This window comes from Delphinapterus leucas, chromosome 12 (assembly GCF_059928025.1).
Source record: "Delphinapterus leucas isolate spDelLeu-1000000601 "Yukka" chromosome 12, BTC_Dleu_Yukka2, whole genome shotgun sequence".
Classification (NCBI taxonomy): Eukaryota; Metazoa; Chordata; class Mammalia; order Artiodactyla; family Monodontidae; genus Delphinapterus; species Delphinapterus leucas.
In genome coordinates this window covers 3,503,706-3,647,884 of record NC_143140.1, presented here as the reverse complement: position 1 = coordinate 3,647,884, position 144,179 = coordinate 3,503,706, and positions in this window count along the sequence as shown.

The window sequence follows — 144,179 nt, the reverse complement described above, 5'->3', positions numbered from 1 at the left end:
TTGTCTGTTATGTATCACGCATGTGACATGTAGAAGTTTCAGAACCCAAAATCATATAGATCAGTAAAAATGTATATATATATATATATATATATATATGTATGTATGTATATATTTTAAAACCTATTGAAACTCACACTGGACATAATTCATATATTCCAAAATCAGTTTGACCCTCTGCTCATGAGATTCTTTTTATGGTATGTCCCAGCAAATCTGGGCTTCCATCCCCAATAAATGTCGGGGTTGGAGGACACAAAAGCTTTTGCTCAGACCTAAATTCTGTCTGAACAAAAGGGAAATATTATAAGCCCTTTGTAACCTCTCCAAGAGCAGAAATGATTTACAGCTGTGGCATTGAACCATAATTCCTCGATCTCCTTTGAGAAGAGTTCAGTTAGAAACAATGTCTTGATTTTTGTTTCTTTTGTTTCTTCCCTGTTTTCTTGTCTTGCTTACCAACAATCCATTGTAATTCATGAGTTAGTATGGCAGCAGGCTGAGTGTTCCCTGGAGCTCATTAAATGAACTGTTTTTCCTAAAATGACGTTTTGTCTCCTTGTTTTCAGCCCCTCTTCTTTCCTCTGCCCTTTACTATAACCGGAGCTCAGCAAAAGCTGAGTGGCTTTGTGCAGACCTTACTTAGGTTCAGCCTTTTTTTCTTCATTATTTTATTCACGGCTCCTCCATTTCATTGTTTGCCTTCTCGAAATGTGTTGAAATCTTTCTGTGGTTGATGACTTCCAAAATATCTTGGCTTTTATTGGTTGATTAATTTTGGTATTTCTACAGTTTTATTGAGATATGGTTTCAGGAGGAACAGAAAGTAAATATATTTCCTAGTCTGCCATCTTGAGCTGAAAATCCCTGTGGATTTTAGCATCCAGTGTTCCCATGGGAAAACACCCAACCATGGCATTAATGGATGTAACACTCAAGATTTCAGCTTTTCTTGAGCAATCACTAAGGATTTAATATGTGGTCATTTCTAATGGGGAAATAATAACTATCTCATGACGTTGATTTGGGGATTAAATTAGATAATGAACATGAAAATGCTTTGTAAGATTTAAAATTCTGTAAAAATGTTTTTGTTATTATTTGATTTGTTGCTATTTCAACTTCACTTGACAGTTGTTTATGACCTTGCCTATGTGAGAAAATGCCCTCTGGGTTACTTTTTTGAAAGCCAGAATGTATTTTTCAATAGCTCAACGGAACTGGCATCATTTGTGAAGGTTTAGGGTGAACGGGTAAATGTTTCTTGACCCCTATCACTTTACAGTGTTTTCAGGAACGAACTGACTCATGTATTCCTCTTCCAAATTTGGTTGAGGACCTCCTACCAGCCACATGCTTTACATCAGGTGTTGGAAAGCATCTTCTGGATTTTAAATATCTTAGGCTTTGTGGGCCATATACAGTTTCTGTAGCTTCTCCTCCTCTTTCTTCTTCAACAAGCTTTCTGAACGTGAGAACCGTTATTAGCTCACAGTCCCACAGATCCAGGCTGAGAGCCTGATTTGATTTGTGGCCATTATTTGTCGATTCCTGCCCTGCGTCCTCATTGAGGAGGGGGACCAGGTTTGAGTAATCACTTCTTTGAATCAACTGTTGGTCTTCTGGGGCTTGTCCTTGCTCTCCTACAATCTCTAATCAACGTGGCATCCAGAGAGATCTTGTTAAAACATAAGTCAGATCATGTCACTCAAATTTCTTCAGTGGCTTCTTCACAGAAAGTGCAAAGTCCTCAGAGTGCCTCCACAGACCTAGAAATCTGGGCCTCTGTTTCCTCTCTGAGTGTTTCCTTCTCCTCTCCAATTTGCTCGCTCTGTTTTTCACACGCTGACATCCTTTCTGCTCCTTGGATACTCCAAGCCTACTCTTGCCTCATTGACTTTCTGCCGCAGGCCAGCCGCAGAAAGAGGATTTCACCGCCCAGGGTCAGAAGGGAAGGGGTAAGGAACTGAAGTAGCACCGACGAATGGTGTCAGAAGCCCATGCGGTCAGAAGGCTGCAATGAGAAACCTACTCACTGCAACAAAGAATAGACCCCCGCTCGCCAAAACTAGAGAAAGCATGCATGCAGCAATGAAGACCCAATGCAGCCAAAAATAAATAAATAAAAAATAAAGTATAGAATCTTAAAAATAATCTATAAAGGATATTACAAGAATAGAATCACAGGCCAGTTTCTCCTTTGGACATGCATGCACAATGTGTAAAGAGAAGCACAAACTGTATCCATGGTATGTAAAACAATCATATATCAAAATCAAAGTAGCTTTATTCTGGCAATGCAAGGTTGCTTTAATGTCCAAACATGAAACTGATCCCAGGAATGAATTAGAGTGGGAAAAAAGTCATTTAAAACTGAAATCTTGGGACTTCCCTGGTGGTCCAGTGTTTAGAACATGGCGCTTTCACTGCTGGGACCCTGGGGTCCAATCCCATGTCAGGGAACTAAGATCCTGCAAGACATGAGGCAGGGCCACGAGAAAAAAAAAAGGAAAGAAAGAAGTCTTAACCAGGAGAAGCACAAGATCGAATAAACATAACAGATAACACCTTATGAAAAGTAGGTGAAGATTATGGAATATTCTAAAATTTAAAACAGAAAGAACCTTTTAAAGATTCAAAAGGATGTGGCAAATATTGTACATAGGCAAAAATAAAATGAAATAAAATATACAAATGATGGGAGCCCAAAATTCCAGATGCCCAAGTCCTGTCTCTGAAGATTCTCATTCAATGGGTTCAGGATTTCCTCTATATTTATAAAGCTACAGGTGATTCTGGTACGATTCACAGACACAATGTAAAGCTTCTCTTTTACAGGAAAGAATACCAGATTATTTTGTTATCTTATAGTTATACTAACAGGTTGTACTATTGACGGATAAGTCTGCTGTCAAAATGCACCCCCACTAGGGATAAAAAAGGAACTAGTAGTCTCTACTGCTACTTGGTGGCAGCATGCATGTATTGCAAGGGCAATTATTGTAGGAATCCAAATTAGTGGAACATTTTAGAATTGGAAGGCTACATACAGATCACCTAGTCAAGCTTCCAACTATTATAGTTGTAAAAACTAAGGCCCATATAAATGAAATGATTTATCTCCAAAGAGCATTAGTGAAAGTATGAAGTAACAAATACCTCTGAAGTTTTAAATTAGTGCTGTTTTTATCAATCTCGAGTATTAGCTTCAACTTCAGTGTGACAGATTTGGGATTGAATCCTTGCTCATGTTTACTGATTGCGTGCCTTTTAGTAAGTTACTAAAACACATTTTTTTAAAAATAGACGTATTTATTTATTTATCTTTGGCTGCCTAGGCTCTTCGTTGCTGTGCGCAGGCTTTCTCTAGTTGCAGTGAGCGGGGGCTACTCTGTTGCAGTACGCGGGATTCTCATTGTGGTGGCTTCTCGCTGTTGCTGAGCACGGGGTCTAGGTGCGTGGGCTTCAGTAGTTGTGGTTCACGGGCTCTAGCACGCAGGCTCAGTAGTTGTGGCACATGGTCTTAGTTGCTCCGTGGCATGTGGGATCTTCCCGGACCAGGGCTCAAACGTGTGTCCCGTGCACTGGCAGGTGGATCCTTAACCACTGCGCCAACAGGGAAGCCCTACGAATACACTTTTAACTTTGCTTTTCACGTATGTAAAATGGTGAGCCTTGACTGATATAGAACATGAGATAACCTAGCACTGTTCTTAACACATATATGTAGTTAAATTTTTTTGGCTCTCATCCCTCTTAAGCAGCCTCTATCCTCTTAATAAGGAATGTGTCTTTCAGCTAGCAGAGCACCCCAGAGCTGACCACATTCTGGCAAGAGATATAGGATTCTTTTTCTTACTGGGGGTTCTTTATACCTGATATTTGAACTGCACTTAAACATGAACAACTCTTGTTTATACTGTATTAATGGATTTGATGGATGAAGTTTAGAAAGTAATATGCAGGAATTGAGCTGCCTTACTCTCAAGAAATATAATTCGATAGCGGTGGCTAGAACGACAAACAGTGTTTGGACAGGGAGTCCATATTGGATGTGAACTTGCTGTACTCCCTCCCATTCGTCTATTAAGAATAAATAGAATCCTTTCAAAATGTGTTTTAAAGGGCAGTTATTTCTTTCTGCCTCATTTAAGTTACCTGCAAGAGAAAGACAATCTCCTGAATCCTTGTTTAATAGGCTTTTAATATAAATCAGCTAATTTTTTGCAACATTTCCCAAACTTTTCATTATCCAATTGGCTGAGGCTTCTCAACGATTATCATTTCACAACAACATCTCCATCTTCAGCTTCTTTCAATGAATTGGCCTAATAGATGTGCCATTAAAACAGAGCTTCACTCTCAACGTATTTTTAATTTTGTATTCAAACAGTATGAAGGATTCAGCCGTAACAGTGAGTGGATTTCTGATACATGCTACATGATGGATGCAACTAAGTGAAAGAAGTCAGGCATGAAAGGCTACATATTGTATGGTTCCATTTATATGAAATGTCCAGCAGTGGCAAATCCATACACACAGAAAAGATTATACATTAGTGGTTGCCAGGGGTTTGGAAGAGAGGGAAATTGGGAATGACTCCTTAAAATGGGTGTAGGTTTCCTCTTGGTTGATGAAAATGTTTTGCAGCTAGGCAGTGGTGATAGTTGCACAACATTGTGACAGTAGTAAATTCCACTGAATGGTACAGTGAATTGTAAAATGATCCAAATGGTGAATTTTGTGTTATGTTCATTTTACTACAATAAAAAGGGAAAAGAATTGGAGAAAGACTTAGAGTTTGGGAAACTAAGGTGAACTGGTCAAGAAAATGACAGCTCTATTATTCAGTTTTCTCTCAGCTCTCCCAGTGCATTATTAATCCTCAGCAAAAAGTAGCCTGAACTTGTAGATGATAGCCATTCAACACAGTCCAGGGAAAAGTAAATAAAATAAAACCCAACTCTTCTTCTTTAACACATGTATGAAAGGTTAACCTGCTGCTCAGCCACGTGGACGTACATGAAGACGTTTCACTTTAGGTGTCCTCTACTTCAGTACTGTACTCACTTTAGCTCATTCACACATGTAGGCAACAGCATTCCTTAATTCGATGGAATCTGCAGCACTGGTTGTGATCTGTGTCATGAAAAGAAAAGGAAAGGTGGCGCAGAAGCCAAGGGAAGAGATTTTCAAGACAGAGACGTTGTTTAAGGTCTAACTCGGCTTGGCGGTCACAAAGATAAGGATTGAGAAGTAGTCCCCTGGACTTGTCAACAGAGAAATCATTGGGGGCTTCAAGGAGGTCAGTTTCACGGGAGTAGTGGGGCAGAAAACAGATCGCAGTGTAGATGGGAGGGGAGAAATGGGGGGCAAGTCAAGAAATTGATGGCAAAGGGAAAGAAGGGAGGGGTGGATAGGAGGACAGGAAAATGGAATGGAGGAGAGCATTTCCTTGTGGCTCTTTAATATGGCTGGGAGGGGCCAACAGAGAAGGAGAGCGTGAAGATGTAGGAAGAGGGGGTGGCATCCCGAGACCAAGGAGGACTGGCCCCTGTCTTCAGCTCCCACCAGCTGGATGTTCCCTTCCTCTAGCTTTCCACGTAGGCTGTGGAAGTTGCCCCTTGCCTCCTTGGATCAGCTGCCCTTGATTCGTTCGTCCTTTTCTTATTTCTCAGCACATCTGGGTCATACGTTATGTGAAGACAAACAAATCACCACTGATGCTTAATTTTCTTGAAAAATCCCCCAGGCAGGTACCATTTTGGAGAACTACATATTGTGCCTCAGAAAGCCAAAGTAGCCCATTTTTCCTCTGTCATTGAGAGAGACTGCTGTTTCTTGGAGAACCTGATGAAGAGGGTGACTCGCACTTAGGAATAACGTTGCTTGAAAGGTGCAAAAGGTGAGGTAGTTTGGCTATGAGGGGCCTCTGAGGCCTGAGACTTCCTGAGAGATGGCAGACTCACAGCTCCCATTTCCCTCTGACCCTGGGCTATGAGCTCATCAAATGAGATGGTAAATAAAATCACTGACATGGTTTAAAGGATAATTTTGTTCTCTCTTTTTCACTCAGAGCAAATTGAATGGAACTTGCATACAACATACGGATGAAACATCTATACGAAGGGGCTTGACCATATCCTCATGGTTCCCCTTCCCTTTTCTACATCTGGCCCCTTTAGCTCTGCAGACTTAACGCCACACCATCAGTCCACCCAGTCGGTCCGCTGAATGTCTCTTCCTCCTTCGCATCTGGTCCTTGTCGTCACCTTGTTCTCCACTACCGCCCCCTGCAGTAGCTGTTAGGTCCAGAGCGGTTGGTTCACTGTGAGCAAGTAACCGTCAACTCCATGGACGGGTGGAAGTGACTTGGCAGCCGGGATGCGCCCACCCTGAGTTCATTATACCAATGAGGGTCAAGGAGAATGGGGATGCAGCTGGTCTGCAGAGCCCCAGCAGTTCTGAGACACATGCCCCTGGATCCAAACGTTGCTCCATACCCAGCCTTGCCTTTCTTTTTGCTCTCTCTTGACTCCATCCAGGTTTCTGCTCTCCTTGTCCCTTTGGGGAGGGAGGCCAGTACCAGCCCAGGTGTAGTCCCCCAAAGCTTCCTACTTCCAAGCATTACGTAGGCTTCTATATCCACTTGCTTGGGTTGCCCTGGCATTCGTGCCAACAAGTTGAGTGGTTTATGCCCTAGGCTCTCTTTTCTGGCAAGAATGTGCCTAAAAATCTCCACCTCTGGTTTGGTGGCCCCTAAACATTCCCAGTCAGTTTTGGTGAGGGGACACTTGGTGACAGTGTTGTCTTTCGAAATGAGTAGTTCCGTTACCGACAATACTTTGCTCCCCATACATTATTTATAAGGTTTCCCTGTTTGTATGTGCAAACTCTTTGTGTGTATATTTTGAGAAATACATTGTACAGGCCTCTTTTTTATTTCTTCCACACACCCTAGAGATGTCATAGAGGCAGTAAATGTGTCCAACTTTCTGAGAAATTGGAACAATCAAGACTTACCTGTATGGAATGCTGTTAAAGATGTCAATTCCCGCGACAGTACCTTTCATCTGACACACTTAGGGACTGTTAACAGGCTAAAAGTAGTAAAAGACGTGGATAGAGAGAATTTTCATTATCTTGTGCTCTGAAATCTTGGATTTTCACTGGTTTGAATGGGCCTGAAAATGTATTTTTGTTAGTAGGGACATAGAAGCCTCTAGCGGTATTCTTAATAAAGCAAGGTGAGTTGTAAGCAATCATCTGATGGAGGGTAAATGTACCACACTCCAGTTTAAGAGAAATACAATATAAAAGTTTTACCATGGAAGAAAATCTTTATATGATCTTTTGTAAAAAAAAAAAGCTTCAAGAAACGTAAAGACATGACACCATATTCAGTTTAAAGTCAGTGACTTGTAAGCAAGGCAAAGCAAAGACAGTCTGATTAAGGCCGTTGCATTGTTCTGGCATTTTTGAGGTCTCACCCATTTCTGTGGCCTTTTTAGAACCTAAGCTTCTAGGGCACAGAGAACTTCATCTCGACGTAGGGCTGAGCAAATGCACGGAGCATTTCTCCATAAGTAGGCATTAAATTCTAAGTCCAGAAGGGGCCTTGAGATGCCCTCTCTTTACTCCTTGGTAGAACTGTTTTAACCATCCCCCGAAAACAGATTTTTTTCTTTAAATCTCAAAATTCAGAGATTCCACAATCAGAACTTACTTCTCATATTGCCTTGTGGTCTGCTGTGGGCAACTGTCGAATGGTGTGAACTCTGCGTGGGGAGCCTGGCCTACCCTCCAGGCCCACGGTTTGGGCTGCGGTGGTGCCATGCTGTGCTCAGGGGCCTTCTTTTTTGGAAGTCTGGGCTCCAGTGAGCCTTGGTCATGTTCTTTTATGGAACCTTGGGTGCTAGACCACTCTGACCCTCAGTCTCATTTGCAGGTTCTGGGGAGGATTAAATGAGCTCATGTGATATCCAGGTGACTGAGGCAGAGTCGGCTCGGGATGAACCTTTGCTTCGTTTTCATTAGCCGTGGAGAAGACGATGACAGCTTGGTGCCTCTCCAACTTTAATATGGGTATGCCTCTCTTGTGGATCTTGTTAAATGCAGGCTGGTATTCAGTAGTTCTGGGTGGGGCCTGGATTCTGTGCTTCTAACAAGCTCCTAGGTGACGGTGACGCTGAGGGCAAGGGTTTGGCACCTGTGTTTCTCCCTTTCCGGAAGAGCAGGATGTCTGCCCCGCCCCCACCCCGAGAGGAGAAAACATCCGCAACGTGACTACTAGGAACCAGCATCCCTCACAGGCAAGGGACCTGTACCACTGCTCCCAACCATTCTGTCTGAGGCGCAGCAAGCCAAAACACTGAAATGCTGAGGTTTGCAGCAAAGAGGAGGTTTATTCACAGGGCAGCCAAGCGAGGACGTGACGTGACAATAGGTCTCAAATCCGCCTCCCCAAAGGCAAGGGGCTTTGGGTATCTGTGGGATAAAGAATAAAGAAGCAGGGCAGTATGAGGCATGGGGAGCATGAGGAAAGGTGACTGGAAAAAGGTGTGCTCATCATTGTTCTGAGCTGGCGTAACTAGGCTACAGGGCTCAGCACATTCTCAGGCTGGAGATTTCGGCCCTCTGATGGCAGGAGGTCAAAAGGCACTTGCCCAGGTGGAAGATCGGTGGTCCTCTCCACTCTAAACCAGCTCAGCCTAACCAGGCACAGCTGATTCCACGTTCCTGGACGATCACGGGACAAACATCTTATTGCTTATGCTACATGCTACTTGGAGGACGTGCAGGTGTTCAACCTACCTTGATGAGTGAAGACGGGATTTGACTAATCATGACACATTGTTTCACCTCCAGGCGAGCAGAAGAGAGCTGTAGGCTGAGTCTGGCTCCTGGCACCTGGTATTGGAGGCAGGTGGTTTAAAAACGGGCTCTGCCACCCTCTGTGCGATATTAGGTAGATAGACTATTGAACCTTCCTGTGTCTGTTTCTCCACAAGCAGCATGGGGACGCCCAGAGTCCCTCTCTTGGGGGCTGTTATGAGGGTTCAGTGAGATATAGATGCATGCACAGGCACACGGGAGACACCCACTGTGTGTTCCCTTCGTGCTTATTTTTATTAGGACACCAGTATTGTTAGAAGATTTCTGGTTTGGACAACAAATTACATAGGTGGTCATTGCTATAGTTTATGCAACAGCAATTCACATTGCCATTTGCAAAAATGTAGTTGGTTGTCCAATGGGGATTATAAACATCCGTTTAACATGAGCTACTGAACAGATAGTTTACACAGTAGCTACTTTATTTAAAATCAATTCTCTTTGTTTTCTTAAGCAATTGTTAACCCCCAATTTCGTGAGTACTACCAAGTAAGTCACTTGAAAATCATCTAGAGCCATCTATTTCACTTAGCAAGCCTAAAGCTATAGTTCAACCATTTTATTTACTGTTCTGTGACAAAAATTACTCTCAACAGCTATCCCCTGGATAAGTAATCAGCTAAAGCTAGTTTGACTGACTAAATCGATTTACTGAGTTAATAAGCCAGTTGTTTTAGAAAAGGTCTAATGCATATTTCTCGTCCATTCTGCATTAAACTATTTCCCATGCCTCAAATGTCTTTTTTCCCATTCGTACATACCCAAATTCCTACTTCTGTGCTGTAGGCCTTGGCTGAACTACACCTGCCTTCATTAAAACTTTTCTGCCCTGCACAATTGGAGATAATTTTAGTCTCCTCATGACTCCCACGGGGTTACCTCTGTTGTGACAATTGACTATTTGGTGGCATATTTTATTTTATTTTATTTGAAAAAGCCTTCCGTTCCTCCGTGCACATCAAACAGTAAATGCTTTCTCTTCGTACACCTGCATAACACTTTTCTGAACTCTTCTGCTCTGGGCAAGATTCATCAGTACACCAGGCAAACATAGTGAAAGAGGAGACAGTACTTGCGTTCTATTCAATTGGGTCTTGATACCTAAGTGTGACTCTTAACCAAGGATTACGCAGTAGTTAAGGACACAGATTAAAGTTGTTTAGGGTGTGTCCTAAAGTGTCAGTGGCAGAATGTAAGTCTCTACTCTGGAAATTGTAGACCTGAGACAGACTACTTCCCTAAACGTCATTTCCTACATCTGAGAAAGATAATAGTATCTACCTTGTAGTAGACCGAATAATACCATTGCCCCCAAATGTCCACATCCTACTCTCCAGAACCTGTGAATGTCACCTTAAATGGCAGAAGGCACTTTGCCAGTGGGATGAAAGTAATGGTTCTCAGATGGGAAGATTCTCCTGGACTACCTGGACGGGCCCAAATATAACCACTGGTGTTCTCGTAAGAGAGAGGCAGAGGGGATTTTTACCCCAAAGAGAATGTGATGATGAAGTTGGGGTTGGATTGATGTGGCCAGAAGTGAAGGAATGCTGGCGAGGAAACAGATTCTCGCTTAGAGCCTCTAGAAGGAGGATGGATGGCCCTGTTGACTCCTGGTTTCAGCCCAGGGAAACTGGTTTTGGACCTCTGTCTTCCAGAACCATAAGAAAATAAGTGTGTTTTGTTAGAAGCAAGCACATTTGTAGTAATTTGTTACAGCAGCCATAGCAAACTAATGCCTACCTCATAGGAAGTATTTCCCCAATTAAAATGTGTGACTGGAAACACACTTAGTGGCATGTGTGACACACACTAGTTATGCTACCGTAGGTCGTTCTTGGAAACTGAAGCCTTGGTTTTGAGGGATCATCAAAACCAGTACAATGGTTGCCATGTTTCTCCTTGTTCAGCCTGGTGACCAACCCGGTAGAGAGAGCTCCATCCTTTCCCACAGGACACAACCTGTGGGTACGTAGAGGGGAGCGGTTATGTCTCACTTAAGGCACCTTTTTCTTTTCCTTTCTACTTTTGTCTTCGTTAATCTTCATCCAACTGACCTTTCTAAATTTTACAGGAAACAAAACCATTTCTCAGTGGATTCAGATTCTACCCCAAGTTAACATTCCAACCAAGTTCTTGTTCTTCTGGGTCTCATCACCAGAAATTTCTGAGCCTAAACCTTCTCTAGTTTCTAGGATCACTCATTTTCTCATTTCTCCCTTCTCCTTTTAGTTCAGAGTCTTGTCAATTTAGTCCCTTCCCTAACCACAACTTATAATAAGGTGACACAGCAAAGTGATGAAAGTCTAGATGGTCTGGTTTTAATCCCGGGTTTTGCCACCTACTAACTGTGTGGCATTAGGCAAGCTATTCAACGTCTCTGAGCCTCAGTTTCCCCCCAAAAAGTGAACACTATGAATATTCCCTACCACTAGGGTTGCCATTATGAGGAATAAGTGAGTTAATATTTGGTAAGCCCTTAGAATAGTACTTGTTATAGTCTAAGCACTACAGTTGTGCATGTTAATAATAATAAATGAAATTCCAAGCGTATAACTTACTCAATTTTCTGTCATAACTTTGAAGTGTTGGTCTATCTGTTGGCTCACGTTGCAGGTAAATGAGTCGAGGCATGGGCTGAGGCATTGCTACCACTGGGTGGTGTGTTCCCAGAACTGGGAACAGCAGTGTGAAATGGGTAGTGGTTCTACTTGGAGACAGGGCAGACTGGAAAATGACAGCCTGGGAAGGAGGTGTGGTGTCCATAGCTTTGGTGTTAGAGGTGCTGCCTGCTGAAGCACCAGTGCCGGCCTAAGCGGTAAATGGGGTGCTGGGGTAAAGAGGAGCAGGATGGAAGATGACAGCCTGGGAAGGAGGTGTGGTGTCCATAGGTTCGGGGTCTGAGGTGCTGACTGCTGAGGCACCGATGCCCACCAAAGCCGAAAAAGGGGTGCTGGAGAAAACAGGAGCAGAATAGAAGATGACAGCCTGGGAAGGAGGTGTGGTGTCCATAGGTTCGGGGTCAGACGTGCTGACTGCGGAAGCACCGATGCCCGCCAGGGCCGTCAATGGGGTGCTGGGGAAAACAGGAGCAGAATGGAGGATGACAGCGTGTGAAGGAGGTGTGGTGTCCATAGGTTCAGGGTCTGACGTGCTCCCTGCTGAAGCACCGATGCCCGCCAAAGCCGAAACTGGGGTGCTTGGGAAAACAGGAGCAGAATGGAAGATGACAGCATGTGAAGGAGGTGTGGTGTCCATAGGTTCGGGGTCTGACGTGATTCCTGCTGAAGCACCGATGCCCGCCAAACCCGTCAATGGGGTGCTGGGGAAAACAGGAGCAGAGTGGAAGATGACAGCGTGTGAAGGAGGTGTGGTGTCCATAGGTTCGGGGTCAGACGTGCTGCCTGCTGAAGCCCCGATACCCGCCAAAGCCGTCAATGGGGTGCTGGGGAAAACATGAGCAGAATGGAAGAGGACAGCCTGGGAGGGAGGTGTGGTGTCCATAGCTTCCATATTAGAGGTACTGCCTGCCTGATCTGAGAGCAGAGAGTGAAAGTGGGAGAGCTTCTTCCTAGATTCTAACTCCTCTGAATTTATAGCACTGGCTCAGCCTGGCTTTATGACATATCCATTGTACGTGTCACAGAGAAAGGGCGGGCGGGGCAGGGGGTGAGGCAGGGGTCACGTGCAAGCCCAGCTGGTGGCTTAACCCAGGCCCAAAGGGAAAGGGTGGGGCCCCTTCTGGACTTTCTAGTGGCTGGGACTTCTCGCTGTGGGTGGCAGGTGTTTGGCGCCAGCTGGGCCACCATGCGGAGACTGCTGGGGACTGTGGAAGCCTCCTCCAGAGCTCACCCTGCCTGGGGACTGGCTCTGCAGGCCCCTCAGCCCTGTGTATGTATCGGCCAGGCCTTCCCCACCACGGGGCCCAGAGGCCAGAGCCTGCTCAGACCTGAGGGCAGGAGGCAGCCAGAGCTTACCAGGGTGTGGGCCACCTCGTCCGGAGACTTCCCCAGCTTCTCTGCGAGACCTGGAGACAGGATCGCCTTCTCCAGGGCTGCTCAGCTGCCAGCATCACCATGAGCCAGGTGGCCAAGGTTTCTGAGCAGGAGATGCAGAGCCCTGATCCGACTGGATACTGCACCCCACGATGTCCCTTCCCGGCAGATAGGTTCTTTCTTCACTTCTTTTTTGAAATCTGGTAAAACAACATTTAAACCTTGGCCTGTCCTTCAGGGTATATAGATGGTAGTGGCTTAGCTGGGATTCGATCCAAGCCTGTGTGATTCCAGAGCTCGTGCTCTGGACTGTGGTGCCTCCTTATCGTATATGCTTCATGTGTTACTTGTTTTTCTTTTTCTCTTGTAGTCCTTATGGTACTTAGCCCTAAGTGCCATACCTGTAACGAACAGCTACACTGCCCTGTAGGAGGTCTTCTTTTGTTCAATGCATGAATTGGTCATCCACCACACTGTGTTGTAATCTCAGAAGTTACAGGTCAGGGACCACCAGTTGTCAGCATGGCACCTTTCCATATTTCTAATTGAGGCTTGAAGCCCGTATTTTCCCTTTGTCTAGTTTGAAGGATCCAGATATGTCAAGATGATATTCTAGATAAATCATGGGCTATCGTGAAAGAAATTCACCAGTGAATTGTTCCGTATGGATTAGAAGCCAGCTTCTCTGGCCTTCCTGGAGTATATCCAGTAAGGCGTCTCATTCATGTCTAGAAAGCAAATATATCATTTATTGCAACTTCAGCGTGGGGCGATGTATTGGTATAAAGTACGATCAACACAATTTGGTCATTGTGAGTATGCCAGCTGGGTCCACTCTTACTACAGATATGTAACTCTAGAGATTCTTATGCCCAAGAGAGGAGACATACTCTTGGCTGTCTAGGACAAGGGAAGCATGTGTTGTTATTCAGGAGCTGGAAGCTTCAGCATGACAGGTAGGAATTGAACAATCCTGGTCTACACATCACTTGACCTTGCTTAAAACTTGTTTCTTTGGCTTGCTTCATTGGAGTGTTTTCTCCCTCCTGGGGCTGACATTGTCTGTTATGTATCACGCATGTGACATGTAGAAGTTTCAGAACCCAAAATCATATAGATCAGTAAAAATGTATATATATATATATATGTATGTATGTATATATTTTAAAACCTATTGAAACTCACACTGGACATAATTCATATATTCCAAAATCAGTTTGACCCTCTGCTCATGAGATTCTTTTTATGGTATGTCCCAGCAAATCTGGGCTTCCATCCCCAATAAATGTTGGGGTTGGAGGACACAAAAGCTTTTGCTCAGACCTAAATTCTGTCCGAACAAAAGGGAAATATTATAAGCCCTTTGTAACCTCTCCAAGAGCAGAAATGATTTACAGCTGTGACATTGAACCATAATTCCTCGATCTCCTTTGAGAAGAGTTCAGTTAGAAACAATGTCTTGATTTTTGTTTCTTTTGTTTCTTCCCTGTTTTCTTGTCTTGCTTACCAACAATCCATTGTAATTCATGAGTTAGTATGGCAGCAGGCTGAGTGTTCCCTGGAGCTCATTAAATGAACTGTTTTTCCTAAAATGACGTTTTGTCTCCTTGTTTTCAGCCCCTCTTCTTTCCTCTGCCCTTTACTATAACCGGAGCTCAGCAAAAGCTGAGTGGCTTTGTGCAGACCTTACTTAGGTTCAGCCTTTTTTTCTTCATTATTTTATTCACGGCTCCTCCATTTCATTGTTTGCCTTCTCGAAATGTGTTGAAATCTTTCTGTGGTTGATGACTTCCAAAATATCTTGGCTTTTATTGGTTGATTAATTTTGGTATTTCTACAGTTTTATTGAGATATGGTTTCAGGAGGAACAGAAAGTAAATATATTTCCTAGTCTGCCATCTTGAGCTGAAAATCCCTGTGGATTTTAGCATCCAGTGTTCCCATGGGAAAACACCCAACCATGGCATTAATGGATGTAACACTCAAGATTTCAGCTTTTCTTGAGCAATCACTAAGGATTTAATATGTGGTCATTTCTAATGGGGAAATAATAACTATCTCATGACGTTGATTGGGGGATTAAATTAGATAATGAACATGAAAATGCTTTGTAAGATTTAAAATTCTGTAAAAATGTTTTTGTTATTATTTGATTTGTTGCTATTTCAACTTCACTTGACAGTTGTTTATGACCTTGCCTATGTGAGAAAATGCCCTCTGGGTTACTTTTTTGAAAGCCAGAATGTATTTTTCAATAGCTCAACGGAACTGGCATCATTTGTGAAGGTTTAGGGTGAACGGGTAAATGTTTCTTGACCCCTATCACTTTACAGTGTTTTCAGGAATGAACTGACTCATGTATTCCTCTTCCAAATTTGGTTGAGGACCTCCTACCAGCCACATGCTTTACATCAGGTGTTGGAAAGCATCTTCTGGATTTTAAATATCTTAGGCTTTGTGGGCCATATACAGTTTCTGTAGCTTCTCCTCCTCTTTCTTCTTCAACAAGCTTTCTGAACGTGAGAACCGTTATTAGCTCACAGTCCCACAGATCCAGGCTGAGAGCCTGATTTGATTTGTGGCCATTATTTGTCGATTCCTGCCCTGCGTCCTCATTGAGGAGGGGGACCAGGTTTGAGTAATCACTTCTTTGAATCAACTGTTGGTCTTCTGGGGCTTGTCCTTGCTCTCCTACAATCTCTAATCAACGTGGCATCCAGAGAGATCTTGTTAAAACATAAGTCAGATCATGTCACTCAAATTTCTTCAGTGGCTTCTTCACAGAAAGTGCAAAGTCCTCAGAGTGCCTCCACAGACCTAGAAATCTGGGCCTCTGTTTCCTCTCTGAGTGTTTCCTTCTCCTCTCCAATTTGCTCGCTCTGTTTTTCACACGCTGACATCCTTTCTGCTCCTTGGATACTCCAAGCCTACTCTTGCCTCATTGACTTTCTGCCGCAGGCCAGCCGCAGAAAGAGGATTTCACCGCCCAGGGTCAGAAGGGAAGGGGTAAGGAACTGAAGTAGCACCGACGAATGGTGTCAGAAGCCCATGCGGTCAGAAGGATGCAATGAGAAGCCTACTCACTGCAACAAAGAATAGACCCCCGCTCGCCAAAACTAGAGAAAGCATGCATGCAGCAATGAAGACCCAATGCAGCCAAAAATAAATAAATAAAAAATAAAGTATAGAATCTTAAAAATAATCTATAAAGGATATTACAAGAATAGAATCACAGGCCAGTTTCTCCTTTGGACATGCATGCACAATGTGTAAAGAGAAGCACAAACTGTATCCATGGTATGTAAAACAATCATATATCAAAATCAAAGTAGCTTTATTCTGGCAATGCAAGGTTGCTTTAATGTCCAAACATGAAACTGATCCCAGGAATGAATTAGAGTGGGAAAAAAGTCATTTAAAACTGAAATCTTGGGACTTCCCTGGTGGTCCAGTGTTTAGAACATGGCGCTTTCACTGCTGGGACCCTGGGGTCCAATCCCATGTCAGGGAACTAAGATCCTGCAAGACATGAGGCAGGGCCACGAGAAAAAAAAAAAAGGAAAGAAAGAAGTCTTAACCAGGAGAAGCACAAGATCGAATAAACATAACAGATAACACCTTATGAAAAGTAGGTGAAGATTATGGAATATTCTAAAATTTAAAACAGAAAGAACCTTTTAAAGATTCAAAAGGATGTGGCAAATATTGTACATAGGCAAAAATAAAATGAAATAAAATATACAAATGATGGGAGCCCAAAATTCCAGATGCCCAAGTCCTGTCTCTGAAGATTCTCATTCAATGGGTTCAGGATTTCCTCTATATTTATAAAGCTACAGGTGATTCTGGTACGATTCACAGACACAATGTAAAGCTTCTCTTTTACAGGAAAGAATACCAGATTATTTTGTTATCTTATAGTTATACTAACAGGTTGTACTATTGACGGATAAGTCTGCTGTCAAAATGCACCCCCACTAGGGATAAAAAAGGAACTAGTAGTCTCTACTGCTACTTGGTGGCAGCATGCATGTATTGCAAGGGCAATTATTGTAGGAATCCAAATTAGTGGAACATTTTAGAATTGGAAGGCTACATACAGATCACCTAGTCAAGCTTCCAACTATTATAGTTGTAAAAACTAAGGCCCATATAAATGAAATGATTTATCTCCAAAGAGCATTAGTGAAAGTATGAAGTAACAAATACCTCTGAAGTTTTAAATTAGTGCTGTTTTTATCAATCTCGAGTATTAGCTTCAACTTCAATGTGACAGATTTGGGATTGAATCCTTGCTCATGTTTACTGATTGCGTGCCTTTTAGTAAGTTACTAAAACACATTTTTTTAAAAATAGACGTATTTATTTATTTATCTTTGGCTGCCTAGGCTCTTCGTTGCTGTGCGCAGGCTTTCTCTAGTTGCAGTGAGCGGGGGCTACTCTGTTGCAGTACGCGGGATTCTCATTGTGGTGGCTTCTCGCTGTTGCTGAGCATGGGGTCTAGGTGCGTGGGCTTCAGTAGTTGTGGTTCACGGGCTCTAGCGCGCAGGCTCAGTAGTTGTGGCACATGGTCTTAGTTGCTCCGTGGCATGTGGGATCTTCCCGGACCAGGGCTCAAACGTGTGTCCCGTGCACTGGCAGGTGGATCCTTAACCACTGCGCCAACAGGGAAGCCCTACGAATACACTTTTAACTTTGCTTTTCACGTATGTAAAATGGTGAGCCTTGACTGATATAGAACATGAGATAACCTAGCACTGTTCTTAACACATATATGTAGTTAAATTTTTTTGGCTCTCATCCCTCTTAAGCAGCCTCTATCCTCTTAATAAGGAATGTGTCTTTCAGCTAGCAGAGCACCCCAGAGCTGACCACATTCTGGCAAGAGATATAGGATTCTTTTTCTTACTGGGGGTTCTTTATACCTGATATTTGAACTGCACTTAAACATGAACAACTCTTGTTTATACTGTATTAATGGATTTGATGGATGAAGTTTAGAAAGTAATATGCAGGAATTGAGCTGCCTTACTCTCAAGAAATATAATTCGATAGCGGTGGCTAGAACGACAAACAGTGTTTGGACAGGGAGTCCATATTGGATGTGAACTTGCTGTACTCCCTCCCATTCGTCTATTAAGAATAAATAGAATCCTTTCAAAATGTGTTTTAAAGGGCAGTTATTTCTTTCTGCCTCATTTAAGTTACCTGCAAGAGAACGACAATCTCCTGAATCCTTGTTTAATAGGCTTTTAATATAAATCAGCTAATTTTTTGCAACATTTCCCAAACTTTTCATTATCCAGTTGGCTGAGGCTTCTCAACGATTATCATTTCACAACAACATCTCCATCTTCAGCTTCTTTCAATGAATTGGCCTAATTGATGTGCCATTAAAACAGAGCTTCACTCTCAACGTATTTTTAATTTTGTATTCAAACAGTATGAAGGATTCAGCCGTAACAGTGAGTGGATTTCTGATACATGCTACATGATGGATGCAACTAAGTGAAAGAAGTCAGGCATGAAAGGCTACATATTGTATGGTTCCATTTATATGAAATGTCCAGCAGTGGCAAATCCATACACACAGAAAAGATTATACATTAGTGGTTGCCAGGGGTTTGGAAGAGAGGGAAATTGGGAATGACTCCTTAAAATGGGTGTAGGTTTCCTCTTGGTTGATGAAAATGTTTTGCAGCTAGGCAGTGGTGATAGTTGCACAACATTGTGACAGTAGTAAATTCCACTGAATGGTACAGTGAATTGTAAAATGATCCAAATGGTGAATTTTGTGTTATGTTCATTTTACTACAATAAAAAGGGAAAAGAATTGGAGAAAGACTTAGAGTTTGGGAAACTAAGGTGAACTGGTCAAGAAAATGACAGCTCTATTATTCAGTTTTCTCTCAGCTCTCCCAGTGCATTATTAATCCTCAGCAAAAAGTAGCCTGAACTTGTAGATGATAGCCATTCAACACAGTCCAGGGAAAAGTAAATAAAATAAAACCCAACTCTTCTTCTTTAACACATGTATGAAAGGTTAACTTGCTGCTCAGCCACGTGGACGTACATGAAGACGTTTCACTTTAGGTGTCCTCTACTTCAGTACTGTACTCACTTTAGCTCATTCACACATGTAGGCAACAGCATTCCTTAATTCGATGGAATCTGCAGCACTGGTTGTGATCTGTGTCATGAAAAGAAAAGGAAAGGTGGCGCAGAAGCCAAGGGAAGAGATTTTCAAGACAGAGACGTTGTTTAAGGTCTAACTCGGCTTGGCGGTCACAAAGATAAGGATTGAGAAGTAGTCCCCTGGACTTGTCAACAGAGAAATCATTGGGGGCTTCAAGGAGGTCAGTTTCACGGGAGTAGTGGGGCAGAAAACAGATCGCAGTGTAGATGGGAGGGGAGAAATGGGGGGCAAGTCAAGAAATTGATGGCAAAGGGAAAGAAGGGAGGGGTGGATAGGAGGACAGGAAAATGGAATGGAGGAGAGCTTTTCCTTGTGGCTCTTTAATATGGCTGGGAGGGGCCAACAGAGAAGGAGAGCGTGAAGATGTAGGAAGAGGGGGTGGCATCCCGAGACCAAGGAGGACTGGCCCCTGTCTTCAGCTCCCACCAGCTGGATGTTCCCTTCCTCTAGCTTTCCACGTAGGCTGTGGAAGTTGCCCCTTGCCTCCTTGGATCAGCTGCCCTTGATTCGTTCGTCCTTTTCTTATTTCTCAGCACATCTGGGTCATACGTTATGTGAAGACAAACAAATCACCACTGATGCTTAATTTTCTTGAAAAATCCCCCAGGCAGGTACCATTTTGGAGAACTACATATTGTGCCTCAGAAAGCCAAAGTAGCCCATTTTTCCTCTGTCATTGAGAGAGACTGCTGTTTCTTGGAGAACCTGATGAAGAGGGTGACTCGCACTTAGGAATAACGTTGCTTGAAAGGTGCAAAAGGTGAGGTAGTTTGGCTATGAGGGGCCTCTGAGGCCTGAGACTTCCTGAGAGATGGCAGACTCACAGCTCCCATTTCCCTCTGACCCTGGGCTATGAGCTCATCAAATGAGATGGTAAATAAAATCACTGACATGGTTTAAAGGATAATTTTGTTCTCTCTTTTTCACTCAGAGCAAATTGAATGGAACTTGCATACAACATACGGATGAAACATCTATACGAAGGGGCTTGACCATATCCTCATGGTTCCCCTTCCCTTTTCTACATCTGGCCCCTTTAGCTCTGCAGACTTAACGCCACACCATCAGTCCACCCAGTCGGTCCGCTGAATGTCTCTTCCTCCTTCGCATCTGGTCCTTGTCGTCACCTTGTTCTCCACTACCGCCCCCTGCAGTAGCTGTTAGGTCCAGAGCGGTTGGTTCACTGTGAGCAAGTAACCGTCAACTCCATGGACGGGTGGAAGTGACTTGGCAGCCGGGATGCGCCCACCCTGAGTTCATTATACCAATGAGGGTCAAGGAGAATGGGGATGCAGCTGGTCTGCAGAGCCCCAGCAGTTCTGAGACACATGCCCCTGGATCCAAACGTTGCTCCATACCCAGCCTTGCCTTTCTTTTTGCTCTCTCTTGACTCCATCCAGGTTTCTGCTCTCCTTGTCCCTTTGGGGAGGGAGGCCAGTACCAGCCCAGGTGTAGTCCCCCAAAGCTTCCTACTTCCAAGCATTACGTAGGCTTCTATATCCACTTGCTTGGGTTGCCCTGGCATTCGTGCCAACAAGTTGAGTGGTTTATGCCCTAGGCTCTCTTTTCTGGCAAGAATGTGCCTAAAAATCTCCACCTCTGGTTTGGTGGCCCCTAAACATTCCCAGTCAGTTTTGGTGAGGGGACACTTGGTGACAGTGTTGTCTTTCGAAATGAGTAGTTCCGTTACCGACAATACTTTGCTCCCCATACATTATTTATAAGGTTTCCCTGTTTGTATGTGCAAACTCTTTGTGTGTATATTTTGAGAAATACATTGTACAGGCCTCTTTTTTATTTCTTCCACACACCCTAGAGATGTCATAGAGGCAGTAAATGTGTCCAACTTTCTGAGAAATTGGAACAATCAAGACTTACCTGTATGGAATGCTGTTAAAGATGTCAATTCCCGCGACAGTACCTTTCATCTGACACACTTAGGGACTGTTAACAGGCTAAAAGTAGTAAAAGACGTGGATAGAGAGAATTTTCATTATCTTGTGCTCTGAAATCTTGGATTTTCACTGGTTTGAATGGGCCTGAAAATGTATTTTTGTTAGTAGGGACATAGAAGCCTCTAGCGGTATTCTTAATAAAGCAAGGTGAGTTGTAAGCAATCATCTGATGGAGGGTAAATGTACCACACTCCAGTTTAAGAGAAATACAATATAAAAGTTTTACCATGGAAGAAAATCTTTATATGATCTTTTGTAAAAAAAAAAAGCTTCAAGAAACGTAAAGACATGACACCATATTCAGTTTAAAGTCAGTGACTTGTAAGCAAGGCAAAGCAAAGACAGTCTGATTAAGGCCGTTGCATTGTTCTGGCATTTTTGAGGTCTCACCCATTTCTGTGGCCTTTTTAGAACCTAAGCTTCTAGGGCACAGAGAACTTCATCTCGACGTAGGGCTGAGCAAATGCACGGAGCATTTCTCCATAAGTAGGCATTAAATTCTAAGTCCAGAAGGGGCCTTGAGATGCCCTCTCTTTACTCCTTGGTAGAACTGTTTTAACCATCCCCCAAAAACAGATTCTTTTCTTTAAATCTCAAAATTCAGAGATTCCACAATCAGAACTTACTTCTCATATTGCCTTGTGGTCTGCTGTGGGCATCTGTCGAATGGTGTGAACTCTGCGTGGGGAGCCTGGCCTACCCTCCAGGCCCACGGTTTGGGCTGCGGTGGTGCCATGCTGTGCTCAGGGGCCTTCTTTTTTGGAAGTCTGGGCTCCAGTGAGCCTTGGTCATGTTCTTTTATGGAACCTTGGGTGCTAGACCACTCTGACCCTCAGTCTCATTTGCAGGTTCTGGGGAGGATGAAATGAGCTCATGTGATATCCAGGTGACTGAGGCAGAGTCGGCTCGGGATGAACCTTTGCTTCGTTTTCATTAGCCGTGGAGAAGACGATGACAGCTTGGTGCCTCTCCAACTTTAATATGGGTATGCCTCTCTTGTGGATCTTGTTAAATGCAGGCTGGTATTCAGTAGTTCTGGGTGGGGCCTGGATTCTGTGCTTCTAACAAGCTCCTAGGTGACGGTGACGCTGAGGGCAAGGGTTTGGCACCTGTGTTTCTCCCTTTCCGGAAGAGCAGGATGTCTGCCCCGCCCCCACCCCGAGAGGAGAAAACATCCGCAACGTGACTACTAGGAACCAGCATCCCTCACAGGCAAGGGACCTGTACCACTGCTCCCAACCATTCTGTCTGAGGCGCAGCAAGCCAAAACACTGAAATGCTGAGGTTTGCAGCAAAGAGGAGGTTTATTCACAGGGCAGCCAAGCGAGGATGTGACGTGACAATAGGTCTCAAATCCGCCTCCCCAAAGGCAAGGGGCTTTGGGTATCTGTGGGATAAAGAATAAAGAAGCAGGGCAGTATGAGGCATGGGGAGCATGAGGAAAGGTGACTGGAAAAAGGTGTGCTCATCATTGTTCTGAGCTGGCGTAACTAGGCTACAGGGCTCAGCACATTCTCAGGCTGGAGATTTCGGCCCTCTGATGGCAGGAGGTCAAAAGGCACTTGCCCAGGTGGAAGATCGGTGGTCCTCTCCACTCTAAACCAGCTCAGCCTAACCAGGCACAGCTGATTCCACGTTCCTGGACGATCACGGGACAAACATCTTATTGCTTATGCTACATGCTACTTGGAGGACGTGCAGGTGTTCAACCTACCTTGATGAGTGAAGACGGGATTTGACTAATCATGACACATTGTTTCACCTCCAGGCGAGCAGAAGAGAGCTGTAGGCTGAGTCTGGCTCCTGGCACCTGGTATTGGAGGCAGGTGGTTTAAAAACGGGCTCTGCCACCCTCTGTGCGATATTAGGTAGATAGACTATTGAACCTTCCTGTGCCTGTTTCTCCACAAGCAGCATAGGGACACCCAGAGTCCCTCTCTTGGGGGCTGTTATGAGGGTTCAGTGAGATATAGATGCATGCACAGGCACACGGGAGACACCCACTGTGTGTTCCCTTCGTGCTTATTTTTATTAGGACACCAGTATTGTTAGAAGATTTCTGGTTTGGACAACAAATTACATAGGTGGTCATTGCTATAGTTTATGCAACAGCAATTCACATTGCCATTTGCAAAAATGTAGTTGGTTGTCCAATGGGGATTATAAACATCCGTTTAACATGAGCTACTGAACAGATAGTTTACACAGTAGCTACTTTATTTAAAATCAATTCTCTTTGTTTTCTTAAGCAATTTTTAACCCCCAATTTCGTGAGTACTACCAAGTAAGTCACTTGAAAATCATCTAGAGCCATCTATTTCACTTAGCAAGCCTAAAGCTATAGTTCAACCATTTTATTTACTGTTCTGTGACAAAAATTACTCTCAACAGCTATCCCCTGGATAAGTAATCAGCTAAAGCTAGTTTGACTGACTAAATCGATTTACTGAGTTAATAAGCCAGTTGTTTTAGAAAAGGTCTAATGCATATTTCTCGTCCATTCTGCATTAAACTATTTCCCATGCCTCAAATGTCGTTTTTCCCATTCGTACATACCCAAATTCCTACTTCTGTGCTGTAGGCCTTGGCTGAACTACACCTGCCTTCATTAAAACTTTTCTGCCCTGCACAATTGGAGATAATTTTAGTCTCCTCATGACTCCCACGGGGTTACCTCTGTTGTGACAATTGACTATTTGGTGGCATATTTTATTTTATTTTATTTGAAAAAGCCTTCCGTTCCTCCGTGCACATCAAACAGTAAATGCTTTCTCTTCGTACACCTGCATAACACTTTTCTGAACTCTTCTGCTCTGGGCAAGATTCATCAGTACACCAGGCAAACATAGTGAAAGAGGAGACAGTACTTGCGTTCTATTCAATTGGGTCTTGATACCTAAGTGTGACTCTTAACCAAGGATTACGCAGTAGTTAAGGACACAGATTAAAGTTGTTTAGGGTGTGTCCTAAAGTGTCAGTGGCAGAATGTAAGTCTCTACTCTGGAAATTGTAGACCTGAGACAGACTACTTCCCTAAACGTCATTTCCTACATCTGAGAAAGATAATAGTATCTACCTTGTAGTAGACCGAATAATACCATTGCCCCCAAATGTCCACATCCTACTCTCCAGAACCTGTGAATGTCACCTTAAATGGCAGAAGGCACTTTGCCAGTGGGATGAAAGTAATGGTTCTCAGATGGGAAGATTCTCCTGGACTACCTGGACGGGCCCAAATATAACCACTGGTGTTCTCGTAAGAGAGAGGCAGAGGGGATTTTTACCCCAAAGAGAATGTGATGATGAAGTTGGGGTTGGATTGATGTGGCCAGAAGTGAAGGAATGCTGGCGAGGAAACAGATTCTCGCTTAGAGCCTCTAGAAGGAGGATGGATGGCCCTGTTGACTCCTGGTTTCAGCCCAGGGAAACTGGTTTTGGACCTCTGTCTTCCAGAACCATAAGAAAATAAGTGTGTTTTGTTAGAAGAAAGCACATTTGTAGTAATTTGTTACAGCAGCCATAACAAACTAATGCCTACCTCATAGGAAGTATTTCCCCAATTAAAATGTGTGACTGGAAACACACTTAGTGGCATGTGTGACACACACTAGTTATGCTACCGTAGGTCGTTCTTGGAAACTGAAGCCTTGGTTTTGAGGGATCATCAAAACCAGTACAATGGTTGCCATGTTTCTCCTTGTTCAGCCTGGTGACCAACCCGGTAGAGAGAGCTCCATCCTTTCCCACCGGACACAACCTGTGGGTATGTAGAGGGGAGCGGTTATGTCTCACTTAAGGCACCTTTTTCTTTTCCTTTCTACTTTTGTCTTCGCTAATCTTCATCCAACTGACCTTTCTAAATTTTACAAGAAACAAAACCATTTCTCAGTGGATTCAGATACTACCCCAAGTTAACATTCCAACCAAGTTCTTGTTCTTCTGGGTCTCATCACCAGAAATTTCTGAGCCTAAACCTTCTCTAGTTTCTAGGATCACTCATTTTCTCATTTCTCCCTTCTCCTTTTAGTTCAGAGTCTTGTCAATTTAGTCCCTTCCCTAACCACAACTTATAATAAGGTGACACAGCAAAGTGATGAAAGTCTAGATGGTCTGGTTTTAATCCCGGGTTTTGCCACCTACTAACTGTGTGGCATTAGGCAAGCTATTCAACGTCTCTGAGCCTCAGTTTCCCCCCAAAAAGTGAACATTATGAATATTCCCTACCACTAGGGTTGCCATTATGAGGAATAAGTGAGTTAATATTTGGTAAGCCCTTAGAATAGTACTTGTTATAGTCTAAGCACTACAGTTGTGCATGTTAATAATAATAAATGAAATTCCAAGCGTATAACTTACTCAATTTTCTGTCATAACTTTGAAGTGTTGGTCTATCTGTTGGCTCACGTTGCAGGTAAATGAGTCGAGGCATGGGCTGAGGCATTGCTACCACTGGGTGGTGTGTTCCCAGAACTGGGAAGAGCAGTGTGAAATCGGTAGTGGTTCTACTTGGAGACAGGGCAGACTGGAAAATGACAGCCTGGGAAGGAGGTGTGGTGTCCATAGCTTTGGTGTTAGAGGTGCTGCCTGCTGAAGCACCAGTGCCGGCCTAAGCGGTAAATGGGGTGCTGGGGTAAAGAGGAGCAGGATGGAAGATGACAGCCTGGGAAGGAGGTGTGGTGTCCATAGGTTCGGGGTCTGAGGTGCTGACTGCTGAGGCACCGATGCCCACCAAAGCCGAAAAAGGGGTGCTGGAGAAAACAGGAGCAGAATAGAAGATGACAGCCTGGGAAGGAGGTGTGGTGTCCATAGGTTCGGGGTCAGACGTGCTGACTGCGGAAGCACCGATGCCCGCCAGGGCCGTCAATGGGGTGCTGGGGAAAACAGGAGCAGAATGGAAGATGACAGCGTGTGAAGGAGGTGTGGTGTCCATAGGTTCGGGGTCTGACGTGCTCCCTGCTGAAGCACCGATGCCCGCCAAAGCCGAAACTGGGGTGCTTGGGAAAACAGGAGCAGAATGGAAGATGACAGCATGTGAAGGAGGTGTGGTGTCCATAGGTTCGGGGTCTGACGTGATTCCTGCTGAAGCACCGATGCCCGCCAAACCCGTCAATGGGGTGCTGGGGAAAACAGGAGCAGAGTGGAAGATGACAGCGTGTGAAGGAGGTGTGGTGTCCATAGGTTCGGGGTCTGAGGTGCTGCCTGCTGAAGCACCGATGCCCGCCAAAGCCGTCAATGGGGTGCTGGGGAAAACAGGAGCAGAATGGAAGATAACAGCATGGGAAGGAGGTGTGGTGTCCATAGGTTCGGGGTCAGACGTGCTGCCTGCTGAAGCCCCGATACCCGCCAAAGGCGTCAATGGGGTGCTGGGGAAAACATGAGCAGAATGGAAGAGGACAGCCTGGGAGGGAGGTGTGGTGTCCATAGCTTCCATATTAGAGGTACTGCCTGCCTGATCTGAGAGCAGAGAGTGAAAGTGGGAGAGCTTCTTCCTAGATTCTAACTCCTCTGAATTTATAGCACTGGCTCAGCCTGGCTTTATGACATATCCATTGTACGTGTCACAGAGAAAGGGCGGGCGGGGCAGGGGGTGAGGCAGGGGTCACGTGCAAGCCCAGCTGGTGGCTTAACCCAGGCCCAAAGGGAAAGGGTGGGGCCCCTTCTGGACTTTCTAGTGGCTGGGACTTCTCGCTGTGGGTGGCAGGTGTTTGGCGCCAGCTGGGCCACCATGCGGAGACTGCTGGGGACTGTGGAAGCCTCCTCCAGAGCTCACCCTGCCTGGGGACTGGCTCTGCAGGCCCCTCAGCCCTGTGTATGTATCGGCCAGGCCTTCCCCACCACGGGGCCCAGAGGCCAGAGCCTGCTGAGACCTGAGGGCAGGAGGCAGCCAGAGCTTACCAGGGTGTGGGCCACCTCGTCCGGAGACCTCCCCAGCTTCTCTGCGAGACCTGGAGACAGGATCGCCTTCTCCAGGGCTGCTCAGCTGCCAGCATCACCATGAGCCAGGTGGCCAAGGTTTCTGAGCAGGAGATGCAGAGCCCTGATCCGACTGGATACTGCACCCCACGATGTCCCTTCCCGGCAGATAGGTTCTTTCTTCACTTCTTTTTTGAAATCTGGTAAAACAACATTTAAACCTTGGCCTGTCCTTCAGGGTATATAGATGGTAGTGGCTTAGCTGGGATTCGATCCAAGCCTGTGTGATTCCAGAGCTCGTGCTCTGGACTGTGGTGCCTCCTTATCGTATATGCTTCATGTGTTACTTGTTTTTCTTTTTCTCTTGTAGTCCTTATGGTACTTAGCCCTAAGTGCCATACCTGTAACGAACAGCTACACTGCCCTGTAGGAGGTCTTCTTTTGTTCAATGCATGAATTGGTCATCCACCACACTGTGTTGTAATCTCAGAAGTTACAGGTCAGGGACCACCAGTTGTCAGCATGGCACCTTTCCATATTTCTAATTGAGGCTTGAAGCCCGTATTTTCCCTTTGTCTAGTTTGAAGGATCCAGATATGTCAAGATGATATTCTAGATAAATCATGGGCTATCGTGAAAGAAATTCACCAGTGAATTGTTCCGTATGGATTAGAAGCCAGCTTCTCTGGCCTTCCTGGAGTATATCCAGTAAGGCGTCTCATTCATGTCTAGAAAGCAAATATATCATTTATTGCAACTTCAGCGTGGGGCGATGTATTGGTATAAAGTACGATCAACACAATTTGGTCATTGTGAGTATGCCAGCTGGGTCCACTCTTACTACAGATATGTAACTCTAGAGATTCTTATGCCCAAGAGAGGAGACATACTCTTGGCTGTCTAGGACAAGGGAAGCATGTGTTGTTATTCAGGAGCTGGAAGCTTCAGCATGACAGGTAGGAATTGAACAATCCTGGTCTACACATCACTTGACCTTGCTTAAAACTTGTTTCTTTGGCTTGCTTCATTGGAGTGTTTTCTCCCTCCTGGGGCTGACATTGTCTGTTATGTATCACGCATGTGACATGTAGAAGTTTCAGAACCCAAAATCATATAGATCAGTAAAAATGTATATATATATATATATATATATATATGTATGTATGTATATATTTTAAAACCTATTGAAACTCACACTGGACATAATTCATATATTCCAAAATCAGTTTGACCCTCTGCTCATGAGATTCTTTTTATGGTATGTCCCAGCAAATCTGGGCTTCCATCCCCAATAAATGTCGGGGTTGGAGGACACAAAAGCTTTTGCTCAGACCTAAATTCTGTCTGAACAAAAGGGAAATATTATAAGCCCTTTGTAACCTCTCCAAGAGCAGAAATGATTTACAGCTGTGGCATTGAACCATAATTCCTCGATCTCCTTTGAGAAGAGTTCAGTTAGAAACAATGTCTTGATTTTTGTTTCTTTTGTTTCTTCCCTGTTTTCTTGTCTTGCTTACCAACAATCCATTGTAATTCATGAGTTAGTATGGCAGCAGGCTGAGTGTTCCCTGGAGCTCATTAAATGAACTGTTTTTCCTAAAATGACGTTTTGTCTCCTTGTTTTCAGCCCCTCTTCTTTCCTCTGCCCTTTACTATAACCGGAGCTCAGCAAAAGCTGAGTGGCTTTGTGCAGACCTTACTTAGGTTCAGCCTTTTTTTCTTCATTATTTTATTCACGGCTCCTCCATTTCATTGTTTGCCTTCTCGAAATGTGTTGAAATCTTTCTGTGGTTGATGACTTCCAAAATATCTTGGCTTTTATTGGTTGATTAATTTTGGCATTTCTACAGTTTTATTGAGATATGGTTTCAGGAGGAACAGAAAGTAAATATATTTCCTAGTCTGCCATCTTGAGCTGAAAATCCCTGTGGATTTTAGCATCCAGTGTTCCCATGGGAAAACACCCAACCATGGCATTAATGGATGTAACACTCAAGATTTCAGCTTTTCTTGAGCAATCACTAAGGATTTAATATGTGGTCATTTCTAATGGGGAAATAATAACTATCTCATGACGTTGATTTGGGGATTAAATTAGATAATGAACATGAAAATGCTTTGTAAGATTTAAAATTCTGTAAAAATGTTTTTGTTATTATTTGATTTGTTGCTATTTCAACTTCACTTGACAGTTGTTTATGACCTTGCCTATGTGAGAAAATGCCCTCTGGGTTACTTTTTTGAAAGCCAGAATGTATTTTTCAATAGCTCAACGGAACTGGCATCATTTGTGAAGGTTTAGGGTGAACGGGTAAATGTTTCTTGACCCCTATCACTTTACAGTGTTTTCAGGAACGAACTGACTCATGTATTCCTCTTCCAAATTTGGTTGAGGACCTCCTACCAGCCACATGCTTTACATCAGGTGTTGGAAAGCATCTTCTGGATTTTAAATATCTTAGGCTTTGTGGGCCATATACAGTTTCTGTAGCTTCTCCTCCTCTTTCTTCTTCAACAAGCTTTCTGAACGTGAGAACCGTTATTAGCTCACAGTCCCACAGATCCAGGCTGAGAGCCTGATTTGATTTGTGGCCATTATTTGTCGATTCCTGCCCTGCGTCCTCATTGAGGAGGGGGACCAGGTTTGAGTAATCACTTCTTTGAATCAACTGTTGGTCTTCTGGGGCTTGTCCTTGCTCTCCTACAATCTCTAATCAATGTGGCATCCAGAGAGATCTTGTTAAAACATAAGTCAGATCATGTCACTCAAATTTCTTCAGTGGCTTCTTCACAGAAAGTGCAAAGTCCTCAGAGTGCCTCCACAGACCTAGAAATCTGGGCCTCTGTTTCCTCTCTGAGTGTTTCCTTCTCCTCTCCAATTTGCTCGCTCTGTTTTTCACACGCTGACATCCTTTCTGCTCCTTGGATACTCCAAGCCTACTCTTGCCTCATTGACTTTCTGCCGCAGGCCAGCCGCAGAAAGAGGATTTCACCGCCCAGGGTCAGAAGGGAAGGGGTAAGGAACTGAAGTAGCACCGACGAATGGTGTCAGAAGCCCATGCGGTCAGAAGGCTGCAATGAGAAGCCTACTCACTGCAACAAAGAATAGACCCCCGCTCGCCAAAACTAGAGAAAGCATGCATGCAGCAATGAAGACCCAATGCAGCCAAAAATAAATAAATAAAAAATAAAGTATAGAATCTTAAAAATAATCTATAAAGGATATTACAAGAATAGAATCACAGGCCAGTTTCTCCTTTGAACATGCATGCAAAATGTGTAAAGAGAAGCACAAACTGTATCCATGGTATGTAAAACAATCATATATCAAAATCAAAGTAGCTTTATTCTGGCAATGCAAGGTTGCTTTAATGTCCAAACATGAAACTGATCCCAGGAATGAATTAGAGTGGGAAAAAAGTCATTTAAAACTGAAATCTTGGGACTTCCCTGGTGGTCCAGTGTTTAGAACATGGCGCTTTCACTGCTGGGACCCTGGGGTCCAATCCCATGTCAGGGAACTAAGATCCTGCAAGACATGAGGCAGGGCCACGAGAAAAAAAAAAGGAAAGAAAGAAGTCTTAACCAGGAGAAGCACAAGATCGAATAAACATAACAGATAACACCTTATGAAAAGTAGGTGAAGATTATGGAATATTCTAAAATTTAAAACAGAAAGAACCTTTTAAAGATTCAAAAGGATGTGGCAAATATTGTACATAGGCAAAAATAAAATGAAATAAAATATACAAATGATGGGAGCCCAAAATTCCAGATGCCCAAGTCCTGTCTCTGAAGATTCTCATTCAATGGGTTCAGGATTTCCTCTATATTTATAAAGCTACAGGTGATTCTGGTACGATTCACAGACACAATGTAAAGCTTCTCTTTTACAGGAAAGAATACCAGATTATTTTGTTATCTTATAGTTATACTAACAGGTTGTACTATTGACGGATAAGTCTGCTGTCAAAATGCACCCCCACTAGGGATAAAAAAGGAACTAGTAGTCTCTACTGCTACTTGGTGGCAGCATGCATGTATTGCAAGGGCAATTATTGTAGGAATCCAAATTAGTGGAACATTTTAGAATTGGAAGGCTACATACAGATCACCTAGTCAAGCTTCCAACTATTATAGTTGTAAAAACTAAGGCCCATATAAATGAAATGATTTATCTCCAAAGAGCATTAGTGAAAGTATGAAGTAACAAATACCTCTGAAGTTTTAAATTAGTGCTGTTTTTATCAATCTCGAGTATTAGCTTCAACTTCAGTGTGACAGATTTGGGATTGAATCCTTGCTCATGTTTACTGATTGCGTGCCTTTTAGTAAGTTACTAAAACACATTTTTTTAAAAATAGACGTATTTATTTATTTATCTTTGGCTGCCTAGGCTCTTCGTTGCTGTGCGCAGGCTTTCTCTAGTTGCAGTGAGCGGGGGCTACTCTGTTGCAGTACGCGGGATTCTCATTGTGGTGGCTTCTCGCTGTTGCTGAGCACGGGGTCTAGGTGCGTGGGCTTCAGTAGTTGTGGTTCACGGGCTCTAGCACGCAGGCTCAGTAGTTGTGGCACATGGTCTTAGTTGCTCCGTGGCATGTGGGATCTTCCCGGACCAGGGCTCAAACGTGTGTCCCGTGCACTGGCAGGTGGATCCTTAACCACTGCGCCAACAGGGAAGCCCTACGAATACACTTTTAACTTTGCTTTTCACGTATGTAAAATGGTGAGCCTTGACTGATATAGAACATGAGATAACCTAGCACTGTTCTTAACACATATATGTAGTTAAATTTTTTTGGCTCTCATCCCTCTTAAGCAGCCTCTATCCTCTTAATAAGGAATGTGTCTTTCAGCTAGCAGAGCACCCCAGAGCTGACCACATTCTGGCAAGAGATATAGGATTCTTTTTCTTACTGGGGGTTCTTTATACCTGATATTTGAACTGCACTTAAACATGAACAACTCTTGTTTATACTGTATTAATGGATTTGATGGATGAAGTTTAGAAAGTAATATGCAGGAATTGAGCTGCCTTACTCTCAAGAAATATAATTCGATAGCGGTGGCTAGAACGACAAACAGTGTTTGGACAGGGAGTCCATATTGGATGTGAACTTGCTGTACTCCCTCCCATTCGTCTATTAAGAATAAATAGAATCCTTTCAAAATGTGTTTTAAAGGGCAGTTATTTCTTTCTGCCTCATTTAAGTTACCTGCAAGAGAACGACAATCTCCTGAATCCTTGTTTAATAGGCTTTTAATATAAATCAGCTAATTTTTTGCAACATTTCCCAAACTTTTCATTATCCAGTTGGCTGAGGCTTCTCAACGATTATCATTTCACAACAACATCTCCATCTTCAGCTTCTTTCAATGAATTGGCCTAATAGATGTGCCATTAAAACAGAGCTTCACTCTCAACGTATTTTTAATTTTGTATTCAAACAGTATGAAGGATTCAGCTGTAACAGTGAGTGGATTTCTGATACATGCTACATGATGGATGCAACTAAGTGAAAGAAGTCAGGCATGAAAGGCTACATATTGTATGGTTCCATTTATATGAAATGTCCAGCAGTGGCAAATCCATACACACAGAAAAGATTATACATTAGTGGTTGCCAGGGGTTTGGAAGAGAGGGAAATTGGGAATGACTCCTTAAAATGGGTGTAGGTTTCCTCTTGGTTGATGAAAATGTTTTGCAGCTAGGCAGTGGTGATAGTTGCACAACATTGTGACAGTAGTAAATTCCACTGAATGGTACAGTGAATTGTAAAATGATCCAAATGGTGAATTTTGTGTTATGTTCATTTTACTACAATAAAAAGGGAAAAGAATTGGAGAAAGACTTAGAGTTTGGGAAACTAAGGTGAACTGGTCAAGAAAATGACAGCTCTATTATTCAGTTTTCTCTCAGCTCTCCCAGTGCATTATTAATCCTCAGCAAAAAGTAGCCTGAACTTGTAGATGATAGCCATTCAACACAGTCCAGGGAAAAGTAAATAAAATAAAACCCAACTCTTCTTCTTTAACACATGTATGAAAGGTTAACTTGCTGCTCAGCCACGTGGACGTACATGAAGACGTTTCACTTTAGGTGTCCTCTACTTCAGTACTGTACTCACTTTAGCTCATTCACACATGTAGGCAACAGCATTCCTTAATTCGATGGAATCTGCAGCACTGGCTGTGATCTGTGTCATGAAAAGAAAAGGAAAGGTGGCGCAGAAGCCAAGGGAAGAGATTTTCAAGACAGAGACGTTGTTTAAGGTCTAACTCGGCTTGGCGGTCACAAAGATAAGGATTGAGAAGTAGTCCCCTGGACTTGTCAACAGAGAAATCATTGGGGGCTTCAAGGAGGTCAGTTTCACGGGAGTAGTGGGGCAGAAAACAGATCGCAGTGTAGATGGGAGGGGAGAAATGGGGGGCAAGTCAAGAAATTGATGGCAAAGGGAAAGAAGGGAGGGGTGGATAGGAGGACAGGAAAATGGAATGGAGGAGAGCATTTCCTTGTGGCTCTTTAATATGGCTGGGAGGGGCCAACAGAGAAGGAGAGCGTGAAGATGTAGGAAGAGGGGGTGGCATCCCGAGACCAAGGAGGACTGGCCCCTGTCTTCAGCTCCCACCAGCTGGATGTTCCCTTCCTCTAGCTTTCCACGTAGGCTGTGGAAGTTGCCCCTTGCCTCCTTGGATCAGCTGCCCTTGATTCGTTCGTCCTTTTCTTATTTCTCAGCACATCTCGGTCATACGTTATGTGAAGACAAACAAATCACCACTGATGCTTAATTTTCTTGAAAAATCCCCCAGGCAGGTACCATTTTGGAGAACTACATATTGTGCCTCAGAAAGCCAAAGTAGCCCATTTTTCCTCTGTCATTGAGAGAGACTGCTGTTTCTTGGAGAACCTGATGAAGAGGGTGACTCGCACTTAGGAATAACGTTGCTTGAAAGGTGCAAAAGGTGAGGTAGTTTGGCTATGAGGGGCCTCTGAGGCCTGAGACTTCCTGAGAGATGGCAGACTCACAGCTCCCATTTCCCTCTGACCCTGGGCTATGAGCTCATCAAATGAGATGGTAAATAAAATCACTGACATGGTTTAAAGGATAATTTTGTTCTCTCTTTTTCACTCAGAGCAAATTGAATGGAACTTGCATACAACATACGGATGAAACATCTATACGAAGGGGCTTGACCATATCCTCATGGTTCCCCTTCCCTTTTCTACATCTGGCCCCTTTAGCTCTGCAGACTTAACGCCACACCATCAGTCCACCCAGTCGGTCCGCTGAATGTCTCTTCCTCCTTCGCATCTGGTCCTTGTCGTCACCTTGTTCTCCACTACTGCCCCCTGCAGTAGCTGTTAGGTCCAGAGCGGTTGGTTCACTGTGAGCAAGTAACCGTCAACTCCATGGACGGGTGGAAGTGACTTGGCAGCCGGGATGCGCCCACCCTGAGTTCATTATACCAATGAGGGTCAAGGAGAATGGGGATGCAGCTGGTCTGCAGAGCCCCAGCAGTTCTGAGACACATGCCCCTGGATCCAAACGTTGCTCCATACCCAGCCTTGCCTTTCTTTTTGCTCTCTCTTGACTCCATCCAGGTTTCTGCTCTCCTTGTCCCTTTGGGGAGGGAGGCCAGTACCAGCCCAGGTGTAGTCCCCCAAAGCTTCCTACTTCCAAGCATTACGTAGGCTTCTATATCCACTTGCTTGGGTTGCCCTGGCATTCGTGCCAACAAGTTGAGTGGTTTATGCCCTAGGCTCTCTTTTCTGGCAAGAATGTGCCTAAAAATCTCCACCTCTGGTTTGGTGGCCCCTAAACATTCCCAGTCAGTTTTGGTGAGGGGACACTTGGTGACAGTGTTGTCTTTCGAAATGAGTAGTTCCGTTACCGACAATACTTTGCTCCCCATACATTATTTATAAGGTTTCCCTGTTTGTATGTGCAAACTCTTTGTGTGTATATTTTGAGAAATACATTGTACAGGCCTCTTTTTTATTTCTTCCACACACCCTAGAGATGTCATAGAGGCAGTAAATGTGTCCAACTTTCTGAGAAATTGGAACAATCAAGACTTACCTGTATGGAATGCTGTTAAAGATGTCAATTCCCGCGACAGTACCTTTCATCTGACACACTTAGGGACTGTTAACAGGCTAAAAGTAGTAAAAGACGTGGATAGAGAGAATTTTCATTATCTTGTGCTCTGAAATCTTGGATTTTCACTGGTTTGAATGGGCCTGAAAATGTATTTTTGTTAGTAGGGACATAGAAGCCTCTAGCGGTATTCTTAATAAAGCAAGGTGAGTTGTAAGCAATCATCTGATGGAGGGTAAATGTACCACACTCCAGTTTAAGAGAAATACAATATAAAAGTTTTACCATGGAAGAAAATCTTTATATGATCTTTTGTAAAAAAAAAAAGCTTCAAGAAACGTAAAGACATGACACCATATTCAGTTTAAAGTCAGTGACTTGTAAGCAAGGCAAAGCAAAGACAGTCTGATTAAGGCCGTTGCATTGTTCTGGCATTTTTGAGGTCTCACCCATTTCTGTGGCCTTTTTAGAACCTAAGCTTCTAGGGCACAGAGAACTTCATCTCGACGTAGGGCTGAGCAAATGCACGGAGCATTTCTCCATAAGTAGGCATTAAATTCTAAGTCCAGAAGGGGCCTTGAGATGCCCTCTCTTTACTCCTTGGTAGAACTGTTTTAACCATCCCCTGACAACAGATTTTTTTCTTTAAATCTCAAAATTCAGAGATTCCACAATCAGAACTTACTTCTCATATTGCCTTGTGGTCTGCTGTGGGCATCTGTCGAATGGTGTGAACTCTGCGTGGGGAGCCTGGCCTACCCTCCAGGCCCACGGTTTGGGCTGCGGTGGTGCCATGCTGTGCTCAGGGGCCTTCTTTTTTGGAAGTCTGGGCTCCAGTGAGCCTTGGTCATGTTCTTTTATGGAACCTTGGGTGCTAGACCACTCTGACCCTCAGTCTCATTTGCAGGTTCTGGGGAGGATTAAATGAACTCATGTGAAATCCAGGTGACTGAGGCAGAGTCGGCTCGGGATGAACCTTTGCTTCGTTTTCATTAGCCGTGGAGAAGACGATGACAGCTTGGTGCCTCTCCAACTTTAATATGGGTATGCCTCTCTTGTGGATCTTGTTAAATGCAGGCTGGTATTCAGTAGTTCTGGGTGGGGCCTGGATTCTGTGCTTCTAACAAGCTCCTAGGTGACGGTGACGCTGAGGGCAAAGGTTTGGCACCTGTGTTTCTCCCTTTCCGGAAGAGCAGGATGTCTGCCCCGCCCCCACCCCGAGAGGAGAAAACATCCGCAACGTGACTACTAGGAACCAGCATCCCTCACAGGCAAGGGACCTGTACCACTGCTCCCAACCATTCTGTCTGAGGCGCAGCAAGCCAAAACACTGAAATGCTGAGGTTTGCAGCAAAGAGGAGGTTTATTCACAGGGCAGCCAGGCGAGGACGTGACGTGACAATAGGTCTCAAATCCGCCTCCCCAAAGGCAAGGGGCTTTGGGTATCTGTGGCATAAAGAATAAAGAAGCAGGGCAGTATGAGGCATGGGGAGCATGAGGAAAGGTGACTGGAAAAAGGTGTGCTCATCATTGTTCTGAGCTGGCGTAACTAGGCTACAGGGCTCAGCACATTCTCAGGCTGGAGATTTCGGCCCTCTGATGGCAGGAGGTCAAAAGGCACTTGCCCAGGTGGAAGATCGGTGGTCCTCTCCACTCTAAACCAGCTCAGCCTAACCAGGCACAGCTGATTCCAAGTTCCTGGACGATCACGGGACAGACATCTTATTGCTTATGCTACATGCTACTTGGAGGACGTGCAGGTGTTCAACCTACCTTGATGAGTGAAGAAGGGATTTGGCTAATCATGACACATTATTTCACCTCCAGGCGAGCAGAAGAGAGCTGTAGGCTGAGTCTGGCTCCTGGCACCTGGTATTGGAGGCAGGTGGTTTAAAAACGGGCTCTGCCACCCTCTGTGCGATATTAGGTAGATAGACTATTGAACCTTCCTGTGCCTGTTTCTCCACAAGCAGCATGGGGACGCCCAGAGTCCCTCTCTTGGGGGCTGTTATGAGGGTTCAGTGAGATATAGATGCATGCACAGGCACACGGGAGACACCCACTGTGTGTTCCCTTCGTGCTTATTTTTATTAGGACACCAGTATTGTTAGAAGATTTCTGGTTTGGACAACAAATTACATAGGTGGTCATTGCTATAGTTTATGCAACAGCAATTCACATTGCCATTTGCAAAAATGTAGTTGGTTGTCCAATGGGGATTATAAACATCCGTTTAACATGAGCTACTGAACAGATAGTTTACACAGTAGCTACTTTATTTAAAATCAATTCTCTTTGTTTTCTTAAGCAATTGTTAACCCCCAATTTCGTGAGTACTACCAAGTAAGTCACTTGAAAATCATCTAGAGCCATCTATTTCGCTTAGCAAGCCTAAAGCTATAGTTCAACCATTTTATTTACTGTTCTGTGACAAAAATTACTCTCAACAGCTATCCCCTGGATAAGTAATCAGCTAAAGCTAGTTTGACTGACTAAATCGATTTACTGAGTTAATAAGCCAGTTGTTTTAGAAAAGGTCTAATGCATATTTCTCGTCCATTCTGCATTAAACTATTTCCCATGCCTCAAATGTCTTTTTTCCCATTCGTACATACCCAAATTCCTACTTCTGTGCTGTAGGCCTTGGCTGAACTACACCTGCCTTCATTGAAACTTTTCTGCCCTGCACAATTGGAGATAATTTTAGTCTCCTCATGACTCCCACGGGGTTACCTCTGTTGTGACAATTGACTATTTGGTGGCATATTTTATTTTATTTTATTTGAAAAAGCCTTCCGTTCCTCCGTGCACATCAAACAGTAGATGCTTTCTCTTCGTACACCTGCATAACACTTTTCTGAACTCTTCTGCTCTGGGCAAGATTCATCAGTACACCAGGCAAACATAGTGAAAGAGGAGACAGTACTTGCGTTCTATTCAATTGGGTCTTGATACCTAAGTGTGACTCTTAACCAAGGATTACGCAGTAGTTAAGGACACAGATTAAAGTTGTTTAGGGTGTGTCCTAAAGTGTCAGTGGCAGAATGTAAGTCTCTACTCTGGAAATTGTAGACCTGAGACAGACTACTTCCCTAAACGTCATTTCCTACATCTGAGAAAGATAATAGTATCTACCTTGTAGTAGACCGAATAATACCATTGCCCCCAAATGTCCACATCCTACTCTCCAGAACCTGTGAATGTCACCTTAAATGGCAGAAGGCACTTTGCCAGTGGGATGAAAGTAATGGTTCTCAGATGGGAAGATTCTCCTGGACTACCTGGACGGGCCCAAATATAACCACTGGTGTTCTCGTAAGAGAGAGGCAGAGGGAATTTTTACCCCAAAGAGAATGTGATGATGAAGTTGGGGTTGGATTGATGTGGCCAGAAGTGAAGGAATGCTGGCGAAGAAACAGATTCTCGCTTAGAGCGTCTAGAAGGAGGATGGATGGCCCTGTTGACTCCTGGTTTCAGCCCAGGGAAACTGGTTTTGGACCTCTGTCTTCCAGAACCATAAGAAAATAAGTGTGTTTTGTTAGAAGCAAGCACATTTGTAGTAATTTTTTACAGCAGCCATAGCGAACTAATGCCTACCTCATAGGAAGTATTTCCCCAATTAAAATGTGTGACTGGAAACACACTTAGTGGCATGTGTGACACACACTAGTTATGCTACCGTAGGTCGTTCTTGGAAACTGAAGCCTTGGTTTTGAGGGATCATCAAAACCAGTACAATGGTTGCCATGTTTCTCCTTGTTCAGCCTGGTGACCAACCCGGTAGAGAGAGCTCCATCCTTTCCCACAGGACACAACCTGTGGGTACGTAGAGGGGAGCGGTTATGTCTCACTTAAGGCACCTTTTTCTTTTCCTTTCTACTTTTGTCTTCGTTAATCTTCATCCAACTGACCTTTCTAAATTTTACAGGAAACAAAACCATTTCTCAGTGGATTCAGATTCTACCCCAAGTTAACATTCCAACCAAGTTCTTGTTCTTCTGGGTCTCATCACCAGAAATTTCTGAGCCTAAACCTTCTCTAGTTTCTAGGATCACTCATTTTCTCATTTCTCCCTTCTCCTTTTAGTTCAGAGTCTTGTCAATTTAGTCCCTTCCCTAACCACAACTTATAATAAGGTGACACAGCAAAGTGATGAAAGTCTAGATGGTCTGGTTTTAATCCCGGGTTTTGCCACCTACTAACTGTGTGGCATTAGGCAAGCTATTCAACGTCTCTGAGCCTCAGTTTCCCCCCAAAAAGTGAACACTATGAATATTCCCTACCACTAGGGTTGCCATTATGAGGAATAAGTGAGTTAATATTTGGTAAGCCCTTAGAATAGTACTTGTTATAGTCTAAGCACTACAGTTGTGCTTGTTAATAATAATAAATGAAATTCCAAGCATATAACTTACTCAATTTTCTGTCATAACTTTGAAGTGTTGGTCTATCTGTTGGCTCACGTTGCAGGTAAATGAGTCGAGGCATGGGCTGAGGCATTGCTACCACTGGGTGGTGTGTTCCCAGAACTGGGAAGAGCAGTGTGAAATGGGTAGTGGTTCTACTTGGAGACAGGGCAGACTGGAAAATGACAGCCTGGGAAGGAGGTGTGGTGTCCATAGCTTTGGTGTTAGAGGTGCTGCCTGCTGAAGCACCAGTGCCGGCCTAAGCGGTAAATGGGGTGCTGGGGTAAAGAGGAGCAGGATGGAAGATGACAGCCTGGGAAGGAGGTGTGGTGTCCATAGGTTCGGGGTCTGAGGTGCTGACTGCTGAGGCACCGATGCCCACCAAAGCCGAAAAAGGGGTGCTGGAGAAAACAGGAGCAGAATAGAAGATGACAGCCTGGGAAGGAGGTGTGGTGTCCATAGGTTCGGGGTCAGACGTGCTGACTGCGGAAGCACCGATGCCCGCCAGGGCCGTCAATGGGGTGCTGGGGAAAACAGGAGCAGAATGGAAGATGACAGCGTGTGAAGGAGGTGTGGTGTCCATAGGTTCGGGGTCTGACGTGCTCCCTGCTGAAGCACCGATGCCCGCCAAAGCCGAAACTGGGGTGCTTGGGAAAACAGGAGCAGAATGGAAGATGACAGCATGTGAAGGAGGTGTGGTGTCCATAGGTTCGGGGTCTGACGTGATTCCTGCTGAAGCACCGATGCCCGCCAAACCCGTCAATGGGGTGCTGGGGAAAACAGGAGCAGAGTGGAAGATGACAGCGTGTGAAGGAGGTGTGGTGTCCATAGGTTCGGGGTCTGAGGTGCTGCCTGCTGAAGCACCGATGCCCGCCAAAGCCGTCAATGGGGTGCTGGGGAAAACAGGAGCAGAATGGAAGATAACAGCATGGGAAGGAGGTGTGGTGTCCATAGGTTCGGGGTCAGACGTGCTGCCTGCTGAAGCCCCGATACCCGCCAAAGGCGTCAATGGGGTGCTGGGGAAAACATGAGCAGAATGGAAGAGGACAGCCTGGGAGGGAGGTGTGGTGTCCATAGCTTCCATATTAGAGGTACTGCCTGCCTGATCTGAGAGCAGAGAGTGAAAGTGGGAGAGCTTCTTCCTAGATTCTAACTCCTCTGAATTTATAGCACTGGCTCAGCCTGGCTTTATGACATATCCATTGTACGTGTCACAGAGAAAGGGCGGGCGGGGCAGGGGGTGAGGCAGGGGTCACGTGCAAGCCCAGCTGGTGGCTTAACCCAGGCCCAAAGGGAAAGGGTGGGGCCCCTTCTGGACTTTCTAGTGGCTGGGACTTCTCGCTGTGGGTGGCAGGTGTTTGGCGCCAGCTGGGCCACCATGCGGAGACTGCTGGGGACTGTGGAAGCCTCCTCCAGAGCTCACCCTGCCTGGGGACTGGCTCTGCAGGCCCCTCAGCCCTGTGTATGTATCGGCCAGGCCTTCCCCACCACGGGGCCCAGAGGCCAGAGCCTGCTCAGACCTGAGGGCAGGAGGCAGCCAGAGCTTACCAGGGTGTGGGCCACCTCGTCCGGAGACCTCCCCAGCTTCTCTGCGAGACCTGGAGACAGGATCGCCTTCTCCAGGGCTGCTCAGCTGCCAGCATCACCATGAGCCAGGTGGCCAAGGTTTCTGAGCAGGAGATGCAGAGCCCTGATCCGACTGGATACTGCACCCCACGATGTCCCTTCCCGGCAGATAGGTTCTTTCTTCACTTCTTTTTTGAAATCTGGTAAAACAACATTTAAACCTTGGCCTGTCCTTCAGGGTATATAGATGGTAGTGGCTTAGCTGGGATTCGATCCAAGCCTGTGTGATTCCAGAGCTCGTGCTCTGGACTGTGGTGCCTCCTTATCGTATATGCTTCATGTGTTACTTGTTTTTCTTTTTCTCTTGTAGTCCTTATGGTACTTAGCCCTAAGTGCCATACCTGTAACGAACAGCTACACTGCCCTGTAGGAGGTCTTCTTTTGTTCAATGCATGAATTGGTCATCCACCACACTGTGTTGTAATCTCAGAAGATACAGGTCAGGGACCACCAGTTGTCAGCATGGCACCATTCCATATTTCTAATTGAGGCTTGAAGCCCGTATTTTCCCTTTGTCTAGTTTGAAGGATCCAGATATGTCAAGATGATATTCTAGATAAATCATGGGCTATCGTGAAAGAAATTCACCAGTGAATTGTTCCGTATGGATTAGAAGCCAGCTTCTCTGGCCTTCCTGGAGTATATCCAGTAAGGCGTCTCATTCATGTCTAGAAAGCAAATATATCATTTATTGCAACTTCAGCGTGGGGCGATGTATTGGTATAAAGTACGATCAACACAATTTGGTCATTGTGAGTATGCCAGCTGGGTCCACTCTTACTACAGATATGTAACTCTAGAGATTCTTATGCCCAAGAGAGGAGACATACTCTTGGCTGTCTAGGACAAGGGAAGCATGTGTTGTTATTCAGGAGCTGGAAGCTTCAGCATGACAGGTAGGAATTGAACAATCCTGGTCTACACATCACTTGACCTTGCTTAAAACTTGTTTCTTTGGCTTGCTTCATTGGAGTGTTTTCTCCCTCCTGGGGCTGACATTGTCTGTTATGTATCACGCATGTGACATGTAGAAGTTTCAGAACCCAAAATCATATAGATCAGTAAAAATGTATATATATATATATATATATATATGTATGTATGTATATATTTTAAAACCTATTGAAACTCACACTGGACATAATTCATATATTCCAAAATCAGTTTGACCCTCTGCTCATGAGATTCTTTTTATGGTATGTCCCAGCAAATCTGGGCTTCCATCCCCAATAAATGTCGGGGTTGGAGGACACAAAAGCTTTTGCTCAGACCTAAATTCTGTCTGAACAAAAGGGAAATATTATAAGCCCTTTGTAACCTCTCCAAGAGCAGAAATGATTTACAGCTGTGGCATTGAACCATAATTCCTCGATCTCCTTTGAGAAGAGTTCAGTTAGAAACAATGTCTTGATTTTTGTTTCTTTTGTTTCTTCCCTGTTTTCTTGTCTTGCTTACCAACAATCCATTGTAATTCATGAGTTAGTATGGCAGCAGGCTGAGTGTTCCCTGGAGCTCATTAAATGAACTGTTTTTCCTAAAATGACGTTTTGTCTCCTTGTTTTCAGCCCCTCTTCTTTCCTCTGCCCTTTACTATAACCGGAGCTCAGCAAAAGCTGAGTGGCTTTGTGCAGACCTTACTTAGGTTCAGCCTTTTTTTCTTCATTATTTTATTCACGGCTCCTCCATTTCATTGTTTGCCTTCTCGAAATGTGTTGAAATCTTTCTGTGGTTGATGACTTCCAAAATATCTTGGCTTTTATTGGTTGATTAATTTTGCTATTTCTACAGTTTTATTGAGATATGGTTTCAGGAGGAACAGAAAGTAAATATATTTCCTAGTCTGCCATCTTGAGCTGAAAATCCCTGTGGATTTTAGCATCCAGTGTTCCCATGGGAAAACACCCAACCATGGCATTAATGGATGTAACACTCAAGATTTCAGCTTTTCTTGAGCAATCACTAAGGATTTAATATGTGGTCATTTCTAATGGGGAAATAATAACTATCTCATGACGTTGATTTGGGGATTAAATTAGATAATGAACATGAAAATGCTTTGTAAGATTTAAAATTCTGTAAAAATGTTTTTGTTATTATTTGATTTGTTGCTATTTCAACTTCACTTGACAGTTGTTTATGACCTTGCCTATGTGAGAAAATGCCCTCTGGGTTACTTTTTTGAAAGCCAGAATGTATTTTTCAATAGCTCAACGGAACTGGCATCATTTGTGAAGGTTTAGGGTGAACGGGTAAATGTTTCTTGACCCCTATCACTTTACAGTGTTTTCAGGAACGAACTGACTCATGTATTCCTCTTCCAAATTTGGTTGAGGACCTCCTACCAGCCACATGCTTTACATCAGGTGTTGGAAAGCATCTTCTGGATTTTAAATATCTTAGGCTTTGTGGGCCATATACAGTTTCTGTAGCTTCTCCTCCTCTTTCTTCTTCAACAAGCTTTCTGAACGTGAGAACCGTTATTAGCTCACAGTCCCACAGATCCAGGCTGAGAGCCTGATTTGATTTGTGGCCATTATTTGTCAATTCCTGCCCTGCGTCCTCATTGAGGAGGGGGACCAGGTTTGAGTAATCACTTCTTTGAATCAACTGTTGGTCTTCTGGGGCTTGTCCTTGCTCTCCTACAATCTCTAATCAATGTGGCATCCAGAGAGATCTTGTTAAAACATAAGTCAGATCATGTCACTCAAATTTCTTCAGTGGCTTCTTCACAGAAAGTGCAAAGTCCTCAGAGTGCCTCCACAGACCTAGAAATCTGGGCCTCTGTTTCCTCTCTGAGTGTTTCCTTCTCCTCTCCAATTTGCTCGCTCTGTTTTTCACACGCTGACATCCTTTCTGCTCCTTGGATACTCCAAGCCTACTCTTGCCTCATTGACTTTCTGCCGCAGGCCAGCCGCAGAAAGAGGATTTCACCGCCCAGGGTCAGAAGGGAAGGGGTAAGGAACTGAAGTAGCACCGACGAATGGTGTCAGAAGCCCATGCGGTCAGAAGGCTGCAATGAGAAGCCTACTCACTGCAACAAAGAATAGACCCCCGCTCGCCAAAACTAGAGAAAGCATGCATGCAGCAATGAAGACCCAATGCAGCCAAAAATAAATAAATAAAAAATAAAGTATAGAATCTTAAAAATAATCTATAAAGGATATTACAAGAATAGAATCACAGGCCAGTTTCTCCTTTGGACATGCATGCACAATGTGTAAAGAGAAGCACAAACTGTATCCATGGTATGTAAAACAATCATATATCAAAATCAAAGTAGCTTTATTCTGGCAATGCAAGGTTGCTTTAATGTCCAAACATGAAACTGATCCCAGGAATGAATTAGAGTGGGAAAAAAGTCATTTAAAACTGAAATCTTGGGACTTCCCTGGTGGTCCAGTGTTTAGAACATGGCGCTTTCACTGCTGGGACCCTGGGGTCCAATCCCATGTCAGGGAACTAAGATCCTGCAAGACATGAGGCAGGGCCACGAGAAAAAAAAAAGGAAAGAAAGAAGTCTTAACCAGGAGAAGCACAAGATCGAATAAACATAACAGATAACACCTTATGAAAAGTAGGTGAAGATTATGGAATATTCTAAAATTTAAAACAGAAAGAACCTTTTAAAGATTCAAAAGGATGTGGCAAATATTGTACATATGCAAAAATAAAATGAAATAAAATATACAAATGATGGGAGCCCAAAATTCCAGATGCCCAAGTCCTGTCTCTGAAGATTCTCATCAATGGGTTCAGGATTTCCTCTATATTTATAAAGCTACAGGTGATTCTGGTACGATTCACAGACACAATGTAAAGCTTCTCTTTTACAGGAAAGAATACCAGATTATTTTGTTATCTTATAGTTATACTAACAGGTTGTACTATTGACGGATAAGTCTGCTGTCAAAATGCACCCCCACTAGGGATAAAAAAGGAACTAGTAGTCTCTACTGCTACTTGGTGGCAGCATGCATGTATTGCAAGGGCAATTATTGTAGGAATCCAAATTAGTGGAACATTTTAGAATTGGAAGGCTACATACAGATCACCTAGTCAAGCTTCCAACTATTATAGTTGTAAAAACTAAGGCCCATATAAATGAAATGATTTATCTCCAAAGAGCATTAGTGAAAGTATGAAGTAACAAATACCTCTGAAGTTTTAAATTAGTGCTGTTTTTATCAATCTCGAGTATTAGCTTCAACTTCAGTGTGACAGATTTGGGATTGAATCCTTGCTCATGTTTACTGATTGCGTGCCTTTTAGTAAGTTACTAAAACACATTTTTTTAAAAATAGACGTATTTATTTATTTATCTTTGGCTGCCTAGGCTCTTCGTTGCTGTGCGCAGGCTTTCTCTAGTTGCAGTGAGCGGGGGCTACTCTGTTGCAGTACGCGGGATTCTCATTGTGGTGGCTTCTCGCTGTTGCTGAGCACGGGGTCTAGGTGCGTGGGCTTCAGTAGTTGTGGTTCACGGGCTCTAGCACGCAGGCTCAGTAGTTGTGGCACATGGTCTTAGTTGCTCCGTGGCATGTGGGATCTTCCCGGACCAGGGCTCAAACGTGTGTCCCGTGCACTGGCAGGTGGATCCTTAACCACTGCGCCAACAGGGAAGCCCTACGAATACACTTTTAACTTTGCTTTTCACGTATGTAAAATGGTGAGCCTTGACTGATATAGAACATGAGATAACCTAGCACTGTTCTTAACACATATATGTAGTTAAATTTTTTTGGCTCTCATCCCTCTTAAGCAGCCTCTATCCTCTTAATAAGGAATGTGTCTTTCAGCTAGCAGAGCACCCCAGAGCTGACCACATTCTGGCAAGAGATATAGGATTCTTTTTCTTACTGGGGGTTCTTTATACCTGATATTTGAACTGCACTTAAACATGAACAACTCTTGTTTATACTGTATTAATGGATTTGATGGATGAAGTTTAGAAAGTAATATGCAGGAATTGAGCTGCCTTACTCTCAAGAAATATAATTCGATAGCGGTGGCTAGAACGACAAACAGTGTTTGGACAGGGAGTCCATATTGGATGTGAACTTGCTGTACTCCCTCCCATTCGTCTATTAAGAATAAATAGAATCCTTTCAAAATGTGTTTTAAAGGGCAGTTATTTCTTTCTGCCTCATTTAAGTTACCTGCAAGAGAACGACAATCTCCTGAATCCTTGTTTAATAGGCTTTTAATATAAATCAGCTAATTTTTTGCAACATTTCCCAAACTTTTCATTATCCAGTTGGCTGAGGCTTCTCAACGATTATCATTTCACAACAACATCTCCATCTTCAGCTTCTTTCAATGAATTGGCCTAATAGATGTGCCATTAAAACAGAGCTTCACTCTCAACGTATTTTTAATTTTGTATTCAAACAGTATGAAGGATTCAGCCGTAACAGTGAGTGGATTTCTGATACATGCTACATGATGGATGCAACTAAGTGAAAGAAGTCAGGCATGAAAGGCTACATATTGTATGGTTCCATTTATATGAAATGTCCAGCAGTGGCAAATCCATACACACAGAAAAGATTATACATTAGTGGTTGCCAGGGGTTTGGAAGAGAGGGAAATTGGGAATGACTCCTTAAAATGGGTGTAGGTTTCCTCTTGGTTGATGAAAATGTTTTGCAGCTAGGCAGTGGTGATAGTTGCACAACATTGTGACAGTAGTAAATTCCACTGAATGGTACAGTGAATTGTAAAATGATCCAAATGGTGAATTTTGTGTTATGTTCATTTTACTACAATAAAAAGGGAAAAGAATTGGAGAAAGACTTAGAGTTTGGGAAACTAAGGTGAACTGGTCAAGAAAATGACAGCTCTATTATTCAGTTTTCTCTCAGCTCTCCCAGTGCATTATTAATCCTCAGCAAAAAGTAGCCTGAACTTGTAGATGATAGCCATTCAACACAGTCCAGGGAAAAGTAAATAAAATAAAACCCAACTCTTCTTCTTTAACACATGTATGGAAGGTTAACTTGCTGCTCAGCCACGTGGACGTACATGAAGACGTTTCACTTTAGGTGTCCTCTACTTCAGTGCTGTACTCACTTTAGCTCATTCACACATGTAGGCAACAGCATTCCTTAATTCGATGGAATCTGCAGCACTGGTTGTGATCTGTGTCATGAAAAGAAAAGGAAAGGTGGCGCAGAAGCCAAGGGAAGAGATTTTCAAGACAGAGACGTTGTTTAAGGTCTAACTCGGCTTGGCGGTCACAAAGATAAGGATTGAGAAGTAGTCCCCTGGACTTGTCAACAGAGAAATCATTGGGGGCTTCAAGGAGGTCAGTTTCACGGGAGTAGTGGGGCAGAAAACAGATCGCAGTGTAGATGGGAGGGGAGAAATGGGGGGCAAGTCAAGAAATTGATGGCAAAGGGAAAGAAGGGAGGGGTGGATAGGAGGACAGGAAAATGGAATGGAGGAGAGCATTTCCTTGTGGCTCTTTAATATGGCTGGGAGGGGCCAACAGAGAAGGAGAGCGTGAAGATGTAGGAAGAGGGGGTGGCATCCCGAGACCAAGGAGGACTGGCCCCTGTCTTCAGCTCCCACCAGCTGGATGTTCCCTTCCTCTAGCTTTCCACGTAGGCTGTGGAAGTTGCCCCTTGCCTCCTTGGATCAGCTGCCCTTGATTCGTTCGTCCTTTTCTTATTTCTCAGCACATCTGGGTCATACGTTATGTGAAGACAAACAAATCACCACTGATGCTTAATTTTCTTGAAAAATCCCCCAGGCAGGTACCATTTTGGAGAACTACATATTGTGCCTCAGAAAGCCAAAGTAGCCCATTTTTCCTCTGTCATTGAGAGAGACTGCTGTTTCTTGGAGAACCTGATGAAGAGGGTGACTCGCACTTAGGAATAACGTTGCTTGAAAGGTGCAAAAGGTGAGGTAGTTTGGCTATGAGGGGCCTCTGAGGCCTGAGACTTCCTGAGACATGGCAGGCTCACAGCTCCCATTTCCCTCTGACCCTGGGCTATGAGCTCATCAAATGAGATGGTAAATAAAATCACTGACATGGTTTAAAGGATAATTTTGTTCTCTCTTTTTCACTCAGAGCAAATTGAATGGAACTTGCATACAACATACGGATGAAACATCTATACGAAGGGGCTTGACCATATCCTCATGGTTCCCCTTCCCTTTTCTACATCTGGCCCCTTTAGCTCTGCAGACTTAACGCCACACCATCAGTCCACCCAGTCGGTCCGCTGAATGTCTCTTCCTCCTTCGCATCTGGTCCTTGTCGTCACCTTGTTCTCCACTACCGCCCCCTGCAGTAGCTGTTAGGTCCAGAGCGGTTGGTTCACTGTGAGCAAGTAACCGTCAACTCCATGGACGGGTGGAAGTGACTTGGCAGCCGGGATGCGCCCACCCTGAGTTCATTATACCAATGAGGGTCAAGGAGAATGGGGATGCAGCTGGTCTGCAGAGCCCCAGCAGTTCTGAGACACATGCCCCTGGATCCAAACGTTGCTCCATACCCAGCCTTGCCTTTCTTTTTGCTCTCTCTTGACTCCATCCAGGTTTCTGCTCTCCTTGTCCCTTTGGGGAGGGAGGCCAGTACCAGCCCAGGTGTAGTCCCCCAAAGCTTCCTACTTCCAAGCATTACGTAGGCTTCTATATCCACTTGCTTGGGTTGCCCTGGCATTCGTGCCAACAAGTTGAGTGGTTTATGCCCTAGGCTCTCTTTTCTGGCAAGAATGTGCCTAAAAATCTCCACCTCTGGTTTGGTGGCCCCTAAACATTCCCAGTCAGTTTTGGTGAGGGGACACTTGGTGACAGTGTTGTCTTTCGAAATGAGTAGTTCCGTTACCGACAATACTTTGCTCCCCATACATTATTTATAAGGTTTCCCTGTTTGTATGTGCAAACTCTTTGTGTGTATATTTTGAGAAATACATTGTACAGGCCTCTTTTTTATTTCTTCCACACACCCTAGAGATGTCATAGAGGCAGTAAATGTGTCCAACTTTCTGAGAAATTGGAACAATCAAGACTTACCTGTATGGAATGCTGTTAAAGATGTCAATTCCCGCGACAGTACCTTTCATCTGACACACTTAGGGACTGTTAACAGGCTAAAAGTAGTAAAAGACGTGGATAGAGAGAATTTTCATTATCTTGTGCTCTGAAATCTTGGATTTTCACTGGTTTGAATGGGCCTGAAAATGTATTTTTGTTAGTAGGGACATAGAAGCCTCTAGCGGTATTCTTAATAAAGCAAGGTGAGTTGTAAGCAATCATCTGATGGAGGGTAAATGTACCACACTCCAGTTTAAGAGAAATACAATATAAAAGTTTTACCATGGAAGAAAATCTTTATATGATCTTTTGTAAAAAAAAAAAGCTTCAAGAAACGTAAAGACATGACACCATATTCAGTTTAAAGTCAGTGACTTGTAAGCAAGGCAAAGCAAAGACAGTCTGATTAAGGCCGTTGCATTGTTCTGGCATTTTTGAGGTCTCACCCATTTCTGTGGCCTTTTTAGAACCTAAGCTTCTAGGGCACAGAGAACTTCATCTCGACGTAGGGCTGAGCAAATGCACGGAGCATTTCTCCATAAGTAGGCATTAAATTCTAAGTCCAGAAGGGGCCTTGAGATGCCCTCTCTTTACTCCTTGGTAGAACTGTTTTAACCATCCCCCGAAAACAGATTTTTTTCTTTAAATCTCAAAATTCAGAGATTCCACAATCAGAACTTACTTCTCATATTGCCTTGTGGTCTGCTGTGGGCATCTGTCGAATGGTGTGAACTCTGCGTGGGGAGCCTGGCCTACCCTCCAGGCCCACGGTTTGGGCTGCGGTGGTGCCATGCTGTGCTCAGGGGCCTTCTTTTTTGGAAGTCTGGGCTCCAGTGAGCCTTGGTCATGTTCTTTTATGGAACCTTGGGTGCTAGACCACTCTGACCCTCAGTCTCATTTGCAGGTTCTGGGGAGGATTAAATGAGCTCATGTGATATCCAGGTGACTGAGGCAGAGTCGGCTCGGGATGAACCTTTGCTTCGTTTTCATTAGCCGTGGAGAAGACGATGACAGCTTGGTGCCTCTCCAACTTTAATAGGGGTATGCCTCTCTTGTGGATCTTGTTAAATGCAGGCTGGTATTCAGTAGTTCTGGGTGGGGCCTGGATTCTGTGCTTCTAACAAGCTCCTAGGTGACGGTGACGCTGAGGGCAAGGGTTTGGCACCTGTGTTTCTCCCTTTCCGGAAGAGCAGGATGTCTGCCCCGCCCCCACCCCGAGAGGAGAAAACATCCGCAACGTGACTACTAGGAACCAGCATCCCTCACAGGCAAGGGACCTGTACCACTGCTCCCAACCATTCTGTCTGAGGCGCAGCAAGCCAAAACACTGAAATGCTGAGGTTTGCAGCAAAGAGGAGGTTTATTCACAGGGCAGCCAAGCGAGGACGTGACGTGACAATAGGTCTCAAATCCGCCTCCCCAAAGGCAAGGGGCTTTGGGTATCTGTGGCATAAAGAATAAAGAAGCAGGGCAGTATGAGGCATGGGGAGCATGAGGAAAGGTGACTGGAAAAAGGTGTGCTCATCATTGTTCTGAGCTGGCGTAACTAGGCTACAGGGCTCAGCACATTCTCAGGCTGGATATTTCGGCCCTCTGATGGCAGGAGGTCAAAAGGCACTTGCCCAGGTGGAAGATCGGTGGTCCTCTCCACTCTAAACCAGCTCAGCCTAACCAGGCACAGCTGATTCCACGTTCCTGGACGATCACGGGACAAACATCTTATTGCTTATGCTACATGCTACTTGGAGGACGTGCAGGTGTTCCACCTACCTTGATGAGTGAAGACGGGATTTGACTAATCATGACACATTGTTTCACCTCCAGGCGAGCAGAAGAGAGCTGTAGGCTGAGTCTGGCTCCTGGCACCTGGTATTGGAGGCAGGTGGTTTAAAAACGGGCTCTGCCACCCTCTGTGCGATATTAGGTAGATAGACTATTGAACCTTCCTGTGTCTGTTTCTCCACAAGCAGCATGGGGACGCCCAGAGTCCCTCTCTTGGGGGCTGTTATGAGGGTTCAGTGAGATATAGATGCATGCACAGGCACACGGGAGACACCCACTGTGTGTTCCCTTCGTGCTTATTTTTATTAGGACACCAGTATTGTTAGAAGATTTCTGGTTTGGACAACAAATTACATAGGTGGTCATTGCTATAGTTTATGCAACAGCAATTCACATTGCCATTTGCAAAAATGTAGTTGGTTGTCCAATGGGGATTATAAACATCCGTTTAACATGAGCTACTGAACAGATAGTTTACACAGTAGCTACTTTATTTAAAATCAATTCTCTTTGTTTTCTTAAGCAATTGTTAACCCCCAATTTCGTGAGTACTACCAAGTAAGTCACTTGAAAATCATCTAGAGCCATCTATTTCGCTTAGCAAGCCTAAAGCTATAGTTCAACCATTTTATTTACTGTTCTGTGACAAAAATTACTCTCAACAGCTATCCCCTGGATAAGTAATCAGCTAAAGCTAGTTTGACTGACTAAATCGATTTACTGAGTTAATAAGCCAGTTGTTTTAGAAAAGGTCTAATGCATATTTCTCGTCCATTCTGCATTAAACTATTTCCCATGCCTCAAATGTCTTTTTTCCCATTCGTACATACCCAAATTCCTACTTCTGTGCTGTAGGCCTTGGCTGAACTACACCTGCCTTCATTAAAACTTTTCTGCCCTGCACAATTGGAGATAATTTTAGTCTCCTCATGACTCCCACGGGGTTACCTCTGTTGTGACAATTGACTATTTGGTGGCATATTTTATTTTATTTTATTTGAAAAAGCCTTCCGTTCCTCCGTGCACATCAAACAGTAAATGCTTTCTCTTCGTACACCTGCATAACACTTTTCTGAACTCTTCTGCTCTGGGCAAGATTCATCAGTACACCAGGCAAACATAGTGAAAGAGGAGACAGTACTTGCGTTCTATTCAATTGGGTCTTGATACCTAAGTGTGACTCTTAACCAAGGATTACGCAGTAGTTAAGGACACAGATTAAAGTTGTTTAGGGTGTGTCCTAAAGTGTCAGTGGCAGAATGTAAGTCTCTACTCTGGAAATTGTAGACCTGAGACAGACTACTTCCCTAAACGTCATTTCCTACATCTGAGAAAGATAATAGTATCTACCTTGTAGTAGACCGAATAATACCATTGCCCCCAAATGTCCACATCCTACTCTCCAGAACCTGTGAATGTCACCTTAAATGGCAGAAGGCACTTTGCCAGTGGGATGAAAGTAATGGTTCTCAGATGGGAAGATTCTCCTGGACTACCTGGACGGGCCCAAATATAACCACTGGTGTTCTCGTAAGAGAGAGGCAGAGGGAATTTTTACCCCAAAGAGAATGTGATGATGAAGTTGGGGTTGGATTGATGTGGCCAGAAGTGAAGGAATGCTGGCGAGGAAACAGATTCTCGCTTAGAGCCTCTAGAAGGAGGATGGATGGCCCTGTTGACTCCTGGTTTCAGCCCAGGGAAACTGGTTTTGGACCTCTGTCTTCCAGAACCATAAGAAAATAAGTGTGTTTTGTTAGAAGCAAGCACATTTGTAGTAATTTGTTACAGCAGCCATAGCAAACTAATGCCTACCTCATAGGAAGTATTTCCCCAATTAAAATGTGTGACTGGAAACACACTTAGTGGCATGTGTGACACACACTAGTTATGCTACCGTAGGTCGTTCTTGGAAACTGAAGCCTTGGTTTTGAGGGATCATCAAAACCAGTACAATGGTTGCCATGTTTCTCCTTGTTCAGCCTGGTGACCAACCCGGTAGAGAGAGCTCCATCCTTTCCCACAGGACACAACCTGTGGGTACGTAGAGGGGAGCGGTTATGTCTCACTTAAGGCACCTTTTTCTTTTCCTTTCTACTTTTGTCTTCGTTAATCTTCATCCAACTGACCTTTCTAAATTTTACAGGAAACAAAACCATTTCTCAGTGGATTCAGATTCTACCCCAAGTTAACATTCCAACCAAGTTCTTGTTCTTCTGGGTCTCATCACCAGAAATTTCTGAGCCTAAACCTTCTCTAGTTTCTAGGATCACTCATTTTCTCATTTCTCCCTTCTCCTTTTAGTTCAGAGTCTTGTCAATTTAGTCCCTTCCCTAACCACAACTTATAATAAGGTGACACAGCAAAGTGATGAAAGTCTAGATGGTCTGGTTTTAATCCCGGGTTTTGCCACCTATTAACTGTGTGGCATTAGGCAAGCTATTCAACGTCTCTGAGCCTCAGTTTCCCCCCAAAAAGTGAACACTATGAATATTCCCTACCACTAGGGTTGCCATTATGAGGAATAAGTGAGTTAATATTTGGTAAGCCCTTAGAATAGTACTTGTTATAGTCTAAGCACTACAGTTGTGCATGTTAATAATAATAAATGAAATTCCAAGCGTATAACTTACTCAATTTTCTGTCATAACTTTGAAGTGTTGGTCTATCTGTTGGCTCACGTTGCAGGTAAATGAGTCGAGGCATGGGCTGAGGCATTGCTACCACTGGGTGGTGTGTTCCCAGAACTGGGAAGAGCAGTGTGAAATGGGTAGTGGTTCTACTTGGAGACAGGGCAGACTGGAAAATGACAGCCTGGGAAGGAGGTGTGGTGTCCATAGCTTTGGTGTTAGAGGTGCTGCCTGCTGAAGCACCAGTGCCGGCCTAAGCGGTAAATGGGGTGCTGGGGTAAAGAGGAGCAGGATGGAAGATGACAGCCTGGGAAGGAGGTGTGGTGTCCATAGGTTCGGGGTCTGAGGTGCTGACTGCTGAGGCACCGATGCCCACCAAAGCCGAAAAAGGGGTGCTGGAGAAAACAGGAGCAGAATAGAAGATGACAGCCTGGGAAGGAGGTGTGGTGTCCATAGGTTCGGGGTCAGACGTGCTGACTGCGGAAGCACCGATGCCCGCCAGGGCCGTCAATGGGGTGCTGGGGAAAACAGGAGCAGAATGGAAGATGACAGCGTGTGAAGGAGGTGTGGTGTCCATAGGTTCAGGGTCTGACGTGCTCCCTGCTGAAGCACCGATGCCCGCCAAAGCCGAAACTGGGGTGCTTGGGAAAACAGGAGCAGAATGGAAGATGACAGCATGTGAAGGAGGTGTGGTGTCCATAGGTTCGGGGTCTGACGTGATTCCTGCTGAAGCACCGATGCCCGCCAAACCCGTCAATGGGGTGCTGGGGAAAACAGGAGCAGAGTGGAAGATGACAGCGTGTGAAGGAGGTGTGGTGTCCATAGGTTCGGGGTCAGACGTGCTGCCTGCTGAAGCCCCGATACCCGCCAAAGCCGTCAATGGGGTGCTGGGGAAAACATGAGCAGAATGGAAGAGGACAGCCTGGGAGGGAGGTGTGGTGTCCATAGCTTCCATATTAGAGGTACTGCCTGCCTGATCTGAGAGCAGAGAGTGAAAGTGGGAGAGCTTCTTCCTAGATTCTAACTCCTCTGAATTTATAGCACTGGCTCAGCCTGGCTTTATGACATATCCATTGTACGTGTCACAGAGAAAGTGCGGGCGGGGCAGGGGGTGAGGCAGGGGTCACGTGCAAGCCCAGCTGGTGGCTTAACCCAGGCCCAAAGGGAAAGGGTGGGGCCCCTTCTGGACTTTCTAGTGGCTGGGACTTCTCGCTGTGGGTGGCAGGTGTTTGGCGCCAGCTGGGCCACCATGCGGAGACTGCTGGGGACTGTGGAAGCCTCCTCCAGAGCTCACCCTGCCTGGGGACTGGCTCTGCAGGCCCCTCAGCCCTGTGTATGTATCGGCCAGGCCTTCCCCACCACGGGGCCCAGAGGCCAGAGCCTGCTGAGACCTGAGGGCAGGAGGCAGCCAGAGCTTACCAGGGTGTGGGCCACCTCGTCCGGAGACCTCCCCAGCTTCTCTGCGAGACCTGGAGACAGGATCGCCTTCTCCAGGGCTGCTCAGCTGCCAGCATCACCATGAGCCAGGTGGCCAAGGTTTCTGAGCAGGAGATGCAGAGCCCTGATCCGACTGGATACTGCACCCCACGATGTCCCTTCCCGGCAGATAGGTTCTTTCTTCACTTCTTTTTTGAAATCTGGTAAAACAACATTTAAACCTTGGCCTGTCCTTCAGGGTATATAGATGGTAGTGGCTTAGCTGGGATTCGATCCAAGCCTGTGTGATTCCAGAGCTCGTGCTCTGGACTGTGGTGCCTCCTTATCGTATATGCTTCATGTGTTACTTGTTTTTCTTTTTCTCTTGTAGTCCTTATGGTACTTAGCCCTAAGTGCCATACCTGTAACGAACAGCTACACTGCCCTGTAGGAGGTCTTCTTTTGTTCAATGCATGAATTGGTCATCCACCACACTGTGTTGTAATCTCAGAAGATACAGGTCAGGGACCACCAGTTGTCAGCATGGCACCATTCCATATTTCTAATTGAGGCTTGAAGCCCGTATTTTCCCTTTGTCTAGTTTGAAGGATCCAGATATGTCAAGATGATATTCTAGATAAATCATGGGCTATCGTGAAAGAAATTCACCAGTGAATTGTTCCGTATGGATTAGAAGCCAGCTTCTCTGGCCTTCCTGGAGTATATCCAGTAAGGCGTCTCATTCATGTCTAGAAAGCAAATATATCATTTATTGCAACTTCAGCGTGGGGCGATGTATTGGTATAAAGTACGATCAACACAATTTGGTCATTGTGAGTATGCCAGCTGGGTCCACTCTTACTACAGATATGTAACTCTAGAGATTCTTATGCCCAAGAGAGGAGACATACTCTTGGCTGTCTAGGACAAGGGAAGCATGTGTTGTTATTCAGGAGCTGGAAGCTTCAGCATGACAGGTAGGAATTGAACAATCCTGGTCTACACATCACTTGACCTTGCTTAAAACTTGTTTCTTTGGCTTGCTTCATTGGAGTGTTTTCTCCCTCCTGGGGCTGACATTGTCTGTTATGTATCACGCATGTGACATGTAGAAGTTTCAGAACCCAAAATCATATAGATCAGTAAAAATGTATATATATATATATATGTATGTATGTATATATTTTAAAACCTATTGAAACTCACACTGGACATAATTCATATATTCCAAAATCAGTTTGACCCTCTGCTCATGAGATTCTTTTTATGGTATGTCCCAGCAAATCTGGGCTTCCATCCCCAATAAATGTTGGGGTTGGAGGACACAAAAGCTTTTGCTCAGACCTAAATTCTGTCTGAACAAAAGGGAAATATTATAAGCCCTTTGTAACCTCTCCAAGAGCAGAAATGATTTACAGCTGTGGCATTGAACCATAATTCCTCGATCTCCTTTGAGAAGAGTTCAGTTAGAAACAATGTCTTGATTTTTGTTTCTTTTGTTTCTTCCCTGTTTTCTTGTCTTGCTTACCAACAATCCATTGTAATTCATGAGTTAGTATGGCAGCAGGCTGAGTGTTCCCTGGAGCTCATTAAATGAACTGTTTTTCCTAAAATGACGTTTTGTCTCCTTGTTTTCAGCCCCTCTTCTTTCCTCTGCCCTTTACTATAACCGGAGCTCAGCAAAAGCTGAGTGGCTTTGTGCAGACCTTACTTAGGTTCAGCCTTTTTTTCTTCATTATTTTATTCACGGCTCCTCCATTTCATTGTTTGCCTTCTCGAAATGTGTTGAAATCTTTCTGTGGTTGATGACTTCCAAAATATCTTGGCTTTTATTGGTTGATTAATTTTGGTATTTCTACAGTTTTATTGAGATATGGTTTCAGGAGGAACAGAAAGTAAATATATTTCCTAGTCTGCCATCTTGAGCTGAAAATCCCTGTGGATTTTAGCATCCAGTGTTCCCATGGGAAAACACCCAACCATGGCATTAATGGATGTAACACTCAAGATTTCAGCTTTTCTTGAGCAATCACTAAGGATTTAATATGTGGTCATTTCTAATGGGGAAATAATAACTATCTCATGACGTTGATTGGGGGATTAAATTAGATAATGAACATGAAAATGCTTTGTAAGATTTAAAATTCTGTAAAAATGTTTTTGTTATTATTTGATTTGTTGCTATTTCAACTTCACTTGACAGTTGTTTATGACCTTGCCTATGTGAGAAAATGCCCTCTGGGTTACTTTTTTGAAAGCCAGAATGTATTTTTCAATAGCTCAACGGAACTGGCATCATTTGTGAAGGTTTAGGGTGAACGGGTAAATGTTTCTTGACCCCTATCACTTTACAGTGTTTTCAGGAACGAACTGACTCATGTATTCCTCTTCCAAATTTGGTTGAGGACCTCCTACCAGCCACATGCTTTACATCAGGTGTTGGAAAGCATCTTCTGGATTTTAAATATCTTAGGCTTTGTGGGCCATATACAGTTTCTGTAGCTTCTCCTCCTCTTTCTTCTTCAACAAGCTTTCTGAACGTGAGAACCGTTATTAGCTCACAGTCCCACAGATCCAGGCTGAGAGCCTGATTTGATTTGTGGCCATTATTTGTCGATTCCTGCCCTGCGTCCTCATTGAGGAGGGGGACCAGGTTTGAGTAATCACTTCTTTGAGTCAACTGTTGGTCTTCTGGGGCTTGTCCTTGCTCTCCTACAATCTCTAATCAATGTGGCATCCAGAGAGATCTTGTTAAAACATAAGTCAGATCATGTCACTCAAATTTCTTCAGTGGCTTCATCACAGAAAGTGCAAAGTCCTCAGAGTGCCTCCACAGACCTAGAAATCTGGGCCTCTGTTTCCTCTCTGAGTGTTTCCTTCTCCTCTCCAATTTGCTCGCTCTGTTTTTCACACGCTGACATCCTTTCTGCTCCTTGGATACTCCAAGCCTACTCTTGCCTCATTGACTTTCTGCCGCAGGCCAGCCGCAGAAAGAGGATTTCACTGCCCAGGGTCAGAAGGGAAGGGGTAAGGAACTGAAGTAGCACCGACGAATGGTGTCAGAAGCCCATGCGGTCAGAAGGCTGCAATGAGAAGCCTACTCACTGCAACAAAGAATAGACCCCCGCTCGCCAAAACTAGAGAAAGCATGCATGCAGCAATGAAGACCCAATGCAGCCAAAAATAAATAAATAAAAAATAAAGTATAGAATCTTAAAAATAATCTATAAAGGATATTACAAGAATAGAATCACAGGCCAGTTTCTCCTTTGAACATGCATGCAAAATGTGTAAAGAGAAGCACAAACTGTATCCATGGTATGTAAAACAATCATATATCAAAATCAAAGTAGCTTTATTCTGGCAATGCAAGGTTGCTTTAATGTCCAAACATGAAACTGATCCCAGGAATGAATTAGAGTGGGAAAAAAGTCATTTAAAACTGAAATCTTGGGACTTCCCTGGTGGTCCAGTGTTTAGAACATGGCGCTTTCACTGCTGGGACCCTGGGGTCCAATCCCATGTCAGGGAACTAAGATCCTGCAAGACATGAGGCAGGGCCACGAGAAAAAAAAAAGGAAAGAAAGAAGTCTTAACCAGGAGAAGCACAAGATCGAATAAACATAACAGATAACACCTTATGAAAAGTAGGTGAAGATTATGGAATATTCTAAAATTTAAAACAGAAAGAACCTTTTAAAGATTCAAAAGGATGTGGCAAATATTGTACATAGGCAAAAATAAAATGAAATAAAATATACAAATGATGGGAGCCCAAAATTCCAGATGCCCAAGTCCTGTCTCTGAAGATTCTCATTCAATGGGTTCAGGATTTCCTCTATATTTATAAAGCTACAGGTGATTCTGGTACGATTCACAGACACAATGTAAAGCTTCTCTTTTACAGGAAAGAATACCAGATTATTTTGTTATCTTATAGTTATACTAACAGGTTGTACTATTGACGGATAAGTCTGCTGTCAAAATGCACCCCCACTAGGGATAAAAAAGGAACTAGTAGTCTCTACTGCTACTTGGTGGCAGCATGCATGTATTGCAAGGGCAATTATTGTAGGAATCCAAATTAGTGGAACATTTTAGAATTGGAAGGCTACATACAGATCACCTAGTCAAGCTTCCAACTATTATAGTTGTAAAAACTAAGGCCCATATAAATGAAATGATTTATCTCCAAAGAGCATTAGTGAAAGTATGAAGTAACAAATACCTCTGAAGTTTTAAATTAGTGCTGTTTTTATCAATCTCGAGTATTAGCTTCAACTTCAGTGTGACAGATTTGGGATTGAATCCTTGCTCATGTTTACTGATTGCGTGCCTTTTAGTAAGTTACTAAAACACATTTTTTTAAAAATAGACGTATTTATTTATTTATCTTTGGCTGCCTAGGCTCTTCGTTGCTGTGCGCAGGCTTTCTCTAGTTGCAGTGAGCGGGGGCTACTCTGTTGCAGTACGCGGGATTCTCATTGTGGTGGCTTCTCGCTGTTGCTGAGCACGGGGTCTAGGTGCGTGGGCTTCAGTAGTTGTGGTTCACGGGCTCTAGCACGCAGGCTCAGTAGTTGTGGCACATGGTCTTAGTTGCTCCGTGGCATGTGGGATCTTCCCGGACCAGGGCTCAAACGTGTGTCCCGTGCACTGGCAGGTGGATCCTTAACCACTGCGCCAACAGGGAAGCCCTACGAATACACTTTTAACTTTGCTTTTCACGTATGTAAAATGGTGAGCCTTGACTGATATAGAACATGAGATAACCTAGCACTGTTCTTAACACATATATGTAGTTAAATTTTTTTGGCTCTCATCCCTCTTAAACAGCCTCTATCCTCTTAATAAGGAATGTGTCTTTCAGCTAGCAGAGCACCCCAGAGCTGACCACATTCTGGCAAGAGATATAGGATTCTTTTTCTTACTGGGGGTTCTTTATACCTGATATTTGAACTGCACTTAAACATGAACAACTCTTGTTTATACTGTATTAATGGATTTGATGGATGAAGTTTAGAAAGTAATATGCAGGAATTGAGCTGCCTTACTCTCAAGAAATATAATTCGATAGCGGTGGCTAGAACGACAAACAGTGTTTGGACAGGGAGTCCATATTGGATGTGAACTTGCTGTACTCCCTCCCATTCGTCTATTAAGAATAAATAGAATCCTTTCAAAATGTGTTTTAAAGGGCAGTTATTTCTTTCTGCCTCATTTAAGTTACCTGCAAGAAAAAGACAATCTCCTGAATCCTTGTTTAATAGGCTTTTAATATAAATCAGCTAATTTTTTGCAACATTTCCCAAACTTTTCATTATCCAATTGGCTGAGGCTTCTCAACGATTATCATTTCACAACAACATCTCCATCTTCAGCTTCTTTCAATGAATTGGCCTAATAGATGTGCCATTAAAACAGAGCTTCACTCTCAACGTATTTTTAATTTTGTATTCAAACAGTATGAAGGATTCAGCTGTAACAGTGAGTGGATTTCTGATACATGCTACATGATGGATGCAACTAAGTGAAAGAAGTCAGGCATGAAAGGCTACATATTGTATGGTTCCATTTATATGAAATGTCCAGCAGTGGCAAATCCATACACACAGAAAAGATTATACATTAGTGGTTGCCAGGGGTTTGGAAGAGAGGGAAATTGGGAATGACTCCTTAAAATGGGTGTAGGTTTCCTCTTGGTTGATGAAAATGTTTTGCAGCTAGGCAGTGGTGATAGTTGCACAACATTGTGACAGTAGTAAATTCCACTGAATGGTACAGTGAATTGTAAAATGATCCAAATGGTGAATTTTGTGTTATGTTCATTTTACTACAATAAAAAGGGAAAAGAATTGGAGAAAGACTTAGAGTTTGGGAAACTAAGGTGAACTGGTCAAGAAAATGACAGCTCTATTATTCAGTTTTCTCTCAGCTCTCCCAGTGCATTATTAATCCTCAGCAAAAAGTAGCCTGAACTTGTAGATGATAGCCATTCAACACAGTCCAGGGAAAAGTAAATAAAATAAAACCCAACTCTTCTTCTTTAACACATGTATGAAAGGTTAACTTGCTGCTCAGCCACGTGGACGTACATGAAGACGTTTCACTTTAGGTGTCCTCTACTTCAGTACTGTACTCACTTTAGCTCATTCACACATGTAGGCAACAGCATTCCTTAATTCGATGGAATCTGCAGCACTGGTTGTGATCTGTGTCATGAAAAGAAAAGGAAAGGTGGCGCAGAAGCCAAGGGAAGAGATTTTCAAGACAGAGACGTTGTTTAAGGTCTAACTCGGCTTGGCGGTCACAAAGATAAGGATTGAGAAGTAGTCCCCTGGACTTGTCAACAGAGAAATCATTGGGGGCTTCAAGGAGGTCAGTTTCACGGGAGTAGTGGGGCAGAAAACAGATCGCAGTGTAGATGGGAGGGGAGAAATGGGGGGCAAGTCAAGAAATTGATGGCAAAGGGAAAGAAGGGAGGGGTGGATAGGAGGACAGGAAAATGGAATGGAGGAGAGCATTTCCTTGTGGCTCTTTAATATGGCTGGGAGGGGCCAACAGAGAAGGAGAGCGTGAAGATGTAGGAAGAGGGGGTGGCATCCCGAGACCAAGGAGGACTGGCCCCTGTCTTCAGCTCCCACCAGCTGGATGTTCCCTTCCTCTAGCTTTCCACGTAGGCTGTGGAAGTTGCCCCTTGCCTCCTTGGATCAGCTGCCCTTGATTCGTTCGTCCTTTTCTTATTTCTCAGCACATCTCGGTCATACGTTATGTGAAGACAAACAAATCACCACTGATGCTTAATTTTCTTGAAAAATCCCCCAGGCAGGTACCATTTTGGAGAACTACATATTGTGCCTCAGAAAGCCAAAGTAGCCCATTTTTCCTCTGTCATTGAGAGAGACTGCTGTTTCTTGGAGAACCTGATGAAGAGGGTGACTCGCACTTAGGAATAACGTTGCTTGAAAGGTGCAAAAGGTGAGGTAGTTTGGCTATGAGGGGCCTCTGAGGCCTGAGACTTCCTGAGAGATGGCAGACTCACAGCTCCCATTTCCCTCTGACCCTGGGCTATGAGCTCATCAAATGAGATGGTAAATAAAATCACTGACATGGTTTAAAGGATAATTTTGTTCTCTCTTTTTCACTCAGAGCAAATTGAATGGAACTTGCATACAACATACGGATGAAACATCTATACGAAGGGGCTTGACCATATCCTCATGGTTCCCCTTCCCTTTTCTACATCTGGCCCCTTTAGCTCTGCAGACTTAACGCCACACCATCAGTCCACCCAGTCGGTCCGCTGAATGTCTCTTCCTCCTTCGCATCTGGTCCTTGTCGTCACCTTGTTCTCCACTACCGCCCCCTGCAGTAGCTGTTAGGTCCAGAGCGGTTGGTTCACTGTGAGCAAGTAACCGTCAACTCCATGGACGGGTGGAAGTGACTTGGCAGCCGGGATGCGCCCACCCTGAGTTCATTATACCAATGAGGGTCAAGGAGAATGGGGATGCAGCTGGTCTGCAGAGCCCCAGCAGTTCTGAGACACATGCCCCTGGATCCAAACGTTGCTCCATACCCAGCCTTGCCTTTCTTTTTGCTCTCTCTTGACTCCATCCAGGTTTCTGCTCTCCTTGTCCCTTTGGGGAGGGAGGCCAGTACCAGCCCAGGTGTAGTCCCCCAAAGCTTCCTACTTCCAAGCATTACGTAGGCTTCTATATCCACTTGCTTGGGTTGCCCTGGCATTCGTGCCAACAAGTTGAGTGGTTTATGCCCTAGGCTCTCTTTTCTGGCAAGAATGTGCCTAAAAATCTCCACCTCTGGTTTGGTGGCCCCTAAACATTCCCAGTCAGTTTTGGTGAGGGGACACTTGGTGACAGTGTTGTCTTTCGAAATGAGTAGTTCCGTTACCGACAATACTTTGCTCCCCATACATTATTTATAAGGTTTCCCTGTTTGTATGTGCAAACTCTTTGTGTGTATATTTTGAGAAATACATTGTACAGGCCTCTTTTTTATTTCTTCCACACACCCTAGAGATGTCATAGAGGCAGTAAATGTGTCCAACTTTCTGAGAAATTGGAACAATCAAGACTTACCTGTATGGAATGCTGTTAAAGATGTCAATTCCCGCGACAGTACCTTTCATCTGACACACTTAGGGACTGTTAACAGGCTAAAAGTAGTAAAAGACGTGGATAGAGAGAATTTTCATTATCTTGTGCTCTGAAATCTTGGATTTTCACTGGTTTGAATGGGCCTGAAAATGTATTTTTGTTAGTAGGGACATAGAAGCCTCTAGCGGTATTCTTAATAAAGCAAGGTGAGTTGTAAGCAATCATCTGATGGAGGGTAAATGTACCACACTCCAGTTTAAGAGAAATACAATATAAAAGTTTTACCATGGAAGAAAATCTTTATATGATCTTTTGTAAAAAAAAAAAGCTTCAAGAAACGTAAAGACATGACACCATATTCAGTTTAAAGTCAGTGACTTGTAAGCAAGGCAAAGCAAAGACAGTCTGATTAAGGCCGTTGCATTGTTCTGGCATTTTTGAGGTCTCACCCATTTCTGTGGCCTTTTTAGAACCTAAGCTTCTAGGGCACAGAGAACTTCATCTCGACGTAGGGCTGAGCAAATGCACGGAGCATTTCTCCATAAGTAGGCATTAAATTCTAAGTCCAGAAGGGGCCTTGAGATGCCCTCTCTTTACTCCTTGGTAGAACTGTTTTAACCATCCCCCGAAAACAGATTTTTTTCTTTAAATCTCAAAATTCAGAGATTCCACAATCAGAACTTACTTCTCATATTGCCTTGTGGTCTGCTGTGGGCATCTGTCGAATGGTGTGAACTCTGCGTGGGGAGCCTGGCCTACCCTCCAGGCCCACGGTTTGGGCTGCGGTGGTGCCATGCTGTGCTCAGGGGCCTTCTTTTTTGGAAGTCTGGGCTCCAGTGAGCCTTGGTCATGTTCTTTTATGGAACCTTGGGTGCTAGACCACTCTGACCCTCAGTCTCATTTGCAGGTTCTGGGGAGGATGAAATGAGCTCATGTGATATCCAGGTGACTGAGGCAGAGTCGGCTCGGGATGAACCTTTGCTTCGTTTTCATTAGCCGTGGAGAAGACGATGACAGCTTGGTGCCTCTCCAACTTTAATATGGGTATGCCTCTCTTGTGGATCTTGTTAAATGCAGGCTGGTATTCAGTAGTTCTGGGTGGGGCCTGGATTCTGTGCTTCTAACAAGCTCCTAGGTGACGGTGACGCTGAGGGCAAGGGTTTGGCACCTGTGTTTCTCCCTTTCCGGAAGAGCAGGATGTCTGCCCCGCCCCCACCCCGAGAGGAGAAAACATCCGCAACGTGACTACTAGGAACCAGCATCCCTCACAGGCAAGGGACCTGTACCACTGCTCCCAACCATTCTGTCTGAGGCGCAGCAAGCCAAAACACTGAAATGCTGAGGTTTGCAGCAAAGAGGAGGTTTATTCACAGGGCAGCCAAGCGAGGACGTGACGTGACAATAGGTCTCAAATCCGCCTCCCCAAAGGCAAGGGGCTTTGGGTATCTGTGGGATAAAGAATAAAGAAGCAGGGCAGTATGAGGCATGGGGAGCATGAGGAAAGGTGACTGGAAAAAGGTGTGCTCATCATTGTTCTGAGCTGGCGTAACTAGGCTACAGGGCTCAGCACATTCTCAGGCTGGAGATTTCGGCCCTCTGATGGCAGGAGGTCAAAAGGCACTTGCCCAGGTGGAAGATCGGTGGTCCTCTCCACTCTAAACCAGCTCAGCCTAACCAGGCACAGCTGATTCCAAGTTCCTGGACGATCACGGGACAGACATCTTATTGCTTATGCTACATGCTACTTGGAGGACGTGCAGGTGTTCAACCTACCTTGATGAGTGAAGACGGGATTTGGCTAATCATGACACATTGTTTCACCTCCAGGCGAGCAGAAGAGAGCTGTAGGCTGAGTCTGGCTCCTGGCACCTGGTATTGGAGGCAGGTGGTTTAAAAACGGGCTCTGCCACCCTCTGTGCGATATTAGGTAGATAGACTATTGAACCTTCCTGTGCCTGTTTCTCCACAAGCAGCATGGGGACGCCCAGAGTCCCTCTCTTGGGGGCTGTTATGAGGGTTCAGTGAGATATAGATGCATGCACAGGCACACGGGAGACACCCACTGTGTGTTCCCTTCGTGCTTATTTTTATTAGGACACCAGTATTGTTAGAAGATTTCTGGTTTGGACAACAAATTACATAGGTGGTCATTGCTATAGTTTATGCAACAGCAATTCACATTGCCATTTGCAAAAATGTAGTTGGTTGTCCAATGGGGATTATAAACATCCGTTTAACATGAGCTACTGAACAGATAGTTTACACAGTAGCTACTTTATTTAAAATCAATTCTCTTTGTTTTCTTAAGCAATTGTTAACCCCCAATTTCGTGAGTACTACCAAGTAAGTCACTTGAAAATCATCTAGAGCCATCTATTTCGCTTAGCAAGCCTAAAGCTATAGTTCAACCATTTTATTTACTGTTCTGTGACAAAAATTACTCTCAACAGCTATCCCCTGGATAAGTAATCAGCTAAAGCTAGTTTGACTGACTAAATCGATTTACTGAGTTAATAAGCCAGTTGTTTTAGAAAAGGTCTAATGCATATTTCTCGTCCATTCTGCATTAAACTATTTCCCATGCCTCAAATGTCTTTTTTCCCATTCGTACATACCCAAATTCCTACTTCTGTGCTGTAGGCCTTGGCTGAACTACACCTGCCTTCATTGAAACTTTTCTGCCCTGCACAATTGGAGATAATTTTAGTCTCCTCATGACTCCCACGGGGTTACCTCTGTTGTGACAATTGACTATTTGGTGGCATATTTTATTTTATTTTATTTGAAAAAGCCTTCCGTTCCTCCGTGCACATCAAACAGTAAATGCTTTCTCTTCGTACACCTGCATAACACTTTTCTGAACTCTTCTGCTCTGGGCAAGATTCATCAGTACACCAGGCAAACATAGTGAAAGAGGAGACAGTACTTGCGTTCTATTCAATTGGGTCTTGATACCTAAGTGTGACTCTTAACCAAGGATTACGCAGTAGTTAAGGACACAGATTAAAGTTGTTTAGGGTGTGTCCTAAAGTGTCAGTGGCAGAATGTAAGTCTCTACTCTGGAAATTGTAGACCTGAGACAGACTACTTCCCTAAACGTCATTTCCTACATCTGAGAAAGATAATAGTATCTACCTTGTAGTAGACCGAATAATACCATTGCCCCCAAATGTCCACATCCTACTCTCCAGAACCTGTGAATGTCACCTTAAATGGCAGAAGGCACTTTGCCAGTGGGATGAAAGTAATGGTTCTCAGATGGGAAGATTCTCCTGGACTACCTGGACGGGCCCAAATATAACCACTGGTGTTCTCGTAAGAGAGAGGCAGAGGGAATTTTTACCCCAAAGAGAATGTGATGATGAAGTTGGGGTTGGATTGATGTGGCCAGAAGTGAAGGAATGCTGGCGAGGAAACAGATTCTCGCTTAGAGCCTCTAGAAGGAGGATGGATGGCCCTGTTGACTCCTGGTTTCAGCCCAGGGAAACTGGTTTTGGACCTCTGTCTTCCAGAACCATAAGAAAATAAGTGTGTTTTGTTAGAAGCAAGCACATTTGTAGTAATTTGTTACAGCAGCCATAGCGAACTAATGCCTACCTCATAGGAAGTATTTCCCCAATTAAAATGTGTGACTGGAAACACACTTAGTGGCATGTGTGACACACACTAGTTATGCTACCGTAGGTCGTTCTTGGAAACTGAAGCCTTGGTTTTGAGGGATCATCAAAACCAGTACAATGGTTGCCATGTTTCTCCTTGTTCAGCCTGGTGACCAACCCGGTAGAGAGAGCTCCATCCTTTCCCACAGGACACAACCTGTGGGTACGTAGAGGGGAGCGGTTATGTCTCACTTAAGGCACCTTTTTCTTTTCCTTTCTACTTTTGTCTTCGTTAATCTTCATCCAACTGACCTTTCTAAATTTTACAGGAAACAAAACCATTTCTCAGTGGATTCAGATTCTACCCCAAGTTAACATTCCAACCAAGTTCTTGTTCTTCTGGGTCTCATCACCAGAAATTTCTGAGCCTAAACCTTCTCTAGTTTCTAGGATCACTCATTTTCTCATTTCTCCCTTCTCCTTTTAGTTCAGAGTCTTGTCAATTTAGTCCCTTCCCTAACCACAACTTATAATAAGGTGACACAGCAAAGTGATGAAAGTCTAGATGGTCTGGTTTTAATCCCGGGTTTTGCCACCTACTAACTGTGTGGCATTAGGCAAGCTATTCAACGTCTCTGAGCCTCAGTTTCCCCCCAAAAAGTGAACACTATGAATATTCCCTACCACTAGGGTTGCCATTATGAGGAATAAGTGAGTTAATATTTGGTAAGCCCTTAGAATAGTACTTGTTATAGTCTAAGCACTACAGTTGTGCTTGTTAATAATAATAAATGAAATTCCAAGCGTATAACTTACTCAATTTTCTGTCATAACTTTGAAGTGTTGGTCTATCTGTTGGCTCACGTTGCAGGTAAATGAGTCGAGGCATGGGCTGAGGCATTGCTACCACTGGGTGGTGTGTTCCCAGAACTGGGAAGAGCAGTGTGAAATGGGTAGTGGTTCTACTTGGAGACAGGGCAGACTGGAAAATGACAGCCTGGGAAGGAGGTGTGGTGTCCATAGCTTTGGTGTTAGAGGTGCTGCCTGCTGAAGCACCAGTGCCGGCCTAAGCGGTAAATGGGGTGCTGGGGTAAAGAGGAGCAGGATGGAAGATGACAGCCTGGGAAGGAGGTGTGGTGTCCATAGGTTCGGGGTCTGAGGTGCTGACTGCTGAGGCACCGATGCCCACCAAAGCCGAAAATGGGGTGCTGGAGAAAACAGGAGCAGAATAGAAGATGACAGCCTGGGAAGGAGGTGTGGTGTCCATAGGTTCGGGGTCAGACGTGCTGACTGCGGAAGCACCGATGCCCGCCAGGGCCGTCAATGGGGTGCTGGGGAAAACAGGAGCAGAATGGAAGATGACAGCGTGTGAAGGAGGTGTGGTGTCCATAGGTTCGGGGTCTGACGTGCTCCCTGCTGAAGCACCGATGCCCGCCAAAGCCGAAACTGGGGTGCTTGGGAAAACAGGAGCAGAATGGAAGATGACAGCATGTGAAGGAGGTGTGGTGTCCATAGGTTCGGGGTCTGACGTGATTCCTGCTGAAGCACCGATGCCCGCCAAACCCGTCAATGGGGTGCTGGGGAAAACAGGAGCAGAGTGGAAGATGACAGCGTGTGAAGGAGGTGTGGTGTCCATAGGTTCGGGGTCTGAGGTGCTGCCTGCTGAAGCACCGATGCCCGCCAAAGCCGTCAATGGGGTGCTGGGGAAAACAGGAGCAGAATGGAAGATAACAGCATGGGAAGGAGGTGTGGTGTCCATAGGTTCGGGGTCAGACGTGCTGCCTGCTGAAGCCCCGATACCCGCCAAAGCCGTCAATGGGGTGCTGGGGAAAACATGAGCAGAATGGAAGAGGACAGCCTGGGAGGGAGGTGTGGTGTCCATAGCTTCCATATTAGAGGTACTGCCTGCCTGATCTGAGAGCAGAGAGTGAAAGTGGGAGAGCTTCTTCCTAGATTCTAACTCCTCTGAATTTATAGCACTGGCTCAGCCTGGCTTTATGACATATCCATTGTACGTGTCACAGAGAAAGGGCGGGCGGGGCAGGGGGTGAGGCAGGGGTCACGTGCAAGCCCAGCTGGTGGCTTAACCCAGGCCCAAAGGGAAAGGGTGGGGCCCCTTCTGGACTTTCTAGTGGCTGGGACTTCTCGCTGTGGGTGGCAGGTGTTTGGCGCCAGCTGGGCCACCATGCGGAGACTGCTGGGGACTGTGGAAGCCTCCTCCAGAGCTCACCCTGCCTGGGGACTGGCTCTGCAGGCCCCTCAGCCCTGTGTATGTATCGGCCAGGCCTTCCCCACCACGGGGCCCAGAGGCCAGAGCCTGCTGAGACCTGAGGGCAGGAGGCAGCCAGAGCTTACCAGGGTGTGGGCCACCTCGTCCGGAGACCTCCCCAGCTTCTCTGCGAGACCTGGAGACAGGATCGCCTTCTCCAGGGCTGCTCAGCTGCCAGCATCACCATGAGCCAGGTGGCCAAGGTTTCTGAGCAGGAGATGCAGAGCCCTGATCCGACTGGATACTGCACCCCACGATGTCCCTTCCCGGCAGATAGGTTCTTTCTTCACTTCTTTTTTGAAATCTGGTAAAACAACATTTAAACCTTGGCCTGTCCTTCAGGGTATATAGATGGTAGTGGCTTAGCTGGGATTCGATCCAAGCCTGTGTGATTCCAGAGCTCGTGCTCTGGACTGTGGTGCCTCCTTATCGTATATGCTTCATGTGTTACTTGTTTTTCTTTTTCTCTTGTAGTCCTTATGGTACTTAGCCCTAAGTGCCATACCTGTAACGAACAGCTACACTGCCCTGTAGGAGGTCTTCTTTTGTTCAATGCATGAATTGGTCATCCACCACACTGTGTTCTAATCTCAGAAGATACAGGTCAGGGACCACCAGTTGTCAGCATGGCACCATTCCATATTTCTAATTGAGGCTTGAAGCCCGTATTTTCCCTTTGTCTAGTTTGAAGGATCCAGATATGTCAAGATGATATTCTAGATAAATCATGGGCTATCGTGAAAGAAATTCACCAGTGAATTGTTCCGTATGGATTAGAAGCCAGCTTCTCTGGCCTTCCTGGAGTATATCCAGTAAGGCGTCTCATTCATGTCTAGAAAGCAAATATATCATTTATTGCAACTTCAGCGTGGGGCGATGTATTGGTATAAAGTACGATCAACACAATTTGGTCATTGTGAGTATGCCAGCTGGGTCCACTCTTACTACAGATATGTAACTCTAGAGATTCTTATGCCCAAGAGAGGAGACATACTCTTGGCTGTCTAGGACAAGGGAAGCATGTGTTGTTATTCAGGAGCTGGAAGCTTCAGCATGACAGGTAGGAATTGAACAATCCTGGTCTACACATCACTTGACCTTGCTTAAAACTTGTTTCTTTGGCTTGCTTCATTGGAGTGTTTTCTCCCTCCTGGGGCTGACATTGTCTGTTATGTATCACGCATGTGACATGTAGAAGTTTCAGAACCCAAAATCATATAGATCAGTAAAAATGTATATATATATATATATGTATGTATGTATATATTTTAAAACCTATTGAAACTCACACTGGACATAATTCATATATTCCAAAATCAGTTTGACCCTCTGCTCATGAGATTCTTTTTATGGTATGTCCCAGCAAATCTGGGCTTCCATCCCCAATAAATGTTGGGGTTGGAGGACACAAAAGCTTTTGCTCAGACCTAAATTCTGTCTGAACAAAAGGGAAATATTATAAGCCCTTTGTAACCTCTCCAAGAGCAGAAATGATTTACAGCTGTGGCATTGAACCATAATTCCTCGATCTCCTTTGAGAAGAGTTCAGTTAGAAACAATGTCTTGATTTTTGTTTCTTTTGTTTCTTCCCTGTTTTCTTGTCTTGCTTACCAACAATCCATTGTAATTCATGAGTTAGTATGGCAGCAGGCTGAGTGTTCCCTGGAGCTCATTAAATGAACTGTTTTTCCTAAAATGACGTTTTGTCTCCTTGTTTTCAGCCCCTCTTCTTTCCTCTGCCCTTTACTATAACCGGAGCTCAGCAAAAGCTGAGTGGCTTTGTGCAGACCTTACTTAGGTTCAGCCTTTTTTTCTTCATTATTTTATTCACGGCTCCTCCATTTCATTGTTTGCCTTCTCGAAATGTGTTGAAATCTTTCTGTGGTTGATGACTTCCAAAATATCTTGGCTTTTATTGGTTGATTAATTTTGGTATTTCTACAGTTTTATTGAGATATGGTTTCAGGAGGAACAGAAAGTAAATATATTTCCTAGTCTGCCATCTTGAGCTGAAAATCCCTGTGGATTTTAGCATCCAGTGTTCCCATGGGAAAACACCCAACCATGGCATTAATGGATGTAACACTCAAGATTTCAGCTTTTCTTGAGCAATCACTAAGGATTTAATATGTGGTCATTTCTAATGGGGAAATAATAACTATCTCATGACGTTGATTTGGGGATTAAATTAGATAATGAACATGAAAATGCTTTGTAAGATTTAAAGTTCTGTAAAAATGTTTTTGTTACTATTTGATTTGTTGCTATTTCAACTTCACTTGACAGTTGTTTATGACCTTGCCTATGTGAGAAAATGCCCTCTGGGTTACTTTTTTGAAAGCCAGAATGTATTTTTCAATAGCTCAACGGAACTGGCATCATTTGTGAAGGTTTAGGGTGAACGGGTAAATGTTTCTTGACCCCTATCACTTTACAGTGTTTTCAGGAACGAACTGACTCATGTATTCCTCTTCCAAATTTGGTTGAGGACCTCCTACCAGCCACATGCTTTACATCAGGTGTTGGAAAGCATCTTCTGGATTTTAAATATCTTAGGCTTTGTGGGCCATATACAGTTTCTGTAGCTTCTCCTCCTCTTTCTTCTTCAACAAGCTTTCTGAACGTGAGAACCGTTATTAGCTCACAGTCCCACAGATCCAGGCTGAGAGCCTGATTTGATTTGTGGCCATTATTTGTCGATTCCTGCTCTGCGTCCTCATTGAGGAGGGGGACCAGGTTTGAGTAATCACTTCTTTGAATCAACTGTTGGTCTTCTGGGGCTTGTCCTTGCTCTCCTACAATCTCTAATCAACGTGGCATCCAGAGAGATCTTGTTAAAACATAAGTCAGATCATGTCACTCAAATTTCTTCAGTGGCTTCTTCACAGAAAGTGCAAAGTCCTCAGAGTGCCTCCACAGACCTAGAAATCTGGGCCTCTGTTTCCTCTCTGAGTGTTTCCTTCTCCTCTCCAATTTGCTCGCTCTGTTTTTCACACGCTGACATCCTTTCTGCTCCTTGGATACTCCAAGCCTACTCTTGCCTCATTGACTTTCTGCCGCAGGCCAGCCGCAGAAAGAGGATTTCACCGCCCAGGGTCAGAAGGGAAGGGGTAAGGAACTGAAGTAGCACCGACGAATGGTGTCAGAAGCCCATGCGGTCAGAAGGCTGCAATGAGAAGCCTACTCACTGCAACAAAGAATAGACCCCCGCTCGCCAAAACTAGAGAAAGCATGCATGCAGCAATGAAGACCCAATGCAGCCAAAAATAAATAAATAAAAAATAAAGTATAGAATCTTAAAAATAATCTATAAAGGATATTACAAGAATAGAATCACAGGCCAGTTTCTCCTTTGAACATGCATGCAAAATGTGTAAAGAGAAGCACAAACTGTATCCATGGTATGTAAAACAATCATATATCAAAATCAAAGTAGCTTTATTCTGGCAATGCAAGGTTGCTTTAATGTCCAAACATGAAACTGATCCCAGGAATGAATTAGAGTGGGAAAAAAGTCATTTAAAACTGAAATCTTGGGACTTCCCTGGTGGTCCAGTGTTTAGAACATGGCGCTTTCACTGCTGGGACCCTGGGGTCCAATCCCATGTCAGGGAACTAAGATCCTGCAAGACATGAGGCAGGGCCACGAGAAAAAAAAAAGGAAAGAAAGAAGTCTTAACCAGGAGAAGCACAAGATCGAATAAACATAACAGATAACACCTTATGAAAAGTAGGTGAAGATTATGGAATATTCTAAAATTTAAAACAGAAAGAACCTTTTAAAGATTCAAAAGGATGTGACAAATATTGTACATAGGCAAAAATAAAATGAAATAAAATATACAAATGATGGGAGCCCAAAATTCCAGATGCCCAAGTCCTGTCTCTGAAGATTCTCATTCAATGGGTTCAGGATTTCCTCTATATTTATAAAGCTACAGGTGATTCTGGTACGATTCACAGACACAATGTAAAGCTTCTCTTTTACAGGAAAGAATACCAGATTATTTTGTTATCTTATAGTTATACTAACAGGTTGTACTATTGACGGATAAGTCTGCTGTCAAAATGCACCCCCACTAGGGATAAAAAAGGAACTAGTAGTCTCTACTGCTACTTGGTGGCAGCATGCATGTATTGCAAGGGCAATTATTGTAGGAATCCAAATTAGTGGAACATTTTAGAATTGGAAGGCTACATACAGATCACCTAGTCAAGCTTCCAACTATTATAGTTGTAAAAACTAAGGCCCATATAAATGAAATGATTTATCTCCAAAGAGCATTAGTGAAAGTATGAAGTAACAAATACCTCTGAAGTTTTAAATTAGTGCTGTTTTTATCAATCTCGAGTATTAGCTTCAACTTCAGTGTGACAGATTTGGGATTGAATCCTTGCTCATGTTTACTGATTGCGTGCCTTTCAGTAAGTTACTAAAACACATTTTTTTAAAAATAGACGTATTTATTTATTTATCTTTGGCTGCCTAGGCTCTTCGTTGCTGTGCGCAGGCTTTCTCTAGTTGCAGTGAGCGGGGGCTACTCTGTTGCAGTACGCGGGATTCTCATTGTGGTGGCTTCTCGCTGTTGCTGAGCACGGGGTCTAGGTGCGTGGGCTTCAGTAGTTGTGGTTCACGGGCTCTAGCACGCAGGCTCAGTAGTTGTGGCACATGGTCTTAGTTGCTCCGTGGCATGTGGGATCTTCCCGGACCAGGGCTCAAACGTGTGTCCCGTGCACTGGCAGGTGGATCCTTAACCACTGCGCCAACAGGGAAGCCCTACGAATACACTTTTAACTTTGCTTTTCACGTATGTAAAATGGTGAGCCTTGACTGATATAGAACATGAGATAACCTAGCACTGTTCTTAACACATATATGTAGTTAAATTTTTTTGGCTCTCATCCCTCTTAAACAGCCTCTATCCTCTTAATAAGGAATGTGTCTTTCAGCTAGCAGAGCACCCCAGAGCTGACCACATTCTGGCAAGAGATATAGGATTCTTTTTCTTACTGGGGGTTCTTTATACCTGATATTTGAACTGCACTTAAACATGAACAACTCTTGTTTATACTGTATTAATGGATTTGATGGATGAAGTTTAGAAAGTAATATGCAGGAATTGAGCTGCCTTACTCTCAAGAAATATAATTCGATAGCGGTGGCTAGAACGACAAACAGTGTTTGGACAGGGAGTCCATATTGGATGTGAACTTGCTGTACTCCCTCCCATTCGTCTATTAAGAATAAATAGAATCCTTTCAAAATGTGTTTTAAAGGGCAGTTATTTCTTTCTGCCTCATTTAAGTTACCTGCAAGAAAAAGACAATCTCCTGAATCCTTGTTTAATAGGCTTTTAATATAAATCAGCTAATTTTTTGCAACATTTCCCAAACTTTTCATTATCCAATTGGCTGAGGCTTCTCAACGATTATCATTTCACAACAACATCTCCATCTTCAGCTTCTTTCAATGAATTGGCCTAATAGATGTGCCATTAAAACAGAGCTTCACTCTCAACGTATTTTTAATTTTGTATTCAAACAGTATGAAGGATTCAGCTGTAACAGTGAGTGGATTTCTGATACATGCTACATGATGGATGCAACTAAGTGAAAGAAGTCAGGCATGAAAGGCTACATATTGTATGGTTCCATTTATATGAAATGTCCAGCAGTGGCAAATCCATACACACAGAAAAGATTATACATTAGTGGTTGCCAGGGGTTTGGAAGAGAGGGAAATTGGGAATGACTCCTTAAAATGGGTGTAGGTTTCCTCTTGGTTGATGAAAATGTTTTGCAGCTAGGCAGTGGTGATAGTTGCACAACATTGTGACAGTAGTAAATTCCGCTGAATGGTACAGTGAATTGTAAAATGATCCAAATGGTGAATTTTGTGTTATGTTCATTTTACTACAATAAAAAGGGAAAAGAATTGGAGAAAGACTTAGAGTTTGGGAAACTAAGGTGAACTGGTCAAGAAAATGACAGCTCTATTATTCAGTTTTCTCTCAGCTCTCCCAGTGCATTATTAATCCTCAGCAAAAAGTAGCCTGAACTTGTAGATGATAGCCATTCAACACAGTCCAGGGAAAAGTAAATAAAATAAAACCCAACTCTTCTTCTTTAACACATGTATGAAAGGTTAACTTGCTGCTCAGCCACGTGGACGTACATGAAGACGTTTCACTTTAGGTGTCCTCTACTTCAGTACTGTACTCACTTTAGCTCATTCACACATGTAGGCAACAGCATTCCTTAATTCGATGGAATCTGCAGCACTGGTTGTGATCTGTGTCATGAAAAGAAAAGGAAAGGTGGCGCAGAAGCCAAGGGAAGAGATTTTCAAGACAGAGACGTTGTTTAAGGTCTAACTCGGCTTGGCGGTCACAAAGATAAGGATTGAGAAGTAGTCCCCTGGACTTGTCAACAGAGAAATCATTGGGGGCTTCAAGGAGGTCAGTTTCACGGGAGTAGTGGGGCAGAAACCAGATCGCAGTGTAGATGGGAGGGGAGAAATGGGGGGCAAGTCAAGAAATTGATGGCAAAGGGAAAGAAGGGAGGGGTGGATAGGAGGACAGGAAAATGGAATGGAGGAGAGCATTTCCTTGTGGCTCTTTAATATGGCTGGGAGGGGCCAACAGAGAAGGAGAGCGTGAAGATGTAGGAAGAGGCGGTGGCATCCCGAGCCCAAGGAGGACTGGCCCCTGTCTTCAGCTCCCACCAGCTGGATGTTCCCTTCCTCTAGCTTTCCACGTAGGCTGTGGAAGTTGCCCCTTGCCTCCTTGGATCAGCTGCCCTTGATTCGTTCGTCCTTTTCTTATTTCTCAGCACATCTCGGTCATACGTTATGTGAAGACAAACAAATCACCACTGATGCTTAATTTTCTTGAAAAATCCCCCAGGCAGGTACCATTTTGGAGAACTACATATTGTGCCTCAGAAAGCCAAAGTAGCCCATTTTTCCTCTGTCATTGAGAGAGACTGCTGTTTCTTGGAGAACCTGATGAAGAGGGTGACTCGCACTTAGGAATAACGTTGCTTGAAAGGTGCAAAAGGTGAGGTAGTTTGGCTATGAGGGGCCTCTGAGGCCTGAGACTTCCTGAGAGATGGCAGACTCACAGCTCCCATTTCCCTCTGACCCTGGGCTATGAGCTCATCAAATGAGATGGTAAATAAAATCACTGACATGGTTTAAAGGATAATTTTGTTCTCTCTTTTTCACTCAGAGCAAATTGAATGGAACTTGCATACAACATACGGATGAAACATCTATACGAAGGGGCTTGACCATATCCTCATGGTTCCCCTTCCCTTTTCTACATCTGGCCCCTTTAGCTCTGCAGACTTAACGCCACACCATCAGTCCACCCAGTCGGTCCGCTGAATGTCTCTTCCTCCTTCGCATCTGGTCCTTGTCGTCACCTTGTTCTCCACTACCGCCCCCTGCAGTAGCTGTTTGGTCCAGAGCGGTTGGTTCACTGTGAGCAAGTAACCGTCAACTCCATGGACGGGTGGAAGTGACTTGGCAGCCGGGATGCGCCCACCCTGAGTTCATTATACCAATGAGGGTCAAGGAGAATGGGGATGCAGCTGGTCTGCAGAGCCCCAGCAGTTCTGAGACACATGCCCCTGGATCCAAACGTTGCTCCATACCCAGCCTTGCCTTTCTTTTTGCTCTCTCTTGACTCCATCCAGGTTTCTGCTCTCCTTGTCCCTTTGGGGAGGGAGGCCAGTACCAGCCCAGGTGTAGTCCCCCAAAGCTTCCTACTTCCAAGCATTACGTAGGCTTCTATATCCACTTGCTTGGGTTGCCCTGGCATTCGTGCCAACAAGTTGAGTGGTTTATGCCCTAGGCTCTCTTTTCTGGCAAGAATGTGCCTAAAAATCTCCACCTCTGGTTTGGTGGCCCCTAAACATTCCCAGTCAGTTTTGGTGAGGGGACACTTGGTGACAGTGTTGTCTTTCGAAATGAGTAGTTCCGTTACCGACAATACTTTGCTCCCCATACATTATTTATAAGGTTTCCCTGTTTGTATGTGCAAACTCTTTGTGTGTATATTTTGAGAAATACATTGTACAGGCCTCTTTTTTATTTCTTCCACACACCCTAGAGATGTCATAGAGGCAGTAAATGTGTCCAACTTTCTGAGAAATTGGAACAATCAAGACTTACCTGTATGGAATGCTGTTAAAGATGTCAATTCCCGCGACAGTACCTTTCATCTGACACACTTAGGGACTGTTAACAGGCTAAAAGTAGTAAAAGACGTGGATAGAGAGAATTTTCATTATCTTGTGCTCTGAAATCTTGGATTTTCACTGGTTTGAATGGGCCTGAAAATGTATTTTTGTTAGTAGGGACATAGAAGCCTCTAGCGGTATTCTTAATAAAGCAAGGTGAGTTGTAAGCAATCATCTGATGGAGGGTAAATGTACCACACTCCAGTTTAAGAGAAATACAATATAAAAGTTTTACCATGGAAGAAAATCTTTATATGATCTTTTGTAAAAAAAAAAGCTTCAAGAAACGTAAAGACATGACACCATATTCAGTTTAAAGTCAGTGACTTGTAAGCAAGGCAAAGCAAAGACAGTCTGATTAAGGCCGTTGCATTGTTCTGGCATTTTTGAGGTCTCACCCATTTCTGTGGCCTTTTTAGAACCTAAGCTTCTAGGGCACAGAGAACTTCATCTCGACGTAGGGCTGAGCAAATGCACGGAGCATTTCTCCATAAGTAGGCATTAAATTCTAAGTCCAGAAGGGGCCTTGAGATGCCCTCTCTTTACTCCTTGGTAGAACTGTTTTAACCATCCCCCGAAAACAGATTTTTTTCTTTAAATCTCAAAATTCAGAGATTCCACAATCAGAACTTACTTCTCATATTGCCTTGTGGTCTGCTGTGGGCATCTGTCGAATGGTGTGAACTCTGCGTGGGGAGCCTGGCCTACCCTCCAGGCCCACGGTTTGGGCTGCGGTGGTGCCATGCTGTGCTCAGGGGCCTTCTTTTTTGGAAGTCTGGGCTCCAGTGAGCCTTGGTCATGTTCTTTTATGGAACCTTGGGTGCTAGACCACTCTGACCCTCAGTCTCATTTGCAGGTTCTGGGGAGGATGAAATGAGCTCATGTGATATCCAGGTGACTGAGGCAGAGTCGGCTCGGGATGAACCTTTGCTTCGTTTTCATTAGCCGTGGAGAAGACGATGACAGCTTGGTGCCTCTCCAACTTTAATATGGGTATGCCTCTCTTGTGGATCTTGTTAAATGCAGGCTGGTATTCAGTAGTTCTGGGTGGGGCCTGGATTCTGTGCTTCTAACAAGCTCCTAGGTGACGGTGACGCTGAGGGCAAGGGTTTGGCACCTGTGTTTCTCCCTTTCCGGAAGAGCAGGATGTCTGCCCCGCCCCCACCCCGAGAGGAGAAAACATCCGCAACGTGACTACTAGGAACCAGCATCCCTCACAGGCAAGGGACCTGTACCACTGCTCCCAACCATTCTGTCTGAGGCGCAGCAAGCCAAAACACTGAAATGCTGAGGTTTGCAGCAAAGAGGAGGTTTATTCACAGGGCAGCCAAGCGAGGACGTGACGTGACAATAGGTCTCAAATCCGCCTCCCCAAAGGCAAGGGGCTTTGGGTATCTGTGGGATAAAGAATAAAGAAGCAGGGCAGTATGAGGCATGGGGAGCATGAGGAAAGGTGACTGGAAAAAGGTGTGCTCATCATTGTTCTGAGCTGGCGTAACTAGGCTACAGGGCTCAGCACATTCTCAGGCTGGAGATTTCGGCCCTCTGATGGCAGGAGGTCAAAAGGCACTTGCCCAGGTGGAAGATCGGTGGTCCTCTCCACTCTAAACCAGCTCAGCCTAACCAGGCACAGCTGATTCCAAGTTCCTGGACGATCACGGGACAGACATCTTATTGCTTATGCTACATGCTACTTGGAGGACGTGCAGGTGTTCAACCTACCTTGATGAGTGAAGACGGGATTTGGCTAATCATGACACATTGTTTCACCTCCAGGCGAGCAGAAGAGAGCTGTAGGCTGAGTCTGGCTCCTGGCACCTGGTATTGGAGGCAGGTGGTTTAAAAACGGGCTCTGCCACCCTCTGTGCGATATTAGGTAGATAGACTATTGAACCTTCCTGTGCCTGTTTCTCCACAAGCAGCATGGGGACGCCCAGAGTCCCTCTCTTGGGGGCTGTTATGAGGGTTCAGTGAGATATAGATGCATGCACAGGCACACGGGAGACACCCACTGTGTGTTCCCTTCGTGCTTATTTTTATTAGGACACCAGTATTGTTAGAAGATTTCTGGTTTGGACAACAAATTACATAGGTGGTCATTGCTATAGTTTATGCAACAGCAATTCACATTGCCATTTGCAAAAATGTAGTTGGTTGTCCAATGGGGATTATAAACATCCGTTTAACATGAGCTACTGAACAGATAGTTTACACAGTAGCTACTTTATTTAAAATCAATTCTCTTTGTTTTCTTAAGCAATTGTTAACCCCCAATTTCGTGAGTACTACCAAGTAAGTCACTTGAAAATCATCTAGAGCCATCTATTTCGCTTAGCAAGCCTAAAGCTATAGTTCAACCATTTTATTTACTGTTCTGTGACAAAAATTACTCTCAACAGCTATCCCCTGGATAAGTAATCAGCTAAAGCTAGTTTGACTGACTAAATCGATTTACTGAGTTAATAAGCCAGTTGTTTTAGAAAAGGTCTAATGCATATTTCTCGTCCATTCTGCATTAAACTATTTCCCATGCCTCAAATGTCTTTTTTCCCATTCGTACATACCCAAATTCCTACTTCTGTGCTGTAGGCCTTGGCTGAACTACACCTGCCTTCATTGAAACTTTTCTGCCCTGCACAATTGGAGATAATTTTAGTCTCCTCATGACTCCCACGGGGTTACCTCTGTTGTGACAATTGACTATTTGGTGGCATATTTTATTTTATTTTATTTGAAAAAGCCTTCCGTTCCTCCGTGCACATCAAACAGTAAATGCTTTCTCTTCGTACACCTGCATAACACTTTTCTGAACTCTTCTGCTCTGGGCAAGATTCATCAGTACACCAGGCAAACATAGTGAAAGAGGAGACAGTACTTGCGTTCTATTCAATTGGGTCTTGATACCTAAGTGTGACTCTTAACCAAGGATTACGCAGTAGTTAAGGACACAGATTAAAGTTGTTTAGGGTGTGTCCTAAAGTGTCAGTGGCAGAATGTAAGTCTCTACTCTGGAAATTGTAGACCTGAGACAGACTACTTCCCTAAACGTCATTTCCTACATCTGAGAAAGATAATAGTATCTACCTTGTAGTAGACCGAATAATACCATTGCCCCCAAATGTCCACATCCTACTCTCCAGAACCTGTGAATGTCACCTTAAATGGCAGAAGGCACTTTGCCAGTGGGATGAAAGTAATGGTTCTCAGATGGGAAGATTCTCCTGGACTACCTGGACGGGCCCAAATATAACCACTGGTGTTCTCGTAAGAGAGAGGCAGAGGGAATTTTTACCCCAAAGAGAATGTGATGATGAAGTTGGGGTTGGATTGATGTGGCCAGAAGTGAAGGAATGCTGGCGAGGAAACAGATTCTCGCTTAGAGCCTCTAGAAGGAGGATGGATGGCCCTGTTGACTCCTGGTTTCAGCCCAGGGAAACTGGTTTTGGACCTCTGTCTTCCAGAACCATAAGAAAATAAGTGTGTTTTGTTAGAAGCAAGCACATTTGTAGTAATTTGTTACAGCAGCCATAGCGAACTAATGCCTACCTCATAGGAAGTATTTCCCCAATTAAAATGTGTGACTGGAAACACACTTAGTGGCATGTGTGACACACACTAGTTATGCTACCGTAGGTCGTTCTTGGAAACTGAAGCCTTGGTTTTGAGGGATCATCAAAACCAGTACAATGGTTGCCATGTTTCTCCTTGTTCAGCCTGGTGACCAACCCGGTAGAGAGAGCTCCATCCTTTCCCACAGGACACAACCTGTGGGTACGTAGAGGGGAGCGGTTATGTCTCACTTAAGGCACCTTTTTCTTTTCCTTTCTACTTTTGTCTTCGTTAATCTTCATCCAACTGACCTTTCTAAATTTTACAGGAAACAAAACCATTTCTCAGTGGATTCAGATACTACCCCAAGTTAACATTCCAACCAAGTTCTTGTTCTTCTGGGTCTCATCACCAGAAATTTCTGAGCCTAAACCTTCTCTAGTTTCTAGGATCACTCATTTTCTCATTTCTCCCTTCTCCTTTTAGTTCAGAGTCTTGTCAATTTAGTCCCTTCCCTAACCACAACTTATAATAAGGTGACACAGCAAAGTGATGAAAGTCTAGATGGTCTGGTTTTAATCCCGGGTTTTGCCACCTACTAACTGTGTGGCATTAGGCAAGCTATTCAACGTCTCTGAGCCTCAGTTTCCCCCCAAAAAGTGAACATTATGAATATTCCCTACCACTAGGGTTGCCATTATGAGGAATAAGTGAGTTAATATTTGGTAAGCCCTTAGAATAGTACTTGTTATAGTCTAAGCACTACAGTTGTGCTTGTTAATAATAATAAATGAAATTCCAAGCGTATAACTTACTCAATTTTCTGTCATAACTTTGAAGTGTTGGTCTATCTGTTGGCTCACGTTGCAGGTAAATGAGTCGAGGCATGGGCTGAGGCATTGCTACCACTGGGTGGTGTGTTCCCAGAACTGGGAAGAGCAGTGTGAAATGGGTAGTGGTTCTACTTGGAGACAGGGCAGACTGGAAAATGACAGCCTGGGAAGGAGGTGTGGTGTCCATAGCTTTGGTGTTAGAGGTGCTGCCTGCTGAAGCACCAGTGCCGGCCTAAGCGGTAAATGGGGTGCTGGGGTAAAGAGGAGCAGGATGGAAGATGACAGCCTGGGAAGGAGGTGTGGTGTCCATAGGTTCGGGGTCTGAGGTGCTGACTGCTGAGGCACCGATGCCCACCAAAGCCGAAAATGGGGTGCTGGAGAAAACAGGAGCAGAATAGAAGATGACAGCCTGGGAAGGAGGTGTGGTGTCCATAGGTTCGGGGTCAGACGTGCTGACTGCGGAAGCACCGATGCCCGCCAGGGCCGTAAATGGGGTGCTGGGGAAAACAGGAGCAGAATGGAAGATGACAGCGTGTGAAGGAGGTGTGGTGTCCATAGGTTCGGGGTCTGACGTGCTCCCTGCTGAAGCACCGATGCCCGCCAAAGCCGAAACTGGGGTGCTTGGGAAAACAGGAGCAGAATGGAAGATGACAGCATGTGAAGGAGGTGTGGTGTCCATAGGTTCGGGGTCTGACGTGATTCCTGCTGAAGCACCGATGCCCGCCAAACCCGTCAATGGGGTGCTGGGGAAAACAGGAGCAGAGTGGAAGATGACAGCGTGTGAAGGAGGTGTGGTGTCCATAGGTTCGGGGTCTGAGGTGCTGCCTGCTGAAGCACCGATGCCCGCCAAAGCCGTCAATGGGGTGCTGGGGAAAACAGGAGCAGAATGGAAGATAACAGCATGGGAAGGAGGTGTGGTGTCCATAGGTTCGGGGTCAGACGTGCTGCCTGCTGAAGCCCCGATACCCGCCAAATCCGTCAATGGGGTGCTGGAGAAAACATGAGCAGAATGGAAGAGGACAGCCTGGGAGGGAGGTGTGGTGTCCATAGCTTCCATATTAGAGGTACTGCCTGCCTGATCTGAGAGCAGAGAGTGAAAGTGGGAGAGCTTCTTCCTAGATTCTAACTCCTCTGAATTTATAGCACTGGCTCAGCCTGGCTTTATGACATATCCATTGTACGTGTCACAGAGAAAGGGCGGGCGGGGCAGGGGGTGAGGCAGGGGTCACGTGCAAGCCCAGCTGGTGGCTTAACCCAGGCCCAAAGGGAAAGGGTGGGGCCCCTTCTGGACTTTCTAGTGGCTGGGACTTCTCGCTGTGGGTGGCAGGTGTTTGGCGCCAGCTGGGCCACCATGCGGAGACTGCTGGGGACTGTGGAAGCCTCCTCCAGAGCTCACCCTGCCTGGGGACTGGCTCTGCAGGCCCCTCAGCCCTGTGTATGTATCGGCCAGGCCTTCCCCACCACGGGGCCCAGAGGCCAGAGCCTGCTGAGACCTGAGGGCAGGAGGCAGCCAGAGCTTACCAGGGTGTGGGCCACCTCGTCCGGAGACCTCCCCAGCTTCTCTGCGAGACCTGGAGACAGGATCGCCTTCTCCAGGGCTGCTCAGCTGCCAGCATCACCATGAGCCAGGTGGCCAAGGTTTCTGAGCAGGAGATGCAGAGCCCTGATCCGACTGGATACTGCACCCCACGATGTCCCTTCCCGGCAGATAGGTTCTTTCTTCACTTCTTTTTTGAAATCTGGTAAAACAACATTTAAACCTTGGCCTGTCCTTCAGGGTATATAGATGGTAGTGGCTTAGCTGGGATTCGATCCAAGCCTGTGTGATTCCAGAGCTCGTGCTCTGGACTGTGGTGCCTCCTTATCGTATATGCTTCATGTGTTACTTGTTTTTCTTTTTCTCTTGTAGTCCTTATGGTACTTAGCCCTAAGTGCCATACCTGTAACGAACAGCTACACTGCCCTGTAGGAGGTCTTCTTTTGTTCAATGCATGAATTGGTCATCCACCACACTGTGTTCTAATCTCAGAAGATACAGGTCAGGGACCACCAGTTGTCAGCATGGCACCATTCCATATTTCTAATTGAGGCTTGAAGCCCGTATTTTCCCTTTGTCTAGTTTGAAGGATCCAGATATGTCAAGATGATATTCTAGATAAATCATGGGCTATCGTGAAAGAAATTCACCAGTGAATTGTTCCGTATGGATTAGAAGCCAGCTTCTCTGGCCTTCCTGGAGTATATCCAGTAAGGCGTCTCATTCATGTCTAGAAAGCAAATATATCATTTATTGCAACTTCAGCGTGGGGCGATGTATTGGTATAAAGTACGATCAACACAATTTGGTCATTGTGAGTATGCCAGCTGGGTCCACTCTTACTACAGATATGTAACTCTAGAGATTCTTATGCCCAAGAGAGGAGACATACTCTTGGCTGTCTAGGACAAGGGAAGCATGTGTTGTTATTCAGGAGCTGGAAGCTTCAGCATGACAGGTAGGAATTGAACAATCCTGGTCTACACATCACTTGACCTTGCTTAAAACTTGTTTCTTTGGCTTGCTTCATTGGAGTGTTTTCTCCCTCCTGGGGCTGACATTGTCTGTTATGTATCACGCATGTGACATGTAGAAGTTTCAGAACCCAAAATCATATAGATCAGTAAAAATGTATATATATATATATATGTATGTATGTATATATTTTAAAACCTATTGAAACTCACACTGGACATAATTCATATATTCCAAAATCAGTTTGACCCTCTGCTCATGAGATTCTTTTTATGGTATGTCCCAGCAAATCTGGGCTTCCATCCCCAATAAATGTTGGGGTTGGAGGACACAAAAGCTTTTGCTCAGACCTAAATTCTGTCTGAACAAAAGGGAAATATTATAAGCCCTTTGTAACCTCTCCAAGAGCAGAAATGATTTACAGCTGTGGCATTGAACCATAATTCCTCGATCTCCTTTGAGAAGAGTTCAGTTAGAAACAATGTCTTGATTTTTGTTTCTTTTGTTTCTTCCCTGTTTTCTTGTCTTGCTTACCAACAATCCATTGTAATTCATGAGTTAGTATGGCAGCAGGCTGAGTGTTCCCTGGAGCTCATTAAATGAACTGTTTTTCCTAAAATGACGTTTTGTCTCCTTGTTTTCAGCCCCTCTTCTTTCCTCTGCCCTTTACTATAACCGGAGCTCAGCAAAAGCTGAGTGGCTTTGTGCAGACCTTACTTAGGTTCAGCCTTTTTTTCTTCATTATTTTATTCACGGCTCCTCCATTTCATTGTTTGCCTTCTCGAAATGTGTTGAAATCTTTCTGTGGTTGATGACTTCCAAAATATCTTGGCTTTTATTGGTTGATTAATTTTGGTATTTCTACAGTTTTATTGAGATATGGTTTCAGGAGGAACAGAAAGTAAATATATTTCCTAGTCTGCCATCTTGAGCTGAAAATCCCTGTGGATTTTAGCATCCAGTGTTCCCATGGGAAAACACCCAACCATGGCATTAATGGATGTAACACTCAAGATTTCAGCTTTTCTTGAGCAATCACTAAGGATTTAATATGTGGTCATTTCTAATGGGGAAATAATAACTATCTCATGACGTTGATTTGGGGATTAAATTAGATAATGAACATGAAAATGCTTTGTAAGATTTAAAGTTCTGTAAAAATGTTTTTGTTACTATTTGATTTGTTGCTATTTCAACTTCACTTGACAGTTGTTTATGACCTTGCCTATGTGAGAAAATGCCCTCTGGGTTACTTTTTTGAAAGCCAGAATGTATTTTTCAATAGCTCAACGGAACTGGCATCATTTGTGAAGGTTTAGGGTGAACGGGTAAATGTTTCTTGACCCCTATCACTTTACAGTGTTTTCAGGAACGAACTGACTCATGTATTCCTCTTCCAAATTTGGTTGAGGACCTCCTACCAGCCACATGCTTTACATCAGGTGTTGGAAAGCATCTTCTGGATTTTAAATATCTTAGGCTTTGTGGGCCATATACAGTTTCTGTAGCTTCTCCTCCTCTTTCTTCTTCAACAAGCTTTCTGAACGTGAGAACCGTTATTAGCTCACAGTCCCACAGATCCAGGCTGAGAGCCTGATTTGATTTGTGGCCATTATTTGTCGATTCCTGCTCTGCGTCCTCATTGAGGAGGGGGACCAGGTTTGAGTAATCACTTCTTTGAATCAACTGTTGGTCTTCTGGGGCTTGTCCTTGCTCTCCTACAATCTCTAATCAACGTGGCATCCAGAGAGATCTTGTTAAAACATAAGTCAGATCATGTCACTCAAATTTCTTCAGTGGCTTCTTCACAGAAAGTGCAAAGTCCTCAGAGTGCCTCCACAGACCTAGAAATCTGGGCCTCTGTTTCCTCTCTGAGTGTTTCCTTCTCCTCTCCAATTTGCTCGCTCTGTTTTTCACACGCTGACATCCTTTCTGCTCCTTGGATACTCCAAGCCTACTCTTGCCTCATTGACTTTCTGCCGCAGGCCAGCCGCAGAAAGAGGATTTCACCGCCCAGGGTCAGAAGGGAAGGGGTAAGGAACTGAAGTAGCACCGACGAATGGTGTCAGAAGCCCATGCGGTCAGAAGGCTGCAATGAGAAGCCTACTCACTGCAACAAAGAATAGACCCCCGCTCGCCAAAACTAGAGAAAGCATGCATGCAGCAATGAAGACCCAATGCAGCCAAAAATAAATAAATAAAAAATAAAGTATAGAATCTTAAAAATAATCTATAAAGGATATTACAAGAATAGAATCACAGGCCAGTTTCTCCTTTGAACATGCATGCAAAATGTGTAAAGAGAAGCACAAACTGTATCCATGGTATGTAAAACAATCATATATCAAAATCAAAGTAGCTTTATTCTGGCAATGCAAGGTTGCTTTAATGTCCAAACATGAAACTGATCCCAGGAATGAATTAGAGTGGGAAAAAAGTCATTTAAAACTGAAATCTTGGGACTTCCCTGGTGGTCCAGTGTTTAGAACATGGCGCTTTCACTGCTGGGACCCTGGGGTCCAATCCCATGTCAGGGAACTAAGATCCTGCAAGACATGAGGCAGGGCCACGAGAAAAAAAAAAGGAAAGAAAGAAGTCTTAACCAGGAGAAGCACAAGATCGAATAAACATAACAGATAACACCTTATGAAAAGTAGGTGAAGATTATGGAATATTCTAAAATTTAAAACAGAAAGAACCTTTTAAAGATTCAAAAGGATGTGACAAATATTGTACATAGGCAAAAATAAAATGAAATAAAATATACAAATGATGGGAGCCCAAAATTCCAGATGCCCAAGTCCTGTCTCTGAAGATTCTCATTCAATGGGTTCAGGATTTCCTCTATATTTATAAAGCTACAGGTGATTCTGGTACGATTCACAGACACAATGTAAAGCTTCTCTTTTACAGGAAAGAATACCAGATTATTTTGTTATCTTATAGTTATACTAACAGGTTGTACTATTGACGGATAAGTCTGCTGTCAAAATGCACCCCCACTAGGGATAAAAAAGGAACTAGTAGTCTCTACTGCTACTTGGTGGCAGCATGCATGTATTGCAAGGGCAATTATTGTAGGAATCCAAATTAGTGGAACATTTTAGAATTGGAAGGCTACATACAGATCACCTAGTCAAGCTTCCAACTATTATAGTTGTAAAAACTAAGGCCCATATAAATGAAATGATTTATCTCCAAAGAGCATTAGTGAAAGTATGAAGTAACAAATACCTCTGAAGTTTTAAATTAGTGCTGTTTTTATCAATCTCGAGTATTAGCTTCAACTTCAGTGTGACAGATTTGGGATTGAATCCTTGCTCATGTTTACTGATTGCGTGCCTTTTAGTAAGTTACTAAAACACATTTTTTTAAAAATAGACGTATTTATTTATTTATCTTTGGCTGCCTAGGCTCTTCGTTGCTGTGCGCAGGCTTTCTCTAGTTGCAGTGAGCGGGGGCTACTCTGTTGCAGTACGCGGGATTCTCATTGTGGTGGCTTCTCGCTGTTGCTGAGCACGGGGTCTAGGTGCGTGGGCTTCAGTAGTTGTGGTTCACGGGCTCTAGCACGCAGGCTCAGTAGTTGTGGCACATGGTCTTAGTTGCTCCGTGGCATGTGGGATCTTCCCGGACCAGGGCTCAAACGTGTGTCCCGTGCACTGGCAGGTGGATCCTTAACCACTGCGCCAACAGGGAAGCCCTACGAATACACTTTTAACTTTGCTTTTCACGTATGTAAAATGGTGAGCCTTGACTGATATAGAACATGAGATAACCTAGCACTGTTCTTAACACATATATGTAGTTAAATTTTTTTGGCTCTCATCCCTCTTAAACAGCCTCTATCCTCTTAATAAGGAATGTGTCTTTCAGCTAGCAGAGCACCCCAGAGCTGACCACATTCTGGCAAGAGATATAGGATTCTTTTTCTTACTGGGGGTTCTTTATACCTGATATTTGAACTGCACTTAAACATGAACAACTCTTGTTTATACTGTATTAATGGATTTGATGGATGAAGTTTAGAAAGTAATATGCAGGAATTGAGCTGCCTTACTCTCAAGAAATATAATTCGATAGCGGTGGCTAGAACGACAAACAGTGTTTGGACAGGGAGTCCATATTGGATGTGAACTTGCTGTACTCCCTCCCATTCGTCTATTAAGAATAAATAGAATCCTTTCAAAATGTGTTTTAAAGGGCAGTTATTTCTTTCTGCCTCATTTAAGTTACCTGCAAGAAAAAGACAATCTCCTGAATCCTTGTTTAATAGGCTTTTAATATAAATCAGCTAATTTTTTGCAACATTTCCCAAACTTTTCATTATCCAATTGGCTGAGGCTTCTCAACGATTATCATTTCACAACAACATCTCCATCTTCAGCTTCTTTCAATGAATTGGCCTAATAGATGTGCCATTAAAACAGAGCTTCACTCTCAACGTATTTTTAATTTTGTATTCAAACAGTATGAAGGATTCAGCCGTAACAGTGAGTGGATTTCTGATACATGCTACATGATGGATGCAACTAAGTGAAAGAAGTCAGGCATGAAAGGCTACATATTGTATGGTTCCATTTATATGAAATGTCCAGCAGTGGCAAATCCATACACACAGAAAAGATTATACATTAGTGGTTGCCAGGGGTTTGGAAGAGAGGGAAATTGGGAATGACTCCTTAAAATGGGTGTAGGTTTCCTCTTGGTTGATGAAAATGTTTTGCAGCTAGGCAGTGGTGATAGTTGCACAACATTGTGACAGTAGTAAATTCCACTGAATGGTACAGTGAATTGTAAAATGATCCAAATGGTGAATTTTGTGTTATGTTCATTTTACTACAATAAAAAGGGAAAAGAATTGGAGAAAGACTTAGAGTTTGGGAAACTAAGGTGAACTGGTCAAGAAAATGACAGCTCTATTATTCAGTTTTCTCTCAGCTCTCCCAGTGCATTATTAATCCTCAGCAAAAAGTAGCCTGAACTTGTAGATGATAGCCATTCAACACAGTCCAGGGAAAAGTAAATAAAATAAAACCCAACTCTTCTTCTTTAACACATGTATGAAAGGTTAACTTGCTGCTCAGCCACGTGGACGTACATGAAGACGTTTCACTTTAGGTGTCCTCTACTTCAGTACTGTACTCACTTTAGCTCATTCACACATGTAGGCAACAGCATTCCTTAATTCGATGGAATCTGCAGCACTGGTTGTGATCTGTGTCATGAAAAGAAAAGGAAAGGTGGCGCAGAAGCCAAGGGAAGAGATTTTCAAGACAGAGACGTTGTTTAAGGTCTAACTCGGCTTGGCGGTCACAAAGATAAGGATTGAGAAGTAGTCCCCTGGACTTGTCAACAGAGAAATCATTGGGGGCTTCAAGGAGGTCAGTTTCACGGGAGTAGTGGGGCAGAAACCAGATCGCAGTGTAGATGGGAGGGGAGAAATGGGGGGCAAGTCAAGAAATTGATGGCAAAGGGAAAGAAGGGAGGGGTGGATAGGAGGACAGGAAAATGGAATGGAGGAGAGCATTTCCTTGTGGCTCTTTAATATGGCTGGGAGGGGCCAACAGAGAAGGAGAGCGTGAAGATGTAGGAAGAGGCGGTGGCATCCCGAGCCCAAGGAGGACTGGCCCCTGTCTTCAGCTCCCACCAGCTGGATGTTCCCTTCCTCTAGCTTTCCACGTAGGCTGTGGAAGTTGCCCCTTGCCTCCTTGGATCAGCTGCCCTTGATTCGTTCGTCCTTTTCTTATTTCTCAGCACATCTGGGTCATACGTTATGTGAAGACAAACAAATCACCACTGATGCTTAATTTTCTTGAAAAATCCCCCAGGCAGGTACCATTTTGGAGAACTACATATTGTGCCTCAGAAAGCCAAAGTAGCCCATTTTTCCTCTGTCATTGAGAGAGACTGCTGTTTCTTGGAGAACCTGATGAAGAGGGTGACTCGCACTTAGGAATAACGTTGCTTGAAAGGTGCAAAAGGTGAGGTAGTTTGGCTATGAGGGGCCTCTGAGGCCTGAGACTTCCTGAGAGATGGCAGACTCACAGCTCCCATTTCCCTCTGACCCTGGGCTATGAGCTCATCAAATGAGATGGTAAATAAAATCACTGACATGGTTTAAAGGATAATTTTGTTCTCTCTTTTTCACTCAGAGCAAATTGAATGGAACTTGCATACAACATACGGATGAAACATCTATACGAAGGGGCTTGACCATATCCTCATGGTTCCCCTTCCCTTTTCTACATCTGGCCCCTTTAGCTCTGCAGACTTAACGCCACACCATCAGTCCACCCAGTCGGTCCGCTGAATGTCTCTTCCTCCTTCGCATCTGGTCCTTGTCGTCACCTTGTTCTCCACTACCGCCCCCTGCAGTAGCTGTTAGGTCCAGAGCGGTTGGTTCACTGTGAGCAAGTAACCGTCAACTCCATGGACGGGTGGAAGTGACTTGGCAGCCGGGATGCGCCCACCCTGAGTTCATTATACCAATGAGGGTCAAGGAGAATGGGGATGCAGCTGGTCTGCAGAGCCCCAGCAGTTCTGAGACACATGCCCCTGGATCCAAACGTTGCTCCATACCCAGCCTTGCCTTTCTTTTTGCTCTCTCTTGACTCCATCCAGGTTTCTGCTCTCCTTGTCCCTTTGGGGAGGGAGGCCAGTACCAGCCCAGGTGTAGTCCCCCAAAGCTTCCTACTTCCAAGCATTACGTAGGCTTCTATATCCACTTGCTTGGGTTGCCCTGGCATTCGTGCCAACAAGTTGAGTGGTTTATGCCCTAGGCTCTCTTTTCTGGCAAGAATGTGCCTAAAAATCTCCACCTCTGGTTTGGTGGCCCCTAAACATTCCCAGTCAGTTTTGGTGAGGGGACACTTGGTGACAGTGTTGTCTTTCGAAATGAGTAGTTCCGTTACCGACAATACTTTGCTCCCCATACATTATTTATAAGGTTTCCCTGTTTGTATGTGCAAACTCTTTGTGTGTATATTTTGAGAAATACATTGTACAGGCCTCTTTTTTATTTCTTCCACACACCCTAGAGATGTCATAGAGGCAGTAAATGTGTCCAACTTTCTGAGAAATTGGAACAATCAAGACTTACCTGTATGGAATGCTGTTAAAGATGTCAATTCCCGCGACAGTACCTTTCATCTGACACACTTAGGGACTGTTAACAGGCTAAAAGTAGTAAAAGACGTGGATAGAGAGAATTTTCATTATCTTGTGCTCTGAAATCTTGGATTTTCACTGGTTTGAATGGGCCTGAAAATGTATTTTTGTTAGTAGGGACATAGAAGCCTCTAGCGGTATTCTTAATAAAGCAAGGTGAGTTGTAAGCAATCATCTGATGGAGGGTAAATGTACCACACTCCAGTTTAAGAGAAATACAATATAAAAGTTTTACCATGGAAGAAAATCTTTATATGATCTTTTGTAAAAAAAAAAAGCTTCAAGAAACGTAAAGACATGACACCATATTCAGTTTAAAGTCAGTGACTTGTAAGCAAGGCAAAGCAAAGACAGTCTGATTAAGGCCGTTGCATTGTTCTGGCATTTTTGAGGTCTCACCCATTTCTGTGGCCTTTTTAGAACCTAAGCTTCTAGGGCACAGAGAACTTCATCTCGACGTAGGGCTGAGCAAATGCACGGAGCATTTCTCCATAAGTAGGCATTAAATTCTAAGTCCAGAAGGGGCCTTGAGATGCCCTCTCTTTACTCCTTGGTAGAACTGTTTTAACCATCCCCCGAAAACAGATTTTTTTCTTTAAATCTCAAAATTCAGAGATTCCACAATCAGAACTTACTTCTCATATTGCCTTGTGGTCTGCTGTGGGCATCTGTCGAATGGTGTGAACTCTGCGTGGGGAGCCTGGCCTACCCTCCAGGCCCACGGTTTGGGCTGCGGTGGTGCCATGCTGTGCTCAGGGGCCTTCTTTTTTGGAAGTCTGGGCTCCAGTGAGCCTTGGTCATGTTCTTTTATGGAACCTTGGGTGCTAGACCACTCTGACCCTCAGTCTCATTTGCAGGTTCTGGGGAGGATGAAATGAGCTCATGTGATATCCAGGTGACTGAGGCAGAGTCGGCTCGGGATGAACCTTTGCTTCGTTTTCATTAGCCGTGGAGAAGACGATGACAGCTTGGTGCCTCTCCAACTTTAATATGGGTATGCCTCTCTTGTGGATCTTGTTAAATGCAGGCTGGTATTCAGTAGTTCTGGGTGGGGCCTGGATTCTGTGCTTCTAACAAGCTCCTAGGTGACGGTGACGCTGAGGGCAAGGGTTTGGCACCTGTGTTTCTCCCTTTCCGGAAGAGCAGGATGTCTGCCCCGCCCCCACCCCGAGAGGAGAAAACATCCGCAACGTGACTACTAGGAACCAGCATCCCTCACAGGCAAGGGACCTGTACCACTGCTCCCAACCATTCTGTCTGAGGCGCAGCAAGCCAAAACACTGAAATGCTGAGGTTTGCAGCAAAGAGGAGGTTTATTCACAGGGCAGCCAAGCGAGGACGTGACGTGACAATAGGTCTCAAATCCGCCTCCCCAAAGGCAAGGGGCTTTGGGTATCTGTGGGATAAAGAATAAAGAAGCAGGGCAGTATGAGGCATGGGGAGCATGAGGAAAGGTGACTGGAAAAAGGTGTGCTCATCATTGTTCTGAGCTGGCGTAACTAGGCTACAGGGCTCAGCACATTCTCAGGCTGGAGATTTCGGCCCTCTGATGGCAGGAGGTCAAAAGGCACTTGCCCAGGTGGAAGATCGGTGGTCCTCTCCACTCTAAACCAGCTCAGCCTAACCAGGCACAGCTGATTCCAAGTTCCTGGACGATCACGGGACAGACATCTTATTGCTTATGCTACATGCTACTTGGAGGACGTGCAGGTGTTCAACCTACCTTGATGAGTGAAGACGGGATTTGGCTAATCATGACACATTGTTTCACCTCCAGGCGAGCAGAAGAGAGCTGTAGGCTGAGTCTGGCTCCTGGCACCTGGTATTGGAGGCAGGTGGTTTAAAAACGGGCTCTGCCACCCTCTGTGCGATATTAGGTAGATAGACTATTGAACCTTCCTGTGCCTGTTTCTCCACAAGCAGCATGGGGACGCCCAGAGTCCCTCTCTTGGGGGCTGTTATGAGGGTTCAGTGAGATATAGATGCATGCACAGGCACACGGGAGACACCCACTGTGTGTTCCCTTCGTGCTTATTTTTATTAGGACACCAGTATTGTTAGAAGATTTCTGGTTTGGACAACAAATTACATAGGTGGTCATTGCTATAGTTTATGCAACAGCAATTCACATTGCCATTTGCAAAAATGTAGTTGGTTGTCCAATGGGGATTATAAACATCCGTTTAACATGAGCTACTGAACAGATAGTTTACACAGTAGCTACTTTATTTAAAATCAATTCTCTTTGTTTTCTTAAGCAATTGTTAACCCCCAATTTCGTGAGTACTACCAAGTAAGTCACTTGAAAATCATCTAGAGCCATCTATTTCGCTTAGCAAGCCTAAAGCTATAGTTCAACCATTTTATTTACTGTTCTGTGACAAAAATTACTCTCAACAGCTATCCCCTGGATAAGTAATCAGCTAAAGCTAGTTTGACTGACTAAATCGATTTACTGAGTTAATAAGCCAGTTGTTTTAGAAAAGGTCTAATGCATATTTCTCGTCCATTCTGCATTAAACTATTTCCCATGCCTCAAATGTCTTTTTTCCCATTCGTACATACCCAAATTCCTACTTCTGTGCTGTAGGCCTTGGCTGAACTACACCTGCCTTCATTGAAACTTTTCTGCCCTGCACAATTGGAGATAATTTTAGTCTCCTCATGACTCCCACGGGGTTACCTCTGTTGTGACAATTGACTATTTGGTGGCATATTTTATTTTATTTTATTTGAAAAAGCCTTCCGTTCCTCCGTGCACATCAAACAGTAAATGCTTTCTCTTCGTACACCTGCATAACACTTTTCTGAACTCTTCTGCTCTGGGCAAGATTCATCAGTACACCAGGCAAACATAGTGAAAGAGGAGACAGTACTTGCGTTCTATTCAATTGGGTCTTGATACCTAAGTGTGACTCTTAACCAAGGATTACGCAGTAGTTAAGGACACAGATTAAAGTTGTTTAGGGTGTGTCCTAAAGTGTCAGTGGCAGAATGTAAGTCTCTACTCTGGAAATTGTAGACCTGAGACAGACTACTTCCCTAAACGTCATTTCCTACATCTGAGAAAGATAATAGTATCTACCTTGTAGTAGACCGAATAATACCATTGCCCCCAAATGTCCACATCCTACTCTCCAGAACCTGTGAATGTCACCTTAAATGGCAGAAGGCACTTTGCCAGTGGGATGAAAGTAATGGTTCTCAGATGGGAAGATTCTCCTGGACTACCTGGACGGGCCCAAATATAACCACTGGTGTTCTCGTAAGAGAGAGGCAGAGGGAATTTTTACCCCAAAGAGAATGTGATGATGAAGTTGGGGTTGGATTGATGTGGCCAGAAGTGAAGGAATGCTGGCGAGGAAACAGATTCTCGCTTAGAGCCTCTAGAAGGAGGATGGATGGCCCTGTTGACTCCTGGTTTCAGCCCAGGGAAACTGGTTTTGGACCTCTGTCTTCCAGAACCATAAGAAAATAAGTGTGTTTTGTTAGAAGCAAGCACATTTGTAGTAATTTGTTACAGCAGCCATAGCGAACTAATGCCTACCTCATAGGAAGTATTTCCCCAATTAAAATGTGTGACTGGAAACACACTTAGTGGCATGTGTGACACACACTAGTTATGCTACCGTAGGTCGTTCTTGGAAACTGAAGCCTTGGTTTTGAGGGATCATCAGAACCAGTACAATGGTTGCCATGTTTCTCCTTGTTCAGCCTGGTGACCAACCCGGTAGAGAGAGCTCCATCCTTTCCCACAGGACACAACCTGTGGGTACGTAGAGGGGAGCGGTTATGTCTCACTTAAGGCACCTTTTTCTTTTCCTTTCTACTTTTGTCTTCGTTAATCTTCATCCAACTGACCTTTCTAAATTTTACAGGAAACAAAACCATTTCTCAGTGGATTCAGATTCTACCCCAAGTTAACATTCCAACCAAGTTCTTGTTCTTCTGGGTCTCATCACCAGAAATTTCTGAGCCTAAACCTTCTCTAGTTTCTAGGATCACTCATTTTCTCATTTCTCCCTTCTCCTTTTAGTTCAGAGTCTTGTCAATTTAGTCCCTTCCCTAACCACAACTTATAATAAGGTGACACAGCAAAGTGATGAAAGTCTAGATGGTCTGGTTTTAATCCCGGGTTTTGCCACCTACTAACTGTGTGGCATTAGGCAAGCTATTCAACGTCTCTGAGCCTCAGTTTCCCCCCAAAAAGTGAACACTATGAATATTCCCTACCACTAGGGTTGCCATTATGAGGAATAAGTGAGTTAATATTTGGTAAGCCCTTAGAATAGTACTTGTTATAGTCTAAGCACTACAGTTGTGCTTGTTAATAATAATAAATGAAATTCCAAGCGTATAACTTACTCAATTTTCTGTCATAACTTTGAAGTGTTGGTCTATCTGTTGGCTCACGTTGCAGGTAAATGAGTCGAGGCATGGGCTGAGGCATTGCTACCACTGGGTGGTGTGTTCCCAGAACTGGGAAGAGCAGTGTGAAATGGGTAGTGGTTCTACTTGGAGACAGGGCAGACTGGAAAATGACAGCCTGGGAAGGAGGTGTGGTGTCCATAGCTTTGGTGTTAGAGGTGCTGCCTGCTGAAGCACCAGTGCCGGCCTAAGCGGTAAATGGGGTGCTGGGGTAAAGAGGAGCAGGATGGAAGATGACAGCCTGGGAAGGAAGTGTGGTGTCCATAGGTTCGGGGTCTGAGGTGCTGACTGCTGAGGCACCGATGCCCACCAAAGCCGAAAATGGGGTGCTGGAGAAAACAGGAGCAGAATAGAAGATGACAGCCTGGGAAGGAGGTGTGGTGTCCATAGGTTCGGGGTCAGACGTGCTGACTGCGGAAGCACCGATGCCCGCCAGGGCCGTAAATGTGGTGCTGGGGAAAACAGGAGCAGAATGGAAGATGACAGCGTGTGAAGGAGGTGTGGTGTCCATAGGTTCGGGGTCTGACGTGCTCCCTGCTGAAGCACCGATGCCCGCCAAAGCCGAAACTGGGGTGCTTGGGAAAACAGGAGCAGAATGGAAGATGACAGCATGTGAAGGAGGTGTGGTGTCCATAGGTTCGGGGTCTGACGTGATTCCTGCTGAAGCACCGATGCCCGCCAAACCCGTCAATGGGGTGCTGGGGAAAACAGGAGCAGAGTGGAAGATGACAGCATGTGAAGGAGGTGTGGTGTCCATAGGTTCGGGGTCTGAGGTGCTGCCTGCTGAAGCCCCGATACCCGCCAAAGCCGTCAATGGGGTGCTGGGGAAAACAGGAGCAGAATGGAAGATAACAGCATGGGAAGGAGGTGTGGTGTCCATAGGTTCGGGGTCAGACGTGCTGCCTGCTGAAGCCCCGATACCCGCCAAAGCCGTCAATGGGGTGCTGGGGAAAACATGAGCAGAATGGAAGAGGACAGCCTGGGAGGGAGGTGTGGTGTCCATAGCTTCCATATTAGAGGTACTGCCTGCCTGATCTGAGAGCAGAGAGTGAAAGTGGGAGAGCTTCTTCCTAGATTCTAACTCCTCTGAATTTATAGCACTGGCTCAGCCTGGCTTTATGACATATCCATTGTACGTGTCACAGAGAAAGGGCGGGCGGGGCAGGGGGTGAGGCAGGGGTCACGTGCAAGCCCAGCTGGTGGCTTAACCCAGGCCCAAAGGGAAAGGGTGGGGCCCCTTCTGGACTTTCTAGTGGCTGGGACTTCTCGCTGTGGGTGGCAGGTGTTTGGCGCCAGCTGGGCCACCATGCGGAGACTGCTGGGGACTGTGGAAGCCTCCTCCAGAGCTCACCCTGCCTGGGGACTGGCTCTGCAGGCCCCTCAGCCCTGTGTATGTATCGGCCAGGCCTTCCCCACCACGGGGCCCAGAGGCCAGAGCCTGCTCAGACCTGAGGGCAGGAGGCAGCCAGAGCTTACCAGGGTGTGGGCCACCTCGTCCGGAGACCTCCCCAGCTTCTCTGCGAGACCTGGAGACAGGATCGCCTTCTCCAGGGCTGCTCAGCTGCCAGCATCACCATGAGCCAGGTGGCCAAGGTTTCTGAGCAGGAGATGCAGAGCCCTGATCCGACTGGATACTGCACCCCACGATGTCCCTTCCCGGCAGATAGGTTCTTTCTTCACTTCTTTTTTGAAATCTGGTAAAACAACATTTAAACCTTGGCCTGTCCTTCAGGGTATATAGATGGTAGTGGCTTAGCTGGGATTCGATCCAAGCCTGTGTGATTCCAGAGCTCGTGCTCTGGACTGTGGTGCCTCCTTATCGTATATGCTTCATGTGTTACTTGTTTTTCTTTTTCTCTTGTAGTCCTTATGGTACTTAGCCCTAAGTGCCATACCTGTAACGAACAGCTACACTGCCCTGTAGGAGGTCTTCTTTTGTTCAATGCATGAATTGGTCATCCACCACACTGTGTTCTAATCTCAGAAGATACAGGTCAGGGACCACCACTTGTCAGCATGGCACCTTTCCATATTTCTAATTGAGGCTTGAAGCCCGTATTTTCCCTTTGTCTAGTTTGAAGGATCCAGATATGTCAAGATGATATTCTAGATAAATCATGGGCTATCGTGAAAGAAATTCACCAGTGAATTGTTCCGTATGGATTAGAAGCCAGCTTCTCTGGCCTTCCTGGAGTATATCCAGTAAGGCGTCTCATTCATGTCTAGAAAGCAAATATATCATTTATTGCAACTTCAGCGTGGGGCGATGTATTGGTATAAAGTACGATCAACACAATTTGGTCATTGTGAGTATGCCAGCTGGGTCCACTCTTACTACAGATATGTAACTCTAGAGATTCTTATGCCCAAGAGAGGAGACATACTCTTGGCTGTCTAGGACAAGGGAAGCATGTGTTGTTATTCAGGAGCTGGAAGCTTCAGCATGACAGGTAGGAATTGAACAATCCTGGTCTACACATCACTTGACCTTGCTTAAAACTTGTTTCTTTGGCTTGCTTCATTGGAGTGTTTTCTCCCTCCTGGGGCTGACATTGTCTGTTATGTATCACGCATGTGACATGTAGAAGTTTCAGAACCCAAAATCATATAGATCAGTAAAAATGTATATATATATATATATGTATGTATGTATATATTTTAAAACCTATTGAAACTCACACTGGACATAATTCATATATTCCAAAATCAGTTTGACCCTCTGCTCATGAGATTCTTTTTATGGTATGTCCCAGCAAATCTGGGCTTCCATCCCCAATAAATGTTGGGGTTGGAGGACACAAAAGCTTTTGCTCAGACCTAAATTCTGTCTGAACAAAAGGGAAATATTATAAGCCCTTTGTAACCTCTCCAAGAGCAGAAATGATTTACAGCTGTGGCATTGAACCATAATTCCTCGATCTCCTTTGAGAAGAGTTCAGTTAGAAACAATGTCTTGATTTTTGTTTCTTTTGTTTCTTCCCTGTTTTCTTGTCTTGCTTACCAACAATCCATTGTAATTCATGAGTTAGTATGGCAGCAGGCTGAGTGTTCCCTGGAGCTCATTAAATGAACTGTTTTTCCTAAAATGACGTTTTGTCTCCTTGTTTTCAGCCCCTCTTCTTTCCTCTGCCCTTTACTATAACCGGAGCTCAGCAAAAGCTGAGTGGCTTTGTGCAGACCTTACTTAGGTTCAGCCTTTTTTTCTTCATTATTTTATTCACGGCTCCTCCATTTCATTGTTTGCCTTCTCGAAATGTGTTGAAATCTTTCTGTGGTTGATGACTTCCAAAATATCTTGGCTTTTATTGGTTGATTAATTTTGGTATTTCTACAGTTTTATTGAGATATGGTTTCAGGAGGAACAGAAAGTAAATATATTTCCTAGTCTGCCATCTTGAGCTGAAAATCCCTGTGGATTTTAGCATCCAGTGTTCCCATGGGAAAACACCCAACCATGGCATTAATGGATGTAACACTCAAGATTTCAGCTTTTCTTGAGCAATCACTAAGGATTTAATATGTGGTCATTTCTAATGGGGAAATAATAACTATCTCATGACGTTGATTTGGGGATTAAATTAGATAATGAACATGAAAATGCTTTGTAAGATTTAAAATTCTGTAAAAATGTTTTTGTTATTATTTGATTTGTTGCTATTTCAACTTCACTTGACAGTTGTTTATGACCTTGCCTATGTGAGAAAATGCCCTCTGGGTTACTTTTTTGAAAGCCAGAATGTATTTTTCAATAGCTCAACGGAACTGGCATCATTTGTGAAGGTTTAGGGTGAACGGGTAAATGTTTCTTGACCCCTATCACTTTACAGTGTTTTCAGGAACGAACTGACTCATGTATTCCTCTTCCAAATTTGGTTGAGGACCTCCTACCAGCCACATGCTTTACATCAGGTGTTGGAAAGCATCTTCTGGATTTTAAATATCTTAGGCTTTGTGGGCCATATACAGTTTCTGTAGCTTCTCCTCCTCTTTCTTCTTCAACAAGCTTTCTGAACGTGAGAACCGTTATTAGCTCACAGTCCCACAGATCCAGGCTGAGAGCCTGATTTGATTTGTGGCCATTATTTGTCGATTCCTGCTCTGCGTCCTCATTGAGGAGGGGGACCAGGTTTGAGTAATCACTTCTTTGAATCAACTGTTGGTCTTCTGGGGCTTGTCCTTGCTCTCCTACAATCTCTAATCAACGTGGCATCCAGAGAGATCTTGTTAAAACATAAGTCAGATCATGTCACTCAAATTTCTTCAGTGGCTTCTTCACAGAAAGTGCAAAGTCCTCAGAGTGCCTCCACAGACCTAGAAATCTGGGCCTCTGTTTCCTCTCTGAGTGTTTCCTTCTCCTCTCCAATTTGCTCGCTCTGTTTTTCACACGCTGACATCCTTTCTGCTCCTTGGATACTCCAAGCCTACTCTTGCCTCATTGACTTTCTGCCGCAGGCCAGCCGCAGAAAGAGGATTTCACCGCCCAGGGTCAGAAGGGAAGGGGTAAGGAACTGAAGTAGCACCGACGAATGGTGTCAGAAGCCCATGCGGTCAGAAGGCTGCAATGAGAAGCCTACTCACTGCAACAAAGAATAGACCCCCGCTCGCCAAAACTAGAGAAAGCATGCATGCAGCAATGAAGACCCAATGCAGCCAAAAATAAATAAATAAAAAATAAAGTATAGAATCTTAAAAATAATCTATAAAGGATATTACAAGAATAGAATCACAGGCCAGTTTCTCCTTTGAACATGCATGCAAAATGTGTAAAGAGAAGCACAAACTGTATCCATGGTATGTAAAACAATCATATATCAAAATCAAAGTAGCTTTATTCTGGCAATGCAAGGTTGCTTTAATGTCCAAACATGAAACTGATCCCAGGAATGAATTAGAGTGGGAAAAAAGTCATTTAAAACTGAAATCTTGGGACTTCCCTGGTGGTCCAGTGTTTAGAACATGGCGCTTTCACTGCTGGGACCCTGGGGTCCAATCCCATGTCAGGGAACTAAGATCCTGCAAGACATGAGGCAGGGCCACGAGAAAAAAAAAAGGAAAGAAAGAAGTCTTAACCAGGAGAAGCACAAGATCGAATAAACATAACAGATAACACCTTATGAAAAGTAGGTGAAGATTATGGAATATTCTAAAATTTAAAACAGAAAGAACCTTTTAAAGATTCAAAAGGATGTGGCAAATATTGTACATAGGCAAAAATAAAATGAAATAAAATATACAAATGATGGGAGCCCAAAATTCCAGATGCCCAAGTCCTGTCTCTGAAGATTCTCATTCAATGGGTTCAGGATTTCCTCTATATTTATAAAGCTACAGGTGATTCTGGTACGATTCACAGACACAATGTAAAGCTTCTCTTTTACAGGAAAGAATACCAGATTATTTTGTTATCTTATAGTTATACTAACAGGTTGTACTATTGACGGATAAGTCTGCTGTCAAAATGCACCCCCACTAGGGATAAAAAAGGAACTAGTAGTCTCTACTGCTACTTGGTGGCAGCATGCATGTATTGCAAGGGCAATTATTGTAGGAATCCAAATTAGTGGAACATTTTAGAATTGGAAGGCTACATACAGATCACCTAGTCAAGCTTCCAACTATTATAGTTGTAAAAACTAAGGCCCATATAAATGAAATGATTTATCTCCAAAGAGCATTAGTGAAAGTATGAAGTAACAAATACCTCTGAAGTTTTAAATTAGTGCTGTTTTTATCAATCTCGAGTATTAGCTTCAACTTCAGTGTGACAGATTTGGGATTGAATCCTTGCTCATGTTTACTGATTGCGTGCCTTTTAGTAAGTTACTAAAACACATTTTTTTAAAAATAGACGTATTTATTTATTTATCTTTGGCTGCCTAGGCTCTTCGTTGCTGTGCGCAGGCTTTCTCTAGTTGCAGTGAGCGGGGGCTACTCTGTTGCAGTACGCGGGATTCTCATTGTGGTGGCTTCTCGCTGTTGCTGAGCACGGGGTCTAGGTGCGTGGGCTTCAGTAGTTGTGGTTCACGGGCTCTAGCACGCAGGCTCAGTAGTTGTGGCACATGGTCTTAGTTGCTCCGTGGCATGTGGGATCTTCCCGGACCAGGGCTCAAACGTGTGTCCCGTGCACTGGCAGGTGGATCCTTAACCACTGCGCCAACAGGGAAGCCCTACGAATACACTTTTAACTTTGCTTTTCACGTATGTAAAATGGTGAGCCTTGACTGATATAGAACATGAGATAACCTAGCACTGTTCTTAACACATATATGTAGTTAAATTTTTTTGGCTCTCATCCCTCTTAAACAGCCTCTATCCTCTTAATAAGGAATGTGTCTTTCAGCTAGCAGAGCACCCCAGAGCTGACCACATTCTGGCAAGAGATATAGGATTCTTTTTCTTACTGGGGGTTCTTTATACCTGATATTTGAACTGCACTTAAACATGAACAACTCTTGTTTATACTGTATTAATGGATTTGATGGATGAAGTTTAGAAAGTAATATGCAGGAATTGAGCTGCCTTACTCTCAAGAAATATAATTCGATAGCGGTGGCTAGAACGACAAACAGTGTTTGGACAGGGAGTCCATATTGGATGTGAACTTGCTGTACTCCCTCCCATTCGTCTATTAAGAATAAATAGAATCCTTTCAAAATGTGTTTTAAAGGGCAGTTATTTCTTTCTGCCTCATTTAAGTTACCTGCAAGAAAAAGACAATCTCCTGAATCCTTGTTTAATAGGCTTTTAATATAAATCAGCTAATTTTTTGCAACATTTCCCAAACTTTTCATTATCCAATTGGCTGAGGCTTCTCAACGATTATCATTTCACAACAACATCTCCATCTTCAGCTTCTTTCAATGAATTGGCCTAATAGATGTGCCATTAAAACAGAGCTTCACTCTCAACGTATTTTTAATTTTGTATTCAAAGAGTATGAAGGATTCAGCTGTAACAGTGAGTGGATTTCTGATACATGCTACATGATGGATGCAACTAAGTGAAAGAAGTCAGGCATGAAAGGCTACATATTGTATGGTTCCATTTATATGAAATGTCCAGCAGTGGCAAATCCATACACACAGAAAAGATTATACATTAGTGGTTGCCAGGGGTTTGGAAGAGAGGGAAATTGGGAATGACTCCTTAAAATGGGTGTAGGTTTCCTCTTGGTTGATGAAAATGTTTTGCAGCTAGGCAGTGGTGATAGTTGCACAACATTGTGACAGTAGTAAATTCCACTGAATGGTACAGTGAATTGTAAAATGATCCAAATGGTGAATTTTGTGTTATGTTCATTTTACTACAATAAAAAGGGAAAAGAATTGGAGAAAGACTTAGAGTTTGGGAAACTAAGGTGAACTGGTCAAGAAAATGACAGCTCTATTATTCAGTTTTCTCTCAGCTCTCCCAGTGCATTATTAATCCTCAGCAAAAAGTAGCCTGAACTTGTAGATGATAGCCATTCAACACAGTCCAGGGAAAAGTAAATAAAATAAAACCCAACTCTTCTTCTTTAACACATGTATGAAAGGTTAACTTGCTGCTCAGCCACGTGGACGTACATGAAGACGTTTCACTTTAGGTGTCCTCTACTTCAGTACTGTACTCACTTTAGCTCATTCACACATGTAGGCAACAGCATTCCTTAATTCGATGGAATCTGCAGCACTGGTTGTGATCTGTGTCGTGAAAAGAAAAGGAAAGGTGGCGCAGAAGCCAAGGGAAGAGATTTTCAAGACAGAGACGTTGTTTAAGGTCTAACTCGGCTTGGCGGTCACAAAGATAAGGATTGAGAAGTAGTCCCCTGGACTTGTCAACAGAGAAATCATTGGGGGCTTCAAGGAGGTCAGTTTCACAGGAGTAGTGGGGCAGAAAACAGATCGCAGTGTAGATGGGAGGGGAGAAATGGGGGGCAAGTCAAGAAATTGATGGCAAAGGGAAAGAAGGGAGGGGTGGATAGGAGGACAGGAAAATGGAATGGAGGAGAGCATTTCCTTGTGGCTCTTTAATATGGCTGGGAGGGGCCAACAGAGAAGGAGAGCGTGAAGATGTAGGAAGAGGGGGTGGCATCCCGAGACCAAGGAGGACTGGCCCCTGTCTTCAGCTCCCACCAGCTGGATGTTCCCTTCCTCTAGCTTTCCACGTAGGCTGTGGAAGTTGCCCCTTGCCTCCTTGGATCAGCTGCCCTTGATTCGTTCGTCCTTTTCTTATTTCTCAGCACATCTGGGTCATACGTTATGTGAAGACAAACAAATCACCACTGATGCTTAATTTTCTTGAAAAATCCCCCAGGCAGGTACCATTTTGGAGAACTACATATTGTGCCTCAGAAAGCCAAAGTAGCCCATTTTTCCTCTGTCATTGAGAGAGACTGCTGTTTCTTGGAGAACCTGATGAAGAGGGTGACTCGCACTTAGGAATAACGTTGCTTGAAAGGTGCAAAAGGTGAGGTAGTTTGGCTATGAGGGGCCTCTGAGGCCTGAGACTTCCTGAGAGATGGCAGACTCACAGCTCCCATTTCCCTCTGACCCTGGGCTATGAGCTCATCAAATGAGATGGTAAATAAAATCACTGACATGGTTTAAAGGATAATTTTGTTCTCTCTTTTTCACTCAGAGCAAATTGAATGGAACTTGCATACAACATACGGATGAAACATCTATACGAAGGGGCTTGACCATATCCTCATGGTTCCCCTTCCCTTTTCTACATCTGGCCCCTTTAGCTCTGCAGACTTAACGCCACACCATCAGTCCACCCAGTCGGTCCGCTGAATGTCTCTTCCTCCTTCACATCTGGTCCTTGTCGTCACCTTGTTCTCCACTACCGCCCCCTGCAGTAGCTGTTAGGTCCAGAGCGGTTGGTTCACTGTGAGCAAGTAACCGTCAACTCCATGGACGGGTGGAAGTGACTTGGCAGCCGGGATGCGCCCACCCTGAGTTCATTATACCAATGAGGGTCAAGGAGAATGGGGATGCAGCTGGTCTGCAGAGCCCCAGCAGTTCTGAGACACATGCCCCTGGATCCAAACGTTGCTCCATACCCAGCCTTGCCTTTCTTTTTGCTCTCTCTTGACTCCATCCAGGTTTCTGCTCTCCTTGTCCCTTTGGGGAGGGAGGCCAGTACCAGCCCAGGTGTAGTCCCCCAAAGCTTCCTACTTCCAAGCATTACGTAGGCTTCTATATCCACTTGCTTGGGTTGCCCTGGCATTCGTGCCAACAAGTTGAGTGGTTTATGCCCTAGGCTCTCTTTTCTGGCAAGAATGTGCCTAAAAATCTCCACCTCTGGTTTGGTGGCCCCTAAACATTCCCAGTCAGTTTTGGTGAGGGGACACTTGGTGACAGTGTTGTCTTTCGAAATGAGTAGTTCCGTTACCGACAATACTTTGCTCCCCATACATTATTTATAAGGTTTCCCTGTTTGTATGTGCAAACTCTTTGTGTGTATATTTTGAGAAATACATTGTACAGGCCTCTTTTTTATTTCTTCCACACACCCTAGAGATGTCATAGAGGCAGTAAATGTGTCCAACTTTCTGAGAAATTGGAACAATCAAGACTTACCTGTATGGAATGCTGTTAAAGATGTCAATTCCCGCGACAGTACCTTTCATCTGACACACTTAGGGACTGTTAACAGGCTAAAAGTAGTAAAAGACGTGGATAGAGAGAATTTTCATTATCTTGTGCTCTGAAATCTTGGATTTTCACTGGTTTGAATGGGCCTGAAAATGTATTTTTGTTAGTAGGGACATAGAAGCCTCTAGCGGTATTCTTAATAAAGCAAGGTGAGTTGTAAGCAATCATCTGATGGAGGGTAAATGTACCACACTCCAGTTTAAGAGAAATACAATATAAAAGTTTTACCATGGAAGAAAATCTTTATATGATCTTTTGTAAAAAAAAAAAGCTTCAAGAAACGTAAAGACATGACACCATATTCAGTTTAAAGTCAGTGACTTGTAAGCAAGGCAAAGCAAAGACAGTCTGATTAAGGCCGTTGCATTGTTCTGGCATTTTTGAGGTCTCACCCATTTCTGTGGCCTTTTTAGAACCTAAGCTTCTAGGGCACAGAGAACTTCATCTCGACGTAGGGCTGAGCAAATGCACGGAGCATTTCTCCATAAGTAGGCATTAAATTCTAAGTCCAGAAGGGGCCTTGAGATGCCCTCTCTTTACTCCTTGGTAGAACTGTTTTAACCATCCCCCGAAAACAGATTTTTTTCTTTAAATCTCAAAATTCAGAGATTCCACAATCAGAACTTACTTCTCATATTGCCTTGTGGTCTGCTGTGGGCATCTGTCGAATGGTGTGAACTCTGTGCGGGAAGCCTGGCCTACCCTCCAGGCCCACGGTTTGGGCTGCGGTGGTGCCATGCTGTGCTCAGGGGCCTTCTTTTTTGGAAGTCTGGGCTCCAGTGAGCGTTGGTCATGTTCTTTTATGGAACCTTGGGTGCTAGACCACTCTGACCCTCAGTCTCATTTGCAGGTTCTGGGGAGGATGAAATGAGCTCATGTGATATCCAGGTGACTGAGGCAGAGTCGGCTCGGGATGAACCTTTGCTTCGTTTTCATTAGCCGTGGAGAAGACGATGACAGCTTGGTGCCTCTCCAACTTTAATATGGGTATGCCTCTCTTGTGGATCTTGTTAAATGCAGGCTGGTATTCAGTAGTTCTGGGTGGGGCCTGGATTCTGTGCTTCTAACAAGCTCCTAGGTGACGGTGACGCTGAGGGCAAGGGTTTGGCACCTGTGTTTCTCCCTTTCCGGAAGAGCAGGATGTCTGCCCCGCCCCCACCCCGAGAGGAGAAAACATCCGCAACATGACTACTAGGAACCAGCATCCCTCACAGGCAAGGGACCTGTACCACTGCTCCCAACCATTCTGTCTGAGGCGCAGCAAGCCAAAACACTGAAATGCTGAGGTTTGCAGCGAAGAGGAGGTTTATTCACAGGGCAGCCAGGCGAGGACATGACCTGACAATAGGTCTCAAATCCGCCTCCCCAAAGGCAAGGGGCTTTGGGTATCTGTGGCATAAAGAATAAAGAAGCAGGGCAGTATGAGGCATGGGGAGCATGAGGAAAGGTGACTGGAAAAAGGTGTGCTCATCATTGTTCTGAGCTGGCGTAACTAGGCTACAGGGCTCAGCACATTCTCAGGCTGGAGATTTCGGCCCTCTGATGGCAGGAGGTCAAAAGGCACTTGCCCAGGTGGAAGATCGGTGGTTCTCTCCACTCTAAACCAGCTCAGCCTAACCAGGCACAGCTGATTCCAAGATCCTGGACGATCACGGGACAGACATCTTATTGCTTATGCTACATGCTACTTGGAGGACGTGCAGGTGTTCAACCTACCTTGATGAGTGAAGACGGGATTTGGCTAATCATGACACATTGTTTCACCTCCAGGCGAGCAGAAGAGAGCTGTAGGCTGAGTCTGGCTCCTGGCACCTGGTATTGGAGGCAGGTGGTTTAAAAACGGGCTCTGCCACCCTCTGTGCGATATTAGGTAGATAGACTATTGAACCTTCCTGTGCCTGTTTCTCCACAAGCAGCATGGGGACGCCCAGAGTCCCTCTCTTGGGGGCTGTTATGAGGGTTCAGTGAGATATAGATGCATGCACAGGTACACGGGAGACACCCACTGTGTGTTCCCTTCGTGCTTATTTTTATTAGGACACCAGTATTGTTAGAAGATTTCTGGTTTGGACAACAAATTACATAGGTGGTCATTGCTATAGTTTATGCAACAGCAATTCACATTGCCATTTGCAAAAATGTAGTTGGTTGTCCAATGGGGATTATAAACATCCGTTTAACATGAGCTACTGAACAGATAGTTTACACAGTAGCTACTTTATTTAAAATCAATTCTCTTTGTTTTCTTAAGCAATTGTTAACCCCCAATTTCGTGAGTACTACCAAGTAAGTCACTTGAAAATCATCTAGAGCCATCTATTTCGCTTAGCAAGCCTAAAGCTATAGTTCAACCATTTTATTTACTGTTCTGTGACAAAAATTACTCTCAACAGCTATCCCCTGGATAAGTAATCAGCTAAAGCTAGTTTGACTGACTAAATCGATTTACTGAGTTAATAAGCCAGTTGTTTTAGAAAAGGTCTAATGCATATTTCTCGTCCATTCTGCATTAAACTATTTCCCATGCCTCAAATGTCTTTTTTCCCATTCGTACATACCCAAATTCCTACTTCTGTGCTGTAGGCCTTGGCTGAACTACACCTGCCTTCATTAAAACTTTTCTGCCCTGCACAATTGGAGATAATTTTAGTCTCCTCATGACTCCCACGGGGTTACCTCTGTTGTGACAATTGACTATTTGGTGGCATATTTTATTTTATTTTATTTGAAAAAGCCTTCCGTTCCTCCGTGCACATCAAACAGTAGATGCTTTCTCTTCGTACACCTGCATAACACTTTTCTGAACTCTTCTGCTCTGGGCAAGATTCATCAGTACACCAGGCAAACATAGTGAAAGAGGAGACAGTACTTGCGTTCTATTCAATTGGGTCTTGATACCTAAGTGTGACTCTTAACCAAGGATTACGCAGTAGTTAAGGACACAGATTAAAGTTGTTTAGGGTGTGTCCTAAAGTGTCAGTGGCAGAATGTAAGTCTCTACTCTGGAAATTGTAGACCTGAGACAGACTACTTCCCTAAACGTCATTTCCTACATCTGAGAAAGATAATAGTATCTACCTTGTAGTAGACCGAATAATACCATTGCCCCCAAATGTCCACATCCTACTCTCCAGAACCTGTGAATGTCACCTTAAATGGCAGAAGGCACTTTGCCAGTGGGATGAAAGTAATGGTTCTCAGATGGGAAGATTCTCCTGGACTACCTGGACGGGCCCAAATATAACCACTGGTGTTCTCGTAAGAGAGAGGCAGAGGGAATTTTTACCCCAAAGAGAATGTGATGATGAAGTTGGGGTTGGATTGATGTGGCCAGAAGTGAAGGAATGCTGGCGAGGAAACAGATTCTCGCTTAGAGCCTCTAGAAGGAGGATGGATGGCCCTGTTGACTCCTGGTTTCAGCCCAGGGAAACTGGTTTTGGACCTCTGTCTTCCAGAACCATAAGAAAATAAGTGTGTTTTGTTAGAAGCAAGCACATTTGTAGTAATTTGTTACAGCAGCCATAGCGAACTAATGCCTACCTCATAGGAAGTATTTCCCCAATTAAAATGTGTGACTGGAAACACACTTAGTGGCATGTGTGACACACACTAGTTATGCTACCGTAGGTCGTTCTTGGAAACTGAAGCCTTGGTTTTGAGGGATCATCAAAACCAGTACAATGGTTGCCATGTTTCTCCTTGTTCAGCCTGGTGACCAACCCGGTAGAGAGAGCTCCATCCTTTCCCACAGGACACAACCTGTGGGTACGTAGAGGGGAGCGGTTATGTCTCACTTAAGGCACCTTTTTCTTTTCCTTTCTACTTTTGTCTTCGTTAATCTTCATCCAACTGACCTTTCTAAATTTTACAGGAAACAAAACCATTTCTCAGTGGATTCAGATTCTACCCCAAGTTAACATTCCAACCAAGTTCTTGTTCTTCTGGGTCTCATCACCAGAAATTTCTGAGCCTAAACCTTCTCTAGTTTCTAGGATCACTCATTTTCTCATTTCTCCCTTCTCCTTTTAGTTCAGAGTCTTGTCCATTTAGTCCCTTCCCTAACCACAACTTATAATAAGGTGACACAGCAAAGTGATGAAAGTCTAGATGGTCTGGTTTTAATCCCGGGTTTTGCCACCTACTAACTGTGTGGCATTAGGCAAGCTATTCAACGTCTCTGAGCCTCAGTTTCCCCCCAAAAAGTGAACACTATGAATATTCCCTACCACTAGGGTTGCCATTATGAGGAATAAGTGAGTTAATATTTGGTAAGCCCTTAGAATAGTACTTGTTATAGTCTAAGCACTACAGTTGTGCTTGTTAATAATAATAAATGAAATTCCAAGCGTATAACTTACTCAATTTTCTGTCATAACTTTGAAGTGTTGGTCTATCTGTTGGCTCACGTTGCAGGTAAATGAGTCGAGGCATGGGCTGAGGCATTGCTACCACTGGGTGGTGTGTTCCCAGAACTGGGAAGAGCAGTGTGAAATGGGTAGTGGTTCTACTTGGAGACAGGGCAGACTGGAAAATGACAGCCTGGGAAGGAGGTGTGGTGTCCATAGCTTTGGTGTTAGAGGTGCTGCCTGCTGAAGCACCAGTGCCGGCCTAAGCGGTAAATGGGGTGCTGGGGTAAAGAGGAGCAGGATGGAAGATGACAGCCTGGGAAGGAGGTGTGGTGTCCATAGGTTCGGGGTCAGACGTGCTGACTGCGGAAGCACCGATGCACACCAGGGCCGTCAATGGGGTGCTGGGGAAAACAGGAGCAGAATGGAAGATGACAGCGTGTGAAGGAGGTGTGGTGTCCATAGGTTCGGTGTCTGACGTGCTCCCTGCTGAAGCACCGATGCCCGCCAAAGCCGAAACTGGGGTGCTTGGGAAAACAGGAGCAGAATGGAAGATGACAGCATGTGAAGGAGGTGTGGTGTCCATAGGTTCGGGGTCTGACGTGATTCCTGCTGAAGCACCGATGCCCGCCAAACCCGTCAATGGGGTGCTGGGGAAAACAGGAGCAGAGTGGAAGATGACAGCGTGTGAAGGAGGTGTGGTGTCCATAGGTTCGGGGTCTGAGGTGCTGCCTGCTGAAGCACCGATGCCCGCCAAAGCCGTCAATGGGGTGCTGGGGAAAACAGGAGCAGAATGGAAGATAACAGCATGGGAAGGAGGTGTGGTGTCCATAGTTTCGGGGTCAGATGTGCTGCCTGCTGAAGCCCCGATACCCGCCAAAGCCGTCAATGGGGTGCTGGGGAAAACATGAGCAGAATGGAAGAGGACAGCCTGGGAGGGAGGTGTGGTGTCCATAGCTTCCATATTAGAGGTACTGCCTGCCTGATCTGAGAGCAGAGAGTGAAAGTGGGAGAGCTTCTTCCTAGATTCTAACTCCTCTGAATTTATAGCACTGGCTCAGCCTGGCTTTATGACATATCCATTGTACGTGTCACAGAGAAAGGGCGGGCGGGGCAGGGGGTGAGGCAGGGGTCACGTGCAAGCCCAGCTGGTGGCTTAACCCAGGCCCAAAGGGAAAGGGTGGGGCCCCTTCTGGACTTTCTAGTGGCTGGGACTTCTCGCTGTGGGTGGCAGGTGTTTGGCGCCAGCTGGGCCACCATGCGGAGACTGCTGGGGACTGTGGAAGCCTCCTCCAGAGCTCACCCTGCCTGGGGACTGGCTCTGCAGGCCCCTCAGCCCTGTGTATGTATCGGCCAGGCCTTCCCCACCACGGGGCCCAGAGGCCAGAGCCTGCTGAGACCTGAGGGCAGGAGGCAGCCAGAGCTTACCAGGGTGTGGGCCACCTCGTCCGGAGACCTCCCCAGCTTCTCTGCGAGACCTGGAGACAGGATCGCCTTCTCCAGGGCTGCTCAGCTGCCAGCATCACCATGAGCCAGGTGGCCAAGGTTTCTGAGCAGGAGATGCAGAGCCCTGATCCGACTGGATACTGCACCCCACGATGTCCCTTCCCGGCAGATAGGTTCTTTCTTCACTTCTTTTTTGAAATCTGGTAAAACAACATTTAAACCTTGGCCTGTCCTTCAGGGTATATAGATGGTAGTGGCTTAGCTGGGATTCGATCCAAGCCTGTGTGATTCCAGAGCTCGTGCTCTGGACTGTGGTGCCTCCTTATCGTATATGCTTCATGTGTTACTTGTTTTTCTTTTTCTCTTGTAGTCCTTATGGTACTTAGCCCTAAGTGCCATACCTGTAACGAACAGCTACACTGCCCTGTAGGAGGTCTTCTTTTGTTCAATGCATGAATTGGTCATCCACCACACTGTGTTCTAATCTCAGAAGATACAGGTCAGGGACCACCAGTTGTCAGCATGGCACCTTTCCATATTTCTAATTGAGGCTTGAAGCCCGTATTTTCCCTTTGTCTAGTTTGAAGGATCCAGATATGTCAAGATGATATTCTAGATAAATCATGGGCTATCGTGAAAGAAATTCACCAGTGAATTGTTCCGTATGGATTAGAAGCCAGCTTCTCTGGCCTTCCTGGAGTATATCCAGTAAGGCGTCTCATTCATGTCTAGAAAGCAAATATATCATTTATTGCAACTTCAGCGTGGGGCGATGTATTGGTATAAAGTACGATCAACACAATTTGGTCATTGTGAGTATGCCAGCTGGGTCCACTCTTACTACAGATATGTAACTCTAGAGATTCTTATGCCCAAGAGAGGAGACATACTCTTGGCTGTCTAGGACAAGGGAAGCATGTGTTGTTATTCAGGAGCTGGAAGCTTCAGCATGACAGGTAGGAATTGAACAATCCTGGTCTACACATCACTTGACCTTGCTTAAAACTTGTTTCTTTGGCTTGCTTCATTGGAGTGTTTTCTCCCTCCTGGGGCTGACATTGTCTGTTATGTATCACGCATGTGACATGTAGAAGTTTCAGAACCCAAAATCATATAGATCAGTAAAAATGTATATATATATATATATATGTATGTATGTATATATTTTAAAACCTATTGAAACTCACACTGGACATAATTCATATATTCCAAAATCAGTTTGACCCTCTGCTCATGAGATTCTTTTTATGGTATGTCCCAGCAAATCTGGGCTTCCATCCCCAATAAATGTTGGGGTTGGAGGACACAAAAGCTTTTGCTCAGACCTAAATTCTGTCTGAACAAAAGGGAAATATTATAAGCCCTTTGTAACCTCTCCAAGAGCAGAAATGATTTACAGCTGTGGCATTGAACCATAATTCCTCGATCTCCTTTGAGAAGAGTTCAGTTAGAAACAATGTCTTGATTTTTGTTTCTTTTGTTTCTTCCCTGTTTTCTTGTCTTGCTTACCAACAATCCATTGTAATTCATGAGTTAGTATGGCAGCAGGCTGAGTGTTCCCTGGAGCTCATTAAATGAACTGTTTTTCCTAAAATGACGTTTTGTCTCCTTGTTTTCAGCCCCTCTTCTTTCCTCTGCCCTTTACTATAACCGGAGCTCAGCAAAAGCTGAGTGGCTTTGTGCAGACCTTACTTAGGTTCAGCCTTTTTTTCTTCATTATTTTATTCACGGCTCCTCCATTTCATTGTTTGCCTTCTCGAAATGTGTTGAAATCTTTCTGTGGTTGATGACTTCCAAAATATCTTGGCTTTTATTGGTTGATTAATTTTGGTATTTCTACAGTTTTATTGAGATATGGTTTCAGGAGGAACAGAAAGTAAATATATTTCCTAGTCTGCCATCTTGAGCTGAAAATCCCTGTGGATTTTAGCATCCAGTGTTCCCATGGGAAAACACCCAACCATGGCATTAATGGATGTAACACTCAAGATTTCAGCTTTTCTTGAGCAATCACTAAGGATTTAATATGTGGTCATTTCTAATGGGGAAATAATAACTATCTCATGACGTTGATTTGGGGATTAAATTAGATAATGAACATGAAAATGCTTTGTAAGATTTAAAATTCTGTAAAAATGTTTTTGTTATTATTTGATTTGTTGCTATTTCAACTTCACTTGACAGTTGTTTATGACCTTGCCTATGTGAGAAAATGCCCTCTGGGTTACTTTTTTGAAAGCCAGAATGTATTTTTCAATAGCTCAACGGAACTGGCATCATTTGTGAAGGTTTAGGGTGAACGGGTAAATGTTTCTTGACCCCTATCACTTTACAGTGTTTTCAGGAACGAACTGACTCATGTATTCCTCTTCCAAATTTGGTTGAGGACCTCCTACCAGCCACATGCTTTACATCAGGTGTTGGAAAGCATCTTCTGGATTTTAAATATCTTAGGCTTTGTGGGCCATATACAGTTTCTGTAGCTTCTCCTCCTCTTTCTTCTTCAACAAGCTTTCTGAACGTGAGAACCGTTATTAGCTCACAGTCCCACAGATCCAGGCTGAGAGCCTGATTTGATTTGTGGCCATTATTTGTCGATTCCTGCTCTGCGTCCTCATTGAGGAGGGGGACCAGGTTTGAGTAATCACTTCTTTGAATCAACTGTTGGTCTTCTGGGGCTTGTCCTTGCTCTCCTACAATCTCTAATCAACGTGGCATCCAGAGAGATCTTGTTAAAACATAAGTCAGATCATGTCACTCAAATTTCTTCAGTGGCTTCTTCACAGAAAGTGCAAAGTCCTCAGAGTGCCTCCACAGACCTAGAAATCTGGGCCTCTGTTTCCTCTCTGAGTGTTTCCTTCTCCTCTCCAATTTGCTCGCTCTGTTTTTCACACGCTGACATCCTTTCTGCTCCTTGGATACTCCAAGCCTACTCTTGCCTCATTGACTTTCTGCCGCAGGCCAGCCGCAGAAAGAGGATTTCACCGCCCAGGGTCAGAAGGGAAGGGGTAAGGAACTGAAGTAGCACCGACGAATGGTGTCAGAAGCCCATGCGGTCAGAAGGCTGCAATGAGAAGCCTACTCACTGCAACAAAGAATAGACCCCCGCTCGCCAAAACTAGAGAAAGCGTGCATGCAGCAATGAAGACCCAATGCAGCCAAAAATAAATAAATAAAAAATAAAGTATAGAATCTTAAAAATAATCTATAAAGGATATTACAAGAATAGAATCACAGGCCAGTTTCTCCTTTGAACATGCATGCAAAATGTGTAAAGAGAAGCACAAACTGTATCCATGGTATGTAAAACAATCATATATCAAAATCAAAGTAGCTTTATTCTGGCAATGCAAAGCTGCTTTAATGTCCAAACATGAAACTGATCCCAGGAATGAATTAGAGTGGGAAAAAAGTCATTTAAAACTGAAATCTTGGGACTTCCCTGGTGGTCCAGTGTTTAGAACATGGCGCTTTCACTGCTGGGACCCTGGGGTCCAATCCCATGTCAGGGAACTAAGATCCTGCAAGACATGAGGCAGGGCCACGAGAAAAAAAAAAGGAAAGAAAGAAGTCTTAACCAGGAGAAGCACAAGATCGAATAAACATAACAGATAACACCTTATGAAAAGTAGGTGAAGATTATGGAATATTCTAAAATTTAAAACAGAAAGAACCTTTTAAAGATTCAAAAGGATGTGACAAATATTGTACATAGGCAAAAATAAAATGAAATAAAATATACAAATGATGGGAGCCCAAAATTCCAGATGCCCAAGTCCTGTCTCTGAAGATTCTCATTCAATGGGTTCAGGATTTCCTCTATATTTATAAAGCTACAGGTGATTCTGGTACGATTCACAGACACAATGTAAAGCTTCTCTTTTACAGGAAAGAATACCAGATTATTTTGTTATCTTATAGTTATACTAACAGGTTGTACTATTGACGGATAAGTCTGCTGTCAAAATGCACCCCCACTAGGGATAAAATGGAACTAGTAGTGTCTATTGCTACTTGGTGGCAGCATGCATGTATTGCAAGGGCAATTATTGTAGGAATCCAAATTAGTGGAACATTTTAGAATTGGAAGGCTACATACAGATCACCTAGTCAAGCTTCCAACTATTATAGTTGTAAAAACTAAGGCCCATATAAATGAAATGATTTATCTCCAAAGAGCATTAGTGAAAGTATGAAGTAACAAATACCTCTGAAGTTTTAAATTAGTGCTGTTTTTATCAATCTCGAGTATTAGCTTCAACTTCAGTGTGACAGATTTGGGATTGAATCCTTGCTCATGTTTACTGATTGCGTGCCTTTTAGTAAGTTACTAAAACACATTTTTTTAAAAATAGACGTATTTATTTATTTATCTTTGGCTGCCTAGGCTCTTCGTTGCTGTGCGCAGGCTTTCTCTAGTTGCAGTGAGCGGGGGCTACTCTGTTGCAGTACGCGGGATTCTCATTGTGGTGGCTTCTCGCTGTTGCTGAGCACGGGGTCTAGGTGCGTGGGCTTCAGTAGTTGTGGTTCACGGGCTCTAGCACGCAGGCTCAGTAGTTGTGGCACATGGTCTTAGTTGCTCCGTGGCATGTGGGATCTTCCCGGACCAGGGCTCAAACGTGTGTCCCGTGCACTGGCAGGTGGATCCTTAACCACTGCGCCAACAGGGAAGCCCTACGAATACACTTTTAACTTTGCTTTTCACGTATGTAAAATGGTGAGCCTTGACTGATATAGAACATGAGATAACCTAGCACTGTTCTTAACACATATATGTAGTTAAATTTTTTTGGCTCTCATCCCTCTTAAACAGCCTCTATCCTCTTAATAAGGAATGTGTCTTTCAGCTAGCAGAGCACCCCAGAGCTGACCACATTCTGGCAAGAGATATAGGATTCTTTTTCTTACTGGGGGTTCTTTATACCTGATATTTGAACTGCACTTAAACATGAACAACTCTTGTTTATACTGTATTAATGGATTTGATGGATGAAGTTTAGAAAGTAATATGCAGGAATTGAGCTGCCTTACTCTCAAGAAATATAATTCGATAGCGGTGGCTAGAACGACAAACAGTGTTTGGACAGGGAGTCCATATTGGATGTGAACTTGCTGTACTCCCTCCCATTCGTCTATTAAGAATAAATAGAATCCTTTCAAAATGTGTTTTAAAGGGCAGTTATTTCTTTCTGCCTCATTTAAGTTACCTGCAAGAGAAAGACAATCTTCTGAATCCTTGTTTAATAGGCTTTTAATATAAATCAGCTAATTTTTTGCAACATTTCCCAAACTTTTCATTATCCAATTGGCTGAGGCTTCTCAACGATTATCATTTCACAACAACATCTCCATCTTCAGCTTCTTTCAATGAATTGGCCTAATAGATGTGCCATTAAAACAGAGCTTCACTCTCAACGTATTTTTAATTTTGTATTCAAAGAGTATGAAGGATTCAGCTGTAACAGTGAGTGGATTTCTGATACATGCTACATGATGGATGCAACTAAGTGAAAGAAGTCAGGCATGAAAGGCTACATATTGTATGGTTCCATTTATATGAAATGTCCAGCAGTGGCAAATCCATACACACAGAAAAGATTATACATTAGTGGTTGCCAGGGGTTTGGAAGAGAGGGAAATTGGGAATGACTCCTTAAAATGGGTGTAGGTTTCCTCTTGGTTGATGAAAATGTTTTGCAGCTAGGCAGTGGTGATAGTTGCACAACATTGTGACAGTAGTAAATTCCACTGAATGGTACAGTGAATTGTAAAATGATCCAAATGGTGAATTTTGTGTTATGTTCATTTTACTACAATAAAAAGGGAAAAGAATTGGAGAAAGACTTAGAGTTTGGGAAACTAAGGTGAACTGGTCAAGAAAATGACAGCTCTATTATTCAGTTTTCTCTCAGCTCTCCCAGTGCATTATTAATCCTCAGCAAAAAGTAGCCTGAACTTGTAGATGATAGCCATTCAACACAGTCCAGGGAAAAGTAAATAAAATAAAACCCAACTCTTCTTCTTTAACACATGTATGAAAGGTTAACTTGCTGCTCAGCCACGTGGACGTACATGAAGACGTTTCACTTTAGGTGTCCTCTACTTCAGTACTGTACTCACTTTAGCTCATTCACACATGTAGGCAACAGCATTCCTTAATTCGATGGAATCTGCAGCACTGGTTGTGATCTGTGTCATGAAAAGAAAAGGAAAGGTGGCGCAGAAGCCAAGGGAAGAGATTTTCAAGACAGAGACGTTGTTTAAGGTCTAACTCGGCTTGGCGGTCACAAAGATAAGGATTGAGAAGTAGTCCCCTGGACTTGTCAACAGAGAAATCATTGGGGGCTTCAAGGAGGTCAGTTTCACGGGAGTAGTGGGGCAGAAAACAGATCGCAGTGTAGATGGGAGGGGAGAAATGGGGGGCAAGTCAAGAAATTGATGGCAAAGGGAAAGAAGGGAGGGGTGGATAGGAGGACAGGAAAATGGAATGGAGGAGAGCATTTCCTTGTGGCTCTTTAATATGGCTGGGAGGGGCCAACAGAGAAGGAGAGCGTGAAGATGTAGGAAGAGGGGGTGGCATCCCGAGACCAAGGAGGACTGGCCCCTGTCTTCAGCTCCCACCAGCTGGATGTTCCCTTCCTCTAGCTTTCCACGTAGGCTGTGGAAGTTGCCCCTTGCCTCCTTGGATCAGCTGCCCTTGATTCGTTCGTCCTTTTCTTATTTCTCAGCACATCTGGGTCATACGTTATGTGAAGACAAACAAATCACCACTGATGCTTAATTTTCTTGAAAAATCCCCCAGGCAGGTACCATTTTGGAGAACTACATATTGTGCCTCAGAAAGCCAAAGTAGCCCATTTTTCCTCTGTCATTGAGAGAGACTGCTGTTTCTTGGAGAACCTGATGAAGAGGGTGACTCGCACTTAGGAATAACGTTGCTTGAAAGGTGCAAAAGGTGAGGTAGTTTGGCTATGAGGGGCCTCTGAGGCCTGAGACTTCCTGAGAGATGGCAGACTCACAGCTCCCATTTCCCTCTGACCCTGGGCTATGAGCTCATCAAATGAGATGGTAAATAAAATCACTGACATGGTTTAAAGGATAATTTTGTTCTCTCTTTTTCACTCAGAGCAAATTGAATGGAACTTGCATACAACATACGGATGAAACATCTATACGAAGGGGCTTGACCATATCCTCATGGTTCCCCTTCCCTTTTCTACATCTGGCCCCTTTAGCTCTGCAGACTTAACGCCACACCATCAGTCCACCCAGTCGGTCCGCTGAATGTCTCTTCCTCCTTCGCATCTGGTCCTTGTCGTCACCTTGTTCTCCACTACCGCCCCCTGCAGTAGCTGTTAGGTCCAGAGCGGTTGGTTCACTGTGAGCAAGTAACCGTCAACTCCATGGACGGGTGGAAGTGACTTGGCAGCCGGGATGCGCCCACCCTGAGTTCATTATACCAATGAGGGTCAAGGAGAATGGGGATGCAGCTGGTCTGCAGAGCCCCAGCAGTTCTGAGACACATGCCCCTGGATCCAAACGTTGCTCCATACCCAGCCTTGCCTTTCTTTTTGCTCTCTCTTGACTCCATCCAGGTTTCTGCTCTCCTTGTCCCTTTGGGGAGGGAGGCCAGTACCAGCCCAGGTGTAGTCCCCCAAAGCTTCCTACTTCCAAGCATTACGTAGGCTTCTATATCCACTTGCTTGGGTTGCCCTGGCATTCGTGCCAACAAGTTGAGTGGTTTATGCCCTAGGCTCTCTTTTCTGGCAAGAATGTGCCTAAAAATCTCCACCTCTGGTTTGGTGGCCCCTAAACATTCCCAGTCAGTTTTGGTGAGGGGACACTTGGTGACAGTGTTGTCTTTCGAAATGAGTAGTTCCGTTACCGACAATACTTTGCTCCCCATACATTATTTATAAGGTTTCCCTGTTTGTATGTGCAAACTCTTTGTGTGTATATTTTGAGAAATACATTGTACAGGCCTCTTTTTTATTTCTTCCACACACCCTAGAGATGTCATAGAGGCAGTAAATGTGTCCAACTTTCTGAGAAATTGGAACAATCAAGACTTACCTGTATGGAATGCTGTTAAAGATGTCAATTCCCGCGACAGTACCTTTCATCTGACACACTTAGGGACTGTTAACAGGCTAAAAGTAGTAAAAGACGTGGATAGAGAGAATTTTCATTATCTTGTGCTCTGAAATCTTGGATTTTCACTGGTTTGAATGGGCCTGAAAATGTATTTTTGTTAGTAGGGACATAGAAGCCTCTAGCGGTATTCTTAATAAAGCAAGGTGAGTTGTAAGCAATCATCTGATGGAGGGTAAATGTACCACACTCCAGTTTAAGAGAAATACAATATAAAAGTTTTACCATGGAAGAAAATCTTTATATGATCTTTTGTAAAAAAAAAAAGCTTCAAGAAACGTAAAGACATGACACCATATTCAGTTTAAAGTCAGTGACTTGTAAGCAAGGCAAAGCAAAGACAGTGTGATTAAGGCCGTTGCATTGTTCTGGCATTTTTGAGGTCTCACCCATTTCTGTGGCCTTTTTAGAACCTAAGCTTCTAGGGCACAGAGAACTTCATCTCGACGTAGGGCTGAGCAAATGCACGGAGCATTTCTCCATAAGTAGGCATTAAATTCTAAGTCCAGAAGGGGCCTTGAGATGCCCTCTCTTTACTCCTTGGTAGAACTGTTTTAACCATCCCCCGAAAACAGATTTTTTTCTTTAAATCTCAAAATTCAGAGATTCCACAATCAGAACTTACTTCTCATATTGCCTTGTGGTCTGCTGTGGGCATCTGTCGAATGGTGTGAACTCTGCGTGGGGAGCCTGGTCTACCCTCCAGGCCCACGGTTTGGGCTGCGGTGGTGCCATGCTGTGCTCAGGGGCCTTCTTTTTTGGAAGTCTGGGCTCCAGTGAGCCTTGGTCATGTTCTTTTATGGAACCTTGGGTGCTAGACCACTCTGACCCTCAGTCTCATTTGCAGGTTCTGGGGAGGATTAAATGAGCTCATGTGATATCCAGGTGACTGAGGCAGAGTCGGCTCGGGATGAACCTTTGCTTCGTTTTCATTAGCCGTGGAGAAGACGATGACAGCTTGGTGCCTCTCCAACTTTAATATGGGTATGCCTCTCTTGTGGATCTTGTTAAATGCAGGCTGGTATTCAGTAGTTCTGGGTGGGGCCTGGATTCTGTGCTTCTAACAAGCTCCTAGGTGACGGTGACGCTGAGGGCAAGGGTTTGGCACCTGTGTTTCTCCCTTTCCGGAAGAGCAGGATGTCTGCCCCGCCCCCACCCCGAGAGGAGAAAACATCCGCAACGTGACTACTAGGAACCAGCATCCCTCACAGGCAAGGGACCTGTACCACTGCTCCCAACCATTCTGTCTGAGGCGCAGCAAGCCAAAACACTGAAATGCTGAGGTTTGCAGCAAAGAGGAGGTTTATTCACAGGGCAGCCAAGCGAGGACGTGACGTGACAATAGGTCTCAAATCCGCCTCCCCAAAGGCAAGGGGCTTTGGGTATCTGTGGGATAAAGAATAAAGAAGCAGGGCAGTATGAGGCATGGGGAGCATGAGGAAAGGTGACTGGAAAAAGGTGTGCTCATCATTGTTCTGAGCTGGCGTAACTAGGCTACAGGGCTCAGCACATTCTCAGGCTGGAGATTTCGGCCCTCTGATGGCAGGAGGTCAAAAGGCACTTGCCCAGGTGGAAGATCGGTGGTCCTCTCCACTCTAAACCAGCTCAGCCTAACCAGGCACAGCTGATTCCAAGTTCCTGGACGATCACGGGACAGACATCTTATTGCTTATGCTACATGCTACTTGGAGGACGTGCAGGTGTTCAACCTACCTTGATGAGTGAAGACGGGATTTGGCTAATCATGACACATTGTTTCACCTCCAGGCGAGCAGAAGAGAGCTGTAGGCTGAGTCTGGCTCCTGGCACCTGGTATTGGAGGCAGGTGGTTTAAAAACGGGCTCTGCCACCCTCTGTGCGATATTAGGTAGATAGACTATTGAACCTTCCTGTGCCTGTTTCTCCACAAGCAGCATGGGGACGCCCAGAGTCCCTCTCTTGGGGGCTGTTATGAGGGTTCAGTGAGATATAGATGCATGCACAGGCACACGGGAGACACCCACTGTGTGTTCCCTTCGTGCTTATTTTTATTAGGACACCAGTATTGTTAGAAGATTTCTGGTTTGGACAACAAATTACATAGGTGGTCATTGCTATAGTTTATGCAACAGCAATTCACATTGCCATTTGCAAAAATGTAGTTGGTTGTCCAATGGGGATTATAAACATCCATTTAACATGACCTACTGAACAGATAGTTTACACAGTAGCTACTTTATTTAAAATCAATTCTCTTTGTTTTCTTAAGCAATTGTTAACCCCCAATTTCGTGAGTACTACCAAGTAAGTCACTTGAAAATCATCTAGAGCCATCTATTTCGCTTAGCAAGCCTAAAGCTATAGTTCAACCATTTTATTTACTGTTCTGTGACAAAAATTACTCTCAACAGCTATCCCCTGGATAAGTAATCAGCTAAAGCTAGTTTGACTGACTAAATCGATTTACTGAGTTAATAAGCCAGTTGTTTTAGAAAAGGTCTAATGCATATTTCTCGTCCATTCTGCATTAAACTATTTCCCATGCCTCAAATGTCTTTTTTCCCATTCGTACATACCCAAATTCCTACTTCTGTGCTGTAGGCCTTGGCTGAACTACACCTGCCTTCATTAAAACTTTTCTGCCCTGCACAATTGGAGATAATTTTAGTCTCCTCATGACTCCCACGGGGTTACCTCTGTTGTGACAATTGACTATTTGGTGGCATATTTTATTTTATTTTATTTGAAAAAGCCTTCCGTTCCTCCGTACACATCAAACAGTAAATGCTTTCTCTTCGTACACCTGCATAACACTTTTCTGAACTCTTCTGCTCTGGGCAAGATTCATCAGTACACCAGGCAAACATAGTGAAAGAGGAGACAGTACTTGCGTTCTATTCAATTGGGTCTTGATACCTAAGTGTGACTCTTAACCAAGGATTACGCAGTAGTTAAGGACACAGATTAAAGTTGTTTAGGGTGTGTCCTAAAGTGTCAGTGGCAGAATGTAAGTCTCTACTCTGGAAATTGTAGACCTGAGACAGACTACTTCCCTAAACGTCATTTCCTACATCTGAGAAAGATAATAGTATCTACCTTGTAGTAGACCGAATAATACCATTGCCGCCAAATGTCCACATCCTACTCTCCAGAACCTGTGAATGTCACCTTAAATGGCAGAAGGCACTTTGCCAGTGGGATGAAAGTAATGGTTCTCAGATGGGAAGATTCTCCTGGACTACCTGGACGGGCCCAAATATAACCACTGGTGTTCTTGTAAGAGAGAGGCAGAGGGAATTTTTACCCCAAAGAGAATGTGATGATGAAGTTGGGGTTGGATTGATGTGGCCAGAAGTGAAGGAATGCTGGTGAAGAAACAGATTCTCGCTTAGAGCCTCTAGAAGGAGGATGGATGGCCCTGTTGACTCCTGGTTTCAGCCCAGGGAAACTGGTTTTGGACCTCTGTCTTCCAGAACCATAAGAAAATAAGTGTGTTTTGTTAGAAGCAAGCACATTTGTAGTAATTTGTTACAGCAGCCATAGCAAACTAATGCCTACCTCATAGGAAGTATTTCCCCAATTAAAATGTGTGACTGGAAACACACTTAGTGGCATGTGTGACACACACTAGTTATGCTACTGTAGGTCGTTCTTGGAAACTGAAGCCTTGGTTTTGAGGGATCATCAAAACCAGTACAATGGTTGCCATGTTTCTCCTTGTTCAGCCTGGTGACCAACCCGGTAGAGAGAGCTCCATCCTTTCCCACAGGACACAACCTGTGGGTACGTAGAGGGGAGCGGTTATGTCTCACTTAAGGCACCTTTTTCTTTTCCTTTCTACTTTTGTCTTCGTTAATCTTCATCCAACTGACCTTTCTAAATTTTACAGGAAACAAAACCATTTCTCAGTGGATTCAGATTCTACCCCAAGTTAACATTCCAACCAAGTTCTTGTTCTTCTGGGTCTCATCACCAGAAATTTCTGAGCCTAAACCTTCTCTAGTTTCTAGGATCACTCATTTTCTCATTTCTCCCTTCTCCTTTTAGTTCAGAGTCTTGTCAATTTAGTCCCTTCCCTAACCACAACTTATAATAAGGTGACACAGCAAAGTGATGAAAGTCTAGATGGTCTGGTTTTAATCCCGGGTTTTGCCACCTACTAACTGTGTGGCATTAGGCAAGCTATTCAACGTCTCTGAGCCTCAGTTTCCCCCCAAAAAGTGAACACTATGAATATTCCCTACCACTAGGGTTGCCATTATGAGGAATAAGTGAGTTAATATTTGGTAAGCCCTTAGAATAGTACTTGTTATAGTCTAAGCACTACAGTTGTGCTTGTTAATAATAATAAATGAAATTCCAAGCGTATAACTTACTCAATTTTCTGTCATAACTTTGAAGTGTTGGTCTATCTGTTGGCTCACGTTGCAGGTAAATGAGTCGAGGCATGGGCTGAGGCACTGCTACCACTGGGTGGTGTGTTCCCAGAACTGGGAAGAGCAGTGTGAAATGGGTAGTGGTTCTACTTGGAGACAGGGCAGACTGGAAAATGACAGCCTGGGAAGGAGGTGTGGTGTCCATAGCTTTGGTGTTAGAGGTGCTGCCTGCTGAAGCACCAGTGCCGGCCTAAGCGGTAAATGGGGTGCTGGGGTAAAGAGGAGCAGGATGGAAGATGACAGCCTGGGAAGGAGGTGTGGTGTCCATAGGTTCGGGGTCTGAGGTGCTGACTGCTGAGGCACCGATGCCCACCAAAGCCGAAAATGGGGTGCTGGAGAAAACAGGAGCAGAATAGAAGATGACAGCCTGGGAAGGAGGTGTGGTGTCCATAGGTTCGGGGTCAGACGTGCTGACTGCGGAAGCACCGATGCCCGCCAGGGCCGTCAATGGGGTGCTGGGGAAAACAGGAGCAGAATGGAAGATGACAGCGTGTGAAGGAGGTGTGGTGTCCATAGGTTCGGGGTCTGACGTGCTCCCTGCTGAAGCACCGATGCCCGCCAAAGCCGAAACTGGGGTGCTTGGGAAAACAGGAGCAGAATGGAAGATGACAGCATGTGAAGGAGGTGTGGTGTCCATAGGTTCGGGGTCTGACGTGATTCCTGCTGAAGCACCGATGCCCGCCAAACCCGTCAATGGGGTGCTGGGGAAAACAGGAGCAGAGTGGAAGATGACAGCGTGTGAAGGAGGTGTGGTGTCCATAGGTTCGGGGTCTGAGGTGCTGCCTGCTGAAGCACCGATGCCCACCAAAGCCGTCAATGGGGTGCTGGGGAAAACAGGAGCAGAATGGAAGATAACAGCATGGGAAGGAGGTGTGGTGTCCATAGGTTCGGGGTCAGACGTGCTGCCTGCTGAAGCCCCGATACCCGCCAAAGGCGTCAATGGGGTGCTGGGGAAAACATGAGCAGAATGGAAGAGGACAGCCTGGGAGGGAGGTGTGGTGTCCATAGCTTCCATATTAGAGGTACTGCCTGCCTGATCTGAGAGCAGAGAGTGAAAGTGGGAGAGCTTCTTCCTAGATTCTAACTCCTCTGAATTTATAGCACTGGCTCAGCCTGGCTTTATGACATATCCATTGTACGTGTCACAGAGAAAGGGCGGGCGGGGCAGGGGGTGAGGCAGGGGTCACGTGCAAGCCCAGCTGGTGGCTTAACCCAGGCCCAAAGGGAAAGGGTGGGGCCCCTTCTGGACTTTCTAGTGGCTGGGACTTCTCGCTGTGGGTGGCAGGTGTTTGGCGCCAGCTGGGCCACCATGCGGAGACTGCTGGGGACTGTGGAAGCCTCCTCCAGAGCTCACCCTGCCTGGGGACTGGCTCTGCAGGCCCCTCAGCCCTGTGTATGTATCGGCCAGGCCTTCCCCACCACGGGGCCCAGAGGCCAGAGCCTGCTGAGACCTGAGGGCAGGAGGCAGCCAGAGCTTACCAGGGTGTGGGCCACCTCGTCCGGAGACCTCCCCAGCTTCTCTGCGAGACCTGGAGACAGGATCGCCTTCTCCAGGGCTGCTCAGCTGCCAGCATCACCATGAGCCAGGTGGCCAAGGTTTCTGAGCAGGAGATGCAGAGCCCTGATCCGACTGGATACTGCACCCCACGATGTCCCTTCCCGGCAGATAGGTTCTTTCTTCACTTCTTTTTTGAAATCTGGTAAAACAACATTTAAACCTTGGCCTGTCCTTCAGGGTATATAGATGGTAGTGGCTTAGCTGGGATTCGATCCAAGCCTGTGTGATTCCAGAGCTCGTGCTCTGGACTGTGGTGCCTCCTTATCGTATATGCTTCATGTGTTACTTGTTTTTCTTTTTCTCTTGTAGTCCTTATGGTACTTAGCCCTAAGTGCCATACCTGTAACGAACAGCTACACTGCCCTGTAGGAGGTCTTCTTTTGTTCAATGCATGAATTGGTCATCCACCACACTGTGTTCTAATCTCAGAAGATACAGGTCAGGGACCACCAGTTGTCAGCATGGCACCATTCCATATTTCTAATTGAGGCTTGAAGCCCGTATTTTCCCTTTGTCTAGTTTGAAGGATCCAGATATGTCAAGATGATATTCTAGATAAATCATGGGCTATCGTGAAAGAAATTCACCAGTGAATTGTTCCGTATGGATTAGAAGCCAGCTTCTCTGGCCTTCCTGGAGTATATCCAGTAAGGCATCTCATTCATGTCTAGAAAGCAAATATATCATTTATTGCAACTTCAGCGTGGGGCGATGTATTGGTATAAAGTACGATCAACACAATTTGGTCATTGTGAGTATGCCAGCTGGGTCCACTCTTACTACAGATATGTAACTCTAGAGATTCTTATGCCCAAGAGAGGAGACATACTCTTGGCTGTCTAGGACAAGGGAAGCATGTGTTGTTATTCAGGAGCTGGAAGCTTCAGCATGACAGGTAGGAATTGAACAATCCTGGTCTACACATCACTTGACCTTGCTTAAAACTTGTTTCTTTGGCTTGCTTCATTGGAGTGTTTTCTCCCTCCTGGGGCTGACATTGTCTGTTATGTATCACGCATGTGACATGTAGAAGTTTCAGAACCCAAAATCATATAGATCAGTAAAAATGTATATATATATATATATATGTATGTATGTATATATTTTAAAACCTATTGAAACTCACACTGGACATAATTCATATATTCCAAAATCAGTTTGACCCTCTGCTCATGAGATTCTTTTTATGGTATGTCCCAGCAAATCTGGGCTTCCATCCCCAATAAATGTTGGGGTTGGAGGACACAAAAGCTTTTGCTCAGACCTAAATTCTGTCTGAACAAAAGGGAAATATTATAAGCCCTTTGTAACCTCTCCAAGAGCAGAAATGATTTACAGCTGTGGCATTGAACCATAATTCCTCGATCTCCTTTGAGAAGAGTTCAGTTAGAAACAATGTCTTGATTTTTGTTTCTTTTGTTTCTTCCCTGTTTTCTTGTCTTGCTTACCAACAATCCATTGTAATTCATGAGTTAGTATGGCAGCAGGCTGAGTGTTCCCTGGAGCTCATTAAATGAACTGTTTTTCCTAAAATGACGTTTTGTCTCCTTGTTTTCAGCCCCTCTTCTTTCCTCTGCCCTTTACTATAACCGGAGCTCAGCAAAAGCTGAGTGGCTTTGTGCAGACCTTACTTAGGTTCAGCCTTTTTTTCTTCATTATTTTATTCACGGCTCCTCCATTTCATTGTTTGCCTTCTCGAAATGTGTTGAAATCTTTCTGTGGTTGATGACTTCCAAAATATCTTGGCTTTTATTGGTTGATTAATTTTGGTATTTCTACAGTTTTATTGAGATATGGTTTCAGGAGGAACAGAAAGTAAATATATTTCCTAGTCTGCCATCTTGAGCTGAAAATCCCTGTGGATTTTAGCATCCAGTGTTCCCATGGGAAAACACCCAACCATGGCATTAATGGATGTAACACTCAAGATTTCAGCTTTTCTTGAGCAATCACTAAGGATTTAATATGTGGTCATTTCTAATGGGGAAATAATAACTATCTCATGACGTTGATTTGGGGATTAAATTAGATAATGAACATGAAAATGCTTTGTAAGATTTAAAGTTCTGTAAAAATGTTTTTGTTACTATTTGATTTGTTGTTATTTCAACTTCACTTGACAGTTGTTTATGACCTTGCCTATGTGAGAAAATGCCCTCTGGGTTACTTTTTTGAAAGCCAGAATGTATTTTTCAATAGCTCAACGGAACTGGCATCATTTGTGAAGGTTTAGGGTGAACGGGTAAATGTTTCTTGACCCCTATCACTTTACAGTGTTTTCAGGAACGAACTGACTCATGTATTCCTCTTCCAAATTTGGTTGAGGACCTCCTACCAGCCACATACTTTACATCAGGTGTTGGAAAGCATCTTCTGGATTTTAAATATCTTAGGCTTTGTGGGCCATATACAGTTTCTGTAGCTTCTCCTCCTCTTTCTTCTTCAACAAGCTTTCTGAACGTGAGAACCGTTATTAGCTCACAGTCCCACAGATCCAGGCTGAGAGCCTGATTTGATTTGTGGCCATTATTTGTCGATTCCTGCTCTGCGTCCTCATTGAGGAGGGGGACCAGGTTTGAGTAATCACTTCTTTGAATCAACTGTTGGTCTTCTGGGGCTTGTCCTTGCTCTCCTACAATCTCTAATCAACGTGGCATCCAGAGAGATCTTGTTAAAACATAAGTCAGATCATGTCACTCAAATTTCTTCAGTGGCTTCTTCACAGAAAGTGCAAAGTCCTCAGAGTGCCTCCACAGACCTAGAAATCTGGGCCTCTGTTTCCTCTCTGAGTGTTTCCTTCTCCTCTCCAATTTGCTCGCTCTGTTTTTCACACGCTGACATCCTTTCTGCTCCTTGGATACTCCAAGCCTACTCTTGCCTCATTGACTTTCTGCCGCAGGCCAGCCGCAGAAAGAGGATTTCACCGCCCAGGGTCAGAAGGGAAGGGGTAAGGAACTGAAGTAGCACCGACGAATGGTGTCAGAAGCCCATGCGGTCAGAAGGCTGCAATGAGAAGCCTACTCACTGCAACAAAGAATAGACCCCCGCTCGCCAAAACTAGAGAAAGCATGCATGCAGCAATGAAGACCCAATGCAGCCAAAAATAAATAAATAAAAAATAAAGTATAGAATCTTAAAAATAATCTATAAAGGATATTACAAGAATAGAATCACAGGCCAGTTTCTCCTTTGAACATGCATGCAAAATGTGTAAAGAGAAGCACAAACTGTATCCATGGTATGTAAAACAATCATATATCAAAATCAAAGTAGCTTTATTCTGGCAATGCAAGGTTGCTTTAATGTCCAAACATGAAACTGATCCCAGGAATGAATTAGAGTGGGAAAAAAGTCATTTAAAACTGAAATCTTGGGACTTCCCTGGTGGTCCAGTGTTTAGAACATGGCGCTTTCACTGCTGGGACCCTGGGGTCCAATCCCATGTCAGGGAACTAAGATCCTGCAAGACATGAGGCAGGGCCACGAGAAAAAAAAAAGGAAAGAAAGAAGTCTTAACCAGGAGAAGCACAAGATCGAATAAACATAACAGATAACACCTTATGAAAAGTAGGTGAAGATTATGGAATATTCTAAAATTTAAAACAGAAAGAACCTTTTAAAGATTCAAAAGGATGTGGCAAATATTGTACATAGGCAAAAATAAAATGAAATAAAATATACAAATGATGGGAGCCCAAAATTCCAGATGCCCAAGTCCTGTCTCTGAAGATTCTCATTCAATGGGTTCAGGATTTCCTCTATATTTATAAAGCTACAGGTGATTCTGGTACGATTCACAGACACAATGTAAAGCTTCTCTTTTACAGGAAAGAATACCAGATTATTTTGTTATCTTATAGTTATACTAACAGGTTGTACTATTGACGGATAAGTCTGCTGTCAAAATGCACCCCCACTAGGGATAAAAAAGGAACTAGTAGTCTCTACTGCTACTTGGTGGCAGCATGCATGTATTGCAAGGGCAATTATTGTAGGAATCCAAATTAGTGGAACATTTTAGAATTGGAAGGCTACATACAGATCACCTAGTCAAGCTTCCAACTATTATAGTTGTAAAAACTAAGGCCCATATAAATGAAATGATTTATCTCCAAAGAGCATTAGTGAAAGTATGAAGTAACAAATACCTCTGAAGTTTTAAATTAGTGCTGTTTTTATCAATCTCGAGTATTAGCTTCAACTTCAGTGTGACAGATTTGGGATTGAATCCTTGCTCATGTTTACTGATTGTGTGCCTTTTAGTAAGTTACTAAAACACATTTTTTAAAAAATAGACGTATTTATTTATTTATCTTTGGCTGCCTAGGCTCTTCGTTGCTGTGCGCAGGCTTTCTCTAGTTGCAGTGAGCGGGGGCTACTCTGTTGCAGTACGCGGGATTCTCATTGTGGTGGCTTCTCGCTGTTGCTGAGCACGGGGTCTAGGTGCGTGGGCTTCAGTAGTTGTGGTTCACGGGCTCTAGCACGCAGGCTCAGTAGTTGTGGCACATGGTCTTAGTTGCTCCGTGGCATGTGGGATCTTCCCGGACCAGGGCTCAAACGTGTGTCCCGTGCACTGGCAGGTGGATCCTTAACCACTGCGCCAACAGGGAAGCCCTACGAATACACTTTTAACTTTGCTTTTCACGTATGTAAAATGGTGAGCCTTGACTGATATAGAACATGAGATAACCTAGCACTGTTCTTAACACATATATGTAGTTAAATTTTTTTGGCTCTCATCCCTCTTAAGCAGCCTCTATCCTCTTAATAAGGAATGTGTCTTTCAGCTAGCAGAGCACCCCAGAGCTGACCACATTCTGGCAAGAGATATAGGATTCTTTTTCTTACTGGGGGTTCTTTATACCTGATATTTGAACTGCACTTAAACATGAACAACTCTTGTTTATACTGTATTAATGGATTTGATGGATGAAGTTTAGAAAGTAATATGCAGGAATTGAGCTGCCTTACTCTCAAGAAATATAATTCGATAGCGGTGGCTAGAACGACAAACAGTGTTTGGACAGGGAGTCCATATTGGATGTGAACTTGCTGTACTCCCTCCCATTCGTCTATTAAGAATAAATAGAATCCTTTCAAAATGTGTTTTAAAGGGCAGTTATTTCTTTCTGCCTCATTTAAGTTACCTGCAAGAAAAAGACAATCTCCTGAATCCTTGTTTAATAGGCTTTTAATATAAATCAGCTAATTTTTTGCAACATTTCCCAAACTTTTCATTATCCAATTGGCTGAGGCTTCTCAACGATTATCATTTCACAACAACATCTCCATCTTCAGCTTCTTTCAATGAATTGGCCTAATAGATGTGCCATTAAAACAGAGCTTCACTCTCAACGTATTTTTAATTTTGTATTCAAAGAGTATGAAGGATTCAGCTGTAACAGTGAGTGGATTTCTGATACATGCTACATGATGGATGCAACTAAGTGAAAGAAGTCAGGCATGAAAGGCTACATATTGTATGGTTCCATTTATATGAAATGTCCAGCAGTGGCAAATCCATACACACAGAAAAGATTATACATTAGTGGTTGCCAGGGGTTTGGAAGAGAGGGAAATTGGGAATGACTCCTTAAAATGGGTGTAGGTTTCCTCTTGGTTGATGAAAATGTTTTGCAGCTAGGCAGTGGTGATAGTTGCACAACATTGTGACAGTAGTAAATTCCACTGAATGGTACAGTGAATTGTAAAATGATCCAAATGGTGAATTTTGTGTTATGTTCATTTTACTACAATAAAAAGGGAAAAGAATTGGAGAAAGACTTAGAGTTTGGGAAACTAAGGTGAACTGGTCAAGAAAATGACAGCTCTATTATTCAGTTTTCTCTCAGCTCTCCCAGTGCATTATTAATCCTCAGCAAAAAGTAGCCTGAACTTGTAGATGATAGCCATTCAACACAGTCCAGGGAAAAGTAAATAAAATAAAACCCAACTCTTCTTCTTTAACACATGTATGAAAGGTTAACTTGCTGCTCAGCCACGTGGACGTACATGAAGACGTTTCACTTTAGGTGTCCTCTACTTCAGTACTGTACTCACTTTAGCTCATTCACACATGTAGGCAACAGCATTCCTTAATTCGATGGAATCTGCAGCACTGGTTGTGATCTGTGTCGTGAAAAGAAAAGGAAAGGTGGCGCAGAAGCCAAGGGAAGAGATTTTCAAGACAGAGACGTTGTTTAAGGTCTAACTCGGCTTGGCGGTCACAAAGATAAGGATTGAGAAGTAGTCCCCTGGACTTGTCAACAGAGAAATCATTGGGGGCTTCAAGGAGGTCAGTTTCACGGGAGTAGTGGGGCAGAAAACAGATCGCAGTGTAGATGGGAGGGGAGAAATGGGGGGCAAGTCAAGAAATTGATGGCAAAGGGAAAGAAGGGAGGGGTGGATAGGAGGACAGGAAAATGGAATGGAGGAGAGCATTTCCTTGTGGCTCTTTAATATGGCTGGGAGGGGCCAACAGAGAAGGAGAGCGTGAAGATGTAGGAAGAGGGGGTGGCATCCCGAGACCAAGGAGGACTGGCCCCTGTCTTCAGCTCCCACCAGCTGGATGTTCCCTTCCTCTAGCTTTCCACGTAGGCTGTGGAAGTTGCCCCTTGCCTCCTTGGATCAGCTGCCCTTGATTCGTTCGTCCTTTTCTTATTTCTCAGCACATCTCGGTCATACGTTATGTGAAGACAAACAAATCACCACTGATGCTTAATTTTCTTGAAAAATCCCCCAGGCAGGTACCATTTTGGAGAACTACATATTGTGCCTCAGAAAGCCAAAGTAGCCCATTTTTCCTCTGTCATTGAGAGAGACTGCTGTTTCTTGGAGAACCTGATGAAGAGGGTGACTCGCACTTAGGAATAACGTTGCTTGAAAGGTGCAAAAGGTGAGGTAGTTTGGCTATGAGGGGCCTCTGAGGCCTGAGACTTCCTGAGAGATGGCAGACTCACAGCTCCCATTTCCCTCTGACCCTGGGCTATGAGCTCATCAAATGAGATGGTAAATAAAATCACTGACATGGTTTAAAGGATAATTTTGTTCTCTCTTTTTCACTCAGAGCAAATTGAATGGAACTTGCATACAACATACGGATGAAACATCTATACGAAGGGGCTTGACCATATCCTCATGGTTCCCCTTCCCTTTTCTACATCTGGCCCCTTTAGCTCTGCAGACTTAACGCCACACCATCAGTCCACCCAGTCGGTCCGCTGAATGTCTCTTCCTCCTTCACATCTGGTCCTTGTCGTCACCTTGTTCTCCACTACCGCCCCCTGCAGTAGCTGTTAGGTCCAGAGCGGTTGGTTCACTGTGAGCAAGTAACCGTCAACTCCATGGACGGGTGGAAGTGACTTGGCAGCCGGGATGCGCCCACCCTGAGTTCATTATACCAATGAGGGTCAAGGAGAATGGGGATGCAGCTGGTCTGCAGAGCCCCAGCAGTTCTGAGACACATGCCCCTGGATCCAAACGTTGCTCCATACCCAGCCTTGCCTTTCTTTTTGCTCTCTCTTGACTCCATCCAGGTTTCTGCTCTCCTTGTCCCTTTGGGGAGGGAGGCCAGTACCAGCCTAGGTGTAGTCCCCCAAAGCTTCCTACTTCCAAGCATTACGTAGGCTTCTATATCCACTTGCTTGGGTTGCCCTGGCATTCGTGCCAACAAGTTGAGTGGTTTATGCCCTAGGCTCTCTTTTCTGGCAAGAATGTGCCTAAAAATCTCCACCTCTGGTTTGGTGGCCCCTAAACATTCCCAGTCAGTTTTGGTGAGGGGACACTTGGTGACAGTGTTGTCTTTCGAAATGAGTAGTTCCGTTACCGACAATACTTTGCTCCCCATACATTATTTATAAGGTTTCCCTGTTTGTATGTGCAAACTCTTTGTGTGTATATTTTGAGAAATACATTGTACAGGCCTCTTTTTTATTTCTTCCACACACCCTAGAGATGTCATAGAGGCAGTAAATGTGTCCAACTTTCTGAGAAATTGGAACAATCAAGACTTACCTGTATGGAATGCTGTTAAAGATGTCAATTCCCGCGACAGTACCTTTCATCTGACACACTTAGGGACTGTTAACAGGCTAAAAGTAGTAAAAGACGTGGATAGAGAGAATTTTCATTATCTTGTGCTCTGAAATCTTGGATTTTCACTGGTTTGAATGGGCCTGAAAATGTATTTTTGTTAGTAGGGACATAGAAGCCTCTAGCGGTATTCTTAATAAAGCAAGGTGAGTTGTAAGCAATCATCTGATGGAGGGTAAATGTACCACACTCCAGTTTAAGAGAAATACAATATAAAAGTTTTACCATGGAAGAAAATCTTTATATGATCTTTTGTAAAAAAAAAAAGCTTCAAGAAACGTAAAGACATGACACCATATTCAGTTTAAAGTCAGTGACTTGTAAGCAAGGCAAAGCAAAGACAGTGTGATTAAGGCCGTTGCATTGTTCTGGCATTTTTGAGGTCTCACCCATTTCTGTGGCCTTTTTAGAACCTAAGCTTCTAGGGCACAGAGAACTTCATCTCGACGTAGGGCTGAGCAAATGCACGGAGCATTTCTCCATAAGTAGGCATTAAATTCTAAGTCCAGAAGGGGCCTTGAGATGCCCTCTCTTTACTCCTTGGTAGAACTGTTTTAACCATCCCCCGAAAACAGATTTTTTTCTTTAAATCTCAAAATTCAGAGATTCCACAATCAGAACTTACTTCTCATATTGCCTTGTGGTCTGCTGTGGGCATCTGTCGAATGGTGTGAACTCTGCGTGGGGAGCCTGGCCTACCCTCCAGGCCCACGGTTTGGGCTGCGGTGGTGCCATGCTGTGCTCAGGGGCCTTCTTTTTTGGAAGTCTGGGCTCCAGTGAGCCTTGGTCATGTTCTTTTATGGAACCTTGGGTGCTAGACCACTGTGACCCTCAGTCTCATTTGCAGGTTCTGGGGAGGATTAAATGAGCTCATGTGATATCCAGGTGACTGAGGCAGAGTCGGCTCGGGATGAACCTTTGCTTCGTTTTCATTAGCCGTGGAGAAGACGATGACAGCTTGGTGCCTCTCCAACTTTAATATGGGTATGCCTCTCTTGTGGATCTTGTTAAATGCAGGCTGGTATTCAGTAGTTCTGGGTGGGGCCTGGATTCTGTGCTTCTAACAAGCTCCTAGGTGACGGTGACGCTGAGGGCAAGGGTTTGGCACCTGTGTTTCTCCCTTTCCGGAAGAGCAGGATGTCTGCCCCGCCCCCACCCCGAGAGGAGAAAACATCCGCAACGTGACTACTAGGAACCAGCATCCCTCACAGGCAAGGGACCTGTACCACTGCTCCCAACCATTCTGTCTGAGGCGCAGCAAGCCAAAACACTGAAATGCTGAGGTTTGCAGCAAAGAGGAGGTTTATTCACAGGGCAGCCAAGCGAGGACGTGACGTGACAATAGGTCTCAAATCCGCCTCCCCAAAGGCAAGGGGCTTTGGGTATCTGTGGGATAAAGAATAAAGAAGCAGGGCAGTATGAGGCATGGGGAGCATGAGGAAAGGTGACTGGAAAAAGGTGTGCTCATCATTGTTCTGAGCTGGCGTAACTAGGCTACAGGGCTCAGCACATTCTCAGGCTGGAGATTTCGGCCCTCTGATGGCAGGAGGTCAAAAGGCACTTGCCCAGGTGGAAGATCGGTGGTCCTCTCCACTCTAAACCAGCTCAGCCTAACCAGGCACAGCTGATTCCACGTTCCTGGACGATCACGGGACAAACATCTTATTGCTTATGCTACATGCTACTTGGAGGACGTGCAGGTGTTCCACTTACCTTGATGAGTGAAGACGGGATTTGACTAATCATGACACATTGTTTCACCTCCAGGCGAGCAGAAGAGAGCTGTAGGCTGAGTCTGGCTCCTGGCACCTGGTATTGGAGGCAGGTGGTTTAAAAACGGGCTCTGCCACCCTCTGTGCGATATTAGGTAGATAGACTATTGAACCTTCCTGTGCCTGTTTCTCCACAAGCAGCATGGGGACGCCCAGAGTCCCTCTCTTGGGGGCTGTTATGAGGGTTCAGTGAGATATAGATGCATGCACAGGCACACGGGAGACACCCACTGTGTGTTCCCTTCGTGCTTATTTTTATTAGGACACCAGTATTGTTAGAAGATTTCTGGTTTGGACAACAAATTACATAGGTGGTCATTGCTATAGTTTATGCAACAGCAATTCACATTGCCATTTGCAAAAATGTAGTTGGTTGTCCAATGGGGATTATAAACATCCGTTTAACATGAGCTACTGAACATATAGTTTACACAGTAGCTACTTTATTTAAAATCAATTCTCTTTGTTTTCTTAAGCAATTGTTAACCCCCAATTTCGTGAGTACTACCAAGTAAGTCACTTGAAAATCATCTAGAGCAATCTATTTCACTTAGGAAGCCTAAAGCTATAGTTCAACCATTTTATTTACTGTTCTGTGACAAAAATTACTCTCAACAGCTATCCCCTGGATAAGTAATCAGCTAAAGCTAGTTTGACTGACTAAATCGATTTACTGAGTTAATAAGCCAGTTGTTTTAGAAAAGGTCTAATGCATATTTCTCGTCCATTCTGCATTAAACTATTTCCCATGCCTCAAATGTCTTTTTTCCCATTCGTACATACCCAAATTCCTACTTCTGTGCTGTAGGCCTTGGCTGAACTACACCTGCCTTCATTAAAACTTTTCTGCCCTGCACAATTGGAGATAATTTTAGTCTCCTCATGACTCCCACGGGGTTACCTCTGTTGTGACAATTGACTATTTGGTGGCATATTTTATTTTATTTTATTTGAAAAAGCCTTCCGTTCCTCCGTGCACATCAAACAGTAAATGCTTTCTCTTCGTACACCTGCATAACACTTTTCTGAACTCTTCTGCTCTGGGCAAGATTCATCAGTACACCAGGCAAACATAGTGAAAGAGGAGACAGTACTTGCGTTCTATTCAATTGGGTCTTGATACCTAAGTGTGACTCTTAACCAAGGATTACGCAGTAGTTAAGGACACAGATTAAAGTTGTTTAGGGTGTGTCCTAAAGTGTCAGTGGCAGAATGTAAGTCTCTACTCTGGAAATTGTAGACCTGAGACAGACTACTTCCCTAAACGTCATTTCCTACATCTGAGAAAGATAATAGTATCTACCTTGTAGTAGACCGAATAATACCATTGCCGCCAAATGTCCACATCCTACTCTCCAGAACCTGTGAATGTCACCTTAAATGGCAGAAGGCACTTTGCCAGTGGGATGAAAGTAATGGTTCTCAGATGGGAAGATTCTCCTGGACTACCTGGACGGGCCCAAATATAACCACTGGTGTTCTCGTAAGAGAGAGGCAGAGGGGATTTTTACCCCAAAGAGAATGTGATGATGAAGTTGGGGTTGGATTGATGTGGCCAGAAGTGAAGGAATGCTGGCGAGGAAACAGATTCTCGCTTAGAGCCTCTAGAAGGAGGATGGATGGCCCTGTTGACTCCTGGTTTCAGCCCAGGGAAACTGGTTTTGGACCTCTGTCTTCCAGAACCATAAGAAAATAAGTGTGTTTTGTTAGAAGCAAGCACATTTGTAGTAATTTGTTACAGCAGCCATAACAAACTAATGCCTACCTCATAGGAAGTATTTCTCCAATTAAAATGTGTGACTGGAAACACACTTAGTGGCATGTGTGACACACACTAGTTATGCTACCGTAGGTCGTTCTTGGAAACTGAAGCCTTGGTTTTGAGGGATCATCAAAACCAGTACAATGGTTGCCATGTTTCTCCTTGTTCAGCCTGGTGACCAACCCGGTAGAGAGAGCTCCATCCTTTCCCACCGGACACAACCTGTGGGTATGTAGAGGGGAGCGGTTATGTCTCACTTAAGGCACCTTTTTCTTTTCCTTTCTACTTTTGTCTTCGCTAATCTTCATCCAACTGACCTTTCTAAATTTTACAAGAAACAAAACCATTTGTCAGTGGATTCAGATACTACCCCAAGTTAACATTCCAACCAAGTTCTTGTTCTTCTGGGTCTCATCACCAGAAATTTCTGAGCCTAAACCTTCTCTAGTTTCTAGGATCACTCATTTTCTCATTTCTCCCTTCTCCTTTTAGTTCAGAGTCTTGTCAATTTAGTCCGTTCCCTAACCACAACTTATAATAAGGTGACACAGCAAAGTGATGAAAGTCTAGATGGTCTGGTTTTAATCCCGGGTTTTGCCACCTACTAACTGTGTGGCATTAGGCAAGCTATTCAACGTCTCTGAGCCTCAGTTTCCCCCCGAAAAGTGAACATTATGAATATTCCCTACCACTAGGGTTGCCATTATGAGGAATAAGTGAGTTAATATTTGGTAAGCCCTTAGAATAGTACTTGTTATAGTCTAAGCACTACAGTTGTGCTTGTTAATAATAATAAATGAAATTCCAAGCGTATAACTTACTCAATTTTCTGTCATAACTTTGAAGTGTTGGTCTATCTGTTGGCTCACGTTGCAGGTAAATGAGTCGAGGCATGGGCTGAGGCATTGCTACCACTGGGTGGTGTGTTCCCAGAACTGGGAAGAGCAGTGTGAAATGGGTAGTGGTTCTACTTGGAGACAGGGCAGACTGGAAAATGACAGCCTGGGAAGGAGGTGTGGTGTCCATAGCTTTGGTGTTAGAGGTGCTGCCTGCTGAAGCACCAGTGCCGGCCTAAGCGGTAAATGGGGTGCTGGGGTAAAGAGGAGCAGGATGGAAGATGACAGCCTGGGAAGGAGGTGTGGTGTCCATAGGTTCGGGGTCTGAGGTGCTGACTGCTGAGGCACCGATGCCCACCAAAGCCGAAAAAGGGGTGCTGGAGAAAACAGGAGCAGAATAGAAGATGACAGCCTGGGAAGGAGGTGTGGTGTCCATAGGTTCGGGGTCAGACGTGCTGACTGCGGAAGCACCGATGCCCGCCAGGGCCGTCAATGGGGTGCTGGGGAAAACAGGAGCAGAATGGAAGATGACAGCGTGTGAAGGAGGTGTGGTGTCCATAGGTTCGGGGTCTGACGTGCTCCCTGCTGAAGCACCGATGCCCGCCAAAGCCGAAACTGGGGTGCTTGGGAAAACAGGAGCAGAATGGAAGATGACAGCATGTGAAGGAGGTGTGGTGTCCATAGGTTCGGGGTCTGACGTGATTCCTGCTGAAGCACCGATGCCCGCCAAACCCGTCAATGGGGTGCTGGGGAAAACAGGAGCAGAGTGGAAGATGACAGCGTGTGAAGGAGGTGTGGTGTCCATAGGTTCGGGGTCTGAGGTGCTGCCTGCTGAAGCACCGATGCCCACCAAAGCCGTCAATGGGGTGCTGGGGAAAACAGGAGCAGAATGGAAGATAACAGCATGGGAAGGAGGTGTGGTGTCCATAGGTTCGGGGTCAGACGTGCTGCCTGCTGAAGCCCCGATACCCGCCAAAGGCGTCAATGGGGTGCTGGGGAAAACATGAGCAGAATGGAAGAGGACAGCCTGGGAGGGAGGTGTGGTGTCCATAGCTTCCATATTAGAGGTACTGCCTGCCTGATCTGAGAGCAGAGAGTGAAAGTGGGAGAGCTTCTTCCTAGATTCTAACTCCTCTGAATTTATAGCACTGGCTCAGCCTGGCTTTATGACATATCCATTGTACGTGTCACAGAGAAAGGGCGGGCGGGGCAGGGGGTGAGGCAGGGGTCACGTGCAAGCCCAGCTGGTGGCTTAACCCAGGCCCAAAGGGAAAGGGTGGGGCCCCTTCTGGACTTTCTAGTGGCTGGGACTTCTCGCTGTGGGTGGCAGGTGTTTGGCGCCAGCTGGGCCACCATGCGGAGACTGCTGGGGACTGTGGAAGCCTCCTCCAGAGCTCACCCTGCCTGGGGACTGGCTCTGCAGGCCCCTCAGCCCTGTGTATGTATCGGCCAGGCCTTCCCCACCACGGGGCCCAGAGGCCAGAGCCTGCTGAGACCTGAGGGCAGGAGGCAGCCAGAGCTTACCAGGGTGTGGGCTACCTCGTCCGGAGACCTCCCCAGCTTCTCTGCAAGACCTGGAGACAGGATCGCCTTCTCCAGGGCTGCTCAGCTGCCAGCATCACCATGAGCCAGGTGGCCAAGGTTTCTGAGCAGGAGATGCAGAGCCCTGATCCGACTGGATACTGCACCCCACGATGTCCCTTCCCGGCAGATAGGTTCTTTCTTCACTTCTTTTTTGAAATCTGGTAAAACAACATTTAAACCTTGGCCTGTCCTTCAGGGTATATAGATGGTAGTGGCTTAGCTGGGATTCGATCCAAGCCTGTGTGATTCCAGAGCTCGTGCTCTGGACTGTGGTGCCTCCTTATCGTATATGCTTCATGTGTTACTTGTTTTTCTTTTTCTCTTGTAGTCCTTATGGTACTTAGCCCTAAGTGCCATACCTGTAACGAACAGCTACACTGCCCTGTAGGAGGTCTTCTTTTGTTCAATGCATGAATTGGTCATCCACCACACTGTGTTCTAATCTCAGAAGATACAGGTCAGGGACCACCAGTTGTCAGCATGGCACCATTCCATATTTCTAATTGAGGCTTGAAGCCCGTATTTTCCCTTTGTCTAGTTTGAAGGATCCAGATATGTCAAGATGATATTCTAGATAAATCATGGGCTATCGTGAAAGAAATTCACCAGTGAATTGTTCCGTATGGATTAGAAGCCAGCTTCTCTGGCCTTCCTGGAGTATATCCAGTAAGGCGTCTCATTCATGTCTAGAAAACAAATATATCATTTATTGCAACTTCAGCGTGGGGCGATGTATTGGTATAAAGTACGATCAACACAATTTGGTCATTGTGAGTATGCCAGCTGGGTCCACTCTTACTACAGATATGTAACTCTAGAGATTCTTATGCCCAAGAGAGGAGACATACTCTTGGCTGTCTAGGACAAGGGAAGCATGTGTTGTTATTCAGGAGCTGGAAGCTTCAGCATGACAGGTAGGAATTGAACAATCCTGGTCTACACATCACTTGACCTTGCTTAAAACTTGTTTCTTTGGCTTGCTTCATTGGAGTGTTTTCTCCCTCCTGGGGCTGACATTGTCTGTTATGTATCACGCATGTGACATGTAGAAGTTTCAGAACCCAAAATCATATAGATCAGTAAAAATGTATATATATATATATGTATGTATGTATATATTTTAAAACCTATTGAAACTCACACTGGACATAATTCATATATTCCAAAATCAGTTTGACCCTCTGCTCATGAGATTCTTTTTATGGTATGTCCCAGCAAATCTGGGCTTCCATCCCCAATAAATGTTGGGGTTGGAGGACACAAAAGCTTTTGCTCAGACCTAAATTCTGTCTGAACAAAAGGGAAATATTATAAGCCCTTTGTAACCTCTCCAAGAGCAGAAATGATTTACAGCTGTGGCATTGAACCATAATTCCTCGATCTCCTTTGAGAAGAGTTCAGTTAGAAACAATGTCTTGATTTTTGTTTCTTTTGTTTCTTCCCTGTTTTCTTGTCTTGCTTACCAACAATCCATTGTAATTCATGAGTTAGTATGGCAGCAGGCTGAGTGTTCCCTGGAGCTCATTAAATGAACTGTTTTTCCTAAAATGACGTTTTGTCTCCTTGTTTTCAGCCCCTCTTCTTTCCTCTGCCCTTTACTATAACCGGAGCTCAGCAAAAGCTGAGTGGCTTTGTGCAGACCTTACTTAGGTTCAGCCTTTTTTTCTTCATTATTTTATTCACGGCTCCTCCATTTCATTGTTTGCCTTCTCGAAATGTGTTGAAATCTTTCTGTGGTTGATGACTTCCAAAATATCTTGGCTTTTATTGGTTGATTAATTTTGGTATTTCTACAGTTTTATTGAGATATGGTTTCAGGAGGAACAGAAAGTAAATATATTTCCTAGTCTGCCATCTTGAGCTGAAAATCCCTGTGGATTTTAGCATCCAGTGTTCCCATGGGAAAACACCCAACCATGGCATTAATGGATGTAACACTCAAGATTTCAGCTTTTCTTGAGCAATCACTAAGGATTTAATATGTGGTCATTTCTAATGGGGAAATAATAACTATCTCATGACGTTGATTTGGGGATTAAATTAGATAATGAACATGAAAATGCTTTGTAAGATTTAAAATTCTGTAAAAATGTTTTTGTTATTATTTGATTTGTTGCTATTTCAACTTCACTTGACAGTTGTTTATGACCTTGCCTATGTGAGAAAATGCCCTCTGGGTTACTTTTTTGAAAGCCAGAATGTATTTTTCAATAGCTCAACGGAACTGGCATCATTTGTGAAGGTTTAGGGTGAACGGGTAAATGTTTCTTGACCCCTATCACTTTACAGTGTTTTCAGGAACGAACTGACTCATGTATTCCTCTTCCAAATTTGGTTGAGGACCTCCTACCAGCCACATGCTTTACATCAGGTGTTGGAAAGCATCTTCTGGATTTTAAATATCTTAGGCTTTGTGGGCCATATACAGTTTCTGTAGCTTCTCCTCCTCTTTCTTCTTCAACAAGCTTTCTGAACGTGAGAACCGTTATTAGCTCACAGTCCCACAGATCCAGGCTGAGAGCCTGATTTGATTTGTGGCCATTATTTGTCGATTCCTGCTCTGCGTCCTCATTGAGGAGGGGGACCAGGTTTGAGTAATCACTTCTTTGAATCAACTGTTGGTCTTCTGGGGCTTGTCCTTGCTCTCCTACAATCTCTAATCAACGTGGCATCCAGAGAGATCTTGTTAAAACATAAGTCAGATCATGTCACTCAAATTTCTTCAGTGGCTTCTTCACAGAAAGTGCAAAGTCCTCAGAGTGCCTCCACAGACCTAGAAATCTGGGCCTCTGTTTCCTCTCTGAGTGTTCCCTTCTCCTCTCCAATTTGCTTGCTCTGTTTTTCACACGCTGACATCCTTTCTGCTCCTTGGATACTCCAAGCCTACTCTTGCCTCATTGACTTTCTGCCGCAGGCCAGCCGCAGAAAGAGGATTTCACCGCCCAGGGTCAGAAGGGAAGGGGTAAGGAACTGAAGTAGCACCGACGAATGGTGTCAGAAGCCCATGCGGTCAGAAGGCTGCAATGAGAAGCCTACTCACTGCAACAAAGAATAGACCCCCGCTCGCCAAAACTAGAGAAAGCATGCATGCAGCAATGAAGACCCAATGCAGCCAAAAATAAATAAATAAAAAATAAAGTATAGAATCTTAAAAATAATCTATAAAGGATATTACAAGAATAGAATCACAGGCCAGTTTCTCCTTTGAACATGCATGCAAAATGTGTAAAGAGAAGCACAAACTGTATCCATGGTATGTAAAACAATCATATATCAAAATCAAAGTAGCTTTATTCTGGCAATGCAAGGTTGCTTTAATGTCCAAACATGAAACTGATCCCAGGAATGAATTAGAGTGGGAAAAAAGTCATTTAAAACTGAAATCTTGGGACTTCCCTGGTGGTCCAGTGTTTAGAACATGGCGCTTTCACTGCTGGGACCCTGGGGTCCAATCCCATGTCAGGGAACTAAGATCCTGCAAGACATGAGGCAGGGCCACGAGAAAAAAAAAAGGAAAGAAAGAAGTCTTAACCAGGAGAAGCACAAGATCGAATAAACATAACAGATAACACCTTATGAAAAGTAGGTGAAGATTATGGAATATTCTAAAATTTAAAACAGAAAGAACCTTTTAAAGATTCAAAAGGATGTGACAAATATTGTACATAGGCAAAAATAAAATGAAATAAAATATACAAATGATGGGAGCCCAAAATTCCAGATGCCCGAGTCCTGTCTCTGAAGATTCTCATTCAATGGGTTCAGGATTTCCTCTATATTTATAAAGCTACAGGTGATTCTGGTACGATTCACAGACACAATGTAAAGCTTCTCTTTTACAGGAAAGAATACCAGATTATTTTGTTATCTTATAGTTATACTAACAGGTTGTACTATTGACGGATAAGTCTGCTGTCAAAATGCACCCCCACTAGGGATAAAAAAGGAACTAGTAGTCTCTACTGCTACTTGGTGGCAGCACGCATGTATTGCAAGGGCAATTATTGTAGGAATCCAAATTAGTGGAACATTTTAGAATTGGAAGGCTACATACAGATCACCTAGTCAAGCTTCCAACTATTATAGTTGTAAAAACTAAGGCCCATATAAATGAAATGATTTATCTCCAAAGAGCATTAGTGAAAGTATGAAGTAACAAATACCTCTGAAGTTTTAAATTAGTGCTGTTTTTATCAATCTCGAGTATTAGCTTCAACTTCAGTGTGACAGATTTGGGATTGAATCCTTGCTCATGTTTACTGATTGCGTGCCTTTTAGTAAGTTACTAAAACACATTTTTTTAAAAATAGACGTATTTATTTATTTATCTTTGGCTGCCTAGGCTCTTCGTTGCTGTGCGCAGGCTTTCTCTAGTTGCAGTGAGCGGGGGCTTCTCTGTTGCAGTACGCGGGATTCTCATTGTGGTGGCTTCTCGCTGTTGCTGAGCACGGGGTCTAGGTGCGTGGGCTTCAGTAGTTGTGGTTCACGGGCTCTAGCACGCAGGCTCAGTAGTTGTGGCACATGGTCTTAGTTGCTCCGTGGCATGTGGGATCTTCCCGGACCAGGGCTCAAACGTGTGTCCCGTGCACTGGCAGGTGGATCCTTAACCACTGCGCCAACAGGGAAGCCCTACGAATACACTTTTAACTTTGCTTTTCACGTATGTAAAATGGTGAGCCTTGACTGATATAGAACATGAGATAACCTAGCACTGTTCTTAACACATATATGTAGTTAAATTTTTTTGGCTCTCATCCCTCTTAAACAGCCTCTATCCTCTTAATAAGGAATGTGTCTTTCAGCTAGCAGAGCACCCCAGAGCTGACCACATTCTGGCAAGAGATATAGGATTCTTTTTCTTACTGGGGGTTCTTTATACCTGATATTTGAACTGCACTTAAACATGAACAACT